A 144,179-nucleotide genomic window follows, 5' to 3' on the forward strand; every position below is an offset into this window, starting at 1 on the left:
AACAAGGAAGATAGACAAGTAAATCTATAACAAGCAGAAGCGTTGACAACAATGAGAGGGAGATCAACAGAACGTGGCCAAAGCAGTAGTCACAAACATGGTAGATCGAAGTCGAGAAGCAAGAAGAATTTAAAGTGCTATAACTGTGGAAAGAAAGGTCACTTGAAGAAGGATTGTTTCAGTCTAAATAAAAACTCCAATCCACAAGGTAATACCGCAAACACTTCAGATGATGGAGATGCTCTATGCTGTGAAGCGTCAACCACCGTGGAAGGCAGACAAAGATTTGCAGATATATGGCTCATTGTTCGGGAGCAACATATCACATGACCTCAAGAAGAGAATGATTCCATCATTATGAACCTGTCTCAGGAGGATCTGTGTATAGTTGCAATGATCATGCCTTAGAGATCGTTGGCGTGGGAACCATCAAATTGAAGATCTATGATGGAACAATTAAAGTTGTTCGAGATGTGCGGCACGTGAAAGGCCTGAAGAAAAATTTATTATCCTACGGATTGTTGGATAATAATGCAAGCAAGATTAAAACACGGAAAGGAATCATGAAGGTGTTCCGTGGAGCGCTTGTGGTGCTGAAAGGCGAAAAGATAGTTGCAAACTTGTACATGCTGAAGGGAGAGACTTTACTAGAAGCAGAAGCCTTTGTTGCCTCATGTAGTTCAGATTCTGCAATGATATGACATCAGAAACTTGGACACATGTCAGAACAAGGAATGAAAGTCCTTGTGGAGCAAAAGCTACTTCCATGCTTAACAAATGTATCACTTCCTTTGTGTGAGCATTGCATAACAAGTAAGCAACACCGGTTGAAATTCAACACATATTATTCTAGAGGCAAAAGTGTTCTAGAATTGGTTCACTCTGACATATGGCAAGCACCAGTTACATCCCTAGGTGGAGCAAAATACTTTGTCTCATTTATTGATGACTACTCCAGGAGATATTGGGCGTACCCTATTAATAAGAAGTCAAACATGTTTTCAACTTTCAAAAACTTCAAGGCGCGGGTGGAACTTGATTATGGAAATAAGATCAAGTATTTCAGAACAGATAATGAAGGAGAATACACAAGTGAAGAATTTGATGACTTTTGCAGGAAAGAAGGCATCAATAGACAGTTCACAGTGGCAAACACCCCTCAACAAAATGGAGTGGCAGAGCGGATGAACAAAACCTTGTTTGAAAGAACAAGAGCAATGTTGAGGGATGCAGGCCTAGAAAAATCATTCTGGGCAGAAACAGTCAATACGCCTGTTATTTGGTGAATCGAGCTCCATCAATTGCAATAGGGCTGAAGACACCAATGGAGATGTGGACTGGTAAATCAGCTGATTATTCAAACCTCCATGTATTTGGAAGTATTGTGTACGTGATGTACAACTCCCAAGAAATCTCAAAGATGGATCCAAAATCCAGGAAATACAAATTCTTGGGGTATATTGATGGTGTAAAGGGGTATCGCTTGTGGGATCCCATTGCCCGCAAAGTAATCATTAGTAGAGATGTTATCTTTGTAGAAGATAAGCTACAAAGAAAAAAAGAAGATGGTAGCGCTGAAAAGTCAGAGACTACACAGATACATGTGGAAAAGGAGTTTGAACAAGGAGATTCTTCTGAAGCATAACCAGCACATGATGAACAAGAACCAGAGAGTTCTGAAACTCCAACAGCTCATATGCTTCACTATGGATGATGGCGATGCAAGAAGAAATTGAAGCCCTTCATAAAAATAATACATGGGACCTTGTGCCACTACCACAATACCACAAGGAAGGAAGCCAATTGGTAACAAATGGGTCTTCAAAATCAAGCGAAATGGTGACGATCAAGTTGAGAGGTATCGTGCAAGACTGGTGGTCAAAGGATATGCTCAAAAAGAAGGTATTGATTTCAATGAAATATTTTCTCCTATGGTTCGACTAACAACAGTTCGAGTAGTTTTGACAATGTGTGCTACATTGAACTTACATCTAGAGCAGCTAGATGTTAAAACATTTTTTCTTTATGGAAATCTTGAAGAATAGATTTACATGCTCCAACCTGAAGGTTTTGAAGAAAAAGAAAAGAAGAACTTGGTTTGCAGGTTGAACAAATCTCTTTATCGTCTAAAGCAGGCGTCGAGGTGTTGGTATAAGAGATTTGATTCCTTCATTATGTGTCTTGGATACAGCAGACTTAATGCAGACCCTTATGCTTATTTCAAGAGGTTTGATGATAATGATTTTGTTATATTGTTGTTGTATGTGGATGACATATTGGTTGCAGGACCCAACAAAGATTATATTGAAGAATTGAAGGCACAACTGGCTAGGGAATTTGAAATGAAGGACTTGGGATCAGCAAACAAGATTCTAGGGATGCAAATTCATCGAGACAAAAGTAATAGGAAGATTTGGCTTTCACAAAAGAATTACTTGAAGAAGATCTTGTCAAGATTCATCATGCAAGATTGTAAGCCAATTTCAACCCCTCTTCCTATTAACTTAAAATTATCCTCCAGTATGAGTTCTAGCAGTGAAGAAGAGAGGATGGAGATGTCTCGAGTATTGTATGCATCAGCAGTGGGAAGTTTAATATTCTCTATGATATGCACAAGACCAAACATTGCACAAGCAGTGGTAGTGGTTTATCGGTACATGGCGAATCCATACAAAGAGCATTGGAATAAAGTAAAGAGGATCCTGAGATACATCAAAGGGACCTCAAATATTGCATTATATTACAGAAAATCAAACTTACTTATCAATTGGTATGTTGATTCTGACTATGCAAGGGATTTGGATAAAAGAAAATCTACTACAGATATCTGTTTAAAGTTGTTGGTGGAGTTGTAAGCTGGGTTTCAAAATTGTAGTCAGTTGTGGCTACATCCACAACAGAAGCAGAATATGTAGCAGCTACACAAGCCAGTAAAGAAGCAATTTGGTTGAAGATGCTATTGGAGGAGATTGGGCACAATCAAGAGTATGTCTCTCTGTTTTGTGACAGTAAAAGCGCCTTGCATCTAGCAAGGAATCCAACATTTCATTCAAGGACAAAGCACATACGAGTTCAGTACCATTTCATTCATGAAAAGGTGGAAGAAGGGACGATAGATATGCAGAAGATCCATACCAAAGACAACATAGCAGATTTTATGACGAAGGAGATCAACGCTGATAAATTTACTTGGTGCCAATCCTCTTGTGGCCTGTCAGAAACGTAAGCAACATGATGGTACAAGGTAGAAAGAATGGTGTGAAGATATGATTGTTCCAATCAAATCTTCAAGTGGGAGATTGTTAAAATTCAGATTTTTAGACTTTGTTTTTCGGTGATTTAATGCACCGAAAGGTGCAATGGATAATTCAACATTCACAGCTTGATTTTGTTGAATTAAATGGTAATGGGAACATTTTATTTTTTTCATTGAACTCTAGGGTATTTACAAGATTAGTCCTTAAGCTTCAACTATAAATACCCTAACCCGTTTAGCTTCAAAATCATCCCAAAGCATTCTAGCTTTCTTCCAAGAGAGAATTTAGAGAGTTTCTTGAGAGTTGTTTTCTCCTTTTTATCAAGAGAGAATTATCATTGTTTTCTCCTTGGTAGATCAAGAGAAGTTGTAATTGTTATTTTCTCATAGTGAAATTCTTCTACCGTTTCCCGTGGTTTTTACCCTATATTATTTAGGGGTTTTCCACGTAAATTTTGTCTCTTTTATCTTCATTTTTATTTTCTCAAATTATTAGTTGTGATTTTGCTTTATCCGATAGCTGTCTTCCACAACACTTTATAGGGTTTGGATCAAAACCTACAGAGTTCGGATAAAATGATCTTACTTAAACACAAGTCAAAACTCATTAAAGCATAACAATTCCATGTCTATTTTCTTTTCTCAGAGCAGAATGTAAACAAAAAAGAGCAGCAAGCACTTTTCCAGACCCAAGCCTCTCAAGTTCATCCATGCGATACCTTAGATACATGCAATTTATGAACAAGGACTTGTTTGATAACAAAATTTCAACAGAAACGTAATGTAAATGTGGCTTAAGTGATGAAATGATAAAGTATGTTGCTACGATAAGAAAGAATTATAACCTGATGATTGAGCAGTGTATGACATTTAAATCCCATGACAGAATCGAGTTGGACGAAGAAGCTTGTCCCTCGCAGAACCAAGCTTGGTAACAACATCATTCATGCCCATCCGCTCCCTTGGTGATTCAGCAGAACAAGTGAAACCTATTTTGAATATCAAATTCAAGCATTACAGACTGCCATTTCTTATTATGTTTTCATTACGAGTGATATTTGCAACCGTTCCTCCTCTGACACTCTCTTGAAGAAGGATGGGATCTATTATCTCAATCATTCGATAAGGAAAAGCCTTTGCAACAAAATTGTGAAAACTCAAACCTTCTTCGAACCTTTCACCAGTTGGCCTTTTCCCTGTAAACATCTCTAACAAGAGGATGCCATAACTATACACATCACCTTTGGTTGACAGCTCGCTTCCCATGCCATATTCTACAATTAATTCATCACAAATTATATAAACATATAATTTAAAATGAAAATGCTCTAAATAATTGAAAGTGAAATGAATTACTTGCTGGAGTATAACCAATTATTTCGTTATCGAGTAGAATATTGCTTGGCTTGAGGTCACAATGAATGATCGATGTATTACAATGATGGTGTAGATATTCCACTGCATGAGCAACATCTATGGCCACATCAACTCTTTGGAAGAAGTCTAGGTTTCTCATGGTCTCCAGTTCATTCATGGTGATAGATGGATGCAACCAGTCCTCCAAGCTTTCATTTTCCATGAACTCATAATTTAAGCTTTAAAATCATTGCCTTTGTAATCAACCCCTAAAATGACTGTTAATACCTTAACAAGATTTCAATGTCGAATGTTCTTCAAGGCCTCACATTCAATCAAGAAACTTCTCGATGCTCCGCGATTTAGAAGATTAAGCACCTTTACTGCAATTTTTGCTCCACTCTCTTCAAGAATTCCTTTGTATATAGAACCGAAACTTCCCGAACCAACCAAATTCCGTGTGGTGAATCCATCAGTAGCCCTTAGGAGGCTTTGGTATGATAACTATAAAAGTGAATTTTCTGCACAAGTTAATGTTGGCTTTTGCTATTTCTTCTTTCTAGACCACAAGATGAGGAGACAAGTGAAAACCAAAGTCATCCCTAAAATTGAAACAATGATTATAATTTTCAATTTAAGGGAAGTGTTTGAAGATTTTCTCAGGTCACATTTTGACAGATGTAGCTCAGGGATGCCTCCACAAAGTTTAATGTTTCCATCAACGAACGTAGCACTTACATTCCTAAAACCTCTTTCATTTGGTACGATTCCTTCTAAATCATTGAATGAGATATTTAAATACTTTAATGCCCTAAGGTCCACAAGAAATTCAGGAATCTCGCCTGAAAGATTATTGTTAGATATGTTCAATGCCTGAAGGCCTCTCAATGAACTCAAAGATGATGGAATGGAATGGACCCTTCAAATAAATTGCCATCCAAAAACAGCAGATAATTTGTTGTGAGAAAGATCCAATTCACCTAGATTTTTCACTTTTTCCACTTCAACAGGAAGCTTTCCAGTCAAATGGTTTGAAGATAAGTCTAGTAAAATGGTCAAGGATGGGATTCCAAGTACTTGAGGCGGTATTTGTCCACTAAGACTATTATGTGAAAGATCTAAATAAAACAACATTTGACACTTGCCTAGACTTGAAGGGAACAAATCTCAAGTTAAATAATTCATAATTTTTTTAATGTAAAATATTCGAAGAGAAATTCAATATAAATAATAATTATTTCTAAATCATGCAAAAACGTTTCAAAATACTGTAATGTCTAAAATCTCAAATTTACAAATCTGATAATCCAAAAATACTATAAATGAAAACTTGATAGAGAAATGTCTAATAAAAATTCATACTGAAATAATGCTTTTATTTGAATATTGAATGTGATTCTCCAAGTACCGAATCTCCTAAGTATAAATATCTAAAAGAGAAACTATGGGGAGTAAGCAACGAGGTTTAGTGTGTCTTTAAAGTGCAAACACAAATAAGTAAACATATAGTATGAAGCATTCACAGAAATATATATCCATATGCCAGATCATCAACAATAATGACAGTTTAAATGTTATGCAAATGCAAATGCTCATATATCCACCCGTACTCCAATCGTACCTAGAAGAGTGGGTTCCCAGAACCACACTGAATCCAACCCATACACTATGTAAGTGGGGTCCGTCACAAAGGCAGAGGTCACTAATAAAAAAAATTCATTCACCCCGTCGAATGAATGCATTGAACTTCTCCTATCAAAAACCGTTCCAACATGATATGCTAGAATGACATAATATCTGATGTCTGATCTGATTCGAATAACAATATTTTTCTTAAGCATATAATAATTCCAAAGCATATATCCTAATTCTGATAATTCACCGCAATAATATGTTTATTGTGCACAATATATATATTTCAATTCTGACAAATCAACAAACATTGCATAGCATTTTTCTCGAATACAACTGACACAGTAAATTTTCACAATCATACATGCTTTCAAATAAATTCCAACCAATCAGACAAACAAACAAATAATTTAAATGTAGCACTTAATTATGACACACCTCGACAAAAGTTGACGTTCGTAATAACCTCTACCAAGATCCGCTCCCACAGTAGATCGACCCGAATCAGAACCTACGACATAATTTAATAATTATTAAATTATTCTAAAATTAACGACAAAACTAAACGTGTTAAAATTAACAAATTTACACTCACGATCAACACGAGTAATTCGGTTCGATTCGAAGTTCGCAGGTAACAGCGAAGGTGGTGATAATTCCAGTTCTGAGTCAAAGTCTCCTACAAAAATTATAAAGCTCGAATCAATAACCAAATATCTTAATATTTTAGATTAAAGAACTGTAGACACTCATTTTTGTCATATTTATTTTTTATTTTTTTCATTTTTGGTCATTTTTATTTTATTTTATATATGTATATATTATTATATAATTTTGAAAACATTTTGAAAATCTATATGATATATAGTTTTTAAAACATTTTTGAAAACATATATATTATATAATTTTTAAAACATTTTGAAAAAATATATTATATAGTTTTTAAAACATTTTGAAAACATATATATATTATATAGTTTTTAAAATATTTTAAAAAACTTATATATATTATATAATTTTTAAAACGTTTTTGAAAAATATATATAATATATAAGTTTTTAAAACAATTTTTGAAAATATAAATTATATAGTTTTGAAAATTATTTTTTAAACATATATATTATATGGTTTTAGAAAATGTTTTTATTATATTTATTTATTATTATTATTATTATATTTTTTGTACCTTCTTTTTTATTTTATTTATTTATTTTTATTACTTATTTTTTTCTCTTTTTCTCGTTTTGTCCCAAGGTCCAGTCCAAAAAGTCCAGAGTGGGCCTGACCCAGCCCGTACCAATATCAGACTAGGGTTTCTGGTAACAGTCAGCGCCGTGCAAAGTCAGGAGATCAAGGGTCAAGCGAAACAGCCGGACGTCTGCCGAGGATCCCAGGACTGAACCATCCCGGGATTTCAGCAGCAACGCCCCGAGCAAAACGGAATAACCCGGGGTACTGGTTCACCGAGCAGGGTATAAATACCCCGGTGACCAACACGGAGGGGGGATAGCCAATATCATCAAAACCCATCAACCACGGTACCAACAGTGTACACCATCGAACATCACAAAAACCATCGAAGAGCCATAAAACAAAAAACCTCACGAGAACCATCTCTCGAACCAAAAACCCACTGCCAACAGACAACACCGAACATGAAACCAAGAACAAAACAGTGACTACAATGAATAGTACCCACGGGAAACAACACCAAACATCAATCATTGGCCAGCAAACCCAACACAGAGTACACAACAAAGAACCAAATATCATCTGAGCAACAAACCACAACCAAATAACACGAGAGCCAAAGAAAAACCAAAAGAAAAACAACCAACAGTGAGCAAAACACACATGCAAAAAGAGTAAAAGCAGTAAACAACCAAGGCCACGGAGCAGGAGGAGCAACCGGGAACTCGAACGGTCGCAAAAAAAAGGTAAAATCGAAGGTTGTTTCCTAGATCTACGCCGGTGAGGACGTTGTTTGGGTATTTGCGGTCGGAGCAGCAAGGGGCCACCGGAGTGGTGGTCGGATATCGCCTGGGAGAGGAAGCCTTGAGAGAATCGGGAGAGGGGTAGAGAAGATACATTTTGAGGAAATGTTGAAAATGAGCTGAAAATGGGTCTTTTGGACCTTTTATATACGAGGGACCATTTCACAATTATAAGATATTTAAATCCTCTCCGCGGTCCCCATAGGTTTGAATCTCTTTACAATCCAGTCACCAGTTGTAATTTGGCCTCATAATTTTTAATCTTATCAATTTGATCCTGGTTTATATTTTTACATTTATGTGAATTGGCCCCTCACTTTTGATTTTTATTTTGCAGATCATTTTTCTAATGTCGATTTAACCCATTAATTCCTATTCGTTTCAATTTAATCCTCTAAGTTTTATTTTATCATTCTTATTTTTTTTCTTTTTATGTTTTTTTAAACTTTAACTCTTTTTTGATTCCTTTACTATTTCTTTAAATTATCGTTTTTTATTCTTTCTTTTAATTTTTTTATTTATCATTTTTTTACTTGTTCCATTTCTATTTATTTTTTTAAACTTATTTATATTTTTTATTTAATTTCTCATTATTTTTTTCTATTTCTTTTGTCTTCATTTTAATTTCTTGTCTATTTGTTTGTTATTATCATTATTTTCCCCCTAACATTTTTGATCTTTTTCATATGAATTTTAATCGATCAAAGGTAAGTAACTCGAATCAGATTTTTAAATTTAAATTCTTAATTTTCGCAATTAAAGACAACTAATAAATTAATTGGTACCGAAAGGGCGGTTCAAGGGTACTAATCCTTCCTTGACCGTAACCGACTCTCGAACCCGACATATTTCTGGTCAACGCAGATCAGGTAAGATGGTGTTCGGTCCACCTAAATGTTTTTTAAAGTGATCGGTGGTAACTCCCAACACATTTTTCAAGTCGAAGCCCAACTTCGGAGTCCAACCGAAAGACGGTTCCGACAAGAATAATTTAATGATGGTGGTGGTTATTTCCGGTTAGAATCAGAACTCGGCAGCGGGTATTTAGTTCGAATGAAGGTTCTGCCCGTGCAGGCACTAGGGCCTGCCGGCAACGAGGGTACACCGGCGGTAGTCTAGAGGGCCGGGGGGTCATGGCCGCACTTGCCGTGACCCTAAACGATAGGCGGCGGTGGCATTAAGGGAAAGGGGAAGGGTAGCAGCTAAAAACGGCCTCTACGTATAGATCATTCCAACAATGAAGTGTATTCTTGATAATTCCAACCAAGTCGCCCTCCTCCAACCTTACTTGACCTTTTTCCGAAGACAATTTTGTTATTGAGCTTTGCAAACACCACCACTATTCTACGTTATTGTTCATTTTCATTTTTTAATGTTATTAATAATTTTAATTTTATTTAATGATTATATATAAGAAATTATATATAAAAAGATATAAAGATTATTGATTATGTTAAAAAGCTAAAATTATTCTTTGATTATATAAAAATAAATATAATTTAAAATCTGAATTCAAGCTTGATGAAATTAATTTTTAAATTCTAAATTTATTTTAAAAATATGAAATTTATTTTAAAAAATATTAAAATTAATTTTTAAAATATTAAATTTATTATTATTTTAAATCTTATAGTAACTATATTAAATTTATAGATTGTTAAAAGCTAAACCAAGTCTGGATGCATTCGGGAAATATCCCTCCAAAATTATCGAAGCCTGGATGCTTGGTTTGTAATTGATGCCTTTTCCCACCACATTTCACATTAAATCTCTTGTTTAAAAGAAAAAGAAAAATGATAATGGGAGACTTTAAGTAAACGCACTTTATCACCTTTTCATGGTTTTACACCCTGAAAACTTTATAAATAAATTTGACCAAATGAACTTATGCAGTAGACATGAATTTGACCATTCTTATACATTTTTATCACTAAATAATTGTTTTAATGAAAGTATAAACCAAATGAACTAAGAACATTCTACAACACTCATTGTTGAGGTTCATAATTAGTCAATAAATAAGAAATTTTGAGTCCATCAATTAAGTAGCAATATTGAAAGAAATTATGCAGTAAACATGCAACCAGTCTGAACAATGTTTCTTACCTGCTTCCTCTCTTCTAAAACCAAATGTTTTATTCTAAGACCTGTTGAAAAAAAAAGGGTGAATTCCATCGATGGATGTAATATTTATATTAAATTCAGGAGGAAATATATGTTTAATATTTAAATTTAAACAATATTATTATCTATTTAAATTTAGATATTAAAAAAGTTTTGGTTGGAGTAAACTCTCAGGTTTAATATTATAAATTTAAAAGATATTATAATATGCTTAAATTTAGATATTAAAAGAGTTTTGGTTAAATTAAAACTCTCAGATTTAATATTTTAAATTTAAAAGATATTATTATCTATTTTAGATATTAAAAGAGTTTTAGTTGGACTAAAACTCACTCGAAATTCCCCTATAAATACTGAGCAATCCTCTCATTTTTTCATATCTCAGAATTCAAGAAGTATTCTTCATTTGAAAAATACCTTCTCTCATTCTTAGAAAATATTATTTTTCTCCCATAGTTTTCCGGTGATAGTCGAAGGCAATAAAAGTTTGTGATCTCTACTGGTGTATTACTGTAGTTGATCATTAAGTTGTTGTATCCTGGGAGACAGATGACCAAAAGATCTCGAGCACCAAGGAGTGGCTGAAAATATGCCTTTTTAGGAAATTGTGTAGCGACAGGCCTCAACTAATTTCGATCACAAGATCAAATATAAATAGTATTTTATTTCCTTTTGATTCTCTTTTATTTATAAAAATTTTGATTCTTTTCTTTTACTTTTTCTCATGTTTCATTATTGTCTCGGATTGTTAACCTCATATTACAATCTTAAGATAGTTTTTTTCTCATCTTCTACCTTTCTTGATCCGAGATAATTCGGAATTGTGGGAGAAATGAGATAGTAAACAAATTTGTTTCGGGATTTATCTTGTCGTCTTAACGGGTTTACTAGAATCTCAAGTGGTCAAATCTGTGTAATAGAAATTGTCGTAAAAGTAAATGTGATTACTGATTTTGTTTCAGAATATTGATTCTGACTGATAACTAAATCTAAAATAAATGAGAATTAAGTTTATGTTTATTGGAATTATTTTTAATTCCAGTTTCGTTTCTTTTATAGAAAATAGAGACAGTGGACTCTACAGGTTTACCCAACATGGGTACTACGATGGTGGTACCTGCTCAGAATCCAAATCTTAATATAAGTCAATCAGCAATGGCAATTAACCACAACGAAAAGCTGGCAAAATTCTACGGAGAGAATTTCAAGATTTGATAATAGAAGATGGTTTTCTATTTGACCACAGGGAACCTTTCAAGGTTCTTGAAGGAAGATCCTCATGTTCTTAAAAATAGAGAAGACAATGTTACTATTTTCAACATTTTTAAAGCTTGGAAGCTTCAGATTATATATGTCAGAATATAATATTGAATTGTCTTCAATATTCATTATATTCGGTATATATTGGTTATGAAACATCAAAAACAATCGTGGGAAACATTGGACCACAAGTACAAAGCTAAAGATGGAGTGACTTCAAACAAGTAGGGGAATTCCAACTATTAATTAATGGAATTCTTTTTGAAAGAATGGTCATAGGCGAATCATTTCAGGTAGCTGTCGTTATTGAGAAATTACCTCCTATATGGAGTGACTTCAAGAATTATTTGAAGAACAAGAGAAAGAAATGACCATGGAAGAACTGGATGTCAGACTTCAAATAGAAGAAGATAACAGGATTACTTCCAAGAAGCTCAACCAAAAAGAGGCTAAAGCAAATGTGATGGAAGTTAAGGACTTCAAGAAGAAAAAACAACCCAAAATAGGTCAAAATGGGACCTGAAGATGGAATTTCCAAGAAGGAAAAATTCCAAGGGAAGTGCTTTAACTGTGGAAAGATTGAGCACAAATCCTTTGAATGCAGACATCCAAAGAAAGCGAAAGCTCACGAGGCTAATGTTGTGGAAAAAATATCTAAGGATGTGGTGGATATATATCTATGTGCTCTGATCTTTTAAGTAAATCTGGTTGACTCTAATCCAAGAGAATGGTAGCTCGATACTAGAGCTATGCTTCACATTTGTTGCGACAAGGATTCATTTTCTGAATTGAAACCTTGAAACGATGGGGAGAAACTTTACATGGGCAATGTTGCGACTTTCGAAATCAAGAGAAAGGGTATTGTAGTCTTGAAGATGACTTCTGGAAAAAAACTCAAGCTACAAAATGTGTTGTATGTACCTGACATACGAAAAAACCTTGTTTTTGGAACACTCCTAAGTGTTCACGGCATTAGAATGATTTTTGAATCCCAAGAGCTAATTTTGTCCAAAGGGGGAATGTTTGTGGGTAGAGGATATATACAGAATGATGTGTGAAAACTCAATGCTATCTTTGTAAAAGTCAAAAGCATGAATAAGAAAATTGTTTCTTCTTCCGTTTATATGCTTGAGTCATTTAATTTATGGAACGATATGCTTGGACATGTTAATTATGATACTCTGCAGAGATTAATTAACTTAAAACACATCCATTCGCTTCATAATAATTATAATCATAAACGTGAAATGTGTGTTGAGGCAAAATTAACAAGGTCGTCCTTTCAAACTATTGAAAGAAATACCAAACTGCTTGATTTAATTCAAAGTGATGTTTGTGACTTAAAATATGTTCAAACGAGAGGAGAGAATAAATATTTTACTACCTTTATTGACAATAGCACAAAGTATTGCTATATATATTTGCTTAAGAGCAAAGATGAAGCTATAGAGAAATGTATACTCTATAAGCAATAAGTCGAAAACCAACTTAATAAAAGGATTAAGATAGTAAGAAGTGATCGTGGTGGTGAATATGTTGAACCATTCGGTGAATTTTTTCACAACATGGAATTATCCACGAAGTAACACCACCATATTATCCTCAATCAAATAGAGTAGTTGAGCGGAAAAATTAGACTCTAAAAGAAATAATGAATGCCTTGTTAGGCAGTTCTGGGTTATCACAGAACATGTGGGGGGAAGCTATCCTTTCAACTAATTACCTTTTAAATACCCCGGAAGTAAAAAGATAAGACACCATACGAATTATGGAAAGGTCGAAAACCTTCCTACAAACATTTAGAAATATGGAGGTGTCTTGCCAAGGTAATGGACCCATTACCTAAGAAAATGAAAATATGTCCTAAAATCATGGATTGTATTTTTATAGGCTATGCAGAACATAGCAATGAATATTGATTTCTTGTGTATGAATCAAATAATCCTGAGATTTACAAGAATACAATAATGGAATCAAAAAATGCATCATTCTTTGAAAATATTTTTCCTTATAAATCTAAGAAGATTAATCAAAGTTCAATAAAACGAACCTTAGAGACTAATAATGAGAATAGTCCAAATGATCAACAAAAGTCTGAAACTGAGATAGAGCAAAGAAGGAGTAAACGGAAAAGGGTTGGAAAATATTTTAGGTCAAACTTCTTAACCTTTATATTGGAGGTTAAACCTCAAACATATAGTGAAGCTATACGATCATCTGAAGGCAACTTATGGAAGAAAGCCATTAAGAGTGAAATAAATTCCATCATGCAGAACCATACGTGGGAATTAGTGGATAGCCTTTCGGGGATTAAACAACTAAATTCTAAATGGATTTTCAAACGAAAAATGAAAGCAGATGGAACAATAGATAAGTACAAGGATAGATTGGTAATATAATGATACCGATAAAATGAAGGCTTTGACTACTTTGATACATACTCTCTTGCATCAATAATAACATCCATAAGAATGATATTCACAATTACCGCTTTGCAAAATCTAAAAGTACATCATATGGATGTTAAAACAGCTTTCCTAAATAGGGACCTTGACGAAGAAGTTTACATGGAACAACCTGAGGGTTATGAAGTTCTAGGTTAAGAAATGAAAGTAAGTAGGTTGGTGAAGTCTTTGTATGGGTTTAAACAAATACCAAAACAATGGCATGAGAAGTTCAATAGTGTCATGATGATAAACAACTTCAAGATAAATGGGTGTGATAAATGTGTATATGTCAAAACTACAAACATGGGATATGTGATTATATGCTTATATGTTGATGACATACTCATTGTTGGGAGTAACAATGAAATTGTAAAATGTACAAAAGACATGTTAAATTCGAGATTTGACATGAAAGATATGGGATTAGCCGATACGATTCTAGGCATCCAAATTAAAAGGTCATCTGAAGGCCTTATTCTAACACAGTCACACTATGTTAACAAAATCCTTGAGAAATTTAACAATGATGATTTTGGTATTGTCATAACTCTAATAGACTCATGTGTACATTTGTCTAAAAATCAAGGTGAAAGTGTTCACCAGGTGGAATATGCAAGGGTCATAGGTAGTTTAATGTATCTCATGAGATGTACCAGACCATACATCGCTTTTACTGTGAGCAGTCTAAGCAGATTCACGAGAAATCCAAGTGAAAATCACTGGAAAACAATAAAAAAAGATACTGAGATATCTTAGATATACTCGAGATTATGGGTCACATTATTCCAGAGATATTACGGTCTTAAAAGGATACTCCGATACTAGTTGGATATCTGATATTCAAGATACCAAAGTACAAGTGGGTATGTATTCACTTTAGGAGGAGGAATCGTATCTTGGAAATCTTCAAGATAAATGATTATAACTAGATCCACAATGGAATTTGAGTTTATAGATCTAGATAAATCTGAAGAATAAGCAGATTGGCTTTGAAATTTTCTTGAGGATATTCCAGAATGTGCATAGATCCCACATTATATGCTTGTGTGTGTATATATGTATAAATATAATATTTATCTTCATTCACAGTCAAATCACTGAAGCAAAAACTCTTAAACTGGATTAGAAAGAAAGAAAAAAATAATCAAGTACCAGTTCACTAATGAATATAATTGAATAACACCTCATCTTACCAGTTCCAATTGTTTTTCTTCTAATTGCATTAACACTCCAGTTATTTGAACCCTCACAATAAAAGACTCCTCTTAGATTTAAGGACCAACACAAAATTACAATCCTTCATACTGCTCGAACAAATTCATACATGCAAATTACCACATGATGATTCAAATTACTTCAAATAACAAATAATATTAGCACATTCCATGCAACATTAAAACTAACAAAAACATAAAGAACAACACAACACAAGTCCATACTTTTATAAAGAAACAAATTTATGATCGCACCCATTTCCCACTATACTTAGGAAATTGAATTCCTGTTGGAATAAACACATTCGAGAGCAAAACAAAATAGAAAACTATAAACCCTAAATATATATTTTTATAAAATATATTAACTATAGTCTGAGATTAGATAATGAAACAAACCCAAACAACCAAACAAAGAAAACCATTTATAGAATGAGACTTAGTAACAAAGTAAACAAAAGAAGAAAAAACTAATGTTCTAGACATCAAAGAAAAGATGGATGTGGCAGTTACCCCTTCTATTTCTAGTAGATAAAGACAAAAGTTATGGTTAAGAGGAAATAAAAAAAGGGAAATGAAAAAAACTCAAAAAGAAGATAGGGCGAAAACACATGTTGCATATCGATGATCAAGAAAACAATGAGAAAGTCACGTATAGGGGCATAAGAGAAAGAAGCACAAGATCAACTACGTTGAAATATCATGAAGAAATGAAGTACAAGATCAGTACTAGTACTAATGAAAAGCAGATCGACCTTCGATAGAATCTGTAGAGATAGAACACAGATTAGGCGAGACCTGAGGAACCAGAGCCGACTTGGGATTAAAAAGGGCTTGTGTTATGAGGGTTATACGAGGAAGAGGGATTTGGTAGCTTAGTGAGGGTTTACAGTAATTGAAACATTTGAGAGAGAAAGAGACAACACTGACCGAGATTGGGGGCTTTTATAAAATTTTGCGATGTTTTTTTAAACTAAACGCTACTATAGAACAAACTATCACGGCCTTTTCAAATAAAATGCCACTAACGATTTAATATATTGCGGCGTTTTTAAAAACAATGCCACAAGCGTTCCGAACTATTGCGGCATTTGTTTCAAAAATGCCACTAAAGAACGATTCTTTTGCGGGGTTTGTTTAGAAACGCCACTAAAGTACTAGGTTTTAGCAGTGTTTGCCTAAGGCCACAATATATGTACCCTACTGCAGCGTTTGTTTAAAAACTCCACTAAAGAACTATTCTTTTTAAGCATTTGTTTAGAAATGCCACTAAAGTACTAGGTTTTAGCGGCGTTTTTCTAAAAACGCCACAATATATGTATCCTATTGCAGTGTTTATTTAAAAAGCCACTAAAGTACTTATATGTTGCAACGTTTGTGAAATAAATGTCGCTAAAGTACGAGTGTTAGCGGAATTTATGGAAAAACACCGTTAATGTTACCATTTTGTGGCGTTTTGAATATAAGCGTCGCGGTATGTATAAATTTAGTGACATTTTCTTTGAAAACGCCGCGATAAATGCGGCTATATACTTTGTTGTAGTGTGAACTTGATTAATTATTGTTTAAGACTTCCACTCTTAACCAACGTGTAATGGAAAAATGAGTGAACAAAACATGTTGAGCTTAGCTTATATGTACACCCACCTCTAGTCAAAATCAATCTCTTAGGGATTTGATTACAAGGACAAAATAATTATGTTTCAAGTGATAATTTGCACAAATTTAAAGGCTGATCTAATCAACTTTAAGACTAAAGTGAAAGATTTGACTCAAATTATAAAAAAATGATTATATAGGACCACCATGTTTTACATCAATAGCATTTTAATTTTATTTCGTATTTAATTTGTTTGGACCATCGTGTTTTTATTTCAAATCACCAGTTAGAAATTAATATTAAGATATCTACACACACGCGAGTCAATTACTAAAGTTCAGTTAACTTTAATTATATTATATCATTTTAATATGGATCAATCCTTTATGCTAATAAGTCTATATAATCCAACATGACATCGCATTCCGTTAAGTTTCATAAAGTAAATCTATTGGAAGAAAATAAATCGATAATTAAAATTCTATCATAATATTGAATTATTCACTCAATTCATTAATTAGGGATGAAATTGGAATTAAATCATAGAAGAAATCAATTTGCCTATCTTCAAAATTAACAAAGACCTAATAAGTATTTAATCATACAATTTCGACAAGCCAAAGCTTGATTTGATATTTATTCAAACTAACAAAGACCAAATTTTCTGCAGTTTTTATTGCAGTGTATGTGAATAAGTCGTTGGGTTCATTTGGTTAGGCGCTTCAGGGGTATTGCTTAGCATTTGACGTCAATAGTCTTTAAGTTGCTTCTTTATGACATCTTCTTTTGCAATCTTATCTAGAATTCAACAAAGTATATCTGAAAACAGAAGTTGGTGCTTAATTGCGCAAGCTTCCAATATTTTGCATACATGATTGATTGCATGGAGAATATACGTTAATAATACATATAAAACATTAGAATTAGGGGTAATTGTTTTCCTCACCCAAAAGTCTTTTCTTACAAAGATAAAGTCGTGACTGTTTATGTGGTGTTGCAGCATCACCTTGTAACATTCTAAGTAACGTTGTACGTGTCTTTTAGATATTGTACGCTTTCTATAATCATTTGTATTTAGGGATGGATCTAAAGGCGTGAGTAGGGGAGATTCGTTCCAAAAAAAAATCAATCCTCTTATATTTTAGATTTTATCTTTCAAACTTTTATTGATAATTTGTTTTCATTCTCTTAAAATTTTATAAGTCCACTCCCTTCTAAAATTTTATAAATTTATCCCCTTTAACATAAAATTTTATGTTTGTCTATGTTTGTATTTAACTCATTAATGGATTAGTTAATATCATTTATTATAGAGATTTATTATAAGGATGACCATGTTAATCTAATTTTCTTTATTTATAATGTTAGGATTTGAAATTTTAATTTTTGTTAAGGCGTAGTGTTTTACCCACTTAAGAGGGATGTAGCTCATTAACTACTTAAATTAAGTATTGTCGACTTAGGATACTCACATTCAACGTAATCAAAGGCTTGAGTTCTCTAAGATCGAGCTTAATAACGATCATATTATGATTTCTAATATTTTTTATTCGAACTTGAATAATTTATAAGCACAATTATCTTGAAAATAATATTATTTGAAATTTTCTAATAAAATAAGTTGTGTTGGAAAGATTATTCTTATAATGGATCTTTATAATAATTAATTTAGAATAATCGATTAATAGGTCAGGTATTGATGATTAATCAATTTTTATATGTATGATGATAACATAAAATTAAATTTTAGATATTATATTTTAAAAAGACATTCTAAAATCTTAAACATAAAATTATAGATCGAATATGAAAAATTATAATAATAAAGTGAAGGAACTAATGAAGAATTTATAGAAGTGATGAGAGAGAATCTAAATTGAGTTGTATGATTGAGTACATGTGGAAGAACGTGGGGGACTTAACCCCAAACACAAATGAGATTCCAAAGCAAGCAAAAGAAAAAGAAACATAACAAGGATGTTTCAAAAGTGAAAGCTGCCATTGGAAACAGGGAGAACCTATCACGCCATACATTATACATACATATATAACAAATCTTCTATCTCCTATTTTTGGAATCCCTAACCTATTAATTAACTTAATCATTCAATCATAATATAAATGAGGTATTATATTTCCGGGTTATTGGTTGGGTGAAAAATAACTAACCTAAGGTTAAAAACCCTAAAAAATGTGAGACAAAGCAATATCTTAGGGGGCTTTTGGATGGGGGAATGTGGGATTCTCATGGGAATGGAATCCACATTCCCCTATCCCAGGAATCTAAATCCCGGTAATGTAAGATTACCAATAGTAATTTTTTTTAGGTATATTATCGGGAATGTCATTACCTCCCTTTCCTTAGGTATTGTTAGATTACTGACGTTTTAGACTAAAATGCCCTTAAAAATTTTTTCAAAAATATCCTTCTTCTGTCATTGAATAAAAAATTCTACGAAGATTAAATCACAAATTTATCCTTAAACTATTTTAGATTTACAAAAAAATCTATAATTAAAATTTTATATAAAGTTCAGGGGTTAAAATAAAATTTTACCCTTTCATTAACCTTTTTATATTTTCAATTTTGTAAAAATATTATATAAATATTATAAATTTAAATTTTTTTAAAGAAAATATATAAATAGTTTCGACTTATTAAAAAAACAAATATATAATAAGGACAATTTGGTCAAATATACATTCCAATAATCTTTTATTTCTTTAACCAAATACGATAATCTTACATTCCTGCTAAACCAACCAAACACAAAATACAACATTCTCAGTAATCCTATTCTCTGGTAATCTTACATTCCCACTAGTAATCATACATTCCGTGAACCAAACGCACCCTTAGGAATTTGAAATTTGCCATCAAACATGATTAAAGCGTTAACATTGATTCTGATGATCAGTGATCCCCTACAGCACCAGTGAATCCAGTGAAATCACTTTATCTTCAACACACTGTGGTTGGAAAAAAAGAAAGAAAGACTGAAACTACATTACCTGCATTCTTTAACCATAAATATGAAATAATTATTCAAACATGAAATTCTTACTTTATAATAGCTGCTATAATCTGTACTACTTTTTAAAAAAATAAGTGAACCAAAAAATAGAAAATAATATTTATATATATATTTAATAGGAATTATTGTCTAATTGCATGAATCTCACTTTCAACTATGATAGAAAGTAGTATTTGACTCGACCGAGTGATCATAATGATTATTATCTAATATATTGATGGTGAAAAAAAATGATGAAGGGAGTGACATTGATTCCATTCATCCTATTCAAGATTAAGGTTTAGAACATACATATTTCTGAAGTTAAATTTTATATTATATGTGTATTAAATAAATTTTCGTGATCACTCTTTTGCTGTCTCCATGAATATATTTCATATAATCAATTCAAACCTACCCAATTCCTTGGATCATTACAATAATATATAGTCTTTTAAAAAAAATATAATAATGTATAGAAAACACAACAAGATTGAAATGAACAACAGCAAATTAGTAGGTTTTTTCTTCAAGAATAGAAATCTACCATTAAATCTTGTAATTGAACTCCATTGGAAACTTGAAATTTGCAAAAGTTATCTATGACTTGATTTCTCTTTGATGAAACCTGTAAATAATTTAACCAAAGACCAAAAACGAGTATTAAGATTGGGTTTTGAGGGAAGAATATGCATGTATGTATGTATATATGTATGCATGCATGTATGTATGTATGTATCACCAGAAAACTCAGTGCATGAGTTGCCTGCGTTGCCACCCCAGTATTGATGATCATTGTCTGAAATTCCCAAGAAATTCCTTGATAAATTCAATCCTTGAAAGTCTTCTATTTTAACAGCAGCGAGCTGAGTAATAGTTCTCTCCGGTGGCTTAGACAGGAGCAGGTGGTGAGCGTTGTAAGTCGGTGGCAGCCGGACACCTTCACTTTCAAATGGATACAGCTCATTTTGGTGCTGCTCCAAGCCAGTCAAAAATGGAAATTGCTGAACCTGTTGCAGTGATCTCCACTGTTCCACTAAACCACTTGTTGAGCCTTGAAAATCCATGTCAGTTCCACCACCTGTCACTGCCACCTGAGTTTGAATTCCGCCGAAACTCAGCCTGGTATCACCGGAATCGTAGCCACCGAGATGATGTAAAGGCGGAAATAGTGGCAATTGTGGTACTGCTAGGTTCATGTGACCTAAAACATCAGTGCAACTATTAGAAGCAAGTGTACCGGAAGACGAGTTCGAATCGGCTCGTCGTTCGGAAACTACGGACGGAGACTTCGATCTATTGCTTCCCTTTCTTCTTTTGTTTCTCCGACAACCACCTCCGACCGGGACGTTCCTTAATGCGCCACCACGAGTCCAGTACCGTCTACAGGTCTTACAAAAGTGGCGAGGCTGAGAAAGGCTATAATTGTTGAAGTAACAAAATTTCGTGTTAGTCGACTCACAACGAGGGCACTTGAGAGCCGACTCCGGCTGTGGTATTTTAGCTAGTCTGGCTTGTTCCGCCATCGAATTAGGCTTTTTACCACCTGTACCACCAGCAACATTCGCCGCCGGGGATGGTGGTGGAAGCTGAGAACTACCATGACTTTCATTATCGATAACTCCAGCTTGCTGATGAGTTTGTGGCTGCAAAAACTTCACAAAAAGTAAAGGAAGAAGATCAAATAAATGGTATATTCAAGTGAAGATTAGGAAAAAGGGTGAGAATATTACTTATATCTTTCTTGGAGCAGAAGCCAGCCAAGCAAAGAAAAGAAAAAGGAAATTTACCTGTTGCCAATCGGGGGGATCTAGATAGACTGGAACATAAGAGAAAGCCATGGCGTTTATTGAGCTTAAGCTTTCAATCTTTTTGTAAGGGTTTCCGGTGATACGGTGGATAATCACATCCGAACAAGTGAGAATTGCAGGAAGAAGATGAAAATAAAAGGAAAGCAAAGGAAGTGTTTGTTTATTTTATATTTATATTTTGTTTTCTTATCATCCCAGTCCCTCTTTGGTTTGATTAAATTTCTTTTTAGGGTTTGAATTAATAAGAGTTAATACTGACTACAAATAAATTTGTGTAATATTTATATGTTTGAGAATGTTTTTTTGGGTACTTTAAAGAGAAACTAATAGTTCACGATGATCACCTAATGTATTAACGTCAACTTAATTTTTGTAAAATAGTTTATAACTATTATAAGATAATATAAGTTTAGAATATTTGTTAGTTATTGATAATATTCACACTCTATAAATGTAACTATTCGAATTCAGAATCTCTAAAAAAATAACATTTCTTTTAAACAAAGATCGCTCAAAGGGTTTGAGAATAGAAACACAATCATGCTATCAATGAAAGTATTTTTTTTTTAAATAATTGTGAGAGTAATTCTAAAACTGCTTAAACTAAAAAAATTTAATATTTTGAGAAGATTACAATCTAATATATATTTAAAATTTTCTTAGTCAATTGATAACGCATGCACGCCTTTTAAATGTAACTGCTCAAATTCAAATCCCCTAAAGAAGATAACATTCTTTTTGACCAATGATATTAGTCAATAAATTTTAAAATAAGACTTAAATGCATCAAAGATAACTATTTAGATGGTCAAAAATATCACTTTCATGTTTTAAAAAGAAAGATAGATTGTCCATTAAGATGACAAAAATACATTAATTTCATATCCAAAAATAAAGAAGAGACAAAAATAAGGATATAGGATTTAGAGTTTAGAATTTAGAGTTAGTTGCTTTTAGGGTAAGCTACATAATTGACTAATTTTGTTTAAGTTTTGTATGATTTTCTTAACTGAATTAAAAAATATAATATTTAGTCAATTTTTTTTTATTTAATTAAGATTTAATTATTTTTGTTTTTATTTAATTAATATCGATGACTAAGGGTACTATGAATTTATAAAATTAAAAAGGTTTAATTGCACAAATGATCATTAATATTTGAGTAAGTTCCATTTTCCCATTGAAGTTTCAAAAATAACAAATTGGTCATAAAAATATCAAATAGGTCATTAAATAATGATTTTATATATAATTTATCCCAAAAGCTTTCTAATTAAGTAAAATGACCACATCTTAATTAAATAAAAATGAAAGTAACAAATTTGTTAGAGGTTTAATGAAAATTAACCTTCAATGATCACATCTTAATTAAATAAAAATGAAAGTAATCAGATATTATATTTTTAAATTAATAGAAGAAAATAAAAAATTAAAAAAAATCAACCTTATAATTTACCATTATTTTAATTATTACAGTGCCCCAAAAAGATACGAATGATCATGCATGTCTTGAGAAAGAGAAAACCCTACATGAAACTTTGTAATAATAAAATAATAATTGTTTCTACTAAGAACATAATAATGAAGAAAAAAAAGTTGGTCTTAGTGGCAGTCCTTTGGGTGGATGTGTCGCAATCGAATGTACCTTTGTTTCTTAGGCTTGTCCCCTAGATGATTTTATTTATTTATTTTTGCATGTAAAATATTTTTTATTTTATTTTTCTCTCGTCCTTTGTTGTCTCTTTCAAGCCTTGTAGGTGAAGTTTTACATTCAACTTTTACTCAATATTCAAGCAAATGAGATGACGAAGATAAAAAAATGATTTAAATTGAATATTATAAAATTTATAATAAGAATAATATTTTTTATTTAATTTATTATATTCAAAATGTACTAATTAAAATTTTAAATTTTATTTAATGAATCAAACAGTTTATTTCATTAAACCAACTAATATTTTATTGTAAAATTTGTATTCCATCCTCAATATATCAAATGAATATTCTCATTTTATTGTTTTAACCGATGCTTAAATGATGTCGACTATTCATTAATATAGTTCAAACGATGAAACTATCGTAAGTAAGATACGAAGCTAAGTCGTCTATAGATGCTCGCAATCGCAATCGCAATCGAATTTATTTTCATTTTCTTTAAAATTTGTCACGTGCCACGTAAGATTTAATTGGGTCCCACAACACCTTCGGGCAAGGTGGGTGTATTTGGGGCTTACATTGGAATAATATAATTTCTTTTGAAACTATAAATATATACGTATGTTATTATTTTTTTAATAAAGCTGGCGTCACACCCCACATCACTCCAAGGGTCCCCCACATATGAAAAATGAGGCCGAAATTTTCGTTGAAACTTTCATGGAGTGATCATGCAATGAGCAACTTTGTTGGCTTGATCATGAATTTTGGATCGTTCGATTGATCTTAATCACGGTTTTATTAAAAAGAAAAAGTAAATATAAATTTTATCAAACCTCGTTTTCAAAATTGTCCAAATACAAATAGCATTTTTAATTTTGTAGAAACTAAATTACTTTCATGGATAATAAAAACATATTATTGATACAAAAATTATATATGTGTATGTAGATCTTTTAACAATTTTAATCTTGCTTTTGCAAGATTTTTTTTCCAAGTTGATTTATCGTTATACTTCAATCGATGGTTATTATGTTGATCTTTACTTATTTTGAATTCTGGGTTGTTTCTCTCATCTGACTAGATGTCCATAGTCGCCTCATATATGTCGTACTTGAATTGTGTTAAAATTAATTGTCATACTCAACTGTTATTTTGTTGATGATGTTTATCATTCACTATTGATAGTAATATTTGTTTGTATCTTTTATTTTCTTAAAATTTTCTATTAAATTTTTTCTATATTCTTATATAATTTTATTTATAAAACAATAAATTATATTAAAGAATATGCATGACTATGTGTGTATAACAATAATCAATAATTAGTAATGAAGCCGTGTGAATGTTCATAATTAGTAAATAAGTAATTTTTGTATGATTAAATTATACATTCCAGTACTTTCAAAGAGATAGGGGTTCCTACAAATGCTTTTTCACATGAAATTAAGGATCAATCAAGCATATAGTTGGCCCACAAGTGGGTGGCACAAAATTAAGGACCCCTTTTTTTCCTGAATGTATTGAAGCTTTTTCTTTTTTTCTATTTCTACGATTATTTATTTATTTATGAGTATTTTTTTATAAAAATTTTAATTGTTTCAAATGATATTTAAGTATACATTGAAACTTTTTTTTTTTAAAAATGTATACATTGAAGGTTAGACTCCTATTTGGATAGAATAAAGGTGCAAACTATGATTTTCATCACTCAACTTTGACTATATTCTTATTTTGGTTACTAATTTTTTAATAAAAAAATCAGTTTAATCCTTTAACTTTTGAATTACTTTATTTTTGTTACTTGGGCATTAAACACAAAATAATAGGGCGACATAGATTATTTTCTGCTGACGTGGAAGCCACTTCATTTTACTCTCATTTTTTTTATCGTCTTTCCAGCAATTACATCTTCTCCAACCACTCTATATATCGACAAATTCATCTTATTAGTTCTTATTACTCTATCAATTTAAATTTTTCCAAAATATCTTTAAAACTCGTGAAACTTCAACTCAAAAAATCTAAAGAAAAACAACTATAATATGCAATCTACATCGTCCAATTATAATGGATTGAAGATATTTTATTCGTCTTCTCATTCTCCTCCCATTAGATGGATTTGAAAGAAGATGTCCCAATGCCAAAAAAATCAAATGGAACCTGAAAAGCGAGGTTAAAAAATCTAGGGATGAAGATTTTATGGAATTTTTTTATAAATTTAAAAGAAAAATTAAAGGGCTTTTCTTAATTTTTAAAATATAGATACTCTACCGTAACGACGTTAAATAATTAACGGTTGACCGAAAAAACCAAAGCAATAACAAAGTTGAGAGATCAAATTAAACTTTTTTTTTTGAAGTTTAGCGATTGAAATAGGAATATGATCAAAGTTGAATGATGAAATTTGTATCGTACCCATTAAAAGCATAATATAATTTTAAAATATATTTAGTTTACGAAGTGTCGTAACCGTCTTTCGGTTGGGCCCCGGAATTGGGCTTCGACTTGAAAAATGTGGGTTAGAGTCGCCACCGACCATTTTAAAACGAATTTAGGTGGGTTGGACACCGTCTTACCTGATCTGCGTTGTACCAGAAACTTGTCGGGTTCGGGAGTCAGTTACGGTCAAGGAAGGATTAGCACCCTTGAACCATCCTTTCGGTACCAATTAATTTACCCGTTGTCTTTAATTGTGAAAATTGTAAATTTAAATTAAAATTTAAGTTACCCGATTCGAATTGTTTACCATTGACCAGTTGAAATTTATCTACAAAGTTAAAAAGGTTAGAGAACATAAATAAATACTAAATAAGTCAAAAGAAAAAAAAATAAAAAGAAATAGAATTAAAAAAGAGAGAAAAAATTATTTAAAAAATTATTTAAAAAAACAAAACAAAATAAAAATAAATAAACAAAAAATTAAATTAAATTAAAAAAAGTTGAAATAAAATAATAATAATAATAGGTAATTAATAATAAATATATATGAAAATGATAAAAACATATATACAAGATTAAACATTAAATATCAAAACAAATAAAAAGGACTAATTTAAAAGATAACGAAATTAGGGGATAAAATTAAGAGTAATATCAAGATCAAGCTCAATTTAAAGGGTGAAAATAAATTTCATTAAAACGTAGGGGACCTAAAATGGGATTAACCCTATTTGTTAAACCGCGCAGATCCCACCCCCTTAAACGGCGTCGTTTTGCTATGTATAAATACCCTTCCCATAAGCCAAAACGGCTCACTCTCCCCCATGAAAATACCTTTCTCTACAAATGAGAGAAGAGAAGTCTCTCTTCTCGCCTATCTCCAGGCGATTTCTGGCCACTGTCCCGGTGGCCCGCTGCCGTTCCTAATGTCGCTCCGGCCGCCACCTGTGGCGGCCGAAAAAACCCACCAAGCCTCAAAAGACTCCTCTTGTCGCCGTAAAACCAAAATCGTAACCCAAATCACCCAAACCCCTATAGATCGGCATAGATCTAGGAAACGACCTTCGGCTTTTTACCTTCTCCAGCAACCGTTCACTTTTTCGACGATGCTCTGGGCTCCTTTCGGCGGGTAGTGGTTGCTTACTGTTTTTTCCCCTTTTGCATGTACGTTTTGCTCACTGTTGGTTGTTTTTCTTTTGGTTCTCTGGTTTGGTTTTGCTTCGGATCTCGTGTTATTTGGTTGTGGTTTGTTGCTCAAATGATGTTTGGTATTGTTTCCCGTGGGTACTGTGTTCACTTGTGGGTTCTCTCTCTTTTGGCTTCGTGTTTTTGTGGTTGTGTTGACAGAGTGTTGTACTGGCTCTCTCGTTGATCGTTTGGCTTTTTTTTTTCTGTTGTGGCCCGATGATGGTCACTGTGGGTTTACTGTTGGCTCGGTTTATGTTGTGTGATCTCTGTAGCTCGATAATATTGGTTGTGTTCTTTTTCTTTCCCTTGGCAGTGGCTTGGGGGTATTTATACCCCCACCGGTGGCCCGTCGGTTTCGAAATAAGGGCGCTCGTGGCTGTTGTGGCCGGTCACCCCGGGATGGGTCAGTCCCGGGGATTTCGGCTGGTCGTTGGTACTGTTGACCGTTCATCTCCCTTGTTTTGCGGCGTTGTTGAAACTGATATCATTTAGGGTTTTCAAACCTTAAACTTACCAGGCTGGATCAGGCCCATCTGTGTTTGGACTCTGACTGTGACTTGTTGGACTGGACAGTTGACCATTTGGACCTGAAACGAGAAAAAAATAAGTAATAAAAAAATAATAATAAATAACGATAATAATAATAATAAATAAATATAAAACTATATAATATACATTTTTAAAACTGTTTCTTTTTATAAACTATATACTATGTATAAATTTTCAATTTTTTTAAAAAAAAACTATATAATTTTCAAAAAAAATATTTTCAAAAACTATATAATTTTTAAAAATGTTTTAAAAATTATATATTATATATCAGTTTTCAAGAATGCTTTAAAAAATTATATATTATATAAGTTTTCAAAAAATGATTTTAAAAACCATATATTATATATTTTTTCTAAAATATTTTCAAAATTATATATCATATATATTTTCAAAATGTTTTCAATATTATATAATATATACATATATATTATAAATAAAATAAAATAAAAATGGCCACAACTAAAAAAATATGGACAAAAATGAGTGTCTACAATTGCCTTCTTTGTCCTTTTTCGTGGAACGAAAAATAGGACAAAGATAAAAAGACACAAATTTTCGTTCGGTAGAGTTCAAGAATAACTCTATGTCGAATTGTGTTACAGATGACCCCTCTGTCGCGAAGTCGAGTCCACCTTGAAATGATATGGAATTGAAGTCGTAATTCAGAATCAGGATATGGCTTCAAATTGCAGCCCACCTCGGTCTTCTTCTCGGCTTAAAGACCTTGGTTGAAAATTCGACTGAAAAAATTTATTTGACTCCACCATGTGGTTGATAGGCCCTCGAGCTGAATGAAAGCGAACTCGAAAGATCTTCGCTGACAGATAGCTTTTCTCGACTTAAGTTATACTGTCGAGAAATATTTTTTTATATCACTGAGGCACGGTTAACCTGAGTCTTCTTCTTGACTTGAAAACCTCGATTGTAACCGGACAGTAGTGTAATTGAGGTATCATCGAGATGAATGGAATCGAACTCAACAATTTTATTGACGGATAGCCCTCCTTGCCTTGAGCTATACTGTAAATGATGTGCCCTGGAGCTGAGCGTAGTCGAACTCGAAGGTCTTTTGGTGACAGATAACCCTTCTTGACTTATGTTATGCTGCAAATGACGTGCCCTTGAAGATGAGTGTAATTGAACTCGGGGGTCTTTGGCAGATAGCCTTCTCGACTTAAGCTATGCTGCAAATGATGTGCCATTGAGCTGAGCATAGTCGAACTCAAAGATCTTGTGTTGGCAGACAACCCTTCTAGACTTAAGTTGTGCTGCAAATGATATGCCTTGGAGCTGACCGTAGTCGAACTCGAAGGTCTTTGGTGACAGATAACCCTTCTAGCCTTGAGTTATGCTGTGAATGATATGCCCTCGAAGCTGAGTGTAATCGAACTCGGGGGTATTTGGCAGATAGCCCTTCTCGACTTAAGCTATGCTGCAAATGATGTGCCTTGGAGCTGAGCGTAGTCGAACTCAAAGGTATTTGGTTGGAAGATAACCCTTCTCGACTTAAGTTATACTGCAAATGATGTGCCCTCAAAGCTGAGTGTTATCGAACTCGGGGGTCTTTTGGATGGCAGATAGCCCTTCTCGACTTAAGCTATACTGCAAATGATGTGCCTTGGAGCTGAGCGTAGTCGAACTCAAAGGTCTTCGGTTGGCAGATAACCCTTCTCGACTTAAGTTATACTGCAAATGATGTGCCCTCGAAACTGAGTGTTATCGAACTCGGGGGTGTTTTGGATGGCAGATAGCCTTTCTCGACTTAAGCTATACGGCAAATGATGTGCCTTGGAGCTGAGCGTAGTCGAACTCAAAGGTCTTCGGTTGGCAGATAACCCTTCTCGACTTAAGTTATACTGTAAATGATGTGCCCTCGAAGCTGAGTGTAATCGAACTCGAGAGTCTTTGTAGATAGCCCTTCTTGACTTAAGCTATGCTGGAAATGATGTGTCGTTAAGCTAAGTGTAGTCGAACTCAAAGGTCTTTGGTTGGCAGATAACCCTTCTCGACTTAAGTAATACTGGAAATGATGTGCCCTCGAAGCTGAATGTTATCGAACTCGGGGGTCTTTTGGATGGCAAATAGCCCTTCTCGACTTAAGCTATACTGCAAATGATGTGCCCTCGAAGCTGAGTGTAATCGAACTCGGGGGTCTTTGGCAGACAGCCCTTCTCGACTTAAGCTATGTTGCAAATGATATGCCGTTGAGCTGAATGTAGTCGAACTCAAAGGTCTTTGGTTGGCAGATAACCCTTCTCGACTTAAGTTATGCTGCAAATGATGTACCCTCGAAGCTGAGTGTAATCGAACTCGAAGGTCTTTGTTGGCAGATAACCCTTCTCACCTTGAGTTATGCTGCAAATGTTATCTTAAAACAAAAAATGGCATCCCTTCACAGGTCTAGGCCAGTCATAGTTCTTCAAGCGGTTCCTTTGAGCGGGTCTGAACCAAATAATATGATTTTTGGATGACTTCCCTTCACAGAAAAGTCTGCTGATAAATTTCGTCAGCCGGATATCTTCCGTCGTGGAATTGAAACCTGGCTTGAAGACATTAACTGGAAACATTTTGTTCATTGTTGATTTGAGCTGAATCGGATTCGATCTGAATTGGTTCTCGAACCAATCTGAAATTGATTCTGAGATCTGTAGATGTGTCAAGTCGATTGAGGTGTAGCTTCTCACTGCTGAGTTAAGCAACCACCATCATTCATTAAAGGTGCTTACGAATCGAGTATCCTTCATCCTGAAGTCGAAACTTGACTCTAAAAGTTGTAAAAATCATGTATGCTAAAATGATGAATGTGATGCACCTAAAAATGTCTAAGATGCATGCAACATGTGTTATCTCTTGGACGGAGTCGCGTGCTTTGTCTGCCAATCTGGTCCTTGGAATCCATCGTGCCCCATTCTCTTTTCAAGCTTTGGCTTTACTGACCTTTCAAATCTGAGATTGTTCTGTTTGAAATTGTTTTTCTCCTTTTTCTTGTTTTAGGAGGGAAAATGATAAAAATATTGTAAAATATTGTTCGCAATTGAATTAAATTGTAAACGTGAGTTCAAAGAATATCAAAGGAATCAAGAGCTCTTTTAATGCTTTCAGAGTTACAGCTCTTTGATAAACGTTCAAATGGATGAGTTGGCTTTAGGTTGGCATTCTTTCTAAGGTTTTGGTAACCGAAAATGTCATTTTTTTGAAATATCGTAACATGCTTTGGCATTTCAATTGGGTGCGGACAAAATGATACAACTAGCATGATCAATTACTAGACCTTTTATTTCAGTCCTCTGAAATCTTCTATTTGTTCAAGCTTTGTAAGCTTCTCTAACAAAGGTAGTGCAGAAATATCGGTCTAAAAATGAAATTCTTGAGTGCTCGTGTGAATTACCAAAAATTTCTTACTTGGATAAATTTGATTTAACTTGTCGTTATCTGGCTAACTGAATCCATAAAGCCGGGGCGTTTAACCAATTGCTTTAGAGGGACAACTTAACATTAGAATTAGTTTTATCAAGTTCACTGAAGGGTTCATCTCATCAAAAAGTCTTCGGCCGGACAATAGCAGTGGAGCAAACACCGAATTGCCAAGTGTTCGAGCAATGTCATGGTTTGAAGGGCTTTCAAGTTACCTCTATAACCAATTGCCTTAGTGGAATAGCTCATCTTTGCGGATTTAATTTCTTAAGATTGTCAAGAAGAACCTGTTATAGTCTAGGTGTTGTTGAAAGTAAAAAATTTCATCTTTTAGAGTTTAATTTTCAAGCAACTGGCCTAAACTAGATCCACCTACTCGACTATTTCATTTGTAAAGATCGTGATCATCACTGAACGTCTTAAATGAAAAGTATAATAATGTCATATACAAATGATGCCCCATGTTGTATGTACCTTATGAAAGGAAAAGGTTGTATTGGTTAATTGTAAGAGCATGGTACGATGTTTGAGGGTATATTCTGGGTAAGGTCAAGGTCCTTGTTTTAAAACATGTCACTTTGTCAAAGATCCGTAACTTTGAACCATTCATAGAGTTTCTTAATTCAAATGATATTCAAAGAATTGCAAGTTTACAAATGTGATTCATTGCTCGTCATCATTAAAGTAACATAAATTTATTCAAATGTTCTTACAAAAACTTGAAAAAGTGAAAAAAAAAAACAAGTTCAAACAGAATGCCTCAAATGATGAAGTGATTTTCCTCACTTGGATGCCCCCAAGTTGTTAAAGTCAATCCAGTTCTGGTTACACATCTTCTGTATGACTCTTTTGAATGCGTAACAGTTCTCAATTGTGTGCTCTAGGACACCGCCGTGATATTCACAATGCACATTCTCATCATACCATTTGGGGTATGGGGGTTTCATGGGTTTCACCAGGTATGGTGACACTACATGGGTGTCAAGTAGTTGCTGATAAAGCTCTTTGTAGCTCATGGGAATAGGTTCAAAATGTTCCCTTTCCCTCCTTGGTTCTCTAGAATCTTGTTTAGAAGTACCTGATGGTACAGTTGTAGTTGATTTTGGTTTGGAGATCGTAACACCCTTACTGGCATGGTTGATGTTGTTAATCTCTCAATCCCGCTCTCGCATAGGAGGTTTTCTACTGGCCTCCCCATCCTTAATCTTGCCATGCTTTATGGCCGACTCGACCATTTATCTAGCCATAACCAAGTCTGAAAAGCTCCCTGATGTGATCGTAACCAGGTGTCCAAAGTATGGGGTCCTCAGGGTCTGTACGAAAAGTTTTCGGGTTTCCTTTTCATCAAACGGTGGATGAACTTGCACATCCAAGTCCCTCCATTTTTGTGCGTATTGCCTGAAACTCTCGTTTTGCTTCTTTTCCATGCTTTGTAATATAACTCGATCTGGCCTTATGTCATTGACATGCTTATATTGTTCCAGAAATGACTTGGTCAGGTCCTTCCAGGTCTTGATATTTGATCGGCTTAACTGGTTGTATCACCGAATGGCTGAGCCCGACAGACTCTCCTGGAAGTAGTGGATCAGGAGTTGGTCATTTCCTCCATATCCTGTCATCTTTCGGCAGAACATGGTGATGTGAGCGGATGGACAACTGTTCCCGTCAAACTTCTCGAATTTTGGGGACTTAAATTTCGGAGGAAGAACCAAGTCCGGGACTAGACTGAGTTCTGCAGCATCGATTTCATGGTAGTCATGGTCTCCTTTGACTACCTTCATTTGGTCCTCCAATTGTTTGATTTTTTCCTCCATCTTCCTTGCTTTGTCCTCTTCATCCAAATTTGGTACATGGTAATAACCCGGATTGTTCTTAGGGTTAAATACAGAGGACGAGGGCTTCGATTTTGCAGCAGATGAGTCCCCTCGAAGTTCTGGTAAGATTTCAGGTGAGATAACCACTTGTGGGATAGGTGGTATAGTTACCCCTTCCGGTGAACCTGCCCCAAACGCACTAGTATGTTGTAAGCCAACTAACTTGGCAACGATCTGATCAACCAAAGACTCTTAGTTTTTCATGATTGCATTCAGAGTACTCAGACTACTCTGGTTTATCTTGTCTTCAAGTTCTTTCTGTAATTTTGCCATGTTCTCTTCGATCTTCTCCATTCTTGCTTCCATCTTCTTCTTTTTCAGGCGGGTGTTATGCGGATGGGGTGTGTCCAACGCTTGAGGCGGTGTATCCAGTATTTGCTCCCTTTTGATGAGACATGTATATGTTAGTTAATGTGAATGCAAAGAAAATAACAAAATGCAAAATGTCAAAATGAATGATGCATGGTTCATGAAATGTCCGAGGCATTGATCTAAAAAAAATGTGCTTGTTATTTTGAATAACCCTTATTGGTGAAAAAAGTGTTACGTCTGAAGAGACATAAAACTTTTTTTGATGGTATAGATCCCGCACAGCTTCTGACGAGTTGATTCGTCTTTTTCAGTGGTTGAATATCCTGTCAAACTATTCCGGCTCCTTTGGCTAAACTTGTGCAGGTGATGGGCTACTTGCCCCAAAAGGGGTCTCGAATGACTCCATCTCCGGCATTCACTCTATGCCAAGCTTATTCCAAATGAAAGTGTCATTGGAGCCCTCCATTGATAGAAGCTATCCGAAGCTTGCTTATTGAATTCGTCAATAATGGTCTCCAGCTTGGCTAGGGTTTCGCCATCTTGTTCTTGTTGTTTTTGAAGGGATTCTCCAGGTCAGTAACCTTTTCCTCGTCTTGCCCCTGCAACCTTTGCCCCTGAGTATTCTTTGACCATGGCTGGACTTCTGAGCTTTTCATCTCTTTGTATTATAACCCCTTTGTCTATTAATACAGATTATTCATGTTTAACAAACACGTTTTTGGTAGATCAACACCTCTTTTAAATGATGTAAGTGATGAAAATAAAATGAAAGAGAAAAAAAGAGTTAGTGAGGTAAATATAATAAAAAAATAATCATGAAAAATAAAAGTCCTACCCCACATGATATCTACCCGAACATGCTCAATATTCCTACCCGGACATGATTTCTATCCCGCATGCTAATTTCAAACAAATCATAACCGCATATTTGTCTAGTTCGCATGCTTTGAACAGAAAATAAAAAAGGAAACAAAGCAGCCTAGGGTTTGGAATGAGGTTTTGGGGTGGGCTCTAATTCCCTATACTCTCCCGGTTTAGGTTCTAAAAAAGGTACTCGAGTTCTCCTTGCCGGTGCCCCCTTGGGCTTACCAGACCCTTAGTCCTAAGCCCATCACAGGCTTGTGTGGACTAAGTTAAACTCGAGAGGAAACATTCCCTTATGCCCGCACGGTGAATAAATTCACACGAAGACATAAGGTATATGAATCCCGAAGGCTACTTTCTAGGCATATGCGGTGAATAAATTCACACGAATGCGTCGCTTTCACCCCCACTTAAAACGGGTTCGGAGCTCGGGTTTAGAGCTTAGAGATGACAATTTTGAAAAAATCTGAAATCATTAAAAAACGTCAGTACATCTATTTATTTGAAAAATAATCAAAGATAAATAATTGGAATCAAATAAATAAATTAAAATTAAAATTTACCATTTTCACATAAAAAGACAACCGAAAATTAATTTCGGCCTGACTCACTTACCTGTCCCCAGTAGAGTCGCCAAGCTGTCGTAACCGTCTTTCGGTTGGGCCCCGGAATTGGGCTTTGACTTGAAAAATGTGGGTTAGAGTCGCCACCAACCATTTTAAAACGAATTTAGGTGGGTCAGACACCGTCTTACCTGATATGTGTTGTACCAGAAACGTGTCGGGTTCGGGAGTCGGTTACGGTCAAGGAAGGATTAGCACCCTTGAATCGTCCTTTCGGTACCAATTAATTTACCGGTTGTCTTTAATTGCGAAAATTGTAAATTTAAATTAAAATTTAAGTTACCCGATTCGAATTGTTTACCATTGACCAGTTGAAATTTATCTACAAAGTTAAAAAGGTTAGAGAACATAAATAAATACTAAATAAGTCAAAAGAAAAAAAAATAAAAAGAAATAGAATTAAAAAAGAGAGAAAAAATTATATAAAAAATTATTAAAAAAAACAAAAATAAATAAAAATAAATAAACAAAAAATTAAATTAAATTAAATTAAAAAAGCTGAAATAAAATAATAATAATAATAATAATAATAGGTAATTAATCATAAATATATATGAAAATGATAAAAACATATATACAATATTAAACATTAAATATCAAAACAAATAAAAAGGACTAATTTAAAAGATAACGAAATTAGGGGATAAAATTAAGAGTAATATCAAGATCAAGCTCAATTTAAAGGGTGAAAATAAATTTCATTAAAACACAGGGGACCTGAAATAGGATTAACCCTATTTGTTAAAACGCGCAGATCCCACCCCTTTAAACGGCGTCGTTTTGCTCTGTATAAATACCCTTCCCATAAGCCAAAACGGCTCACTCTCCCCCATTTTACACTTTGCTCTCTCTTTCTCTGCAAATGAGAGAAGAGAAGTATCTCTTCTCGCCTCTCTCCAAGCGATTTTTGGCCACTGTCCCGGTGGCCTGTTGCCGTTCCTAACGCCGCTCCGGCCGCCGCCCATGGCGACCGAAAAAACCCACCAAGCCTCAAAAGACTCCTCTTGTCACCGTGAAACCAAAATCGTAACCCAAATCAACCAAACCCCTATAGATCGGCGTAGATCTAGGAAACGAGCTTCGACTTTTTACCTTCTCCGACAACCGTTCACTTTTCTGACGATGCTCTGGGCTCCTTTCGGCGGGTAGTGGTTGCTTATTGCTTTTTCCCCTTTTGCATGTGCGTTTCTCTCACTGTTGGTTGTTTTTCTTTTGGTTCTTTGGTTTGGATTTGCTTCGGCTCTCGTGTTATTTGGTTGTGGTTTGTTACTCAGATGATGTTTGGTATTGTTTCCCGTGGGTACTGTGTTCACTTGTGGGTTCTCTCTCTTTTGGCTTCGTGTTTTTGTGGTTGTGTTGACAGAGTGTTGTACTGGCTCTCTCGATGATCGTTTGGCTTTTTCTTTTGTCTGTTATGGTCGATGATGGTCACTGTGGGTTTACTGTTGGCTCGGTTTATGTTGTGTGATTTCTGTGACTCGATAATATTGGATGTGTTCCTTTTCTTTCCCTTGGCAGTGGCTTGGGGGGTATTTATACCCCCACCGGTGGCCCGTCGGTTCCGAAATAAGGGCGCTCGTGGCCGTTGTGGTCGGTCACCCCGTGATGGGTCAGTCCCGGGGATTTCGGCCGATCGTTGGTACTGTTGACCGTTCATCTCCCTTGTTTTGTGGTGTTGTTGAAACTGATATCATTCAGGGTTTTTAAACCCTAAACTTATCGGGCTGGATCAGGCCCATCTTTGTTTGGACTCTGACCGTGACTTGTTGGACTGGACAGTTGACCATTTGGACTGGACAGTTGACCATTTGGACCTGAAACGGAAAAAAAATAAGTAATAAAAAAATAATAATAAATAGCGATAATAATAATAATAAATAAATATAAAACTATATAATATACATTTTTAAAACTGTTTCTTTTTATAAACTATATACTATATATAAATTTTCAATTTTTTTTAAAAATTATATAATTTTCAAAAAAATATTTTCAAAAACTATATAATTTTTAAAAATATTTTAAAAATTATATATTATATATCAGTTTTCAAGAATGCTTTAAAAAATTATATATTATATAAGTTTTCAAAAAATGATTTTAAAAACCATATATTATATATTTTTTCTAAAATGTTTTAAAAATTATATATCATATATATTTTAAAAATGTTTTCAAAATTATATATCATATATATTTTCAAAATGTTTTCAATATTATATAATATATACATATATATTATAAGTAAAATAAAATAAAAATGGCAACAAATAAAAAAATATGGACGAAAATGAATATCTACACGAAGTATAAACGAAGAAAATATCCTTATAACCCTATGTTATTGTTTAATAATTTTTTTAAATTTTATAATTTAATTAGTATTATTTTATTCATAATAAAATGGAGTTTATGTTAACATAAATTGATGGAATGCAAGAAGTGACCTCTGCAAAATGATGGTAGTTGACGATTAGATGTGATTACCCCCTTTTAACCGACTTATATTATATTATATTATATAAAAAGCACTCTACGTAATTAGGTTAATAAGGACAAAATTGAATATTTGAATTTTAGAAGAGACTGAAAATGTAATAGCCCTAATTAAATACACCTTTCACAATGAACAGCCTCTATTAGTTTATGCAAATATAAGAATCGGACTGATAATTTGTATGCTATAAATTTGAATGTAAAATTACAATTACTTTATTATTTAATTATATTTTAATGAATTACTTCCCATGTAAAAAATAAAAAACAAAACAAAGTAGTTATATATGAATTATTATGTGATACAAGACAATGTAAAATTTATTTTATGTTACCTATTTATTTTAAGGGTAAATTATATATTTACTCACTTAATTTTATTTTTTTCCTATTTTATTAATTATATATTTTTGTATTTTTTAATTTACTCGTTGAACTTTATATATAAGATTTTTTTATTACTTTGTCGTTAACTTTATAACTCTATTATAATCTGGCTTAATTGATCATTTTTAACAATTAAAATATAAGGTAAACTATAGCATTGACTACTTAACTATTTAACCTTTTTACTTTCGTCATCGATCTTTTAATTTTTTTCAATTAGACCACCTAGCTATTTAATTGTAGTCAATCAAGCCATTAACCGTTGACGGAAATGCTGATGTAGCAGTTAAATATTTTGGTATAATTCAATATATGGTCCTTATTGTTTATATATCCTTTCAATTTAGTTATATTTTTTATAAATTAAAATAAATTTACTCCTCCAATCAAATGGTGCCACATCATTGACATCTGTCACGCTCTCATTGGAAAAAAAAAACAAAGTAAAATTGGGGCTAGGAGATTTGATCTAGGGGTTGAGGGGAAGATAATAACAAACCCAACCACTAAGTTAAGTCCAAACATTAGTTTAAGATAGACAACATTCTGTCTATATTTTATATCTTTGTGTATAAATATTTAACTTAAATTAATAATATTTATATATCTTTAAAAATATATTTTATTTTTATCTTAAGTTATGAAATATATTTTAAACCAGAGTCACCCTAATTTTGCTTGGATTGGTTTCTTTAAACAAGAGTCGCCCTCATATTGGTGGAAAAATATTTTAAATTAAAATAAATTTAATCATCCAATTAAATGAGGTCACTAATGGCATGTGATCCTATTTGATTAGATGAGTAAATTTATTTTAATTTATAAAAGGTATGATTAAATCAAAATCATATATAAACAATAAGAATCATATATGTAATTATATCAAAATATTTAATAGCCACATCAACATTTTGTCAACTTAAAACGACTAATTTGATTGACTATAATTAAAAAATTAAATAATTAATGTAAAGTTTACCCTAGAATATATGTTCAAAGAGAGAGAAAAATGGGATCATCTACTTCCTTTATATCTTGTAATTCTTCATGCTTCAGTTCTTTCTCTTATAACGCTAAAATGGTTAATAAAAAATAAAGAGAAACAAAAACCCACTAAAAATGGCAGGGGATTGAGAAATTCATTTGATTCCTATATGTTAAAAGATTCATATTATTTTCTTAAAGTCCCGGGCTCAACTTAATCATAGCAACCAAATTTTCAATTCAAGATCTCATTAATTTATCTTAGTGGTGAAAGCCCTTAAATTTGTAAATGAGTTGGTTAGGAATCGCTTTTTTCTTTTTCTCAAAACCCAAAGAATAATTAGAGACGGAGGAGCTTACAGTTTGTCGGAGTACAGCAGAGCCAAAAGAGCTCCTTTTTTTCAGCTCTTGCTTCTCTAGTGCATTCAATAACGATTAAACTCAACACTATCAAGGTGATTTTCGAGGCTTGAAGTTTGAAAATTGAATCCACTTAGTTGAGAAAAGATTTGAATTTTTGAAAAAAAAAACCTTTTTGTGATGAATTTTTAGCTTTATTTTTCTAGGTGTTATCTCAGTTCTAGTGGGTTTGATGCATCTTTCATTGTGGACACCCATAGCTCACTGTATTGTTTTCCCGGCGACAGCAGAGAAAACAAAATGGCGCGAAAAAGAGAAGGGGAAGAGGAAATGGCATGTGCCCCACTATTGGGATAATAAAATATATAAAAATAATATTAATTAATTAAATATAATAATAAAAAAATCATAGAATTAGAGGGGGAAAAACCGTGGATTGATAAAAAAAATCAATGAATAAAATTTAGTTAGTAAATTAATAAACTTAAAAGTACAATTAGTGAAATATGAGAAAGAATAAAGTTGGAGTGTAAATTCGTAATTTACCCTTGAATAAACTATTGAATTTTACTTTCTCATATTTCACTCAATGTACTTTTAATTTTTTTAATTTATTTACTGAACTTTTGAATTTCTAGTATTTTGGTCACTACAAATTATTTTATTGTTATTATGATATGATGTGATTTTTTTATTATTTTTAAAATATAAAAAATGATTTAAAATAAATAATAAAATAATATTTTATTATTATTAAATTTAAAAAAGATTTAAAATAATCATCTCCCTTTCCGCTCCTTTCTTGTCACTGTCAAGCATCATTGACCTTTGGAACTAGCAACTGTTTGATCTCAAATTGTATCGTGGGACTCGTTTTGACACTCTGACTCTGAATCTGGTGGTTGTTTCGTCAAAAATATTCCAAAACCTGTGAATCTCAACTGAAATATTTCGATTCCCTCACTTTCGATCTCCTATTCATGGACTTCGAAGCATGTTCTAATAAAATGGAGGTCGGGTTTAGACTCAGAGGTCGAGACGAAACAACCCATGAAATCTAGGACCGAACGAACACCATCTACGAAAGTCGATGTTTCAGTTTTCTCACCTTTGATTGGATTCAAAGCATGTTCCGATAAAATGAAAGTTAGATTCAGACTTAGGGGTAGAGAAAAAGCAACTGATGAAATATGAGACCAAACAACTGCCACCTATGACCGTCGATGATGACATCCAACGACAACAAACAGTGAACGATCACCATATATATTTTAAATTATTTTATATTAAATAATAACAAAAATACCACAAACATACCAAAATAATAATAAAATAATTCTGTGACCAAAACATAAACATTTCAAACGTACAGTAAGTAATTTGAAAAAAAATAAAAGTACAATAAATAAAATAGGATAAAGTAAAGTTCAATGAAAAACGATATAGTTTACTCGAAAAAATAACATTAAATAAACTCATTATGTAAAATAGATTTTACACAATTTATATATCATACTAATTTCCTATATATATATATATATATTTCCTCGAATTTTGCTTAAATATTACATATATACTTCAAAAAGGATAGAGTTTAGACAATGAGTACATAATATATTCCCAAACATGAGATTGTGAAGGGTGTCAACATCATGCACTATGGTCCACTGGATCTAAGAATATCAAGTTGTTGCCACTGCCCATCTGTGAATTTGTTGAGAAATTGACCTAAGAAACTGACATTACAATTCAGGCATTTCGACCTTCAACCAATTTGCTCAGATTTTTCTTAAATCATAATTATGTTCTACATGTTGTATTTATATAAGTTTTGACATTAAATATAAATATCCGTATCCAACACTCAAACTAGAATGTCACCATTTTGGAGAGTGAGGAAACAGGGTTGGAAGAGCATAGTATCTGTTTTACTTTCTATCCCAAACCACTGTAGCAATAGACCATTTTGATGGCCTCTTCTTCCATCTCCACAAGTTGGAGACAAAAGGACTCGACTTCCCGAGCCTCTTCTTTGAACGGGATCCGGAATTGCTTCCAATGGTATTCATTTTCTTCATCCTCGGGAGCTTTACCACGAACCTTCCCTAGGACGTCGAAGCCCTTACGATCAAACGAGAGCATGTATGCAACCTACAAAGAACGATTAGTCAGTTATCAGACCACAGCAATCCGAAGCTATATGCAAGGATATGCAGCTTATAATGGTGGAATTCAAAGCCTTAACTATATAATCTCATACATTTGGTCAATCCATGCTTAATGAGGACACAATACAGTGGATAACAACATCGAATACGTGAGGTAGCACAGAGAAAGTAGAAGTACCAAATCAAAATTGAAAAAGATAGTAAATCTTACTCTTGCATTTATGTTCAAGTATATGAAACAAAAAAGGGTCAGTCCTCTGCGTCGAGCCTCGCTTTGATTAATGCCATCAATGAGCTTAGCAGAATAAGGTTCTATAAAAGAAACAAATTGAAGATAAATGTCAAAATAAGGTGCTATAAATGAAACAGATCGAAGATAAATGTCAAAACTTCGTGGTCGTAATTCCATGCCAGAACTATCCATAAGATAGAGCATTTAACTATTTTTCCAGCAGTGACGTCTTACCTAGCAAATTTGCTTTACATTTTTCCATGTTTTCTAAGTCTACTTCACGAGTTCCTCCATTGCCATCAACAAACATGCAAGAACTGTACAGAAGATATTTCATTTCAGATGAAGTTTGCATTTCATGTGTCTCTTTTTGTTTTCCCCTTCTCTCAAACTAAACTTCTTTCTGATCATTTATATTCTAAATCTATCATGCGAAGAGATTACAATATTTAAATGCAATTACTCGACCCAAATCAAAATCGAACAGGAAACTACTGTAACATGAAAGGTTCAGTGCATAACAGAGGGATCCCTATTGGATTCTCATTCAGAAAGCATTTCAACCAACCATTACTTAATCAGCAAAAAATAACATGTAATGTAATGTCTCGAATAGAAAACATCATTTTTAAGAAAATGCCAAGCTACGGACAACTTCGTTTATGAATCTTTTTTTTCATTATATGGTTTAATACCACCCTTTCCTGATTCGGCAAAGAAGCCAAACAAGCACCACTGCCACTAGGGTTCATGTGATGACAATTTTCTACATTTACAGTACGATAGATTAACAACCTCGGTGGAAGTTTATACCTCAGATTGAACTTATAGATCACATATTTTTCACCCCCGTCAATCAGCTCCTTGAGGTTCTCGCTTCGAGAAGTGGAAAAGTGATCAGAGGAACTTAATACACCAGAAACTGCATAACTAAATTCTTTAACTGCTTTCTCCTCAGCGAGCATGACTTCTTTAACGAATTCTGCAAGGGATTGAGCCTATAACATGAAAAAATTAATAAAGTTGACATCCATTCAAAATATATATTCAATCTAGATTATCACGATTATTACTTCCGAATAAACGTTTAATTTTTCCTGAATGAGTATAAAAAAAGTATCTTAACAAATATAATACTCAGGAGAAATCAGTCCTCATAATGTTAAAATATCAAGTGACGGTGGCATACTAATCGTTTATCGTTCAACAAACTAGAATCCCCAAAAGTATTTATACTCTGATCTCCAGTGGCAGATCTATGACTATGTGTAAGCCAGGGTAGGCACGTCCAAATTTTGTTATGTTAGTTCTTGATTTTAGTCACGGTGCCCACCTTGTAAATTTATTTGTGTCTACTCTATACGAAAAATTTCTAGTATTAATAGATATGTGCCCACTCTGAAAAAAAATTTGGGATCCGCCACTGCCGATCGTTAGAAGTATCTTTATTAAATGATGTATAATCACCTTTTTTTGCAAACATTTGGTTTAAGCTAGGACAGAAAGTCTTATCTTGGTTCCTTTGATACTATATGCCCAGGAACATTAGGAAAATTAGAAAGCATAAAGAGCATACTATTTACTGAAACCGGAATAAGTATTTGACCAGCTTACTCTGTTTCTCTGGAGTCTCAACATACAATGAATACTTAATATGAACGTTTCCGCAGACAATGGTTAATCCAATTTTACCCTCTAAAAGTATACATGCAGACACAATTGCATTACCATGGTGTGTTTAGTTGCAGCAGCATAATCCTGGGCATATACTCATAGCTGTATGAAATTCCAATGATCAAGTCAGTTTTCTAAATAGAATTACATTTTTATCTGTAAGAGGAACAACATCCCCAGTTAGAGCGACCCGAACCGGAAACTGCAGCAAGGAAATATAGCAAATTACACCATCGCTTTTGCTTCAATTCGAAAATACATGCTTAACACAATTGTCAAATTATATGCTACCAAAAGAAAGGAAGTGACCTATAGAGACTAAATTACTGCTTAATGTTGAAAGTAAAAAAAAAGTGGTCAATTTTCGGTGCATTAATGTACCGAATTTGGCAACAGCAAAATTTAAAATTTACTAATGCAATTTGTTTGAAAAATTGGCATGGGAAAATTGCTCATTTAGTCCTTATACTTTATGGTATTTATAAGATTAGTTTTTAAGCTTCAACTATAAATACCCTAACCCATTTATCTTCAAAACCATCCCAAATCATTCTAGCATTCTCCTAATACTAGAGAAATTAGAGAGTTTTCTTGAGAGTTATTTTCTTTTTTTTTTATCAAGAGAGAATTATCATTGTTTTCTCCTTATTAGATCGAAAGAAGTTGTAATTCCTATTTTTCGATACTGAAATTCTTCTACATTTGCCCGTGATTTTTACCATATATTATTTAGGAGTTTTCCACGTAAAATTTGTTTATTTTTTATCTTTATTTTTATTTTCTCAAATTATCAGTTGCAATTTTGTTCTATTCGATAGCCGTATTACGCAATAATTGCTATCAGAGCCAAATTTAAGTGTGTAATATCTACTTATTATCTTTGTGGTTGCCATCAAAAGGTAGATCCTCCAACATAAGAAAGTAAGAATGTATTACACATTCTTTGAAGGTTCCAGAGAACTATTCACGATAGTGAAATAGTGTGAGCTATCCGTAATAGAAGCTATGGCAACAAAATTTGATATTGAAAAGTTCAATGGGAGAAATTTCTCATTGTAGAAATTGAAGATGAAGGTCATCCTGAGGAAAGATAGTTGTCTAGCGGCTATCAGCGAAAGACCGATAGATTTTACAGATGACAACAATTGGAATGAGATGGACGGGAATACTATGACAAACCTTCATCTAGCATTAGCAGATGAAGTATTGTCAAGCATTGAGGAGAAGAAGACAACCAAATAGATATGTGATCATCTCACCAAACTGTACGAGGCCACATCGTTGCACAATAAAATTTTCCTTAAGAGGAAATTGTATACTCTCAGGATGCCAGAATCTACTTCAGTGACGGAACACTTAAACACACTAAACACTTTATTTTCTTAGCTTACATCCTTAAGTTATACAATAGAAGAACAAGAACGTGTTGAACTTCTACTTCAAAGTCTACCTGATTCGTATGATCAACTCATCATCAACTTGACAAACAGTAATGTCACCAGTCTAGTCTTCGATAACGTTGCAGCTGTTGTTCTACAATAAGAAAATTGACGCAAGAGCAAGGAAGACATACAAGTAAATTTGCAACAAACAGAAGCGTTGACAATATTAAAAGGGAGATCAACATAACGTGGCCAAAGCAAAAGTCATAAACCTATTAGAGAATCAAGAAGAATTTAAAGTCCTACAACTGTGGAAAGAATGGTCACTTGAAGAAGAATTGTTGGAGTCTAGGTAAAAAATCCAATCCACAAGGCAATACCATAAACACTTCAGATGATGGAGATGCTCTATGTTGTGAAGCGTCAACCACCGTGGAAGGTATAAATAGATTTGTAGATATACGACTCATTGATTCCGGAGCAACATATCACATGACCTCAAGAAGAGAATGATTCCATCATTATGATCCTGTCTTAGGAGAATCTATGTATAGTTTTAATGATCATGACTTAGAGATCATTGGTGTTGGAACCATCAAATTAAAGATGTATGATGGAACAATTAATATTGTCCGAGATGTACGGCACGTGAAAGGTCTGAAGAAAAATTTATTATCCTATGGATTATTGGATAATAATGCAAGGAAGATTGAAACGCAGAAAGGAATAATGAAGGTGTTCCATGGAGAGTTTGTGGTGATGAAAGACGAAAAGATTGCAGCAAACTTGTACATGCTGAAGGGAGAGACTTTGCTAGAAGCAGAAGCCTCTATTACCTCATGTAGTTCAGATTCTGTAATGTTGCGGCATCAAAAACTTGGACACATGTCAGAACAAGGAATAAAAGTCCTTGAGGAGCAAAAGCTACTTTCAAGCTTAACAAATGTATCACTTGCTTTGTATGAGCATTGTATAACAAATAAGCAGCATCGGTTAAAATTCAACACATCAAATTCTAGAGGAAATAGTGTTTTAGAATTGGTTCATTCTGACGTATGGTAAGCACCAGTTACATCCCTAGGCGGAGTAAAATACTTTGTCTCATTTATTGATGACTATTCTAGGAGATGTTGGGTGTACCCTATTAAGAAAAATCATATGTGTTTTCAACTTTCAAAAACTTCAAAGCGCGGGTGGAACTTGATTTTGGAAATAAGATCAAGTGTTTTCGAACAGAAAATGAAGGAGAATACACAAGTGAAGAATTTGATGACTTTTATAGAAAAGAATGCATCAAAAGACAATTCACAGTGATGTACAATCCTCAACCAAATGGAGTGACAGAGCGGATGAACAAAACATTGTTGGAAAGAATAAAAGCAATGTTAAGGGATGCATACCTAGAAAAATCATTTAGGGCAGAAGCAGTCAATACTGCCTGTTTTTTTTTTGTGAATTGAGCTCCATCAACTGCAATAGAGTTGAAGACACCAATAGAGATGTGAACTGGTAAACCAACTGATTATTCAAACGTCCATGTATTTGGAAGTATTGTGTATGTGATGTACAACTCCCAAGAAATTTCAAAGTTGGATTCAAAATCCAAGAAATGCAAATTCTTGGGGTATGTTGATGGAGTAAAGGGGTATCGCTAATGCCCGCAAAGTGATCATCAACAGGGATGTTATCTTTGCAGAAGATAAACTACAAAGAAAATAAGAAGATGGTAGCACTGAAAAGTCAGAGACTACACAGATACATATAGAAAAGAAGTTTGAACAAGGAGATTCTTCTAAAGAAGAACCATCACATAATGAACAAGAACCAGAGAGTTCTGAAGCTCCAACAACTCGTCAATCATATCGTGTGAAAAGACGTCCCAATTGGTACTCAGATTATATTATAGAAGTAAATATTGCATACTGCCTTTTAACAGAGGACGGTGAGCCATCAGCATTCCAGGAGGCAATAAACAACTCAGATGCTTTACAGTGGATGATGGCGATGCAAGAAGAAATTGAAGTTATTCATAAAAATAATACATGGGACCTTGTGCCACTACCACAAGGAAGGAAGTCAATTGGTAACAAATGGTTCTTCAAAATCAAGCAAAATGGTAACGATCAAGTGGAGAGGTATCGTGCAAGACTGGTGGTCAAAGGATATGCTAAAAAAGAAGGTATTGATTTCAATGAAATCTTTTCTCCCGTGGTTCGACTAACAACTATTCGAGTAGTCTTGGCAATGTGTGTTACATTGAACTTACATCTAGAGCAGCTAGATGTTAAAACAACTTTTTTTCATGGAGATCTTGGAGAAGAGATTTACATGCTTCAGCCTGAAGGTTTTGAAGAAAAAGAAAAGAAGAACTTAGTTTGCAGGTTGAACAAATCTCTGTACGGACTAAAACAGGCGCCGAGGTATTGGTATAAGAGATTTGATTCCTTCATTGTGTGCCTTGGATATAACAGACTTAATGCAGACCCTTGTGCTTATTTTAATAGGTTTGGTGATAACAATTTTGTTATATTGCTATTGTATGTGGATGACATGTTGGTTGCAAGCCCCAACAAAGATCATATTGAAGAATTGAAGGCACAACTGGCTAGGGAATTTGAAATGAAGGGCTTGGGATCAACAAATAAGATTCTAGGGATGCAAATTCACCAAGACAGAATTAATAGGAAGATTTGGCTTTCATAAAAGAATTACTTGAAGAAGATCTTGTCACGATTCAACATGCAAGATTGTAAGTCAATTTCTACTCCTCTTCTTATTAACTTCAAATTATCCTCTAGTATTAGTCCTAGTAGTGAAGAAGAGAGGATGGAGATGTCTCGAGTACCATGTGCATCGGTAGTGGGAAGTTTAATGTTTGCTATAATATGCATAAGACACAAGCAGTAGGAGTGGTTAGTCAGTACATGGCGAATCCAGGCAAAAAGCATTGGAATACAGTAAAGATGATCTTGAGATACATCAAAGGGACCTCAAATGTAGCACTATGTTATGGAGGATTAAACATACTTATCAATGGGTATGTCGATTCTGACTATGCAGGGGATTTGGATAAAAACAAATATACTATAAGATATGTGTTCAAAGTTGCTAGTGGAGCTGTAAGCTGGGTTTCAAAATTGCAGTCAGTTGTGGCTACGTCAACAACAGAGGCAGAATATGTAGCAGCTACACAAGCCAGTAAAGAAACAATCTGGTTGAAGATGCTATTGGAGGAGCTCGGGCACAATCAAAAGTATGTCTCTCTATTTTTTGACAGTCAAAGTGCCTTACATCTAGCAAGGAATCCAACATTTCATTCAAAGACAAAACACATACAAGTTCAGTATCATTTCGTTCGTGAAAAGGTGGAAGAAGAGACGATAGATATGCAGAAAATCCATACCATAGACAACATAGTAGATTTCATGACAAAGGCGGTCAATTTTGATAAATTTACTTGGTTTCGATCCTCTTATGGCCTGTCAGAGATGTAAGCAACATGAATGGTACAAGGTAGAAAGAATGGTGTGAAGATATGATTGTTCCAATCAAATTTTCAAGTGGAGATTGTTGAACAAATGACCAATTTTTGGTGCATTAATGTACCGAATTCCGCAATAGTAAAATTCAAAATTTACTACTGCAATTTGGTTGAAAATTGACATGGGAAAATTTCTCATTTAGTCCTTATACTTTAGAATATTTATAAGATTAGTCCTTAAGCTTCAACTATAAATACTCTAACCCATTTAGCTTCAAAACCATCCCAAATCATTCTAGCTTTCTCCTAATAATATAGAAATTAGAGAGTTTTCTTGATAGTTATTTTCTCCTTTTTTATCAAGAGAGAATTGTCATTGTTTTCTCCTTGTTAGATCGAGAGAAGTTGTAATTCCTATTTTCTGATAGTGAAATTCTTCTACCTTTGCCCCTGGTTTTTACCCTATATTATTTAGGGGTTTTCCACGTAAAATTTGTGTCTTCTTTATCTTCATTTTTATTTTCTCAAATTATAAATTACGATTTTGCTCTATTCGATAGTCGTATTGCGCAACACTTACAGGAAAAGAAAAGTTGATGCAGACACCAACCTTGTTCATTGATTTGAGTAATTTTCCAAGAGGCCCGGGGAACGGGCTGGCTACGGAAAACGAGCCACGTTCATCAACTATAGTATTCTGTGTGCAAGAAGGAAATAATGAAATAAATAAGAATTCAGTCGCCATGGTGGACAGTTCCTCGAAGTTCTAAGAACTAAAGCAAACGAAAAGCGTATGTTCTACATTCACACGTGTTTCAATTTTCAAGACCGGCGAACATTTCGAGAAATGAATTTAAACTTTATATAAACAAGTACAAAGGGTAACGTTTTACCAAAAAGAGAACATGTATGCTTGAACTGTTCAACATGTGACACAAATAAATACATTAGTTTTCCATATAGTGCATCAACCAAAGGAAGAATAAACAGTTGAACAATGTCATCTAGTCTAGTCCTGAAATGAGTACAAACTGCCCCCGACATGTATAAAAGAATACAAATCTATGGCCTATTTTTCCTCCAACTCTTCATGTCCTTTTAAGTATCCATATCTGACACAATTTTGAATACGTGTACGAGCATATGACCTTCCAAGGACCCTCCCTTATTCGAAGATGCATTTGGGGGACACATACCCTTATTTGACACTTACAGCCGAGTCCAAATGACATAGAATACGTGGCCACAAGGTACTTGAACATTAAGGCAACATTACAAAAAAAAAAAAACAAAGTAGAGCCATAGCAGCAAGAGAAACATACCACATTATACAAGTCATGTTCTCTTAACTACAGATGTCTGGCAATGCTCTTTTATCCATCTTATCTCGGTTAATCTTTACTCCTATTGGTTGATTGCAATAGAGAATTATCTTCTTATACCTTCATCAAAAGTTATAGATTTTTTTTATTAATTTTCTTATAAAGATTGTTGATAATCTTTTTTAGTTTGAGACAATTTGATCATAAATTGAGCTACTTAATTAGAGGTGCCCCCAAAAAAGTACTTATTAATTCTGATTTGCATATATTTTAGGTTGATAAGGACAGAGTTGCCAACTGGGTTTTATCATTTCAAGCTCGTCCGAGAAGTCGAGCCGAACTGAAAAATGGTTTGGCCATTGTTTTAATAATGTTGTCTTGTTTTGTTTCCTGTTGATGCTTCATTGTGCTTTTGATATATATAAGGAGGATATTTTTTTGTAGGACAATTTTACGGGTTTCATGGTTCTAGGACTTCACAGTTCCCTCGGGATGAAAATGGGGTATGGAAAAAGTCATTATATTGCTTTTTATTCATTAATTGTTTGGTTTAATTGTTTTTTCCGTTTATTCTGCATATAGGTTGAAGTTCATAATGCTGATCACTTGGCGAGCACGTATTGTATCATAGCCATACTAAAGACGGTTGGCTTTAATCTCTTGACCATAGACAAAGAATCAATATTGATATCAATGAGGAATCTTCAACAGCCAGATGGAAGGTATGCTTCAAAGTATTGTCCATCTACTTTTCTGGTTGTAAGGGCAATCAATTATCAATGTCTATTGATGATATTCCTGTGCACCAATGTAGAATAGAAAGGGAAGGGGCAAATTTTTTTTTCTTCCTTTCAAATTCTTATGGGATAGATCCAGTAGACTGTTTACTTTTGCATGAAGCTATTAGTTTTGTTTCTCTTGATCTTGCAGTTTTATGCCGGTGCATGTTGGTGCAGAGACAGATCTTCGATTTGTATATTGTGCTGGTAAGAACTGAAAGCATTACCACTAACAGTTCAAGCTATATCATTTCAAGTTGTCCATAATGAAATCTTTGTTTTGCTAATTGATGTATCAGCTGCTATCTGTTTTATGCTGGAGGATTGGAGTGGCATGGACAGGGAAAAAGCCTAGGACTACATCTTAAATTGCAAGGTGTGCCTGCATTGCTCTACTGTGTTATCATGCTTCCATTTTATCTTTATTAGGCATATACTATGGCATGTATACTGAAGAAGTGGTTTTATTCTTTCAGTCTTATGATGGTGGCTTTGGCTTGATGCCTGGTTTAGAATCACATGGTGAGTTAGAGTTAAATAATATCTCATCTGATTGCTGATTAATGTTCTGTCAACTCCATGCATCTAGGGTGGACCTAATCACTGTTTCTCTGCAACTTTATCGTTGCTCATAGTTAACTGATACCAGTTCCTTTTCCCCCCGCATGCTACTTTTATCCAATCTTTACATTGACTAGTGTAATTTGCTGGTGGGTCTATATTTCAGCAGTAAAAGTTTATTCATGAAGCAGCCCCGGTCTTTTATTTCTTTAAGTTCATGATTATGTTCACTTTGATGATAACACCAACAGCATTAGTCTTAGAGATGCAGGGGGTGGTACGTATTGTGCTGTGGCATCTCTTCGGTTAATGGGGTACATTGAAGATGATCTTCTGTCAAAAAATGCAACATCTTTCGTCATAAATGTGCCACTATTGCTGGACTGGTGTATGCAGGTTTATTTCTGTCATTTAGCATCTAGAAGCATCACTTAACGTGCGGGGAGTTTTTAGCTCAATATATAGATATAGACAATGGACCTCTTAAAAGCCAACTTAACTTAAAAAGTGCATCAACGTCAAAGCAAATTTTTAGATGATTCAATATTGTTATCTATGGGCAAACTCGATTTTTGAGCTGAATGTTAGGCAATACCTGCATTCATTTTGCCTCAAGAATAATTTCATCCTTTCTCCTGTCATTTCTCAAACAGAGGCAGGCAAATGATGGTGGATTTCAAGGAAGAGCCAATAAATATAGTGATGCATGCTACGCATTTTGGTAAGGATAAGAAAAGCCTTTGTTCTTTTCAGTGTATAAGCTGCCTTTGATTTGATGACATGTTGTTCATGTGTAGGGTTGGGGCAGTTTTGAAGATCTTAGGGGGCTACAAATTAATAGACAAGATTGCTTTACGCAGATTTTTGCTGACTTGTCAATCTGAGGTACTGATACTGCTTATTTGCACTTGATCTAAATTTAGCATGGATTCAAACAAGCAGCCTCTAATGGTGTAACCGGAGGTGAAGCCAATGGGGTCAAATATGGGGTTTCAACACTGAACTACACATCACTCAAGCTCCTCCCTTTCTTTGATTTAGCTTCCTCAGACTCCAAATCCTCCTTTGTTTCTTCAACAATGGTGAACAATAACCTTGGTGACCCATCACCATCATCATCATCGTCATAGGGCTTGAAGAACAAATCTTTGTTTGATTGCAGATGATGAACCTGATGAGATGGTTGCTGTTGGGTTTCCTGTGGATTCAAAGCTGATTTTTTCCAGCAAAACATGTAATACAACTCGGCAATCAATGCTAAGAACAGAAGAACAAAGTATGCTCAAACCAAGCCCTACACTGCTCAAAGATTTCATCTTTTTACATCACAAAAACTACTGAAAAAATACTTCAAAATCTTCCACTCAAAACTACCCTTTCATCAGTTCAAGAAACAAGTGAAAACCCCAAGAAAAAAACACTAAAAACTAAGAAAAAAAACAAGGGATAATGAGAGGTTTCAATCAAAATAACAAAAACCCGGAAAGTGAAGGAGGAGTAAAGTGAACTTTGACCAGAAAGATGAAATATCCCCCACTCCAAAGTGAGTTGCATGATTATCAGAGCTCTCTTTTCTTTCTTAAAAGCATTAGAAATATACAAGTATTCAGTTTTTATCCTTATTTAGTTATGGGGAATAAAATTTTACCGACAATATATCAAATAATTATTTCAATATCATTAATATTATGTATATATATACATTTAATTTAAATTCGAATTGATCTAACTAATAACATATCTAGATTTCGAGTTTAAGTGATTTGGAATTTTAAGATGTTTCTTTTTTGGAGAGCCACTAGCTAAAAGATTAAACAAGGTTTGAGCAAATTCCTTTGTATTTTTATGGTTGAGAGGCCGTTGGCCTCGAGGGATGGGATCACAATAAAAAGAACGGTAACGTATAATTGGCCAAACCCACAGGTAAACTTTAAAATGTTTCATCAATGAGTTTTCATATTGAGTAAATTGCACAAATAGTCATCGACTATATGATATTATTTTGTTGAGTCTTTCGATTATTAAAAGTTATAAAATAGTTTATCGATTATAAGACATTGCTTTGTTGAGTTATTCGATTATTAAAAGTTTACTCAACTATTCATATGTTTCAAACTCGTCATTTTTTGTTAAAAAATTGACGGTCATCTGAGTTGAAAGTTAATTTGTTGATTGAGATATGGTAAAATCTAGTCATAGAATCTCAAATGATATACAATTCAAACATTTATTGAATAAGATTTTATCATATTTTAGTCAGTAAGTTAGGATCTGTTTGTTTAGTTGTAATTGGTTTTCCAGAAAATGAATTACTGGAATTTGAATTACTGGAATTTGAATTACTGGAAAATGAATTACTGGAATTTGAATTCTGGAAAATGAATTACATTTCTGTAAAATGAATTACATTTCTGGAAAATGAATTACATTTCTGGAAAACATCTGGAAAACGTTTTATGATGTTATTTAAACATTTTTTCGGTATATTTTAGTGAAATAAAATTTTATAAATTATATTAATTATTTATTAAAGTAATAGTACTATATTATATTTTAAAAATATTAATTAGTATATTTACTAAAATATTATTGAAATATATAAATAATATTATTCATTATTAAATATATATAAAAAAAATTATTATATATTATTAAAATAAAAATATAATATCTTATATTATTATAATATAATTGATTATTTTATATAATATTAAAAATATAATATTATATTATTATAAATATTAATAAATATATATTTTAAATATTTTAATAATTAATATTTTGATGAAAATGATATTAAAATATTTTATTAATATTAAATTCATAAAATAAAATTATTTTGAGTATTTTTGCTTTGAAGTGAAAAGTTCGGAAAATAACTTACGGAAAATGAATCCGTAAGTCATTTTACAGAAAACACAAAGGAAATTCTGTTACTAGGAAAATGAATTACATTCCGGAAAACAAATTACGTGAAACAAACACGGGAAAACGTTTTCCGGAAAATGAATTACGTGAAACAAACACGGGAAAACATTTTCCGGAAAACGAATTACGTGAAACAAACACGGGAATTCGGGAAAAACCAATTCCGTAATTCCAATTACGGGAAACAAACAGACCCTTAATGTCCAGCTTAGACAATCATCAATTTTTTTAACAAAAAATGACGAGTTTGAAACATGTGAATAGTCGAGTGACAATTTTATAAATTTTAATAGTCAAGGGACTCAACAAAATAATATCTTATAGTTGAGAGATAATTTTATAATTTTTAATAGTCGGGAGACTAAACAAAACAACACCATATAGTTAGGGACTATTTGTATACTTTAGGATAATTTAGAGGTGTTTTGCAATATTTCAACTCGACCAAACCCACTGGTAACGTTTCGGTAACATCCTCTTCGAATTGAGGCAAACACAATACATACATTCCATCATCATCGACCATACCCGTGCCCTTTCAATTTCATCATCGCATGTTGTTGTTGATCTTGTTGTGTTGTTCGACCTCGGGTGTTACTATTATATCAATAGATCGTTACGACCAAGGCCGCCGATCTCGTGCCGACTAAAACAATGGATGATCTGCTGTGTGCGAAACCGTCGTCGTTGTCATCTTCCATGACAGAGAGGGACATGGAAAATGTTGCAAACTTCTTTTTATGGGAAGGAATTTTATGTAAGTTTGGGCATTGCTTTGGTCGATGATTGTAAAGATTAGCATTGTCTTATGATGAATATTAAAAAGTTTAGTGAAAGTTACATTATCATTTTTTTTTTGTGTTTTTATATGTAAATGTTTACCATTTAATTCATATTATTAAAATATTTATTTATTAAAATATCTACTCGATAAGTAAATATGTACTTATAATTTAGGGTAAAATATACAAATGGTCGTCTTGCTATTCAGATGTCTCAAATTTGTCATTTTCCGTTAAAAATATAATGGTCGTCTGAATTGAATGTTAACATGCTCATTGAGATGTGATAGAATATGATCTCATAACTGTTTGAGTTGTATTTTTTGGAACGAGTCACTGTTTACGTTATAGCCTTGAGTCATGTTGAAATATTATGTTGTCTAACTAGTGTTTGAAAGCAACAGCAGTGCCAGTAGATATTATTAAAATATAATTTATCATATCTCAGAAAGAAGTTTAATGTCGAGCTCAAACAGTTGATGATTTTCTAACGAAAAGGGAAGAGTTTGAAACATATGAATAGTTGTGTTATCATTTTATAACTTTTAATAGTCGATAGACTCAACAAAACATCGCCCTATAATTGGGGGATCATTTTGTAACTTTTAATAGGTGAGGATTCAATAAAAAAAATACCCTATAATCGAGGATCATTTGTATATTTTACCCTTTAATTTAATTTGTGTGTTTTTTTATTAATGTAATATGCTTATAAGTGATAGTATTTGTTTTATATACTCTCAACCATTGACAATGAATACTTACATACCCTCTAATGTCTAATACTTAAACTTAGGTCATCTGAGAATAACAACCATACTTTTAATTCATATATTATACACATACTCTGCGTAATATTAAAATTGACAGTCGAAGAATATATATTTATATAACCCCATATTAAACGCATCAATGAAAAATAAATCAATTCACGCACAGATTTACCAAAGTAGTTGAACAATATATATATAAGTAGAAACATTGAAAGGATTGAATCCAACATATTAATATTCAAGGCTTGGATGGTGGATGCCTATTTCCTCTCGGATTTGGAGCAGATGGAGCCTTTTTCATGTTTTCATCCACCTTCGTTCCGCTTCCCTTCATTGTCACACACAACAATATTCAGACTAATAAATATTCCGATCGTCTCATAATCTAATTCACATGTAATAATCAAGACGGATGCAATATTTTATATAAAGGGACTAACTTAAAAACTTTTAGAAAATGAAAACATATTTATCAATAAAAAATATAAAAAAATCTAAATAATTTAAAATTTTCATAAGGATGGCTATCCGTCCGTTTTTCTCTATCCATCCGATGATGTATATATATATATATGAAAACTTACCCAAGTAGGCAAGAAAAATCTGTTGACAGAATCTGGATTTAGCTTAGCAGGTCTGATCATCTTCATATCATCGTTAACTGGAAACACAGAGTATTACAGTGTTTTGATAAAATTGTTCGAAAACATATTTTTTTAATAGTATAAATGATTATAACATAGCATATGTTTAAAATTATTTCTTAGTCATTAATAATGTATGTCTTATAGATACAATTATTCGAACCTGAAACCTTTAAGGAGAATAATAATTTATTTTATTACTGAGGTCATTCAATGTGTTCGAAGACATATACATGTTTGATTAAGACAAAACAAAGAAACCAGAGAAGTACTTGCCTGTTTCCATGGCTATTGATAATAGCGAAGATGTAAGAAGAGCAAGGAGCAGATAGGGGAGAAGGAGTTGGGTTTTGATCTTCATGCTTGTTCGGCTCCAATTGTGTGTGTATGGGCTGGGGTATTTATGGAGGACAAAATGGGTTAATTAATGATGATTTAGTTTGAAAAACATGGCAACTGTTGCTATATCTGTACGGGAATCCAATGCTTTTTTCTTTTCTTTTTACAAATTTGGATTATGCATGTAAAGCTGGCAACAATAATGTGGGATTTTTATTCCTTGGCGTTTCACGTTGACTCCAGCTGATGGGGCCAAACCATGTGATTGAGCTATTTATTTCTTCAAGTATAAGTAGAAGTAAAGTGATTGTTTAATAGAATCGAGTTATTTATAAATATCTTTCTATCATTCCAATTTTATTTAAATTGTTTTAAGTTAAATTTATAAAATTTAAATCATGTGAAATTGAATATATTTATATCATATATATTTTTATATTCAATACCCACATAAATTTAAATAACACTCAGTCCATCGTTGATTGTCTCTACAGATTTAGGGATGGACATCAGTTGGATTTATGATCAACTCGACCAGATTTGAAAAATTACGCCTTCACCTGAAAATTAATTTGACTTGAGCTTAGGGTGACTTCATACAATCATCTTTTGAGATAAAACTTGAATCTGACTTGACCAATCATAAATATATTTATAAAAAAATCTTAATTTTGTTTGATTAAATAAAAGTCTGATTGAAATAAATAATATAAAAAAATATTATAACAATTATCCTTAAATATAAAAAGTATAATTATATTATTTTTTACATTGGGTTATATATTTTTATCTAAATCTGAATCAGACTAGACCCACTTCATATCTAAACCCTAACTGTTCTATGCCTATCTTTTTTTCTTTACAATTCATGTCATTTTTTATAGATCAAATCAACTTTTTCTTCTTTGATTTTATTTAGCCAACAGTGACATTGATTTTGATACTGGTTGCCGACTATCGATTGTATTTTTTCTTTGTTTTTTTAGTTTTGTAATAAGAATAATTCTTTCTTTGTGACACATTTTTCTTTACCTTTTGGTAGTTTTCGATCGTTTGATCGTTGCCTTTGTTTATTTTTTTTCTCAGGGTTAGATTTGACATTGTCACGACTGATCAAGATGACACTTATTTGCTATAATGTTGATCTTCCCTGCTTTGGACTCTTGAATTGATTTAGATACGCATTTTGCGTTCATGGATAGTTTTCTCACGTCGTGTGATTCTGATTTGTGATTTGTCGGTGGTCTTTCAGTAGTTTGATCTCATTTTGTGGTTCGTTTGTCGATGTTGTCAGATTTGTTCGTATCTTTATTTTATTCGAGCATTTTAGTTATGTTTTTTAACATTTTCCTTATTTGGTCCTTGTATGATCTAGATGACTAGTTTTTATGTTAATGAGTATAAGAAAATATACTAATTATAATTTAGTTTACGTTTACAGTCATACTTGTGAATCTTCGTTATAATTATAATTCTAAATATTTTTTATTTGTTTAATAAAACTAACGGAATTCTATTGTAAAAAAATCAAATTGAATTCCATTGAGTTGAAATCCGTTGCCATCCCTATACATACAATACAAAAGTTGATGAGAAGTAACAACGGGTGCTTTGTACATGGGGAAGTTAATTGTTGGTTCTTGTAATAAAGTAAGAGAATAGAACTGTCCAAAAATGGTTGTGTTTTACGACGTGACATTGGCATCCCCATGTTCTTCACGACTACTTGTTGGGTGGTAAACTAAATCTATTTGTGGAATAATAGTTCTTAAAACATGCTTCTACTTTTACATTATTATACAATTCGTGACCAAAAACTCTATAGTTTCCATCTCAAATTAATTCCATTTAAGATATAAAATCGATAAATCATTAATAATTGAATGATGTGATAATTTAAACTTGATATAAAAAAATTTAAAATTTTTTTTATTTATCTTATCATTTTCTTCGTTAAAGTTATAAATTTTTCACTTTTTTATTCTAAACGCTTGTAAATTCCTCTTACCTCTTATACCACTTTATTGAATTAGATTTTATCAAAATCTCTTTAAAACTATAAAATTAAACATAAATTTCTTTAGATTTTTTGTGGGGTTTGAGAATTTTTTTTTGAATTTAAAAGGTTTGATGTGTTTGTTCAAATCCAAATGAACAATATATTATAAAATTAACCTAATCGAATAGTCGTCCGAAGAGAATGAAGTATTACAAATATTTAGATGATTTGTCGTTGATTTTGAGTGAGTTTTGTGAAAAATCAATTTGATAAGAAAATATGAGTGAAATATGAACATATTGGTATTTATCTTATCACGGTTAACAATTAATGATAGACAAAGATTAATTAACAATGACAATAAAAGAAATTGTCGATTTTCTATGTGAATGAAATTAATAGATAAACTAAAATTTAGTGTCTAAAATTAGAATTTTTTTAAAATTTAATGATAAAATTGAATGAAAGTTTACCGATAGAAACTACCAAGATATCACTGCGTTAATAATTCATAAGATATACACCATGAAGAGAATGTTTTGCAGCTCTTTCAAGGAGTAGAGTGTGTTGACAAAAACTCCATTGGAGTGGAAACCCCACTCGGCAAATATAGAAAAGAAAAAGGGTAAAAACAAAACACACTTGAAACCTGGATCTGTGTAATAATGGTGTCTTGCCTCATTGACTCCATAAATGGGACAAAGCTGTAATCATTAAATTTTTGTTTCTATGCATCTCTCAGGGATTTTGTAGATTTCATTACCTAATTCATTACATTGGGGTTTCCTGTTATGCTTTGGTTCTCCTCTAACTATTTATCTGACTTATCCACTCTGTCGTATTAGTTTCGAGTTCGAGTCGGGATAATTATTTTAGGATAAATTATCTATTCAGTCATCTAACTATTTGTGTGATACTATTTTTCTAAATCATACTTATTGTTATGTTTTTAATTTTATTTTAATCACTTCCCGTTAAAAAATCAATGGTGATGTTGACTTGTCACTTTAGTAGTTATGTTAATGTTTTAACAGCGGTGACTAAAATAGAACCAAAATGTAACATTATATATGATTGTGAAAGAAAAATACAGTTTGATGACCAAAACATAATCACATGAAAATTTGGGTGACTAAATACACAGTTTACCTTTTGTTTTATCACAAAATGATATTTCATAGGGCAAACTACATGTTTTAGTACCCAACTATCACTTTTATTTCGTTTTGGTCACCTAATTATTTTTTTTCCAAAAGCACACCTAACATTACGTTGGTTTCATTTTGGTCACACACAGTAACAAAACTAACAGAAATGCTAACATGATATTTTTATGTTAATTTTTCTTCAATGATGGTGTGGCGTTATCTTACGGGGACACATCAACATCACAATTAGTATTTTAACGGTGGGTGACCAAAATAAAACAGAAACTAAACGTTAAATATGATTTAAAAAATAGTCAGATGACCAAAACGAAACAAAAATGATAATCATAACACTATTTTATATTGATTAACATGAACATATAGATCATGTTATATTGTTGAATAACAAATAACTTCTTTCTTCTATGATGTTTAAATATCATGAGTATAATTTGAGAGAGATGTGAAAGTAAAAGTCTTTATAATGGATTTTTCGATGATATGTATCAACTTATTGCAAAATCTCTCTTCGTGATTTCCAAAAGAGAATAAAGGAAGCCCTCGGTTGGCGGAACATCGTGGGGCCGATTATTTTTTAATTATTATTTAATATTGGAAAAACATATATTTAAAAAAAAATTCTACTAAGTGTCCCCGCTTTAAAAAAAATTATATTCATAGAAAATAAAAAATATTTTAATCACTGTTCTAATAAATTTTTAATTCCCTTCGCCCTCTACACAAAATCAAAATGATTATTATTACCTAGATCAAGTCTTCAATTTCATGGAGTGTATCTTAACAATTTTCATATGATTAGGGCCTTAGTGTTTTTTGTTGCTATCTTAAGATGTTGCAGTTATAGAATCTTTTACTTTTGAAAATGAAATTATATAATCAGACAATTTCTTTTATAAATATGAGATAAGTATAATATAATACTATATAGAGATTTTAATTTTTTTTGACAATAAACGATCATATCTCTACATACAATGTAATATATGTTCAACCATACTTAAATTCATAATATCTTTTAATGTTTTTAGGATTTGAAAGCAGTAAATTTGAATTAAGACCTTATTTGTGTAAACCATTAAATAGGGTAAGATAAATCTACATTAACCATTTAACCTTAAGGTTAAACTTTAAATCTTATAATTTAAATTATAAATGTGACAAATATAAAAAATTAGCTGACCCTATTCCCATGTGTAATGGGATAAGGGGAGGTAAGATAGTAGGCTGCCCCCAACGCAAGGTTGAGAGCAGCTTCCGTGAGAGACCTCCGGCAGCCAGAATTATGAATTACCCACTGTGATACTCGATCCCACGACCACAAGGTTAAGAGTCTTACGCTCTAAAATGTGACAAACATCATTGAAATAAATAAATTTATAAAAATAAAAGCTTATACAACTTGTGTATTATATTTTTTTTAATATTATGTGGTTTCTAAATGTCTTGAAAGGTAACCATTTCAAGGATGAGAATATGTCAATGTTGACTTGTTTTATGATTTTTTCAGGGTAGGTTAAAGTTGGTTTCGTTGGTTAAATAATTCAAGCATAAAAAAGTTCAAAAAACAGAGGTGTTTGATAATTATTTTGATATATAAGTACTTTGTTATAGTGTACGTGAAATTTATCACATTGGATGACGAGTTTCATAAAATATATTAAAAAATTAAAACTCGTCATGAGAAGATGACAAGCTCCAAAAACTTTTGTTCCATTTCATATAATGGATTCAATTTTTATGATATATTTTTATTGAACTTATCACCTTCATGACGAGTTCTACGTGCAATGTAATAAATGGTCAAAATCCCAAAATAATTCTCAAACACCTCAATTTTTCAAAAAAATTCTGCCCATGATATTCCCAAAATTTAGAAGTTAAATTGGGTCCGGATTGTGTTTTATGAAACTTCATGACTATTTATATGATTTTTATTCATCATAATGTTTTTGTATGTACTCTTTATTAAATTACTTATAGAACTTATGTGGCGATTTAATTGATATTAATTATTTTTCATAATAATTAATATTTTAATTATTAATGAATTATTTCAAATTTAACATTACAAAGATTTATTGCAAGGATAACTCTTTTAACATAACAATTTAACTAATCTATCACATTTTTATTTATCAATGAGTGCCTCGTTATCGTTACCACATCGAATAAACTCAGTCTAAAAAATGTGATAGATTAGATCTTATTAGTAAAATTTATTTATAAAAGCATTCCCTATAGAACGCACTTGTGTTAGAAAGATACACTTTGATCAATAATGTTATTTTATAAATAAATATTATTAATAAGATTTAATCTTCGATAATTACAACATAATATATATTTAAAATATTTTAAATTATTTAATAATAAATATTTAAATATCACTACATATATTACATTCAAATCTAAAATATTTTAAAATAATAATAATCATTATTATTTAACTACAAATATTTAGTACGTTTAATTTTTGAAGAAGTGTGAATGCCATCTTCCTTTATTTTGTTTCAACTTTTCCCACTCTTTTTGTCTTTCCCGGCATTGTTTTGAAAACTGGACTGGACTGGCCGGTTTAACCGAGAATCGTTGTCTAGTCCGGTTCAAATTAAACCGGTTGAACCGTTATTAGTGAATCGATCGGAATCATTGAACCGTTCGAATCGGACCGACTGAAAACAGAAAAAAATCAGAAAAAACCGAAAAAACCACCATTTTAAAAAAAAAAAAATTAAACCAAACGACGTCATTTGTTAAACGATCCAAGTCGAATTCGAATATTGCTGAGCTAGACTCAAACTTTAAAAGTAAGTTCAACTCGACTCAAACTCACGAATTAAAAATTATCAAGTTCAACTCGAACTCGAAATATAATATTGAAACTTGAACTCGAAAATGCTTGAACTCAAAAAAAATTTAAAAGCTCGATTGAAGCCTAAAATTCGAGCTTGATTGAAGTGAGAGAATAATTCACTCTATGCTCATCAAAAGACTCCATGATTTTTAAAGTCAAATTACCTCTATTATTTATAGAAGTTAATTGGGATGCTCTTTTATGTTTCTTAGTCATGTGAGATTGTTTTGTTCTCATATGTTTACTCTTTAGACTTTTGGGATGTTCTTCTATGTTTCTTAGTCATGTGAGATTGTTTTTAAAAAAAATTAAACCAAACAATATCATTTTGTTATGAATTTTTTAGCGTCAAATTTATTTTTTAATTATAGTTATATAATTATATTTATTATTTAATATGTTTTATCTTATATATTATGTTGTAGTTAATTTGAATCATTTTATTTCACTTGATTTTATGATTTTTAACTAATATATGTTATGACTTGCTTTGAATATAACTTGTGATATACAAAATTATTTTTTATTCAATATTTTTGGTATTTTTATTTAATTTTTTAAATAATTATGACGTCGTCCGGTTCTTTTCACCGATCAAATCAGTGAATCGATAGCATGAACGTTTCGTTAACCGATCCGGTTCTAAAAACCTGTTTCCCGGTCATCTCCCCCCATTTCCTTCCCTTTGTCTCTCATGACTCTCCCTTTCCCTTCCTCACTCTAATAAATCATAATCAAAGCCGTTCATCATGCGCTCGCCGCAGGCTTTCCTCAACGGCGACACCCCTTCGCCTCACTTTCACAACACCGTCACTCTCTGTAAACTCAGACGATTCAACTCACTAATCCTCGTATTCCGAGTCACTGCTTTCACTTCCTCCCTCGCTTCCTCTGTCCTCATGGTCACTAACTATCGCGGCTCCGATTCTCCTCACTGGTTCGATTTCGACGCTTTCAGGTTAGTTTACTTTTTTTCCCCTAGTAAATTTGAAAGCGATCGGTTAGCTCGTGATTCAAGTAAGTAGAAAATTTTAAAAAAGAAGCATCCGATTTATATTTTCTGTTGCTTTTGCGATTCAAATTATATGAAATTCAAAGAAATATACAAAGAAGCTTAGAACTTGAAATGAAATCGCGAAACTCACCGCAGATTTGTTTTCGCGGCGAACGCAATAGTGGCTTTGTATTCGCTGTTCGAAATGGGATTTCCCGTTTGGGAGATCTCCACCGGCGCCACTCTCTTCCCTGAAATACTACAAGTTTTGTTCGACTTCGGCCATGATCAGGTTTCCTTTTCTTAATCATTAATAGTAATTATGAGTCAGTATTTGATAAAATTGAGTACAACAAATCAAATTATTCAAGTTAATTTTGAATTGTCTTGAATAAATTTATTAAATATTAATTTAATTTAATTATTTATAATTTAATTATAAATATTTTGTAATCATAAATTTTAATTTAAATGATATTTTATATTGATGTCATATAAATAATCTCAAACATTTTATTTTGTTTTGTTTTAGTTATTTAACGTAACTATGGTATAACATTATTTATTTTGGTCATTTAATGTAACTATGATATCTTATGTGACATGTTAGTTTTATCATTAATTCTTTAATGATGAATAATTAAAATATAAAATTTAGATTTTCAATATAAAATGAAAGTGATAATTAGATGGCTAAATAAATATTTTATCATATAATAAATAAGTCATAGTATGTTTTAAAGAAAACTAACAAAAAATATTTTTATTATTAACGTATGATTACAAAATAATATATGTTTTAAATATTTTTAATAATGTGATAATTACTTTGAATATCTGTTCTAATTATATATTTTAAAACTAAAAATAATTAAGCTGTAATAGAATACTGAATTTAATAAAAACCATAATTTAAGGACCTTTATGAAATTCGACCTTATGTTTTGGTTAAATTATATAGATTATTTTAATGTTGGGTTAGGTATTTGCATATTTATTACAGTCGGTGAATTCCGCGGGAATGGCGTTGGTAAAAACGTTGAAAGGTACGGACACGTGTACGGCGTCGATCTCGTTCTGCGTGCAATCCGATATATCCGTGGCATTTGGTTTCGCCGGAATTTTGTTTCTCGGGTTGTCGTCGTTGTTTTCGGGTTGTCTGTTTTATAATCAACGGATCTCGTTTCGTTCTTTAGAGAGATACAATATTTTTTTTGATGTGCTGAAGAGTTTAATTCGCATTTTTACCGTGATGTCGTGGACAGTTCTGTATTCTTTATTTTGTTTTTTTATCGCGTTATCAGCTTATTAAACATGATTTTCTTTGTTATTTTCTGTCTGAAAAAGAAATTAATGAAAACATAGCTCAGTGGTGTGGTAGTCTATGTTACTACGAACTCAAATGTGAGTGTCAGATACGAGTACGTGTAACACAAATGTGCACTATTTCATATCTCCTTACGCATGTTCGCCTATTATCAAACACGAATTGGAGTGATTAATGAGTTAAACAATTTGAAATTGATACTATCAAAATTCGATATAAGCTTTATTCGAATTGACTAAGTTTGACTTGAGATCTTAATAAACTTAGTCGAATAAACATCAATTTAACTCGATAAGTTTGTGAACAATTTGTTAACTTTTTAATAATTTTTTTATTAATTATCTTAAAATTTTATTTTATTCAAAAAATTACTAATTTACTAAAGATAAAAAAATGACTAATCTATTATTTTTCTAATAAATAATTAAAAATACAAAATTAATAATCAATAATTACTATTTTACTACACCCAAAAATCAAATATGAAAATAATATCTTAATCACATGTTTAATTTACGATTACGATGATAAACATTCATTGTAATTTTGAATATTTTTCTTTTAATAAAACTACCAATTTTTTTTTTTTGAAAAACTAATAAAAATAATATAGTTATTACTTTTATAAGTTTTATTTTATATTAAGGAGACCTAATTTTTTCTTTATCTAGTATAAACTGGAATTCTTATCAACTTGGCAGTTGATCTACCGAACTCTTATTTCCGATATCAACAACGGTTTTACTTTCTCTGCATTTCAGGTGAATTCACCATACTCGAACTCGCAGATGCTGTGAAGGTCAGTTTTCCTTAAACATTTTTAACAGAACGTAGATATACTTCGGAAAAACAAACAATTAATCAAGTTGTTGGTAATGGGGTTTGCAGCTTATCAACCCGGAGGTGAAGATATTAATGGTGGAAAACACTCCTGACGATCCCCGACAAAGGAATTCGGACATAACTAAACCAAAGGAGCTGCTTGGACTTCCACTTATAGAATAGGATTTCCGGCGCAGCCTTGAGGTTCCGAGCAAGAACTGATTCAAGTTTATTGTACAGCCATGTTGTCTCTTTCGTTTCTGAACGGCATTCTTTGGTTAATGGAAAGACAAGCTTTTTGAGTCTCTTTTATTAAGCAAAAACATAATAAAGCAAGCAACTGGAACAAATGAAAAATCCAATGAAGTTTCTAGTCCAAAGAAATGAAAGGGGTAGAAGATTTTGAAAGCAAGCAGCTAAGGTGTATACATCCCCTCGTTCAATATTTGAGGTTAAGTTATGGCATGGATTCCGACTGTAACTAATGGCATGGATTCCGAAGCTATGTGTTTGAAGAACGAATCAACAATCATGAAGAAAACGAAAAGTTATGGCAATCCATTAGTTGTTTATGTATGTGCAAAGAAGGGCATGCATGTTTACATGAGGGAATTTGGTTAAAAGAGGGATTGACATTGATGCAAGCAGGAAAGTTAAAACATGCATCAGTTATGCAGAATTTTGAACTAAGGAGGGTCATTGGCAAGAAATGAGCAAACCTGTCAAGGAGAAAGGAACACTCGACTGCGCCATGAAAAAGCATTTGTATCCTGCGGTTCAATTTCACTTTCTGTAGATATCGCTCCAAGTATGTACCTGCTCATTTATGGTATCATCCAATAACGTATCTTCAGCTAGTCTGACAGCGGCCATGTGAGAAAATTGATAGTTCTCTCCCACATTTTGCACCTTTCGAGCAGTTTCTTCCTCGCCAAGCATTACAAGAGAAACCAACAATGACTTTAGTTCCTTCTTTGATCCAGCTGTTAGGGACATGGCTTTCAAGTGTTCTACAAGGGCCATCTCCTCGCTCGGGCTATAATGTCAAGAAATGATCTCAGCAAATTATATATAGATATAAGCAAGGAGATCCAGACACACAAATTACCACACACCTGCCCGGACGAATTTTTCCTCTACTTTGCTGACGCCTTGTATCTCTTGCCCTGCTAGCTACGGTTGAGGCAGTTGAAACAGCAGAGCTTTTTCTTGTCCTGTTGGTTAGTGCATGAAGGAAATAACACATTCAGAAATGGACGGAACTCGAAAACAGCAAAACAGCACATTTTCTCCAGCTTTGCACATTTATTGACCTTTACTCTGACTGCAGCTTTGCAGCAAGAACCAACCTTCTTTGTCGAACAGCTAAATAGCGAGTCAAATATTTCCCCACTTTCTCCAGCCCTTCCTTATATTCATCTATTAGGCTGTTTGCACATTCCAGTGCTGCATTTTTCACCAACGAGACTAAATCCTCTCTGCTATGCAAAAAGGCGACCCTCAATGCCTCCTCCCAGTCCCTTGCACTGATTAGCAAATTAATCTCGGCATTAATATCTCCACAATATTCCAAAGCAATCTTGGCAGCTTCTCCAGGTTTACCAAGGGCTTGGAGCTCTTCATAAAGCTCATGAGCCAGTTGCATTACTTCATTCTTTTCCAGCTTTAACAGCCCAACAACTGTCAGCACACCACTCCAGTTACCGCATTCACGATAAGCCTTCAAAGCCTTTTGCAAATTGGCACAACACAAGTAAGTTGTTGAAGCATCTTCGAAGCATTTTTCATCACTAAGATGATCTCCCCAAGCGTCAAGAACTTGCCCTCTTCGGGTAGGATCAGTTATCAGTTGAAAGCCTAGAGGAAAAAGTTGAGGATTTTTCTTCATAAGGTTCATGCAATCAGAGAAATGCGCAACACCTGCAGATACAATATGTTTGAGTGCTTTCTCAAACCTGTGCAGCCTAAGATCAATATTATAGTGCATCAAGAGACTAAGCATATGTTCCAATTCCTGGAGAAAGGGAAGAAATTCCTTAGGGTCTCGCTGTGAATTCAGTGCCACAATAGCTGCAAGGTTCAAATCATAAAGGCCCAAAACAGCTTCAAAGACAGCCTCTGAATCTGATAACCACAGAAGATGTTTCAGAGCTTTACCCTCTCCAAAGCTTCTTCAAGTGCAGGGGGGTCGCTACGAGCTAGACTGGTCAAAATACAGAGCTCCCTCGCAGGACTTTCGGATACTTGTTCCTCAAGAGCCCTCCTTATGGACAGAAGCACTGACGACACCTTGTTATTCTCGTCTAAACTAGCATCACAACCCTTGAAATCATTGGTTAATAAATCCTTTTGCTCCTAGCAGCATGGTGAAGAGAGAAATTTCTTGTAAAGTTTCTCCATCACATTTTCGTTTTTAATGACACAAACAAAGTCCATTATGTAACTCAAAATTTTTACTTGCCTGACAAACTCTGAAGCTAATTGATTGAACACTTGCAATCCACAATAATCAACAATCACATTGAAATCGATCCTGTGTTGCCTCACCATAAGAAGTGCATCCCTAAAGCGTCTTTGGTTCAAAGCATTGACAATTGAGGCTAGCACCAGTTTTCTTGGACAGATGCATTCCAGATTTCCTCGATTTGTTTGCAATATGCCAGCAGCTTCATCTCCATGTAAAACCTCAACGATTTTGGCACCTCTTTCCCAAATATTTATGAAGTTAATATTTTCCTCTTCCTTTTGTTCGCTACCAGCATGGATAAAGTTTTCATATGTTAATTCTATTTCTCCATGCAATATATCACTGATGTCCACGATAAAGAGCAAATCCTGTTGCAGTTGCTGCATAGTATTTTCCTACCGGCATCGAGACCAAAAAGCAAAAGCTTTGATGGTTCAGTCGCACCAACTAGAACCACTTTCATCCAGCGGCAAGACGAAGAAAACCTTAACTCATCATGTTTAAAATCCCGTTTGTTAATTCCCAACTTAGATGTATATTCAAAAACTTCTCCACCATCAAACTGGACAAAAGCTGAACATTTTTTAGCAGGATTGGGAGTAATACCCATTACAAGTCCTTCCAACAAATTCCGATGTGAAACTTTTGCATGCCAACCAGAACATGTCAGTAGATCGGGGACGCTATCCTCAGAACAAGCAAGCTCGATTTCCTGCAAATAGAAACCAAGAAGACTATCCTCATTTGAAGAGGTTTGGAAAAAACAATTGCTGTGACTGAATCCATGATGAGAAACAGCAAGAAGCATGAGTCCAGCCATGTAAGATGTACAAAGGAACCCACATGCGTTTCAGATGCACACCAGGTTTCAAATCACGGTCCGAAAACGTGATAGCGCCCGTGAAATAGCGGTTACGCCGCCGTCCGAATTACCAGCTACGCCCGCAACGGCCGCAATAACGCCTGCGACGGCCACAATCACGGTAAACACGAAATGACCGAAAACGCAACCGCAACCGCGATTTAAAACCCTGATGCACACAGTTCCAAACTAAATTCTTTGCCCTCTAGAGAATCCCAAGTGTCAGGCATAGGAAGCTCTGCAACACAGAGACAGTTGTTTGATAAAAATGCAGTCAAGCGATTCTTACCAGCCATGGAATAAAAAACCATTTCTCGAACAGCACTTGGGAAATTAAGGCTAAATAAATGCATAGGAGGCGGCATTAAGAACAAAGAGAGGGGGGTCACAAGTATCTTAGAGGCATCGATAACTAAGGCCGTTGACTCATCCATGACAGCTGTTACCCAGATGAATTTGTAAACTGTGACCTTCCCATCAAGAGACCAACAAATTAATTGCTGCGACTTTGTTGGATCCCACATGGATCGAACTCCATCTTTCCTTAGGTATTTGATTTCATGATTTAGATACCAATGGTTGTTGCTGAAAAACCAGATCTTAACAGAATCATAATTTCCAGATCAGATAACAGCAGCAAGAAGATCAGAACTGCAATTTCACTTTAGAAGTTCTACACTTGCATCAACTGGTTCACCAGTGTTAAATGAGCTTCTCTCTAATCCATTTCTTTCAAAGAAAACTATTGATGGACCTTCATTCTGTGCCTTCTTGTCACAAACGGTAGCAATTTTTGCTCCACTAGGCATCCGCTCCAGAATTGACCCCATTAATTCCTTTGGCTCCGAGGAAGCATGTACTGTTCCAGCATCCCGCTCCCAGACCTTAGGCTTCTTATTTGAAGAAGATGAATTCAACACCTCACTTAGAGTGGCAAAGTACGTTCCATCACCTCTCCAAGAGATGGGACTTCCAAACATTTCTCTGGATGAAAATTCGGGTTCACCTGAAGCCAGGTTCCAGTCAATAAAAGACCAATACAATAGACAACAGAAGCAACATATATGATTGGAAAAAAAATTATTCTAACTATCCGACATAAGTATGAAGGGCATAATACATGTAAATTCTTTAGAACAGAAGTAAAAGGTCAAAAGAGATCAGAGAAGAATGCAGTAAAGTCCTTACGTACGTCAACTCCGTCAGGGTGGTTCTCCAATGCAGTCTCATACAACAAATCCCAATCATGAGTCATAACCAGTAATTGTCCGAAACCCGTGGTTACGCCAAGCAAGTCTCCATACGGACTAGGTGAAATGCACTTGACTCCACCATCAACCCGACCAACGACTTCTGTTTCCTTTCCGTCCACGGAGTGCAGTAGCAAAAGCCCACTAGAAGTACCCACTATCAGTGCTTCTTTCTCCATAAGATAATCAAAGGAAGTAATGGCATCCTCAGGCTCCAAATCCAATGGATCAATTTCGGCGTGCAACGGAGCTTTTGACCACCCCCGTTCATTCTGAGAGATTCATCAACTCGTGTCAACAAGTATACAACAAAAGGAACTCATAATAGTAAAAACTAAACCATAATCTTTCGAGATAAAAGTAAAGTCATAAAGTTTGATTCAGCTATCCATAAAACCATGGTTTTCAGAATTGAACCGATCAGTTAATCGGTCGTACTACCTGAATTGATAAGACTGTTATTTTGTGATGTTTTCTGTTTTTATTAGAATGTATAACGAAAGTCTGAAGAGATTAAATCTATCAAAATCAATTTTAATATAACAAAGTGTCGTAACAGTCCTTCTTGTGGTTCCGGGATCGGGTTCCGACTTGATTTGATTTATGTTGGAGCCGTCACCGATCATTTTAATTTGGTCGATCGGATACCATAACTTACTTTTAGTAACCATACTTTGGGTGGTTCTGGATCGGGTTCCGACTTGATTTGATGTGTGTTGGAGCCTCCACTGATCATTTTAATTTGGTTGATCAGATACTATAACTTACCGTTATCTGATCTACGTTTTACCAAACATTAATTGGATTCGGGAGTCAATTACAGTCAAGGAATGATTAACATTCTTGTACTGCCCTTTCGGGACTAATTTTTTTCCGGTTGTATTAATTGAGAAAATTAAAAGTTAAATTAAAATTTAAAAGCTCGATCTGAATTACTTACCTTTGAAGAATTTCGAAATTGACCTAAAAATAAATCAAATTAATGTGAAATAATAAAATAAAAATTAAATAAAAGAATTAAAAGAAAATTTAAATTAAAAGGACCAAATTGAAAAGAATTAAAAAAATAAAGGATCAAATTGAAATTAATTAAAATCTACAAGAAGAAAATAAGAAGTTAGAGGGGTTGCTAAATATAAGAAATATAAACAGGGATTAAATTGAATTAATTCAAAATTCAAGGTAGAATTTACAACAGGTGACCAAAATGAATTACACATCAAAATATCAGGGACTACAAAAATAATTTAAGAATTTGATATTTACACAATGGTCCTCCCTATATAAAGCCCATAAAACACCCAAAAATTTCATTTCTCACCTTCTTTCAATTTTAAACTCCCCCTCTTCTCCGAAAATTCTCTCAAACCTCTCCCCACATCGACAAATAGCCAACCCGCTCACCACAGTAACGTGCCTCTTGCCCGTCGCTCCGGCCACCGCCCCAGCGGCTAGAAAAAAAAAACTAGCCTAAAACGCTCTCTCTGACCCGATGAACACAAAATCAGAAGTTATTCGTCCTAAAAAGGACCCTACAAGCTTAGATCTAGATTCGAAGTTTGGATTTTTACCTTTAAATTGGTGACTCTTCGAATACCGACGTCTTTCCTTTTCCGATGAGACTCCTATGCGTTTCCGATGAAGGCTTTTCAATATTTTTGTGATTTTTTGCTTGGTTATTTACTTGTTTTGATGTTTGATGTTGTTATGTATGGTTTGTTTAAGCTGCTCGTATTTCTCTCGTTTTTTCCGTATTCGCTGTGTCTCTTGCTCAACCTCGCTGGAGGCTTTTTATAACCTCAGATCCGGCCGTTGTTATCTTGAAAGGGATGGGATTTTCGCTGGAAATCCGACCGACTTGGTTATGATTTGGGTTCGTGTGAGTTGTTGTTGCTTCGAGTTTTATGATTTCCCAATTTCAAGTGCTGTGGATTTCGACTGGTTCTCAGACCCTGTTGGCACGTGGCCTCCACGAGCGCTATCTTGATCCCCCTATACGGTGCCCTTGGTTGATACGAAACCCTAATTTATTTGGGTTGGGTCAGGCCTCTTGCTCCTAACCGGGCCTGCTTTTTCTGGGTCAGGCTGGCATGGTTCGGTTGGGCTCCCTTGCTGGACTCATTGGACATGATTGGGACCTGGACTTGAAAAAAAATTGAAAATAAAATTAATAATAATATAATATAATATATAAAATAAATAATAATAATATAACATAGTAATATTATAATATAATGCTAGTATATAATATATAAAATGTAACTATATAATATATAGTACTAAATATAATAATATATAATATATAACTATATAATATATAATAAATATAAATATACACTATAATATATAATATATATAATATAACTATAATATATATATATATAATATAATATAATATATATATATATATATATATATATATAATATATAATATAATATATAATATATATAATATATACTATAATATATAATACTATATAATATATATAATAACAAATATATACTATAATATATAATATATACTATATATATATACTATAATATATAAGACTATATAATATATATCATATACTATATAATTACTATAATATATAATATAAAATAATATATAGAATATAGTGTATATTATATATAAAAAAAAGAACTCGGACAAAAATAAGTGTCTACAGCTGCCCCTCTTTGTTCATTTAATATGTAACGAAAATAGGACAAAGATAAAAGGACACATTTTCATTTGGTATAAAGAAGTCTCTGAGTCTAATATCCTCCATTGTGGAGTTGGAGTTTGACTCGAAGATTTCAGTTAGAAATAGCTCCCTACTGTTAAGTTGAATTACAGATGACTTTTTCATCGTGAAATTAAGTCAATTTTGAAATTTCTTTGAGCACGATATCCTTTGTCATGAAGTTAAAATTGTGGTTGGCCCTTTCGTCGTGAAGTCGAGTCAATCTCGAACATGATATCATTCGCTGTGAAGTTGAAATCTAGCTCGATATATGTGTTAGGCGGTAATTCTTCGCCTTAGTTGAGAAATAGTTCTTCGTCATTGAGTGGAACTATGTTGTAGATGACTCATTCGCTGTGAAGTTGATCGAACTTCTAGGCATGATCTATTTTTTTAAGAATTTACAAATAGTGGACTGAGTGACACTGGTATATGATGCAGCGTCCACCCATTTGGTAAAGTAGTCAATTGCCACAAGGATAAACCGATGACCATTTGAAGCTTTTGGATGGATTTTTCCGATAACATCCATGCCCCGCATAGAAAAAGACCATGTAGCTGTCATCATATAAAGAGGATTAGGCGGGACATTTATTTTATCTTCGTAGATTTGGCATTTGTGACATCGTCTGACATAATTGATGCAATCACTCTCTAATGTGGACCAAAAGTATCCGCATCTCATAACTTGGCTTGTCATCATATGCTCATTTGCGTGAGTTCCACATACTCTGTCATGTGCTTCCTCCAATATCATCTTTGCATCTTCTGCATCCACACATCTTAACAAAACTTGATCATTACTTTTCTTGTATAAGACTTCCCCATCAAAGACATATCATGCTGTTATTCTTCTGATTGTTCTCAGTTTCAGTGGCTTCATCTGGATAGCTTTGACTTTTGATGTATTGCAGAATGTCAAGATACCGTGGTTTTTCATCTCTCACTTCTTCGATGCAATAACAATGTACCGGGTATTTTTATGACTGTATGTCGATTGACATCATGTCAGACTCCCTACCAGCTTTGAATGTTGCTGCCAACGTAGATAAAGCATCTGTCATCTGATTATCTTCTCTGGGCACATAATGAAAACTAACTTCATTAAACTCTTTAAGTAGATCCAAAATGAGCTTTCTGCATTCCACTAGTTTGGTATCTTTTGTTTCCTATTCTCCTTGGATCTGATAGATCACTAAGGCAGAATCTCCATACACCCTCAAAGTCTTTATGTTATGTCCAATAACAGCTCGAATCCCTAAAACACAGGGTTCATATTCTGCCATGTTGTTAGTGCAATCAAAGTTCAATAAGTTAGTGAATGGGTAATGATTTTCTTTGGGTGAGACCAAAATGACCCCAATACCGTGCCCTAACGCATTTGATGCACCATCAAAATCATTTTCCAGGAATCACATGTGGAAGTACCTACTTCTTCTAAAGATCTGTCCATCAAAACTTCATCTGGGAAGTCGAAGTCTAACGGTTCATAATTTCCAGAAGTCATGCTTGCTAAGAAGTTAGATATGACACTATCTTTTATACCTTTCTGACTCACGTACTCAATGTCAAATTCAGATAATAGCATCTTCCATCGGGATAACCTTCTAGAGAGAGCGGGTACACCCATCATGAATTTTAGCAGGTCCAACTTGGAAATTAGCCAGGTGGTGATATGACATGTATTGTCGGAGTCTTCGTGTAGCCCAGACTAGAGCACACAAACCTTCTCAATTGGTGGATATCTAACCTCGCAATCAGTAAACTTTTTTCTAAGGTAATAAATAGCTCTTTCTTTTCTCCCAGATTCATCATGTTGCCTCAGGATAAATCTCATTGAATTCTCAAAGATGTAAAAATATAGGAACAAAGGTTTTCCCGGGATAAGAGACATTAAAACAAGAGTATGAGACAAATACTCCTTTATTTTCTCTAATGAGAGTTGGCAATCATCGTCCCATGCCCTAGAATTATTCTTTCGAAGAAGACAGAAAATCGGATCGCACTTATCCCTCAACTGAGATATGAACCGAGCAATGTAATTTAGTCTACCCAGAAAACCTCAAACTTATTTCTACGTTCGTGGGGGAGGTAGATTCTGGATAACTTTGACTTTGCCTGTGTTGAGTTAATCGATCGACGAAATAGCCAAGAGGGGGTGAATTGACAATTAAAATTTTGGTGGAAGCTTTTGCAGAAAATATAAAATATTTGCACAACGATTTAGAGTGGTTCGACTTTCTCAACCAAAGTCTACGTTACTACCTTAGTTATCCACACTAAGGATTTTCCAATAAATTCACTAATTTGTTCTTTCTTTTAAGGACAAAGAGTAACCTTACAATTCCCTCAAGAATTATACCCCAAATTCTTGAGAACACTCTCTCCCAAAGATAAATACACAAATTTGCAAACTTACAGAAAAACCTCACAAAGCAATATGTTTGCATAATTCTAGAACAAATAAAGAACACTCAAAAATGAATACAATTGAGCACAATAAGTGTTCTTGAAAGCAAAATGAATATTGAATGAAATTTGGCTTGAAATGCTCAAACTTGAGGTTTGATGCTTTCTCTTTGATTCTCTAGCTTCTCTTCTTAATTGTTGTTGATTAATGGCTTCTAAGCTTGTTTAAATACACCTTGAATCACTTTTGAACGTGGGGATCATTGGTGAAGTCAATAGAGTCATTATTGTATAATTATCATTTAAAAATCTGGTGGGATCGTGTGGTGCATCGATGCATAGCTAAGGTGCATCGGTACACTATGTATAAAATTCAAATATTTCGACCGTTATAAGACTTAGTACATCGGTACACTAGGGGTGCATCGGTACACTAATTACATTCGATGTTTCAAAGAGCCAGGAGTGCATCGATGCATGGTCTGTGCATCGGTACACAAAATGCATTTGATGTTTCAAAATATTCAAGAGTGCATTGATGCATGGCTTGTGCATCGGTACACAAAATGCATTCGAAATGGGTGTGCATCGATGCATCAATGTAGTGCATCGGTACATCACTTTGTAAATTTGAATTTTTTGCTCGATTTGGTTCAAAATACTTTGTGAAAATTGTTTCAAAAATATTTTATGTATAAAACACAATTTTATATTTTAGTAGGGATTGAAATTGACCTTTGAAATCCTTGGAGTAATAATTGTGATATTCGAATAATTAAATCGAATATTCTTTGATTATAAAATCTTAAAATCCAATAACACTTAATTTGTTATATTGAAACATCAAAATTTTTTAAACGATCTCTCTCTTTTTGATATAACAAAACATTTGAGTAATTTTAAGATTTTCTTTGAAAAACATTTTTGACAAACAATTTTGTAAAATTACTCCCTCTTACTATAACACATCTTTTCCCCCCTTTTTGTTAAATCAAAAATACTCTATAAAACATTTTTAAACAAGATTTTGTAAAACTTAGCCAATTGTTTTTAAATTTAAATATAGCTTAAGCTGCTAAGATCACAATCAAGAGAAAGGTTAGCCATTAGTTTCATAATTCAATATTCATAAACAATGTGTAATGGTAAATTGGTCATATTCTAAATGATGTGAATGATGCAAAAACTAATAAACATTAAGCTCAAATTGAAAATTCAAACTAAACCAAATATATATAAGCATTTAAGTTCAAATATCCAAATATCCATAACAAATATTCAAACATAACAATCCAAAAACATCAAAATGTTTTAACAATAGATTCTAAATCCAAGAAAACTAAAGCAAGATAGGTCTAGTCATCCAAAGGAGAATCACGAGGAGAGTGAGGATAACGTGCTCGCATCTCGAGTGTGAGCGCATCTAAACGTTCGTTCATCTCCCGTTGTTGAGCCCCCATAGAAGTCAAATGGGACTCAATGGATGTAAACCTCATATCAAATGTCTCCAAAAATGATCGAAAGTATGGAGGCACTTGATCCTCTTGGTGTATCGACTCGTCCTCAGGTGATTCATCGTCGATATCTTGCATAAGTTGTTGAATCTCTGAATCATCGTCCGCTGCCAGAGGAGGTGGAGGTGGAGCATGTGAAGAACTTGCTCCCGGTGTTTTCTCAGAGGTTCTAACCCGTTGACTAGTTTCCTTATCATTTTTCCATCTCGATTTCTTTAAAGATATGAGATTAATAAGGTTCTGAAGAGGGATGAGAATATCAAGAGTGACCCTAAGACTGAGTTTGATAAACAAATTAGAAAGGAGACAACTGTAAACCAAGTTTTCTACTTTCTTAGATGGGACAATGTTTACGGTATCTACTAACTCAATAAAAATGATATGTGGCAGATTTATTTTCTTGTTATGTTGGATACAATGTATCCACCATAAATCTATAACTCTAAGTGATTAGTACCTACCTCCAGATGGTCTAAACCACCAAGAGATCATCAAATGAAGGAATTGCTCGTGATGAGTTCTTAAGGTACTAGCATTATCCTTAGACTTGTAGGGTGTTGCCACAGTCTCCTTTTCATTATATAAACCTAAGTTATCTAGTTCGAAATGGGTAGCGATTGTGTCGGAGTCAATAAAAATGAATTGTCCTAAAAGATATGATCGAATTCCTATAGTTTTGGTTTGACGCTCGTTTTGGACACATACCACATTGAAGTAGAAAATGCAGACTAATTGATGATAAACGATAGGTTTGAGTTGACAAAGTTTATCAAAATTCCAGGATATAAGAGTAGGAAGATATTGAAAATTCATATCTTCTATAGCGTGGATCGAAGGGATACGCTTTTCTCGGATTTTGCATGACTCAAAACAAGCATGGTACCTATGGTATAGATATTGTCTACGACTAGGCACATTGAACAAGAGTTTAGAATAGTCATATTTGGGTCATTCGGGTTTGGATTTGGATTAGGTGGAGGAATATGAGGTCGGTTTTGGGTTGAACAACTTGATGAAGTCCTAGGGCGTTTAGGATTAGACATGGTTAAGGAATCGGAATAGGATGGATACCTACAATTTTGAAACACATGTATGCAATATAATCAATCCCAAAACACAAATGAGTCTGCAATAATCAAGGTTATCTAAACCAAATCCTAATGGGCAAAGTTTTGAAAACTATTTGGAAAATAATGTTTGAAAATCATAATACATATAGTTTTAATGAAAACAACATATTTGAATCAAAAACATCAATTAAAACAATAATTTTTGAAAATATTTTTTTATTTCGAAATTCAAAGAAAATTTTAAAAAATTGTGTGTTTTTGATAAAATTGATTGTAAAAACTAGTTTCTAAACATTAAATAGTCAATGACCGATATTAGTTCAACCTAGAACTAATCAAAACTAGTCCTAAGTTTAACAATTAATAAAACAGGGGTTTTTGAAATATTACCTTGAAAATTTCAGATTTTGTGAGAATGAGATGTAGTTTGCACGAATTTAATGATGTTTGCAGGATCAGAAGTTGAAAATAGAGTAAATTTTGACTTGAAACCGTTGATTTGAAGCAATAGAGAGATTTGGGTGATTTTAAGAGGGAGTGGTGAGAGTGTTTAGGCATTTGGGGTTTTGAAAAAAAGAAGATTTTAAGCATTTAAACCCAAAATCCCGATGGGTGTATCGATGCACAGCAGAGTGCATCGATGCACATTCAAGGAATGCATCGGTGCATCTTCATGATGTATCTATGCACATTCAAGTGATGCATCGGTACACTGTCTAGTGTATTGATGCACAAAGCACAAAAATGTCAAAAATTTGTATTAAACACTTAAAATGCTAAATTAATTAGCTCTAGTGGTATTGACAACTCATATATAAAAAATTAACTATGTTCAACCAATCAAATCTATCCTTAAACATTATTTGAACATATAATTAATTTTCACTAAAAAACATAAACTCCCCCTAACTATTAGCAAATTTATGAGCATTTTAAAAGTGCTTAAATTATTTTAAACACTAAGTGAAGATAGGTCAATTAAACCTAATTCTCTCCTAAGTGTCCAAAATCTTTCTTTATCTAAAGGTTTTGTAAAAATATCCACTAATTGGTGCAAAGTATCAAGAAATTCTAGAACTACATCTTCTTTAGCGACATGATCTCTAATGAAATGATGTTTAATTTCAATGTGCTTAGTTCTAGAGTGTTGAATGGGATTTTTAGTGAGACAAATAGCACTAGTATTGTCACAATTGATAGGTATGGTACCTACTTCAATTCCATAATCTAAAAGTTGTTGTTTCATCCATAAAACTTGTGCAAAACAACCACCCGCTGAAATGTATTCTGCTTCAGTGGTAGATAATGCAACATAAATTTTTTTTCTTTGAAAACCAAGAAATCAACATATTTCCTAGGAATTGACAAGTACCGAAGGTGATTTTCCTATATATTTTGCATCTTCCATAATCCGCATCAGAGAAGGCATGCAAGCTAAAGCTAGAGTCTCTAGGATACCAAAGTCCTAAACTAGAAATGTCTTTAAGGTATCTAAAGATTCTCTTAATCGTAAATGTGATTCATTAGGGCATGATTGAAATCTAGCATATAAGCAAACACTAAACATAATGGCTGGTCTACTTACGGTTAGATAAAGCAAAGAGCCAATCATTTACCTATACAATTTAACATCCACACATTTACCTCCTTCATCTTTGTCAAGCTTTGTAGAAGAACTCATTGGAGTGACATGTGGTTTCCCATTTTCCAATCCAAATTTCTTGAGCATATCTTTGACGTATTTTGCTTGATTGATGAAGATGTCATCTTTTCTTTGCTTGATTTGGAGTCCCAAGAAATATGAGAGCTCCCCCATCATGCTAATCTCAAATTCACTCTGCATTAGCTTAGAAAATTCTTGGCAAAGAGCATCATTAGTAGAACCAAATATTATATCACCAACATAAATTTGAACTACTAATAAATCTTTACCTTTTCTCTTTAAAAATAATGTAGTGTCAACCTTCCCTTTTGAAAACTTTTTTAAATTAAAAAGTTTGACAATCTTTCATACCAAGCTCTAGGAGCTTGTTTTAAACCATAAAGCACTTTTGTCAATTTAAAAACATGATCTGAAAATTTTGAATCTTCAAAACCAGGAGGTTGTTCCACATACACTTCTTCTTTTATAAAACCATTTAAAAATGCACTTTTAACATCCATTTGATATAATTTAAATTCGTTGAAACATGCAAATGCTAATAACATTTTAATTGCTTCCATCCTAGCTACAGGAGCGTATGTCTCATCAAAATCTATGCCCTCTTCTTGAGTATAGCCTTGTTTCTCACTATATTACCACTTTCATCAAGCTTATTCCTAAATACCCATCTAGTACCTACAATAGATTTATTACTAGGCCTATCAACTAATGTACATACTTTACTTCTCTCAAATTGATTTAACTCTTCTTGCATAGCCATAATACAATGTTCATCATTTTATGCTTCTTTAATATTCTTAGGCTCTATGCATGAGATAAATGCAACATAATTACATATATTTCTAAGAGAAAATCAAGTTGTTACCCCTTTGGATGGATCACCTATTATCTCACCAACCTTGACATAGTTGTATTCTCTTGGGTAAGAGACTTCCCTTTTTTCAATGGTTGGATTCTCGAGAATATCATGAGTTTCCTCATCTTTCGTTTCTTTCTTGATAATGGTTCACCAACGTCATATCTAACATCATTTGTGTTTACAATACCTACATCATCATTCACACAAGAATCCTTCATCGGAAGGGGATTATCATCGAAAACAACATGTATAGACTCTTCTACAACTAAAGTTCTTTTATTAAATACCCGATAAGCTTTAGAATTTAAGGAATAACCCAGAAAAATTCATTCATCACTTTTAGCATCAAATTTGCCAAGATTTTCTTTACCATTATTTAAAACAAAACATTTACATCCAAAAGGATGAAAATAGATAATGTTAGACTTTTTATTTTTGAAAAGTTCATATGGAGTTTTCTTCAAAATTTGCCTAATCATTACTCGATTAATAACATAACAAGCGGTATTTGTGGCTTTCGTCCAAAAATAGTTTGGCGAATTGTTTTCACAAAGCATGGTTCTTACCATTTCTTATAAAGTTTGATTTTTCCTCTCAACAACTCTATTTTGTTGAGGGGTTCTCGGAGCTGAAAAATTATGGCTAATACCATTAGAATTACAAAAATCAGTAAATCCAAGATTTTCAAATTCCGTACCATGATCACTCCTAACACTAGTTATGGAGTAACCTTTTTCATTTTGGGTTACTTTTGAAAACGTGATGAATTTTTCTAATGCTTCATCTTTAGTATTTAAGAATATAACCCAAGTATATCTAGAATAATCATCTACCAATATAAACCAATATTGTTTTCCACCCAAGCTAATAGTCCTAATTAGCCCAAAAAGGTCTAGATGGATCAATTGTAATACTCTACTAGTTGATACATCATTAATGGACTTAAAGGAAGCTTTTTGATGTTTTCCTTTAGGACAAGCATCACAGATTTTATCTTTATCAAATTTTAGCTTTGGCAACCCTCTTACTAAATCTCCTTGAATTAGTCTTTGTAAAACACTCATGCTAGTATGTCCTAGTCTCATATGCCATAACCAACTATCATGCTCCTCCTTAGCAACTAGACATAAATTAGTCATATTAATATAATCTAAATGCACCATGTAAATGTTTCCTATTCTATGACCAAAAAACATAATCTGATTAGATGCAATGTCAATGACTTTACAACCATTTGTTTCAAATAAGACATTGTATCCTTTATCACAAAATTGACTAATACTCAATAGATTATGCTTTAACCCATTCACATATAAAACATTTTGAATTTATATGGAAGAGGTATTACTTAATACCTATACCTTCAATGTGACCTTTTAATTTATCACCAAAAGTCACCTCTCCTCCATTTTTGTCATTAAGCTCGATAAACCGGCTCTTGTCTCCGGTCATATGTCTTGAGCATCCACTATCAAGGTACCATGAGTTTGAATTTGTTTCCCGTGCCTTATAGCAATGCTCATTTCCTTACAAAAATAGATTAATTTTTTATTTTTGGTACCCAATTTCTTTTGGGTTCATATTCATTAGTCTCCAAAATTCTAGTCCCCTTATGTATCCATTTATGTAGGATATCCTTATCTTTAGTAGTAATGAGTTTTTTAGGAACCTATATACTTCTAACGATTTTTCCATTAGAGGTTCTTCGGGGACCTCTATGATTGTAGTTTTTAAAATTTTTTCTAACAAAGTTGAATTTTGAATTTTCTCAATTTTCAAAACATTTTATTCCAACTTTATCAAAAGAATCTTTAAGATCATCAATTTTCTTTTGATGATCATCATTGACCTTTGAAAGTAAATTATAAAAATCAGAATTTTTCTTTTCAAACTCATCTAGTTTGATTTACAAATCTTTAATTTTACTTTCAAGATCATTGTTGGTCTTGGATATGAGATTATTTTCATTTTTTCAATTTTGAATTATCATTTTTATATTTTAAAAATAATTTCTCATAATCCGAAGTCAACCCAGTATATTCCCCTACTAACTCATCAAAAGAGTAATCTTCAAAATTAGATGAGTTAGAGATTACCTGAGAGTTTTCCCCGATGGCCATCATGCACAAGTTTGCTACTTCTTGTTCCTCTTCATCGGAACCTTCATCATCACTCCATGTAGCCACATGAGCCTTGTACTTTTTCTTCGATTGACCCTTCTTCTTCAATTGTGGGCAATCGTATTTGACATGACCCGACTTTTTGTATTCGTAGCAAATGATCGGGTGTTTCTCATTCGATTCAGTTTTAAAGCCTTCATTTCGTTTGAATTTTCCTTCTCGGTTGGGCTTCATCAATTTTCTGAATAGTTTGGCAAATAATGTCATTTCCTCGTCATCGTCGTCTTCATCCGAATCACTCTCATCTTTTGTGGATTTGAGAGCAACTCTCACGTTCTTCTTTTTCTCCTTCTCCTTCTTTGTCTCGTCAATCTTCTCAAGGCCGACCTCATCTTGAAGCATCATTTCATGAGTGAGGAGAGAACCAATTAACTCTTTGAGAGCTAAAGACTTTAAGTTTTTAGCCTCGATGATTGCCGTCTTCTTTGATTGCCAAGATTTTGAAAGGGAGTAGACTAACTTCCTCACAAGCTTCTCGTTTGGAATGATCTCTCCATATGATTTGAGACCATTGACAATCGTGGAAAATCTATATGTCATAGCTTTGATATCTTCTTCCGGTTTCATCCTGAAATTTTCATAGCTATGAGTTAGAAGACTAATTTTAGATTCTTTTACCCTATTTGTGCCTTCATGAGTGACTTGTAGTTTATCTCATATCTCCTTGGCAGTTGTACAAGTTGAAACTCTCCCGTATTCATCTGGTCCAAGAGCACAAAATATAATATGGATAGCCTTTGAGTTGAGCTGGAACATTCTTGTCTCTACTTCACTCCACAATCTTGAATGAGTGGAAGGAATGAAATATCCATCTTCTATGATATTCCATGCTCCCATGTCACTTGCTTGAATGAAATACCTCATTCTATTCTTCCAATAAACGTAATTAGCTCCATTAAAGAAAGAAGGTTTGTTGACGGGCATAGAATCAAGACCGAAGTTAGAGTTTAAAGTGGAGGCCATTAATGACTTGAATATCGATATAACTCTTCTCGAATCGACTCAAGAGGCGATTAAACCTTCAAATGATTGAGGCTGTAATACCAATTATTGAGTTAATCGATCGACGAAATAGCCAAGAGGGGATGAATTCACAATTAAAATTTTGGTAGAAGCTTTTGCAGAAAATATAAAATATTTGCACAGCGATTTAGAGTGGTTCAACTTTCTCAACCAAAGTCTACGTCCACTACCTTAGCTGTCCACACTAAGGATTTTCCAACAAATTGAATAATTTGTTCTTTCTTTTGAGGACAAAGAGTAACCTTACAATTCCCTCAAGAATTATACCCCAAATTCTTGAGAACACTCTCTCCTAAAGAGAAATACACAAATTTGCAAACTTACAGAAAACCCTCACAAGGCAATATGTTTGCACAATTCTATAACAAAGAAAGAACACTAAAAAATGAATACAATTGAACACAATAAGTGTTCTTGAAAGCAAAATGAATATTGGATGAAAATTTGGCTTGAAATGCTCAAACTTGAGGTTTGATGCTTTCTCTTTGATTCTCTTTGATTCTCTAGCTTCTCTTCTTAATTGTTGTTGATCAATGGCTCCTAAGCTTGTTTAAATACACCTTGAATCACTTCTGAACGTTGGGGATCATTGGTGAAGTAAATAGAGCCGTTATTGTATAATTATCATTTAAAAATCTGGTAGGAGCGTGGGGTGCATCGATGCATAGCTAACGTGCATCGGTAGACTATGTATAAAATTCAAATATTTCGACCATTATAAGACTTAGTGCATCAGTACACTAGGGGTGCATCGATACACTAATTACATTCGATGTTTCAAAGAACCAGGAGTGCATCGATGCATGGTCTGTACATCGGTACACAAAATGCATTCGATGTTTCAAAATATTCAAGAGTGCACCTATGTATGGCTTGTGCATCGGTACACAAAATGCATTCGAAATGGGTGTGCATCGATGCATCAATGTAGTACATCGGTACATCACTTTGTAAATTTGATTTTTTTAGCTCGATTTTGGTTTGAAATACTTTGTGAAAATTGTTTCAAAAATATTTTAAGTATAAAACACAATTTTATATTTTAGTAAGGATTGAAATTGACCTTTGAAATCCTTGGAGTAATATTTGTGATATTCGAATAATTAAATCGAATATTCTTTGATTATAAAATCTTAAAATTCAATAACATTTAATTTGTTATATTGAAACATCAAAATGTTTTCAACAGTCTGTATCAACCTCAATGCATTTTCTACTAACAACGACCCAACAGCTTCCCAGATGTTACTCTAAAGGTGCACTTGTTTGGATTCAACTTATATAATATATAACTATATAATATATAATAATAAATATACTATATAATATAAATATACATTATAATATATAATGTATGTAATATAACTATAATAATTGTAATATAATATAACGTAACGTAACGTAACGTAACGTAACGTAACGTAACGTAACGTAACGTAACGTAACGTAACGTAACGTAACGTAACGTAACGTAACGTAAATTGAATTATATAAAAATTGATTTACATTAAATAAATTATTAAAAAACAAATATTTTATGATATTTGGACGTAGCTACATAAATCATTTCTAGTTGATAAATTTTCATATTACAAATATCAAATAAAATAAATTATTATTTTTAAAATGTTAGATTAATTTAGTCAATATTATTATTAAAATATCTTTTTATAATTTTACTAATAAATATATTTTAAATATTTTAATAATTAATATATGAACTAAAATAATATTAAAATTTTATATTAATATTAAATAATATTACTCTTTATTAATTATTCAGAAATATTTTTGCTGAAAATATTAAATAGTATTAATTATATTCATGATCTATTATAACTGAGTATATTATTCTAATATTTAAAATAACATTATATTATATCATTAATACATTAATAAATATATTTTGAATATTCTAATAATTAATATTTTGTTAACATAATATTAAATTATCATATTAACATTACATGTATAAAATAATATTAATCATTACAAATAATTTAATAATATTATTTTTATAATAATATAATATAATATAACTGAATATATATTAATATAATATAATATAATATAATATAACTGAATATATATTAATATAATATAAAAATATAATACTATTAAAATTATATTATATATACATTAAATATTTTAATAATTAATATTTTCATTAAAATAAGATTAAAATATTATACTCCCTTTTGCCACATAAAATATGTCCATTATTGATTTTTTTAGTCAATTTTTTTTTTAAATTTGGACTAGTTATTATTTAAAATTTATTATTGATAAAATTATGTAAAAATATATTTTAAAAACCTTCAATCAAATAATTTTTAAATATATATTTTATAAAATCTAATTATTTAAAATAATCTTGATCAAAGTATAAAAAATTTAATTTTTAAAAAGTCAATAAGGGACATTTTTTAAGAGACGGAGGGATTATTAATATTAAATAAATAAAAATAATATTATTTTAATGACTTATATTTTGAAGTGAAAAATTAGAAAAATATTTTACGTAAAATTAGATGGTAAAATATTTTAAAAAAATACAAAAGAACTAGGAAAATAAATTACATTGAGAAAAATCAACTACAATTATCAAACACCAAAAAATATTTTCCGTAAAATCAATTATAACTATCAAATATTGAAAAAAATATATTTTTTAACTATCAAACGCAGAAAATTAAAATAACAATTTTCAAAAAATATTTTTCAGCCATCAAATTCTTTGAATATAATTCAAAACCAAATTCATCCACCCTTACTTGAATATAATTCAAAACCCCAAATTCAATTAACTCAAATGGAATATTACAATGCTCAATATAAAACACGGTAAGATCGAAATCATTAAGCTTGCTTAGGAATTGAACAACTTAATGAATTCTCTATTCACACCGCCGAAACTTAAACTATCGACTTATACATATTTATTAAGAAAAATGAAAACCCAAAGTAAGGTAAGATGTACATAGTTTGATTGAACCATTTTCGAAAGGGAAATATAATAAGAAAGGTTTGATAGAAAGGCTTTACACAATTATTTTTGAGAAATCAAACAATCAAATCAGCAAACATTTTACAAGAATAAAATTAGTGTAAGGCGAGACGAAAATAAAAGACTAAAAAAGCCAAATTCACATAGTTACAAGGTCATAGTATGCACACTTCGAAGATGCCCCCTTAAAAACAGACATCCAAGGTGATAAAACTCTCTATTAACGGAATCCGAGGGCGTTAGAAGGTCCTATTTTGTAGGCAAATAGAGGATCCTCTGTTTCTATTGCCATCGCTGCAACGAACATCCATCCGTTAAACACCAGAGGGTCTTTTTTTGCTTAGTTAATAGCCCACACTGCGAAAAATGTAAGTTAAAAGGAAGGCCATGGGAAAATCTCTGTACAAAGAAAGAGTTTCCTTTTGTCGCCCAGAAATTCTTCCGCGTTGTGTAAAGCACCAGGATAACTGTTTCAGAATTGAAGAAATATTAGTGCAAGCAACAATACGTGTAATGATGATAGAACATTCTCGGAGTCGGGAACAATTAATCTTAAATTTTGATATGAATGACTTTGTTTCGGATGTTCAGCGTATTCAAAATGGATCTTCGAAAAAGTTGATAAACAATGTGCATAAGTTTTAGCCTATGTTACCCAAATTCGGAGGTGTGTGTTGGGTATGTATTCTCTAGTTTTTGAAGTTTTTCTATATATTAAGAGGGCCATACCCTGTACCCATATCCGGTTATGTGTCATATACGAAATTCTAATGACAAACAGTAAATGTATGAATATGTGTGAACCGATGACTTAATATGACCAAAGTTAAGATAGGGCATACCTGAAAGTATGTTCAATCCCTTGATATACACAATCGAGAGGCATATGAATTGACAACTTCAATCACTACGTTTTTTTTTCGTTTTCTCCTGGCATTCCTGAAATTTAAGGTCTCAAGAAATAATCATATATTTCTATAAAGTGGCAAAACACCATTTAATTAATGTCCGAAGAAGTAGACAGAACAAAATGTCTCACCTTTGTCTCTATTTGTACAGCAGATCTGGGAGCATATATATTAGCATACACCATCATCCAGTCTCAATGCTCACAATTTTTAATCTTTTTTTCTTCTTCTTCTAGAAAGTAAGGGAGTTGAGCTTGGAATCTCGCACACTTCGCCAAAATTCAATAACTTTGCAACTTAGAACTACTTTGGGATTCCAAAACTATCTTGTGCAGGCTCACTAAATCAAAGCATACATCAAGAACAGACTCAGAGAGGCGGGCTACACGTTGCTAGGGTTAAAAATTCATGAAGGAAAGTCATGTTAATGAACACTGCAGTGTGTCCGGCCAGACGTATATTTAAACTCTGCAGAGAAGAATCATGAAATACAAAGAAGTTCAAAGCTCATTTGATAGCTGGAATATCCCGCGCATCTGAAGATATGGATTCTCAAGCAATTTTTCATTGTTACTCTGCAGATTTGACACACAAACAAATACTTCAGCAACAGATAAAAGTAGCAGCAACAAATGCTGTTATCTAGAATTTTAGACTAAAAACGCCATCAATATTCATTCCAATATTTTCATCAGTTATTCTCATGTACCGGTGCTTCATAATCGCAATTAAGTGGGTTCATACTCAACATTGATAAACCACGTACCTGTTGAGCTTTATAAACAAGCTTTTGTAGCATGTATTGGTACTTTTCTGGTTTCTCGGTCATCATTCTCTGCAAAGTTCCCATACTTGAATGGCTTAGTTGAAAGGATAACCACAAAAGGAAGAACTAAAGAGGGAAACAAAAGGGGAATAGAAAGCAAATAAAATAAAGCAAGTGGGAGAGGAGAGAGGGAGAAAGAAAATCGCAAGATAGATTTTTCTTACCTTCAATAGGAAAGCTGAAGAGTAATATGCCACCCTAGAATCAGTATCATCCAAAAGTTCCCTAAAAGGAAGGGTAAAAAGGTAAGTTAATATTTCGAAAAGTCTGCAAGTAAGCTTTTGTCAAATTCATTCTTCACAAGCAAGAAATTGAGATCACCTGAAAAATTCTTCTCCACCAACTTCCTGAAAAGCTGTAGGATCGGCGGTACATTTACCAACTAGAAGCAAAAGAAGGGTAGCCCGAATGTCAGAAGTAGCACCAGGAAGGTTCCCTCTTCCTTTGCTTCCAACGGCAACACCTAGTGCGATGTTATCAGTCGCTGCACCTGCAAGCTGAATCAAAGGCCAATAAAACAGAGCAGCTGGAACGCGTGCAACTAATTGCATTGGCGCAATGGCTTGCCCTCGGAGTAGAAGTGCAGCCATAGAAGCTGTCTCACAAATAGGACTACTAACACCGTAGGCTGATTTGCTATCAGTTTCCTCCATTACTTCATCCCAGCAACCGCTTGCTTGAGTTACAAACTCAGAATTACTAGTTTTCTTAATTCCTTCTGCACGAGTGAAAACTTTAGTCCGCTGTATTCCTTCGCCAAATTGCATTGCAGTAGAATGGGGAACTTTCAAGCACAATTGAGAGAATAAAATATCACACATCTGTTCAACAAAGAAAGGAATTGTGACACTTGGAGTTCTAAATTGCAAATTAGGAAACGGTGCAGAAGAGTTTCAAATGAAAAATGTAAAAGTTAATGATAAAATCCTCAAAATCTCAGATGAATACAATCTGTTTTACGCTGTGCATCTTCTATTTGTTTGGAAATATGAGTGGATAAATCCATCAGAGGACCCAAGAATGAAGTTCAATCACAATAAACATCTTACTCTATTTTGGCCATCTAAACTTCATATTCTTCAAAGGTTAAATGGAAAGAGGTTTACTCAAGAATTACAGGTTACAGATGATGATGGACAAAAGACCACAGAACAACGAAGCAGGAGCATGTATATGATGAAATTGTCACGTACAACCTTGAATGATTCATAACAAATTCAAAGGAGGGGGGAAAGGGATACTTACGACTTGGTATCTCTACAGAATTTTGAAATGGGTCTATAGTCCCTGACAGTATAAAGAGATCTAAATGAAGGGTTTTTGTCCAAAGTCACTCCAGTTGGTTAAAATATGAAAAGACACTTACTACTATACCAGAAAGATCACACAAGCTGGCCAAAGTGCATGTAAGATCAGGTATCAAGAAAGGTGGTCAAATGAGGAATCTCATAGGATCTAAGCACATCTAACGAATATCCATAGTCCATACTATATAGTGGAAAAAACTTAGAAAAGTGATAATACAAAAAACCACTAAAACTTCACATGTAACAAATCAGAAAGTCAAAAGATAGAAAACAACAGTATTGCATAAGTGTTCTACCTAAGACATTGTGGAGCATTGCTAAGTGGGAGGTCACTAGCGGTTTATTCAAGCTTTGTTCTTGTCTTCTGTTCTCTTTTATAGATAAATTGATTTTTGCCCAACCAATAAACTAAATCACAATATATTAACTATTGTCACTTGGGAGTAAATTAAAGAACCATGAACTTGAAAGTAACAGTAAAATGGTAGCTCGAAATTTTTAGATTAAATTAAGCAGAAAAGGCTTAAATCAAAATCACCCTCAGTCCTCCAAGGATTCTTTCCCAGGGACTGAAAATAGAGACATGCACTAATCAGAAAACCAGCTAATCAAGAAGGATTTTGATCCAAGATAAGCTAGAAAAAACTAAGAGGGGCATTTTACTTGAGAAACACCAACATGGATAACACATCATCTTCACTTTCATCAAATCAAATTTGATGATTTCAAATATCTCTGACATTTTGAAGATTGTTTGAAAGCTATCCACGCAAAATACCTTTAAAATATTTATGCGGTCTGTCTCGTTTATTTGAGCTACCAAAGACAAAGCACTGCTCATGATGTCTATAACAGTATTTGCATTCTCTAGTCGGGCATCTCTATTATCATTGCTAACATCACTGTTGCTTGGCTGCTGCATTTCACTCTCATCTAACAAAAACTTGCACCGCATGAGAAGCCTCTCCAGAACAATTAGGAAGCCCCACCTAATGTAATTGTTCTTTGACTTTAGAAGACCACACATCAACCAGATAGACAAAGGTATATCAGAAGGACCAGGAGAATCATGAACCCCGGCATAAGCAATTTTATTCTGCAAGCTCTTGACATTGGACCATATACTCCCAGTCCTTGTCTCACTTATTTCAGCAATAAGCAGATCTCCTAACCAAACAAATCCATTTTGGCGGTAAAGGATTCTATCTGAATGAAGAAGAGAATGAAAAATGGACCAAGCAAGCTTTGCTTTCATTGCAACACCATTTTGCATAGATAAATCCTCAATATTGTCCTTGAACTTGTTGGATTTTGTTATCTGTTTAAGATGCAAGAACTCTGTGTCCAAATGAGTAAATGATCGTATTATTTTATCTAATTTCTCTGTAATATTTTCCAAAAGCTGCAAAGGAAAACAAATAATAATCAGAAAGCAGATACATACTTGCAATTCACATGGACGGTTATCACTTCAGCAAACTCCCGTGAAATATTAGAGATGAGGTGAGCAATATGCACAATTTAACATGATAATGCTAAACCGTCCACTGATTCATTTTTTTATCTCCATAGAAAAGCTATACTTGCAGATATGAAATGAATCAAACGATGGAATCATATAAGTGATCATACACCACAAGACCAAATCAACAACCCACTCCCACCCACCGAACATTAAAACATACTGGTTATCTCAACACAAGCAGAACTGCAAAAATATTTACAAGAAATTACCATATGTAAGCGCTCGCTGTTAGGGTATCTAGACAACGTCGTAGAAATTGATCTTCTCAAAAGCTCCCCAATTCCTTCCACCCCGAGCTTAACAGAAATATAAAAGGCTTCCGGTGCATCAGCCAAAGAGAGCAGTGCAGCAATTGGCTGAATCTCATCAACACTATATTCAGAAACTCCAGTTGATATGCAAGTTTCATTTATTTGATGCAAAACATAGTCGAAAAGCACCAAATAAAGATGCTTTCTTTCTTCCCTTGAGGTTGACAACGAATACTGCACTTGATAATTGAAAGAAAAAAACATGCACATTAAAATATTCCTCTATATTTAAGAACTTTTGCATATATTTCCATTCACTCCCATATTTATTAGGTGTTTAAAATCATAATGTTAGTTTATTTTAGGTCAAACAACTTCATAAATATGAACATTAAAAGCCATTACTTAGAACAAAACTCACATTTACAGAACTTAGTAAAGCAATTGGAATCCCCTGCTTCTGTCATGTTATTAAACATTGAGTAGGGTCCAAAGATTTTTCATTCAGGAATCATTTGGAAAAAATAATCATTTAAAAATTGTTACATGGAAACCAAGAGTAAGAGGAATATTGCCTTCTGCAGAGGACCAAATAAATCTTATTTCTACACATGCCCATATCAAACTAATCAGCATACCTCATAGAAAATAAAATCAATTCCACCAATGAGGTCAAGCTGGTCAACAAGAAAGCTTGCAGCGCTCGTGATGGCTGTGGTAGAATCCTCAGGTACTTGATATAACATGTTTGTTAGGATACTAACAAGCTTGCAATGAACAAGTTCAGCCCAGGAATTTATCCTACTTATCACCATAAGTGCCTTGACAACCTGAAGACAAGTGAAGAGACCACAAACGAGACAGATTTATTGCCATAATATTAAGTTTAAATAGATTAAGCTAAAACCAGCTACAAGCCCAACCAATTCATAAAATATCTCAAAGGAAATCCAACCAAATTTTAGGTCAGCTTTGATCATCAAGACTGCATGAGCATAGTTTTGATAAAGAAAATCGTGGAGCATGAATAACACAAAAGACGTGTGAAAACTAGAGTTATGGCTAGCATACAAGATGAGACCCTGAATTTTTACACTTTTCCTAAGTAAGCCATACACTTTTATAAACCCAAATAAGCCTGTAACCTTCAATTTCCGTCCAAATAAGACCTGCCCATACAAAAAAGCTGACTTTTGTTACAGCCAATGCTAGTTTGATTTTTTTCTCCAAATGGAAGTTAGTGTGGTCTGCTGATGTGGCTGAAAATTGAAAAATCTTGAAAAAAATATTCAGGTACAGAATAAGGATTGCGAGCATACTTGTATGCAATAAAATATGGTCTTACGTGAGAAAAGTGGTAAGGTTCAGGATTTTCATTTTGTCGTTGAAATTGTTGTCATTTTAACCTAAAATATTCCAATATATTTAGTTTTCCAATGACATGATGGGAATATGCTTCCATTGCAAACCAAATACCAATCCCGATATCACTATCCCTTAAGGCTAGAACTGAACCACATATCAAGCAAATTATATCAACATATAATGCAGAGGGTGCACTATGTAAAATAAAACTGAAAATTAGGGCCAATTAACACTTTCAACATATGCAATTTACCAACAAGAAAAGGATTGTCTTTCCATTGAGGCATACCAAATACCACCCAATATTCTCGGAATCTAAACGGTTGGAACTGAATCACATATCTAGCAAATCCAACCAACTTTCAGTTTTGCAGTCCATCAGACTACAGTAAAGGAGAACTTGCTCCATGCATGACTCACATAAAGTGGCATCGGGATTATTCAGAGGAATTGTAATGCTAAGATAAAACCCTGCATAGATTGATCGTAGAAATTCTTGCAAAGCAAAGTTTGAACTTTGTTGGGGCGCACTTCACACTGCTAAAGCATGCCTCATAAGTTTGACATGATAGATGCGAAAGTGCCATGTTATCAATTGGAGACCAATAAGTCTACAGGGATGTTTCATTTTTTCGTAGATTTTAAAATAAATGGTGCTTATTTTACAGGACACATACTTTCAAAAATTGGAGACATGTACAAGATAGAACATCTGAATCACCTCCTAGACATAATTTCCTCCACACACGCAGACAGAACTCTCGTGTGTTATGCTAGGGTAAGAAAACAATATGGTAAATTTGGGAGAGCTAAAGGAAGTGGTAGTTAGGCAGGCAAAACTGACTCACCCTGATGTCAAGTCCCTCTAATCGATTTCTCCAAATGTTGCCTCTATCACAAACAAAATATAGTAAACAGCTTAGGGCAGAAGCCCAGACAGATTCTTCCATCTCATCAGCCTGCAAAAAGTAGGCATGAGAGAGATCATAAAGACTACCAAGAACAAATGCAATAGCATGGAAAACTAAAATGGAAGTAAAGATAAGCAGGGGCTGAACATCCTAAAACCAAAGCAGCCAAAGTGCACAAGCTTCAGTTGAAAGACAGCCTGTACCTGAACAAGTAGGAGAAGTATCTCATATAAAATGTTTAAAATCCAAGACTCAAATTTATCAATAGCTGAGGGCATTCCCAACTTCTTGGAAGAATCTATTGTCCTCATCCCTTGTGTGATAAGTTGATCTTCACTATTTAAAAGTAATTCTTGAGAATACTCTTCCTCAATTGGAGAATTATCATCGATTATCATCGGCTCTAACAAGTGTGCATGGACTGCAAGATTTAGAATTAAATCAAAAACACGCACCCTACACGCTGCCCTTGGAGAACTAAGCATCTCCTGTAAGAAAGCTCATAAAACAATGGTAGGAGTTAAAAGATGTTTTCACAATACTTTTGAATAAGAAACTAAAAATGTAATAAACAAAAACCTGAAGCATAGATAGAGTGAGAGGAGCAGCAGTTCCAGAATCCAAGACATACCTACAAAACAAAATTTTCAGCAACTCCATGCCAACAATCATCATTACATGTGAAATTTAAGAGAAGAAAACAAGTCAAGAAATGCAATAAAATCAATCACACGACTCTGTGCAAAAACAAGTCATATTGGCAATTCAGATCAAGCCCCTGGTAAAGTTTATGAATAACTGACTCTTGTAATGGATCAGATCTCCACCTATCTTAAGGAAGCAACAATTTGAAGTGTGCTCAAACCATGTTCAAGAGGAAGTCAACTTCAGATACTTAAAATGAATTAATACATCGTTTTCTTGGAGAAATTTTTGTTAAATGGCAATGAATTAGTGAAACATTCCAGAAGAATTAGAAGAACATGTACTTAAGATTGCAGAATAAAACTTAAAAAAAAAGAGGAAAGTTTTTCACCCTTTACATAAGAATGATTACAAAATAACTTATGCACCTTAGGCTAATACGCAAAATGTAATATTATTATTATAAGGAAGAAGGTTGCTAGGGAGAGAAAGAAAGGTTACATGTAAGGCATAAAATATAGGACAAAAGAGATCCATGTAAAGAAGAATAAAGAAACATACATGTCAATAACCAGTTTAATGAGGACGCTCACAGCCACATCCATTGATGGCTTTGGAGTGTTACTACTTAATCTAGAAGACACCGTCATGGTGTTAGCATTTGTAAAAGATGTCTCAGAAGAAACAGCAGCAATGACCTCGCATACCTCAGCAGAGTTCAAACGTAGAGGTTGTTGTTCACTGATATACACAAAAATATTTGATGAGAGAATAAAATCATAGACATAAACTCAACCACATTAAGATCTAACAAACAGCACTTCAAAATAAATACAATAATTATGCACTCCAGCACAAGAACAATGCAGGCTAGACCAGCCACGGATCATGATGCTATAGAACAATTATACAAATTGAAGTAAATGGATTTTTTTTTTATAGGAATAGGAGGTCTCATTAAAAACCTAATTGAAGTAAATGGATATTAGTAAATGCTTCTCGTTCAACCCAACAACATAAATGTCCTCAAATTAAACATGGAGTGTTTGCTGACAGGAAAAAGGGAGAATTACAAAAGAAATATAAAGGGATGTCAAACTGCACACCTGTAATGACGATATTGGAAAAGTGGTCGAGCACGTGGGCGGAATGTGCTCGCTGGAGAATCATCCCTACATGAATCAAATGCAAGAACCCAAACTGTAAACATACAACTTTTTTTTTTTTGATAAGAAGTGGAGACCTCGTTAAAAACCCCCTTCATAATTACTAGAACACCATAGGGTACTCCACTAAACAGCGGAAGGAGGAAAAGAGTGCCTATAATTTTATTAATAAAAAAGAAACAGTACAAAGCAGATCAGTACAACAATACTAATAACCCAGTTCAGGAAGCATGAAACAAGAGACAAGAAAAAACCAAAACCCAACCAAAACACCCTATCTTAACCTATTCCTGCCTTATCTAAAGCGTCTGCTTCTATGTTTTCTGGCCTAGCTACCCAACGGAGAATGCCCTCCATGATCCTAATCTTATCCGCTATTTCTTTAGAAATAGAAACATACATACTTGGACATTTATCCAAGTTATTAACCCACTCCACACTCTTCTTACTATCACTCTCAATAATCAACCGCCCCTTAGAATACCAGCTAGATGATTCAAAAAAGATTAGGCCTGATTTAAAAGCGTTTAGTTCCATTAAAAATCAACTTCATTCAAAACTAAGCATAGTTACTTTTCTCTTAAATTCAACAATTCCATCTTACTAATTATATCACATTTAAAGAAGCTGAAGTTTCAGAGTATTCAGAATGTTATGCTAATATTCCCTTAAACAGAAACACATCTTTCTAAATTCTAACTGGATCAGTTAAACTCGTTTAAATCCAGATTATGGCAGGCTAACATCAGATTAGTTGTACCAAATTGACAAACTCCATAAAAGCAGTTATAATATATTTGAAAATGGTTTTATAGACAAACAGAACCTATAGCTACAAGATTCCAACCATTTAACTAGGAAAGAATCTTGAAATCATTGCCTTAAAAGCTACCAGTCTATGTCTTTCCACACATCAAATAGCAAAGATAAGTCTGACAGCACAACCATATGAGTATGACATAGCATAATAAATCCCGATGAACCATGATAATGTTAAGTGAGACAAAACATACCAAAATTGTTGAGGTCCTCCTTTACTACGTTTCAATGCAGTAATTGCTCTCAAGTGGGAGTGAGCAGAAGCAGAATTGCCAATTGTTGTGACCGGTGAGGGCTGTAAGAGTTGATCAAGATAAGGCATATCAGCTGTTCCGAAATATTTCCAAGGCTGGTCGTTCATTTTTGCTTCCATGTCTCCAACAAGTAAAGCCGCTGCTCCTACTTCTAAGAAATTATGTGTTCTCATGTCTTGCACATTCGCATATTGATCGCTGTTTTTTTAATATAGAACATTTCAAATGTTAAATTTATTTAAAAACAGCAGAACACATGGAAGAGAGGTATTAAAAGCCAAAACATACCAGAGACGAGACACATAACGGAAGAAAATAAAGCCAACATGAACTATATGATACTTGATAAGCATACGCAAATTGCAATATGAATTACCTTTCAGTAAGCACTGGTGACTGATGATCCCTAAGCCAGCGCCATTTCAAAACATCATGTGCAATATATTCAGGATTCTCTATTCCATCAGCTTCCTCAATGTTTGAAAAGTTTGAAACAGATAAAGTTGCAGCATCTTGCTTCTCTAAAGACTCTCCAGCATTCACAGGGCATAGCTGGGAATTGAAAGATCTACTCAACAAAGATGTCAGCGAAGGAAGTGACTGCCTAGATGCCATGGTTGCCCCAGCAAATGCTGCTGACTGGAATGAACGCTTTGGAATATGTTGAGCCACTAAGGATCTCACATAATTCAATGACTTTACAAGAGCTACAGAAGCAAAACTAGATACAGGCAACAAAGGAGAAGCACTTGCAGATGGTGTTGGTGTTGCTGACATAGTAGGTTGTTGATTTAAAGATCGAGACCAAGGTGACAACCTTCGATTTGGACTAATGTCACATTCAGCAATTAAGTTGACACAAAACCGATCTATTTGCAGCAAAGTCTCCTCGCTGGGCTTATACCTACACCAAATAGAACACAAAACTATAATATAAAATAGACCTTATAAATCTTGGAACTTATGATATTTTTAAATTTTCCAGTCAGTCCAAAACTGGATTTGAACCACAGCAAGTTCTATATTTACAAAGAGACTATACTGGTAAGCAAATTTTATGAATACTTAGATGTCAATTCTGGTTCAAATATTTCATTCTGAAACCAACAAACATTCAAACACTTTCCTATTCTACATAAAATGAAAATAAGAGAAATACAAGTTCACGGCAATAACAGCATACCTTAAGAGGTAACGCTTCAGGAGTGCCACACAACTTCCCACCACAGCTGGACTGGCACAAATTATATACACATTAGGCAAAAAGAAAATTAATTCAAGCACTGTGCTAAGCGTAATAACTAGATTAAAAAGGGAAAAAGTGAATTTTGAATGACATGCAACAACAGTTGAATCAGTAATCAACTGTTAAATAATAATTATAATAATAATGCACCTGGTATATCTTCTATCAAAAAAAAAATAATGCACCTGGTATCAATTGTTTATAACAATCATGCATCATTTTTTTCTTTACATGTTTTTCCTTGCAGTACTATATTCCATCCAAGTGTTTAAGAATAATTGAAAAAAATTGCATTTTCTTCTGCCGCGTCTCTATGAAATTTCCAGAAATCCAAACATAACTCAGATGTGTTTCTAGAATAATTTACACAACTTGTATAACATTGCATAAATTTGGTGTAAATATACTGTCATACGGACGAAGCATTTTAAGCTTTCAACACAACAACTTGTTCAAACAATCTAAAACCACACCATCATTTATCAGAAATAGGCATTACCTCACAATCACTAAAAATCTGTATCTCCAATCTATTTATCACACAAACATGCTCATAACCCCATCTGACTCTACAACACTTTGTGGTCAGTTATATACGTACACTATGCAAATAAATTACCTGCGTTCCCTCTCTGCAATTGTATGCTCTAAAATAACAATGTAAGACTGGTCAATTGTTGAGGGCGCTGCCAGATAGTCCTGTCATTGTTAAATATCTGATATTATAAGGTTCAAATACCAATTCCACGGGTGAGGCAAAAAGGTCTAATACTAATATTTTTATTCTAACAAAAACTCCAAAAGAATCTAAAATACACGAACCATGATATTACAAAATTCAAATATAAATTCTACAGGTGAAGCGAAAGGAAAAGGCTTCAAATTTCAAGTAGTTAACTTAAGTTGTATTCCGTTGTGCTTTTACAAAGTTTTTGTTTGCCCCAAGCAAAAGAATAATTGTGAAGAACTAGAATTTCAAATCTAACTTTTGCAAATAACAAAATGCACTCTTAAAATTCTTTTTCACTATTAAACTTAACTCAATACATTTGGTCATTCTCATTTTTAATCAAATATGATGTCCATTTTCATTATTGGATTCCACCAATTTATAAACATATAGAACGTTATCAGTAATTTAAATCCATTATGTTTCCAAAACGTTTTGCCACCTAAATGAATTCTAAAAGAGAAATCTATTATGTTTTCTTTTCCTTTTTTTCAATATCTATACATAGCAGAAAACCACTCATTATATTACAAAACATAAAAAATACACAACAATATTTCAAGATCTAAAAACAAAACAATAAGAGGAACTTCAAATCCAACAAAGAATAATAACGAACCCGAAGTGTCCTCGTTGCTTCAGTTAAAACCAACGGACTCCCATGGTGATACGAGCTAACACCTCCAGGTCCCGCAGCCGGCGACGAAGAAGAAAAAGACGACGAGGAAGAAAGACAATCCGCCACCGCCCGACGAAACGGCTCGGGCGGCTTCTTGAGCGACAGAGATCTAAGCCGCAACACTCCACTAGCTGTTCCTAACTGAAACCTCGAGCTCCCGGGGCTCCGACCGGGACTGAACATCGTTGTCATCGGATTTCCGCTTGCTCCGAATCTAAGCTACGACTCTCTCACAATCCAACTCCTCAAATTAAAAAATAGAATAAAAGTAAAAGTTTGTTTAGGTTTAATTATTTAGAAATTAAGTGTTTAATTGATTGGATTAGTGATTTTGGGGGTTAAATTCTACATTTGAACAGAGAAAAGTTCGCCGAGAAGTGAGTCTTAGCTGTAAGTATGAGCGTAGTTCTACGCGAGGTGTTATTATGAGCTGGCAACCGGTATTTTCTGATTATTTCTATTCTTACCTTTTGTTTTCACATTTTTTGCTTGGTTTATTTTTGGTAATTTTATTTATTATTTTGTTTTTGTTATCAAAATAAAATTAATTGACCCTTATTCCCATATGTAATGGGGTAAAAGGAATGTAGGATAGTAGACTGTCCTCAACGTCAGGTTTGAGAGCAGCAGCTTCCGCAGGAGACCTTCAAATTATAAATTGTCCACCGTAAGACTATATCCCACAACCTTAAGGAACCTTGTACTCTACCAACTGAGTTGAATAGACAACTCATTATTTTCTATATCAAATTAATTATTATTTTTAAATTCGTAATAATGTTACAAGTAAGAATGCCTTATATGGATTCCATTTTATTTTGCGTTCAATTGGATGAGGAAAAGTACATGTTCAGTTTTATGGATGACGGTGTGGAAATAGAGATAAAAAATTAGACCTACATGAATAGTGGACAAACTTGAATATGACTTTCTACTTAACAATCTCATTTGTCTCGTATTATTATTTGTATTTAAATATTATACAAATAATTTATTTTCTAAAATTAATGTCACATACGTGATAGGAATTGAGAGGATAGATATTTTATATTTTCTTATAAAATATTTTATTTATATTTAAAATACTTAAAAATATATTATATGAAATTAATCATATTAGGGTATAACATATATTTGGTGAGTCTCTAGATCCACGTGAGTAGGACGAGAATGATTTTATTTTTGCAAGTCACGACACATGAAAGATTTTAAATTTTACATCAGTAATAAGTTGTGAAAATGAGGATAAAATATCGTAACGGAAATAGATAAATGGGTATTTATATATTTGTCCTGTCCCATTGATATCCTTAATTGTAAGAACTAAATTAATGATTAAATTGTTTATAAATTTGACAATGATTAAATAATTTATTAAAAATAATAAAAATCAATCCAACCGGTTGAACTATTCATTTTCTAATATCAATTTTTGTTCTTAACGGTTACAATAGTACTAGCTTAACCTAATGGATCGCTAATTTTTATTCAGCCAACTTTTCTCCTATGAATAACAATATGGCAAATTTTCCAGGTAGAGAGAACTGCAACTTTAATTGAAGAACAACAATGGTGTATTACTTCAAGAATTGATTCACAATTTAAAGATGAGTCGAACAAAGAGATGTTAATGTATGAATCGTATCCAAGTTAGTTAAGCACTACGTACACCAACATGGTCATACATCCTAGCTGAAGGGCATTCGTACTGAAGGCGATCCCTTCCGCCACTGTTATTGCATGTGACAATCGAGACGCAGTCCCAACCGTTATGACCTGGCTGGCCACGGTTGTGGGGAACAAGGTCCCGGAAGGAGCCTCCCATGTTCGATGATGGGATCGACTTTGTACATGGTCGGGATACATGACCTGATATATTGCAGATATTGCAAACAGGCTTGTTAGGGCAGTCGCGAATGACGTGACCGGTTTTACGACAGTTATTGCACGCATTATTGTTGGTACGGGCAGCAGCAAAGTGGCCTGGCTTGTAGCAGTTGTTGCAGAGTTGTTGCAGAGTCTTGCATCGTGAGCCGGAAGTCTGGGATTTAGGCAAGCTCGAGCTAAGTGACCGGTCTTACAGTTCCAACACATAATGGTTGAGTTGCACTCTGCATAATTTGTTTCGTCGGTTGTTTGAGGTTCACTCTTTCTAACTTGGATAGGAGTGATGGCGGGTAAGAAACAGCCGTTGATCAGTATTTTCCAAATTATCTGTTGATCCGTCTTTTCCAAATTTTTGATAGGAATAATTTGTAGACAGCATGTTAAATAGATTCATTATAACAAAGTTTATAGTTGCAAATAAACAAAACCAAGCAGAAATTGAGAATGCTAGGGTTGGAGATAGTCTACGACCTCTAGCTTTATGACAAATTTGCATGAAAAGTTCCATGTACATATTTCATAAAACCAGGCCATTCACCTCTGGCAAGTCCCATAAATCGGTCTCTATCATTCCATTAATGGGGCCTTAGGAGATCAATTCCAAGGAATTCAAAGCCCTACACGGAGGAGAACGAATAAAACCGCCTCGAATCGTACATAATTATCACCGAAACAAAGTGCTGCAGGTGAAGCTGATGAGTGAGAATGGCCTAAATCACAACTCAACGATGACCATATCAGCCTCTCCTGTCAACTCCAATAGGCAAATATGCATAATAGCAGCATCACAGTACTCCGGCTGTATAGACCATATCGAACTTTTCATCGTTGATGTCGGTACCTTCAGCATCAAAACCGAGGGATTGTTGCCGATATACGGTTTTCTGACCTAAAACCTTCGTCCTTAACAATCAATCAGAAATGATTGCCAAAAAGTATTGATATAGGTTTAAGCATCCAAATACTATGATGGTATATAGAACACTTATAAACCATCTTGATTTAATAATGGATATTTTAAATCCGGATTTTTGTAGTTATTCGATTCGTTTTCGCATATTCAAATATTATAAAGAAATTTAAGATATTCAACTCATTATCATCTCTTGGACTCTGGAAAGAAGATTAATATTTTAAAATGTTAATATATACATTAACAATTCAATGACATATGATCCTTTGTGAAATTAAAATAATATTTTAATCAAATTTAGATTACTATATATATATGTATGTATAAACAAATGTGAATAAGCTAATTAACTTCATACATAAGTGTAACCTTTTGACCCCAACTGTCTCCATTTATAACGGAAAATGCACCACTTAACTACTAACGCCATACTTATCTCCTTGATCCTTTGAACCATTTAATTAACTATTTTCTGCAAGTTTGAAATGTCATTAAATTTCAGTATTTTGAATTATTATTTCACAATTTGTATATATTTTTGGTGTTTTTATTTGTTTCGACGTTCATTCATTGATAATCAAGCCTTTGAAGAATAATCTTGATTGTTTACTGGCAACTCGTTTTCGATAGCTTGTGCCACAAGTAATGGCTTGGTGTAGAGCTTGTTCATATCTGGGAAGGTTTGCGATCAAAAGAACACTTCCCCAAAGCGGATCATATGCAGTGAGAAGCCAGATCTTTCATTTACGGAGTCAATGTTTTCATTCCACTGTATTCAATCCGAAGGAGAAAGCCTCACCTATTCCGAGAGCTGTACCTCTTTCGAAGCTGTCTGATAGCTTTCTCGATGGGACGAATAGTGTGTACTTGGAAGAACTTCAAAGATCTTGGGAATCTGATCCGAGCAGTGTTGATGAATCCTGGGATAATTTCTTCAGAAATTTCGTTGGACAGGCGTCGGGGAGGGATGGAGTTTCGGGCCAAACGATACAGGAGAGCATGCGTTTGATGTTGCTTGTGAGGGACTACCAAGTTAATGGTCACTTGAAATCAAAATTAGACCCCCTTGGTTTGGAAGAAAGGGAAATCCCTGACGAGTTAGACCCTACATTCTACGGTTTCACCGACACCGATCTTGACCGCGAATTCTTCATAGGTGTATGGAGTATGTCCGGATTTTTATCTGAAAACAGACCGGTTCAGACTCTCAGGTCGATATTGACGCGTCTCGAGCAAGCCTATTGTGGGAGCATTGGGTTTGAATTTATGCACATCGAGGAACGAGAGAAATGTAATTGGTTAAGAGAAAAAATCGAAACTCCGACACCTATGCACTACAACAAGGATCGTCGTTTTGTAATTCTAGATAGACTTATGTGGAGTACAAAGTTTGAGAGTTTCTTGGCAACAAAAATGAAAACAGCTAAGAGATTTGGGCTTGAAGGTGGGGAGACGTTGATTCCCGGTATGAAGGAGATGTTCGATCGAGCTGCGGACTTAGGGGTCGAGTGTATAGTTGTTGGAATGTCTCATAGAGGCCGATTAAATGTTTTAGGTAACGTTTTCCGAAAGCCTCTACGACAGATATTCAGCGAGTTTGATAAGAACTCAAAGTTTGAAGATGAAAGCGGGCTATACACAGGCACTGGTGATGTTAAGTACCATTTAGGAACTTCTTATGATCGTCCCACTCGGGGTGGGAAGAGGATCCATTTGTCTTTGGTTGCAAATCCGAGTCATTTAGAAGCCGTAGACCCTGTTGTGATCGGAAAAACTCGAGCGAAGCAATACTTTTCAAACGATTTGGATCGGACTAAGAACATGGCAGTATTGATTCATGGGGATGGAAGCTTTGCAGGACAAGGTGTGGTGTATGAAACTCTACACCTTAGTGCACTACCGAACTACACGACCGGTGGGACTATACATATCGTAGTGAACAATCAAGTGGCATTCACAACCGATCCAAGGTCTGGACGATCTTCACAATATTGTACCGATGTTGCCAAGGCCTTAAATGCTCCCATTTTTCATGTTAACGGTGATGACATAGAGGCTGTCGTTCATGTATGCGAGCTTGCAGCACAATGGCGCCAGACGTTTCATTCGGACGTCATCGTTGATATCGTGTGTTACCGGCGATTCGGACATAACGAGATCGATGAGCCGTTTTTCACGCAACCGAACATGTACAGGGTCATCCAAAAGCATCCCTCATCACTTGAAATTTATAAAAATAAGCTTTTGGAATCCGGAGAGGTGACTGAAGAAGACATTGGGAGGATGCACAAAAAGGTTGATTCCATTCTCAATGAAGAGTTCTTGAATAGTAAAGATTATGTTCAACAAAGAAGGGACTGGCTTTCAACTAATTGGAAAGGATTCAAATCACCCGAACAACTTTCCCGAATCCGAAATACCGGGTTTGTACACATGTTATTAATATTGTTCTTGTTTCTCAATTGGAGAACGGCTAATCAATGTCGGAAAATTTACTGACAGAATTTTTCCAACACTAATGCCTTCTTTGGTCATAAAATTTTAAGTTCGTCACTATTTATGTCACAAATTCTAACAGGGTGAATCCAGAGATACTAAAGAAGGTTGGGAGAGCAATCTCAATTCTTCCCAAAGATTTCAAGCCCCATAGAGCGGTGAAGAAGGTGTATGAAGATCGAGCGAAGATGATCGAAACCGGGGAGGGCCTCGATTGGGCGATGGGGGAGGCACTGGCTTTTGGAACATTATTGGTTGAAGGTAAGCATGTTAGACTGAGTGGCCAAGATGTCGAACGAGGAACATTTAGTCATCGGCACGCAATTGTTCACGATCAAGAAACAGGCAGAATTTATTGCCCTTTGGATCATGTCATGGAGAACCAGAATGCAGAGATGTTTACAGTGAGTAACAGGTATAAAACTGCTCTTACAATCGAAACTATGTTATTCTGTCTGAAGTGTATGTTTCGGACTTTGGGGTATGGCCATATCCCTGTACATATATACTATATGTGGTGTTTTAATGGAGTATATGCCAATGATGGCAGCTCTCTTTCGGAATTCGGTGTTCTCGGGTTCGAATTGGGATACTCGATGGAAAATCCGGACGCCATCATTCTCTGGGAGGCTCAGTTTGGTGATTTTTCTAATGGTGCTCAAGTTATATTTGATCAATTTCTAAGCAGTGGAGAGGCTAAGTGGCTTCGGCAAACGGGGCTTGTCGTATTGCTTCCTCATGGCTATGATGGCCAAGGTCCCGAACATTCGAGTGCAAGACTCGAACGATTCCTCCAGGTTAGGATTCGAGAACCTATGTTATTCGGATTCAGAAATGAATGTCGAATATGTGTAGGTATGCATGTCTAATACGGGTCTATGTCCGATATCGATAATGACAGATGAGCGATGAGGATCCTTACGAAATTCCTGAAATGGATCAAACACACAGAAAGCAAATACAGAAATGCAATTGGCAGGTTGTCAATGCTACAACTCCTGCAAATTACTTCCATGTTATAAGGCGACAGGTGAGACAGAGCACCTCATCTTTACCATGTAGATTGATTGCTAGTTTCTCGTACATCGTTTGTTACTCGAATGCAGATTTATGTGTCGGATACGAGTATATATCCAACACCGTCTCATGATTTTTCGTTTTGTAGATGCATAGGGAATTCCGTAAGCCATTGATTGTAATGTCACCGAAGAACCTGCTCCGCTACAAGTTCTGCAAATCGAATCTATCGGAATTCGACGATGTTCAAGGCCATGAAGGCTTCGACAAACAGGGAACCAGATTTAAACGTCTTATAAAGGACCAAAACAATCATTCGGATCTCGAAAAAGGTATCAGGCGACTGGTTCTTTGTTCCGGGAAGGTATGTTTTCTCTTTCTACATATTCATATTATTTCCTAGAGCGTTTTATTTTTCGATTCTGTTCATGTAAAAGTTTATCAAGTATCACAAATTACTTGAAAAAGGCTGCTTGAAAAGACAAGGACGGTCAGGGTTCGGGCTCGTGTCCCGGACTTTACGGGCACGAGTCCGAACCCATTATACAACTCTTTCGAGGCTTGAATGACTATATTTCTTGGTTAATACAATCGAGAAACGATGTCGTCTATAATCATTATTGAATTTTTTTTCCAGGTTTATTACGAGCTTGATGAGGAGCGCCAAAAGCGCAATGCCGATGATATTGCAATTTGTAGAGTGGAACAGCTTTGTCCCTTCCCCTTCGATCTCATCCAGCGAGAGCTTAAGCGTTATCCAAGTATGTTCCAAGCAACACGTACGAGTATGATACATATTTGAATATGAGTATAATATAATCCCTCAAATAATTCAGATTTTAAAATTTTCGGATCAGTTTTAGATTCTAATCGTTTTGAGTTTAAGTTATTCTGTTTCGAATTAAATCATAATGAGTTTGGATATTTTAACTTTTAATACCTCAAGTTCAACTTATATTAGATTCAAATTAGTTTGGTTAGCGTTCGCGTCAATTTTTTTATTCAAATTGAATTAATTTAGGTTCGTAATTTTTTAAGATCAAATTAGATTGTGTCACTTTTAAAATTAAGTCTATTAGATTGAATTATCATATTATCATTTAGAATTTAAGATTTAGGATCTACGAATATACTCTTGACCCGAACATCGTATTGACTTAGATTAATATACATGAGTTAGGTCAAAAGTCAAATATTTTCGTATTAAACAAGTACTAAAGGCTAGGGATAGGATAGACTTTTGATTTGAACTCCATAGGTTTCAACCTAATCCAATTCTTTATGGTCATGTTTATTTTAAAAAAAATCAAGTTGAAATCGGATCGGATTCGGATTTATGATGAAAAATTTCGACTCGATCTGATTTAAGATAATAAGATAATTGTCCCTCAAGTATTTAGGGATAACTTATCCATCTCTTTATACCTTTTCAACCAAATCTCTATTTTACCTAATAAAAACAAGTTTTAGATATATATATATCAAAGAATCAAAGATTCAGGTAGGATAAAATCTCTCCAAACTCAAATCAGATTTAATGACAAGTAGAAGTACATAATATTTCAATCGAGTCCAAGTAAAGCACAATCTAACCCGGCTTGAAAAACGATAGTTTGTGTTTGTTTGTATCTTTTAATTTGTGTTCTTCAATGTATCAGATGCTGAAATTGTGTGGTGCCAAGAAGAGTCGATGAACATGGGTGCATACACTTATATTGCTTCTCGTCTTTGCACCGCCATGAAAGTCTTGGGTAGGGGATCTATGGAAGACATCAAATACGCCGGAAGGCCACCGTCGGCCGCCACCGCCACCGGTTTACTGCAGGTTCACCAAAATGAACAAGCTGTGCTTATAAACCTCGCAATGCAACCTGAACCAATCAACTATCCTTACTAGTCCACGAGGATGTCAAAATCAGACAAATTGGTCCCTAATTTAGTCCCTGTCAACTTTTGGAGATGAGCAATTAAGGACAAGTAATCACGTCATTAATGTTTTTCTTTAATTTTATATCGTCTTAATTGACATAACAATAAGTTTAGTTTAATGTTTATACATTGAATCAATTTGTTCGTAACTTTAAAATAAAATTAATAAATTTAGCTTTCAAAATTTACAAACATATAAATTATGTATTATATAATAATTATTATTCAGAGGCATAACCTAGAATTGGGAACACATGAACAAAATGGGGTCATCGGTGCTCTTATGCTCATTGAAGGTGGTTGTTGGGGTTGCTTCATAATTTTTTATTTAAATAATATTAATTAAGTTGTTGTCGTTAATATTTTAAAAACATTAGATGTAAAATTATACTAATTTTTTTAATTTTTTTTTGGATAAGTAAAATTTTATTATCCAAGAAAACGTTCAATACAACACCCAATCAAGGATCAAGAAGCTATGTACAACAAAAATTAGTTAGCCTATACCCCAATTGTTACAAAGAAGAGAGTTGATATTATCAATTCTATTAAAGTCCTTATTGCTAAGCTGAGCACTAACAATACCCTTAATGGAACTTAACATTTCATCCACCGTATGAGTTCTTCCTTGAAATATCCTCCTGTTTCTTTCCTCCCAAACGATGTATATGAAGGAACACCAAGCAATCTTCAATATAGATGTTAGGAGAGATTTACCTTTCCATGTAGAAGTTGCCCAATTGATAAGATTTTCCCATGACATTTGCGGCTGGAGCAGGTGGTTGAGGTTTAGAATCTGCTTCCACAAGCTGGTTGCAATTCTATAGTCCACAAAAAGGTGGTTTCTCGATTCCAAAGGATCATTGCAAAGAGGGCAAGAAACGTTAGTAGTAATTCCCATTCTAGATAGTCTCTCTCTAGTAGAAAATCTATAAAGGATAGCTATCCATGAGATGATGCTGAATTTCGGAATGTGCATGGGAAACCAATTGAGCTTGTGCCATGGGACTTTGGAATGCTTAAATCTTATCTCCTCCCAAATGGTTATGGTAGCCTTAGGAGTAGCATTAAGAAAATGAAGAGCTTCTGTTCTAAGTTTCAAAAGACGTTTAAAACACCAGCTAGTAGAAGAACTTCTGTCATGACTCTAAAGTCATAAGATTTAATCACATAACAGTAAGTCCAAGCTATCCATAAAGATCCTTCTCCAGCAAGGAGGGATCGAATGAGCTACATCATAATAGCCTTGTTCCAAGTTTTAAGATCCTTTAATCCTAGGCCACCTTCAGATTTTGGGCAGCAGATTTTTGCCCAGCTAACACTCGCTCCACAAGCTGTTACATTAGAACCCTTCCATAAGAATCTTGAGCATAGTTGATTGATTGAATTAATAATAGCCTGGGGAAGAAGGAACTGCCTACACCAAAAATTTGCTATATTAAGCATAACAGTTTTCACCAGTTCAAGTCTTCCAACATAATTTAAGTATTTTCCAGACCACTATTGGATTTTGGCCTTGATTTTGTCAATGAGGGCAAAGCAATCCTTAATAGTAAGCTTCCTAGTGATTAGAGGGACCCCAAGATACCTCACTGGAAGAGAACCATAAGAAATTCCAGTATATTGCTTAATGAGATCAAGAGTTCTAAAAGAGATACCAGCAGAGAACAGTTAACTTTTTGCAGCATTCAATTTCAGACCAGACATGGAATAAAATTGTTCTAAAACAATAATAACCCCTGTCACTTATTCAAGGTTACCTTTGCAGAAAATAAGTAGATCATAAGCAAAAGAAATATGGGTGAGTCCAAGCTTTTTACATTTTGGATGAAATCCAAAAATACCTCTTGAAGCAATAATATTGAGAAGCTTAGAGAGAATGTTCATAGAAAGAACAAATAAGGTGGGAGATAATGGATCCCCTTGTCTTATGCCCCTTTCACCTTTGAAGTAACCAATCAAAAAGCCATTAAATGAAATAGAATATCTAGCTTTAGAAAAATAGACTTCTATCCACTTAATGAATAAAGGAGGCAGCTCAATAGCTTTTAGAATAGAAGAAATGAATCAAAAACTGAGGGAGACAAAAAGCTTTGTGAAGATCAATCTTGAGAGAACACCTAGGTGAAATAGAATTCCTCCCATAGCCTTTCACAAGTTCTTGGGCAAGAAGAGAATTGTCAATGATGGATCTACCCTTGACAAAAGCATATTGGTTAGGGGTAATGATATCAGGCAGCAGATCAGTAAGTCTTTTACCAATAATCTTAGTGATAGCTTTATAGACCACTGAGCAGCAGGAGATGGGCCTATAGTCAGAAACCTTGCTAGGATTAGTGATCTTATGAACCAATGTTAAAATGGTGGAATTGAAATCTGGATGGATGAAAGAATTATGGAAAAAGAATTTAACAGCTTTGATAACATCCTCTCTAATAACAGTCCAGGACTTCTTAAAGAATAAGGGAGAATAACCATCTGGTCCTGGAGCTTTATCACTACCTTGAGTAAAGAAAGCTTGTTTTATCTCCTCAACAATAATGTCTTTCCCTAAATCTGTGAGAGCATCTCTAAACAAGTTTAGATTGAGCAGAATTTTTAGGGTATTAGGATCAGTGAAGATAACATTGTTGTCAACAGTTCCTAACAGTTTTTTGAAGAAATCAATAAGCTTATAAGCTATATCATCAAAGGTTTTTAATTTGTTTCCTTGGTCATTGATAAGATCTCTAATGGTATCTTTTTTGTGTCTAGAAGCAATGATAGAGTGGAAAAATTTTGTACATTTATCCTCCTCTTTTAGCCACTATATTTTTTATTTCTGGTTTAGGAACATGGATTCTACTACTTCAAGGTGAGATAGTTCATTTTGAATTTTCAGCTCATTTTCAATGGAACAATTCCCCCTTAAGAGTTAGAAGTTGGAAATGTTCAAGTTCAACTTTCTTTTGCTTCACTCTTTCAGATATGTTACTGAAATGATCTTTGTTGATATTCCTCAAACAAGCCTTAAGCCTTTTTAGTTTTAGAAAAAACGAAGTCATAGGGTTTTCTTGAACAGGTATCTGCCAAGACTGTTTCACTTTATCCAGGAAATTCGGAAGGGTAGACCAGATATTGAAGAATTTAAAAGGCTTAGGGTGATGAACAAGAGCATTTTATTAAGCCAAGCAAGAGCCATGTAGTGATCTGAAGGTCCAGGAGCCATAAATTCAACATAAGAGTTTAGAAAAGAAGTAACCCAAAAAGAATTAATAAGGACTATGTCAAGTTTTCTAGCAAGAAAAGTCTCTTTCTGTTTGTTGCTCCAAGTGTAAGTAGGGCTAAAGAATGGATGATCATAGAGAAGGAGGTCATTGAGAGTATCTTTGAATTCAATCATGTCAGTAGAGGAATAAGGACCTAGAATATCATGATCAGAGCTTTCATTAGAATTAAGGAAGATATTGAAGTCTCCACCAAGAATCAAAGGGTAGGAGCCATAGGTAGAGTCAAGTTCTCTAAGGTGTTGCCAAAGAATTCTTCTTTGAATACCATCATTACTACCATAAATAGCAGAGATGGCAAAAGGAATACCATTGAAATACCCTTTAACAGAGAGACATTGGGCAGATGCATGACAAAAAGAGAAAGTCAACTCTTTTTTCCAAAGGATCCAAAGTTTACCATTAGAAGAATAGTCATAGTTAAAACAAAAATTCCAATTGTTGAACTTGTTTTTAATTAGATCATCAGCTTTTTCTGCTTTCACTCTAGTCTCCATCAAACAAAGAACATCAACCTTATACAGACTAGCCCTGTGCATGATTTTATTTTGTTTTTGAGGATGATTTAATCCTCTAACATTCCATAAGCATACTATCATTGAGATGAAGAAGCAGAGTTGCCCCCATTAACTCTATCAGAGTTACTTTTAACTTTGCATAATTGCTCTTTCTTTTTAGATTTTAGATCCTTGATAAGTAAAGCCACACCCGAAGCAGCAACCCTAGGTTTCTTACATTGGTTCTCTAAAGAAGGGAAATTCTCATCAACAGAGTTAATAATTTCAAATCTATTTGAGGAACCTTTAAGAGCAATCTTAGGTTTAACCTTTACAGCTCTTCCTCTACCTCTCTTTGGAATAGTTGAATCAATGTTACCTTTATCAGATGATTCTGATTGAATAAGGGAATTAGGAAAGGCTTCAGCAGAAACCTCAGAAAGGTTTGATGTATGAGAAGGTGCATTGCTGACAACATTTGAAATAACTGACTCCAAGCTCACTTCTTCCATAGTAGAGATATTGGTATTTGAGTCCCTATTAGCAGTAGTATCTTTGATTCCGATAGAAGAACAAGAAGGTTCTTTGGAGGGAATAGAGTCACAAATAAGGTTCTCTTTTGGAGGATGAGAAACAAAAGGCTCAGGAATCAGAGAAGGATTAGAAGAGTCATTGTGAATAATATCAGAACCACTAGCAGAATCAATCTTCTTCATCCAAATCTGTGAGGGAGCAGATTTAACACTCTTGTTGATTAAATAGTTTTTCTCACTGTGACCAAAAGAATTACAGTTCTTACAGCTTTTTGGGAACCAAGGAACTTCCACAAATATCGTGGAAGTCTGTCCATTTGCCAAAACAACTTATACAGTTTGAGGAATAACATCTTAAACTCCTACATCAACACAAACTTCAGCAAATTCTAACCTAGTTTTTGAGGCAGTAATGGAGTCCATAGATAACGGATTACCAATTACACTAGCTAAATAGCTTAATCCATCTCTCGAAAATAATTCGAGAGGCACATTATAAAGATGCACCCATAATGGGATTTTAAACAGATCGAAGTGTAACCTAGTCAGATTAGGCTCCCATTTCCTTAAGATTAATGGCTTGTTAAGAATGTGCCAAGGGCCATTGTCCAATACCCAATCCCTAGCTGAATCCGAATTGAAAGAGAATAAGTAGAGATTGCTACCAGCAAAACTGACCTGGACTCGAGTCCCTTTCGAAGAGTTATTCCACAGATTTTCAACAATCTTCTGCATTGTGGAAAAATTTGGAGCAGCCCCGAGAAATTGCCCCACCAGCGATGTTTTCCACTCAGCAATTCCAGCGTCGAAGACTTCTTGAGGAGGCTGGACAACCAGATTAGGGCCTCGATTAATTGGGGGAAAGAATTTAAGCTCCTGCCCAGATTGGCATGAGAAAAGCTTCCTCCAATCCATGCTGAGGGGAACGGAGAAGGCAACCAGAAAGAGCAGACCGAGAATAGACACATAACTCCCCGGAAGAGCACCACGAAGTCTCCGATCCGTTAGACCAGCTAACGTACGCCCAGAGAAACTTGCTATCGTGCGCCCAATTCTCTTCTTCTTCATGTCACATTCTTTGTTAAATGTTAACAGTTGATGGTTCAATTAATATTCTTTAAATAATTAAGTGATTTGACTAACAATATTAAAAAATTAATGGTTACATTAGTATCCACATCGTCAAGTAATCAAGAGTGTATTTGCCTTATTTATAATTAGAATCGGAATATGTTAAGAGATTGTAAAAATTAAAAGTTATGTTTTTTTTGTTTCATTGGATGAATGATGATGGGTGACTGATATTATCAGTATAAAATGAAGGTATTTTTACAAAAAGTTAAATTATCATTGATTTAAAATTTAATCTCAATCATTAAACTCGAATGATTTCAATGATCTAAAAAACTTAAAATTATATAAAATTTATAATGTGTAAGTGGATCTGAACTCATTTAATTATATTATATGTATATAAATTTTATAAATATTGACTAATTAAATATGTTGAATTAAATTTTTTTATCACATTATATTATTTTGATTATTTTCATAAAAAAATATTTTTCTAGAATAAAATTTATGACATATTTTTTAGTAATATGAGTTTTTTTTTATGTAAGAAAAAAAATCTGAATTTGGTCTATTCACCCTTTAATCGTGGGATAATTTGTGACGCTTACCAATTATCCTCTGCTTGGTTGTTCTTCTACCAATTGTTTACTGTTTAGACCATTCTTTTTTGTAACAAGAAGAAAACCACTGTGAAATCAGTGGGATGAGTTACAAATTAAATTAGCTTTATCAGCATGAAGGATTCCATGAATTTCTAACAGGAGTTGTTGAAGAAAAGTAAGGCCAGAGTACATATTCCTCCCCCGAGTGCGCAACTGCATCAGCAAGGGTAGCTTCCCTATTTGTGTGAGTAATCTTAACGCACCAGTGATTCTGAAGGAGTCTGCGGATACGACGAATAATGGCCCCATCATAAGCATGCTGAGGTGAGTTTAGCCTTTTCACTACCTCCAGTTTTCGACCTCCACGATAATGCTCCTGTTGCGGTGTTCCCAGGCGATGGATAGTCCATCAAGCACTGCCCAAAGTTCAGCTTGGAATATAGGGCACCGTCCGATATTTTGTTGATAACCAGCTAACCAGTTCCCATTGCTATCGCGAAGCACACCGCCGCCAGCTGCTTCCATTGTTGATAGATTAACAACACCATCTGTGTTCAACTTTGTCGTGTCCACCCGGGGGGATGCCACCTTTGCTTACGAGCCTGGGTCTTATCATTTTGAGCCTCTGTTCGTTGCTTGTTTCGGACTGCTTTAGCCCACGTCCAAGCTGATCTGATCACTTCTTGCACTGTCGAGGCTTGTCGATAGAAGACTAGACTGTTCCTTTTAGGGTGATCATTCGATGGAGTCGAGTAAAAAATTTTAAGTTATTCAAATTGATGAATTGTATTTTACAACTCGATCTTGAAATTTTTTTGGAGTCGAGTCGAGTTAATCGAGTCAAGTTATTCGAGTTTCTATATTAAATTTATTATAATTATTTAGAGTATCATGGCAATGATTTGTTTCAATTTTTTACTTTATCTAACCATATAAGATATATATATTATATTCTTTTCACATTATAATATTATTTAATATATCAAATACAATTTAAAATTAGGAAATATATTCATAATAGTATATTTCAAAGAAATTATTTTAAGGGTAAAATATTGATGAGAGTATAAATGAGTAAAAAAATTGATGGGAATAAAGAATTTGCAAACAACTATAGTCAAAAGATCAAATTGAGTAATATGCAAAGTTAAGGGACTAAATCAAAAAGAGTGTACATTTTGAGTAAAAAAAAGTAAGAATTGAAGTTACATAAATATTCTATTGGCGTTATTATTATAAAAACCCACATAAATTAATTTTTTGAACAATACCCCAAACAAGATTTGTTAGAAATATACCCCTAATAGCACATGTAGGATTATCTCGTGTCCTACGAAAAGCGAGTGAAGGCCTCGAGTTATACAAGGCAGGAATATCCATCCAACGGGGACACGCTTTTCAGAGAATGCAATTTAATATTTCAATTAATGATTTCGATTTACACAAAATGCAAGGTTTCCGAGATATTGAAACGTCCCGAAAAATTTATCACGAGTGATAATTTCTCATACCTCGCGTTATACAATATGCGAGGTATTTGTTCCTTTTTGAATTAAAATTAATCATAATATTTTTATTAGATAATATATGATAAAATAATAGAAAAACTAGATTATTATAAATAGACAATACTAACTAAAATTAAAATTCAATATTTATGTAAAATATTACAAAACAAAATTGCTTCATAGTTCTTAAAAACAAGAATCATAACAAGAACATAGATTGCTATAGTTCATTTGCCAAACTTGGTGGTATGAATAACTCGGACAGTTGGTTGACAATTGCAGGCTTCGATTTGTTATGGGAAGGCAATGTTGTTACGATGCCACAACATTAACCCTAAAAACAAATTCATCTTCATACGAATAACTTCTAAATTTATTTTCTTAGAATTCACGAGATCGAGAGCTCTCACGATTCGAAGTCATTTATCCCTTAATTAGCCCCCAAATAAATTAGATTAAGGCCATAAACATATATGGTGTTGATATTACCTTGATCGGTTGCTTTCTTCAAACAATATGGACCAAACTTCGAATTTCTTCCACTAAAATAATTTTGCATGCCTTCTCTATATAAAACTTCATGATTATTAGTAGCAAGGCATTTTTCGTGAAACGTTTTCTCAGCTTGATTCCACAACATAACATGGAAATTTTTCGTTGAATCGTTCTGAAAAATGTAATTATGATCTACAACATCATGAAAACTCTTGCAACTCAACTACATGTTGACGAAATCGACGATAGAATTAGAGGCACATGCACAAGAATTTTTTATAACACTTTTCTCGGGAATAAATCGATAATATTAAAACATATTTTCTTTGCAATTTTTCTTTGAAATAGGTTTAGGAAATCTTCTAAAATAGGCCCCTATTTATAACAGTCCTCGCACCCGTCCTGAAGTGAGGAATCAATGGAACTCGCGTTTCCCAGTATGCGAGCTACGTTGAAAAGGCACAACACTTTAAATTAATTTATATCCAACGTATCAGAAAGGAAATCGTGTTACACAGGATGCAAGGAACATTGAATTTTAATCAAATAAAATCCAATGTAACATAATTGACCTCGTTGGTTGCAAAACGCAAGCTCATAATTTCTAAAATCCAGTCTGCTTTCTTTGTATTCATGTTCCAGGGTTCTTCAAGCTAAAATGATGATAAACTTGTACTTTAATTATTTCCAGGAAGTTAATAAAAATATTTGTGTAATGTTTGAGCTTAGAGGCATAGTATTGCAACTTATCTTTCAATTGAAACTGATGTGGACACATATGAGAAATTGTAAACGGGGTACAAATCACCTTTAAAATGCTTTCAAATGAAAATAAATTGAAAACTAACGAACATATTTTTGTAAATAACTTGTATTGGCATAAACAACTCCAAAAATTATCTGAAGATGTGGATGTGTACATTTTAATCTTACAACACGGGACAAGTAGATGTTGCCACCAAAAGATGACTCCTTCTATAATAAGCGTATATCAATACGCCATAGAAACTCAAAAGGAAAATTCATCTTAGACTTGTGTTCTTGGTACCGTCGGTATAGAACGAAAAGAAAAAATTCTCATAAGTGTTTCTCAAAGGGTGTTCACTTGGACCTAATTGGTACTGTCGGTACAAAATGCAAAGGAAAAAGCTCAGGAGCGTTTCGAGAAGTATAGATAAACCTCGCGTCATGCAGATTTATCTTGATGGCGCAGAATAATATTCTGATATATTTGATACTATCGAGACACCTATGGTGCCTATCTAAGAACGGAAAAGGATGCCTTTTTTAAACTAGAAATTTTCTAAGAATGGATAAATCATTTATGAAGGAATAAGAAGGTTTCACGGAGATGATTAGGTTCGGTAGAACAAAAGAAACTTAAATAAGCAAGAAACTCGAGTGTACAGATGTGTCTATTAGTGACATGACAATGAACTCGCGCCTTGGACAACACGAGATCCCTTTCATTTCACACGTTAAATTGCCATGTCAAATCTTCGGCTACCACATCAAGAATATCTGTGGGACTCACGTATACAAAACATGAGTTGCATGTCACGTCACATCATGAATATTTGCAGACTCATATTTGATGATTATTTCAAGCAAAGGTAAACAAGTAAACCATACAGAATTGAAGTGAAGACAAATATAAGGAAATTGATCAATAATTATTTTAATCGTAAGTTTATTTGACGCTTCTCGATTATTACATAGTTTGAAGTCATTACAATTTTGCTCATATTTGTTCTTCTCTTTGATGATTGTGGATATTTTCATAACACGTAGAGAAGAGGAAATGTTATTGCTTTGGTTTACTATGTTGGCAAAATGATGTGTGATGCATCTCTCAACATTGTCTTTTAGTTTACACATAATGTAACTATAACGTTGTCGAAGAAATTAGCTTATAAGTAGTCGATGAAAGAAGTCAAGAACAATGTTTCACATGGTCATGGGAAAAACTTGAACCATTTAAGTATCGACTATCGACGTCGTTGGAACCACTAACCTACTCAATATACAATGTTGAGGACGATGATGACGTGAACATGATGCTCGATTGTCATATGTCATATTTATTATGAGGGCCACTTGAGCTATATGCAATTTTTTTATGATAATGATGTGAACAAAGGTGGGCTTCGTCCTACGGTTCAAATAGTGAACCAATTGACCTGATCTAACTCGTTGACTTTGACCTAACTTGATTTGTTGACTGTTGACTTTGAATGTTGATCGTTGACTTTGACCGTTGATAGTTGACTTTTCTTTTTCTTTTGACCATTGACTGTTAATTTTGACCGTTGAATTTTTCAGAGACTCTATCCTGATTTTTTTACGTCCTAAGTCCATTTTCGAAGTTCGTTTTTCCAAATTATGACCTGAAAGCTATGTCTTTGTATACTTTAGTACTTTACAATATAGTTATGTTAAGTTTATTCTGAAATTTGTTGTCTTACTCTATGATATTATGTTCTGAAGGTGGTCATGTCTCCGCACCATTCTCTTATAAGTCTGAATCACCTTTATTCAACTTAGCTCAGCTTTGTGTGTTCGATTCGAAGTACTCGTGAGTGTTATTAACTGAATTACTAATTAATTATGTAAGTATTACTTTAGTTATTTTATAGTAATATATATTATCATTAGGTTTTCGTTTCACACCTAGTACTACTGGTCGTGGGGAATGTAAGGCATAGTCTGTATTGATTAGCTGCTATAGGTGTGTCCCCTTGACTTGTTTGATATATTTAATGTGTTATGTTATATGTTGCTATCTGTAAACATATTCATGAACTGATAATATAAATTTATATATTTGTAACATATCTTACTTTTGAATATTATGACATCAACATTAATTTGCATGTTGATGCATTTCTGATATCCGCATGTGATCCTCTACGGAAGACATAATCCACGTCCTATTACTGCTTGAGATCTTCTACGGAGGAAAAAAGTTTTCACCCTGATTTTGCATGGGCAGTCTCTGTCTTGATTCTGCATGGACATAGTCCACATCCTAATTCTGCATATGATTATATCACTATCCTGTTTGGGATCCTCTTCGGAGGACTAGACCCCTATCCTGATTTCTGTATTATGACTTGAGTACCTCTTCAAAGGGTAAAGTCTTCATCTTGTATATCCGCGACCAAAGGTATAGTTGTGTGTTATTAATGTTGTACTCTTATATATAAATCATGATGTTATTGTATACACATTATTTGTGTGTGTGTGTATATATATATATATATATATATATATATATATATATATATGATATTTGTTTACTATATATGATACATTGAGCTTTGTAGCTCACTCTATTTCTGTCTTTCCTTTTTTAGATTATTTAGTTATAAGACCAGTTTGACTATTGGAGGTGTGGTCTCGATTGTATATTGTATGAGTTTAAAACTTATTTTTAACCTCTTTAAAAGTGGCATGTGTTTATTTTTGATTTTGTATTTGATAAATGTTTTAAAAGGACTCATTAAACATACTTCACTCATATATATATATATTGATATTTGTTTACTATAGATGACAAATTGAGCTTTGTAGCTCACTCTATTTCTGTCTTTCCTTTTTCAGATTATTCAGTTATAAGATCAGTTTGGCTATTGGAGGCGTGGTCTCGATTGTATATTGTATGAGTTTAAAATTTATTTTTAATCACTTTAATAGTGGCATGAGTTTATTTTTGATTTTGTATTTGATAAATGTTTTAAAAGGACTCATTAAACATACTTCACTCATATATATATATATATATATATATTGATATTTGTTTACTATAGATGACACATTGAGCTTTGTAGCTCACTCTGTTTCTGTCTTTCCTTTTTCAGATTATTCAGTTATAAGATCAGTTTGGCTATTGGAGGTGTGGTCTCGATTGTATATTGTATGAGTTTAAAATTTATTTTTAACCTCTTTAAAAGTGGCATGAGTTTATTTTTGATTTTGTATTTGATAAATGTTTTAAAGGGACTCATTAAACATACCTCGCTCGTGAATCATTTATGTGATCACATGATCACTCTGATTCAATTGTAACTCCTAGGCTGGGTCTAGGGTATTACAGAATCTTGGAGGACTGGCTACATCCATCTGTTAGTACTAATGAACCAATGACGATGAGAAACATGAACTTCTTCCAAAGAATTAAAGTGGCTATAGATGTTGGTTATGCACTAGAATATTTGCACCATCATTGTGAAAAGTCAATCATTTATTGTGACCTCAAGCCAAGCAATATTCTGTTCGATATCGAGATGGTTGGCCATATTAATGACTTTGGCTTGGCAAAAATCCTTTATGAATATAGGCTTAACCATCCTGCTAATCAGTCAAACTCTGCGTATAAGAGAAACTATTGGTCACGTAGCACCAGATAATTACATTATATTCGTTTCTTCTACTATTATTTATAGTGTTTTTCTCTTCAATTATTTGTATATGTAATTTGCAATGAACTAATTGTAGAATATGGCATAGGAAGCGAGTCGTCAACAAAAGGTGATATGTATAGTTACGGCATTCTCTTGTTAGAGATGTTCACAAGGAAAAGGCCAAATGATGAAAGGTTTGAAGAAGATTTAAGTCTTCACAACTTTGTTAGAGAAGCTTTTTCTGATCGACTTATTGAGATAATAGATCCTATACATCTTCAAGAGAGTGTCAAAGGAGGAACAGTTGTAGATATCACTCTCAATGAAAATAGAATGAGAAATGATGGTCTTCAATGCTTGAACTTGATATTCGATATATGTCTCACTTGTTCCGCTGAATCACTGGCTGAGCGGATGGGCATGAATGATGATGTTACCTAGCTTTATTCTGCGAGAGACAAGCTTCTTCGTCCAACTCGATTCTGTCATGGGATTTAAACGTCATACGCTGCTCAATAAAGGTCATGATGCTTTCATATCTTAGCAAAATACTCTTATCATTTCATCACTTAAGCCCACATTACTTTTGTGATGAAATTTGGTTATTAAATAAATCCTTGTTTCATAAGCTGCAGGTATCTAAAGTGTGGACGGTATGGGGGAACTTGAGAGGCATATCTGGAGAAGTGCTTGTTGGTCTCTTTTGTTTGCATTCTGCTCTGAGAAAAGAAAATAAACATGAAATTGTTCCAGTTTTCCACCAATATTTGTCTTAACATCATCCAAGGTTTTTGGTAAAAGAAGAGTTGCAGAAATTCATTGAAACAAGTCCACGAAAACACATCTAAAATCATCAACCCTTTCCTGACCAGTAAACAAAATTAATATACCATTGGGACAAAAGGACAGCCCAGATCTAATGCTGCTTTGGCCCCTTAAAAGAATATGGATCTATCTCCCTTAACAATCACCCAAATTCACAAACCCTGAATTCTAACCCTATCTTTAAACAATGTAATGCCTACCCACCGGAGTTGACATCGTTACTACCCTCAATGAACATCGTTACAGGTTGCATCATCCCCCAAGTGTCATTTCTGATGCAGGATTTTTTGTTGTAGTTCCGGCTATCCAAATGAGATGAATGTGTAATATACAAAAGAACAGATGTAAGGTACACTAGATCACAAGGCAAACTAAAGCAACCGGTGCTGACGCAAACCTTTCCCGAAATGAGGTTGCATTAAGCGGACATACAAGCCATTTTTCGCTATCAAAGAATCATGTGTCCCTTCTTCCACGATTCGACCACCGTTAAGTACTACAATGCTGTCGACATGCCTCATCATCACAGATCTATGGGCTATCAAAATGGTAGTTTTGTTCCCCATTATCAGCGTATCAAGTGCCTCCTGCACCACTCGGCTTGACTCGGATTCAATGAATGAGCTAGCTTCATCCAATAATAAGATGGGAGCATTCTTTAGCACCACTCGAGCAATAGCAATTCTTTGTTTCTGCCCTGGGGTCAAATCGACACCCCTCATGCCAACATGCGTGTCGTAACCATGAGGTAAGCTGCTGATGAAATGGTGAGCGTTAGCTATTCTCGCGGCCTCTTTCATCTCGGATTCGCTAGCATTGTGCCTTGCATATATAATGTTTTCCTTGATAGTAGTTGAGAAGATAATTGGTTCCTGTTGAACAAGACCTAAGTGATTCCTCAACCACCTCAGATTGTATTGTTTTAAATCCCGCCCATCGAGTAGAACCTGACCTGCTACTGGATCATAGAATCTCTCGATGAGAGATATTATCGTACTCTTCCCAGATCCTGAAACTCCAACAACAGCTAAAGTTTGTCCGCCGTTAACTTTAAGACTAAAATTGCTTAATACCAACATTTCCGGACGAGTAGGATAGCAGAAATCAACATTTTCAACTCAATGCTCCCATATACATTAGTTGGCTTCAACGCCGAGTTATCGTCTGGCTCAATTTTAGGGACTCGCTCAATAATTTCAAACATTGAAGCGAGAGATTCCCGTCTCTTGAGAATGTATGGTGCCAATCCAAATGGCTCCACCAGTGCAAAAGTTGCAAAAGTGAAAACCATGTACTCCTTGACAGCTGTAGGCAGATCCATATAGCCTCTTTTAACACAGAGAGCAGTGTACCAAAGGAGAAGAGCATTGCAGGCGAAAAGAAGGAACTGTGAAAAGCCGAATGCAAACCCTATTGCCATTCCATGAAAGAAGCTCTTCTTCAAGATTTTCTTCAGCTGCAACCTGTAGAGCTCCATTACCTTATTACCAGCACAAAAAGCTACAACAGTGTAAATGTTTCTCACGGCATCCTCAAGGACCAATGACGCCTTCCTATGCATCTCCTGGATTCCCTTAGAAAATCCAGCTAGCCATAATTTCTGAAACATTTAAGCATGCAACAGTTCAGAAATTTGGACATGGACAATCTTGCATCCAATTTCGATAAGACAGAAAAAGAACATAATACATGGAATTGAGAACAACTAACTTGCACGACTCTCTAGAAACTCCACTTGCTTTTTTCAATAATGAAGTGAATTATTAATAGTAGAAATGCAAACCTGTGCAATAGCAGAGACAGTTAGAACTGGCAGGGTTGCAAACGCCACAAGTGCCAACCGCCAATGTAGCAACAACCCAATTAGCAAAGCAACAATAACAGCAGTACTGTCCTGTACAAATATTGAAAGTCGGTTGCTAAAAGCAGCCCGTACAAATGTAGCATCATTTGCCAATCGCATCGACAAGGTGTCAGCATTAGTCTCTTCTTCATCAAACCATCCAACTTCATTCCTCAGCATTGCTGTCAATGGTAGGCAAAACATGGTAAACAGTGTGCATTGAATTCAGCAGTCTAGTAAATTTGCAATATTGATTTGAAGAAACAGATACCTGAGAACATCATCCTGCGAACTCGTTCAGTCATCTTTTCCCCCATAATGCCAAAGTAAAAGTGTTGCAGAAAGTTGGCAACAACAGTTACTATACCCATACAGGCAATTATCAAACACCACCTGTCTACTTCATCCCGTAAGTGATGATGTTCCTGACGCCTATAATATGCTGTTACTATCAGAGCGATTACATAAGCAAGAAGTGGATTAAAAGAGCCAAAGACTGCTGCACCAATGCTTCCCAACACAGCGTAAAGCCACTCTGCGAAACTAAGCTGTGCTAACCTCCAAAAGGATGGAGCTTCCTTATGAAGTGCTTCCTTAGGTTTCATTGGGATGTCACCAGAGTGACCGAGAGGACGACTAAAAGTCTGAGAATGAGAACGTTCACTTTTAGGATCAGAAGTCAGAAGGGGTGATACGGGAGATTCTGGGTCAGAACCGTTTGATTTCTGCCTATGGGTAGACTGAACGTCAAGCTTGGGCAACTCCGGTAACCTCATTTTGAAACTATCCTGCCTCTTGATTGACGGCTCCTTATCATTACTGTCCACAGGCAAACCATTTTCATGCATTTTCCCTGGTGGTGGACTATGAGCCTTAGGTGATTCTTGTGAGTTAAAAGCACCATCATGGGTCCGAAATACACCAGGAACTCTTTGAAGAGATGGTGATTTGATCAATTTTGGAGATGATGATTCTTGGAAGTTGTAAATTGATGAAGACTCTTTTTCAATCTGGAAAGTTGACATCTCCTTGTAGTTCCTAACTGGCGTCCTGAAAAAAAAAAACCCCATGAAACCAGAATTTAAAATATAGAAACAAAGGAGCCTTTCTTTTAATCTAAACTAAGAAAAATCACTGACAAGAAATAGAATTCCATAGCCTTTCAGCCTTCTTAATAAAAGCATATATGGTTCTAGTTACCTCCTTGGAAGTTTTGCTGCCTCTTCACATTTTAGGAGCTCTGCATACAATCCATCAAGGGCTTGTAACTCATCATGTGTACCCATTTCAACCAGCTGACCCTCCTCCATCACAGCTATATAATCAGCATTTCTTATGAGACTAAGTCGTCGAGCAATTATTATAGTTGAACGCCCCAACATCAGAAGATCTAGAGCTTCCTGAACAGTTCTTTCAGCTTCAAAATCAAGTCCACCAGTAACCTCATCAAGCAGAAGGATTGCCGGGTTCAAAAGCACAGCTCTAGCAATAGAAAGTTTGATTTTCTCTTCTTCTGTCAATGTCAAGCCAGCCCTACCCACCTGAAAGTCACGGTAAATTGATTTTAAAAAAATGACACAAATGAGAAATAATCAAGATGATCGGTAAGATTGGCAAAAACAGTATATCTTGTTCTTTCATATTTCACCTGTGTATCATATCCTCTCTCAAGTAAGCTAATAAATGTATGTGCATGTGCTATTTTTGCAGCTTCTTCAATTTGATCAAGTGTAGCATCTCGCCCATAAGCAATATTATCTTTTATGCTCAAACTAAGTAATGCAGGTTCCTGAGTAACAAGTCCTATTTTGCTTCTCAGCCACTCCAGCTTTAGGTTTTTAATGTTCTCTCCGTCTAGAAGAACTTCCCCTATATCATAGAAAATAAAATTGTTTAAATCATGAAGCTTAGCTCACCATCAAGCAATGATTTCAACACCTAAACGGCAAGCCACTGCAGTGTGATACATAAAATCATATGAACATAATACCTAATGTGGGATCGTAGAACCGTTCCATAAGTGGAATAATACTACTTTTCCCAGAGCCATTTCTGCCAACAAGGGCCACAGCCTTTTTAGCAGGTACAGTGAGGTAAAATCCACTCAATATAGGGATTTCAGGTCGAGAGAGATAACTAAAATATACATTGCGAAACTCAATATTTCCTTGAAGGGAGGGTAGAATGTCCCTCTCCTGATTAGAACCAGAGGATGACCGACTAATCATCTCAAAAAGTCTATAAGCAGCGATTCGTCCTTGGTCAAATGAATAGAAATTTGTTGCAGCTTGGTTCAGCCCACTGCACAATATGTAAAGGATCAGTAAGAAAGTAAAGATAAAACAGAGCAGGAAAAAAGAGAGAAACCGATGCTTACAGGCCACTTAAAATTACAGCAAAGAGAGCTGTTATTATTTCACCACCATGAGCTCTATTATGTGTGACCAGGAACCTTCCAACCCAAAGTTGTAAGGCACAAGAACATATTGCAAGCCCATATGTAAATCCAAGCCCAAGCCCTTGCACAAGACTAATCAATATACCATATCTCAAAGTTGCTTGCAATGAGGTCGCATAAGAATATTTGGCCAAAGTTTCATTAGTAAATGCATACAAGGTCCTAATGTAAGAGATTGCCTGCAAAAAACGAAAGCTATATCTATATTAGCATCACTTCCTACTGTGCTTACCCATACAGTAGGTTGATTCTCTGGAGAAAATGAAGTTCAACAAAGAATTCATGTCACCATTTCAACAAGTTCAACACCATTGAACCCTCAAAGATATAATATGCATGATGTATGGATAATAAAGAAAATGTCTAGTGCAAGTTCTACCGGGCTTTAAGGCAACTTCTTCAGTCCAGAAAGCAGAAGCAGTGTTCAAAGTTTAAACAGAGTTTTAATAAAGTATTCTTATAGCTTCTATAGAAACTGCAAATCAGCTTTTCACAGGGTGAAAGTTGAAACCCAAAGTTGGATCTTCTAACAAGAACCTCTATGTAATAGCTGGTTGACAACTTCCGTAGAAATGTCAAATAACAAAAGATATTCTTAGTTAACTCAGGAAATTTCAATTTAACAACACCTATAAATCTAGCAGCACTTTTTTCCCACAACTCCAGCCGGGCCAAAGAGGCTCCTAGGCTAAGCATCTAAAGGTTCCTATAAATATCAGGAAACTTTGGAGGTAACTTTGCCTTCATTTCTGTTTCAAATACAAAATAACTTGTAAAGTTTAGTCCATAGGTCCTTATATTAACAGCCAGTTCAAATAAACTCATTGTAGTTAAAATGTCATGGTAACTGCAATCTTAAGTCAGTTTATGCATTTTGTTCAACTCAATCTAAATGGACATTAAGCAAAAGAGCTGATTTTAACTCAAAATAACAATATTAACAAAATTGAGTTTGGTTGAAAGGTGTGGAGCCAGATGAGAAGATAAAAACCTGTTCAGCAACGCTAGCTGCTTCAGCATAAGCATCTTGAATGTTCTCAGCAAGCCTATGAAGAAATATATTGGATATGCCTCCAGCAGCAACAATGAAAGGACCAGTGGCTAGAGTTATGAGTGTGATCTCCCAACAGTTGATAAAACCAATAATTACACCACTGAAAAATGTAGCCATGTTATGAATGTAATTCCCAACCTGTATCATCATAGGAATATTAGGATTAGAGCAGACACCTGAAAGGAAATCCCACCTGAGAATAAATTATTAAATAAGTAGGGAAACCCACATGTGACTGAACATACTTTTTCACTGAGAGCAGACTGAATGAGCAATACATCACTCAATACTTGACTCACTATGTCTCCATTATTCCCATAAGTATCAAAAAAGCTCATATCTTGGTTCAATAAAACTTTTACATAGTTTGACCTGATGACTGCAGTTTGCCGCTCTCCCGTCAGAATCCAGCATGAAACCTCTATTAGACAGAGCAAGTCAGCGACAAATGGCAGAAACAATGCATCAATCAGAAGAAAGCGGAAATGAAGCAATAACTGATTTTGATAATCAACTTACCGATCCAGCCAGCAGCAAAAACACCAACAGCAATATAAACAATAGTTAAAGCAAGCTGCAGAACAAGAATGAAACAGTTGGTGATAAGCACAAGTACAAACAAAAGAGTGTCTGAAGGAAACTACAAATGATAGTTCAGATTAAGCAAAAGAAGAGATCAATCAGACAGAAACTCAAGCCACAAAAGATGACTTTGCATTGTCCCAAGTTATTTGCACATTATATTACTAATTAACACCTCTTAGGAATAAAAGCAATCCAGACTTAAACCAGTTGATAGAGAATTTCTATATTTTCAAGGAAAAGATTAAAACAAAATATTATGTGCAACCAAACAGAAATAATCACATAGAATCAGTTTACATGCATCCATGATAACAACTACATGAGAGAGTAGCTACTGGCTACATAACTCAATGCCCATAGCATCTAACTGGTACTAAACCATTTTCCCCCTTCCTTCTGTTTATTGCTCCACAAATACGCAAGGCTTGAAAAATATAAAGATGAAGCACACCCTACCCTTCCGTAATGCTAACCTTTTGTTATAATGATGCCTTGCATCTAGAATGTGAAAGAACCTCCCTGTCCCCGACCCAGAGGAAGAAAAAGTAGTCAATGACTGTGTTATCAGGGTTTAGTGTTGTGTGTCAGATAAGGAAGTGTGCCTGATCCAAGCATACTGAAATTTTCCCAAGCCTTTCATATAGTTAGAGGATCATGTCTATACACAGGCATTTTTAAGAAAAAATGAAGAGTCTGTGTAAACTGTAACATAGGTTAAAGACTATCCATCCACCCAAAAAATTAAAACAACAATATCCTACCATGGCAAATACCTAACCAACCCTATACAAGCAATAACCATTAATATCTATAAACTAGATTTCCAACATTTCATGTTTTTTTACACCACAAAATTTCCTATTGATCCACTTCAAAGCTAAAATGGTCCATCTCCCCTAATTTCTCCAGCCCTCTAAGAGTAAAACACTAAAACACTAAGCTAAGCCTTTAAAATCACAAATTTTAGGCTTTTCACTTCTTGAATAAATGAAAAAAACTAACCTCTGTAAACCTTTCGAATTGCTCATCCAATCTCTCCGGCCCCGGAACTGAAGACCCAATTCCAAGAACATGAACGATCTTCGCAAAGTAATGCAAGTAAACAACGAGAGCGGTCCCGTGAGCGGCAGCAGCAAGCGATCCAACGATCATGAGAGCCCAATCAAGCCGGTCAGCACAGGCGAAGAGTCTCGAGAAAGGAACAGCAGCAGGTGGCGGCTCCAGTTCTTCAGACTCCTCCATTTCCTCCTCCGCCTCCACCTGCGCCACTCCACCCGCTCCTTCCGCACTCGTATCCAAGTACGGAGAAGGCGATTCCGGCGGCTCCGAAACCTCCGATACTGGTGTCAACGGTTGTACGTGGGGTGGTGACCACCCAAATAAACCTCTTGATATCATCATTTTCGAAGAAAATCCTAACTCTAAATACCCTTACTCTAAATTTAGCAGAAACTTTCAGCGGATCTACTAAATTCAGAGACCAAAAAAATACGAAAAAATCAGCTTTTTTCCCCTCTCCAAGTTAATTAAAGTTTTGGGATTTTCATTTAGTTTTCCTTTCAAGTAAAAAATGGAGACCAGGTCAACGATGGCGGAGGAGACAGAAGAAAACCTGGAGAAACCCACGATTACATTCAAGCAGTCGATAAATAAAAAATTAAAATTTTAAGAAATTTTTGTTTTATTTTAGTTTTTTTTAATGATTCCAGTTTTTGTTTTTGTTAACTGCAAAAAAAAAAAATCTTTGCTTAATGGATGGTTGGTAAATATTATTAAATTTGTGTTCTTAATTAATTTGATAATATTTTGATTTTTGAATGTTTTAATATTTAACTACAAATATTATTAGTAGATAAAAAACCTTAAAGCTATAAAAAATAAAACTTTTAAAGTCGTCTATTTTTTTTATGGTTATCAAAATCGGATCGGATCGATCGATTCAATCAGTTGAACCGTAAATTAATGGTCTGTCCGGTTCGGTTACTTCACAAAACCGGTATGGCAATAAATCGGCTGAAAATCGGTAAAACTGTCTGAAAACCGTTAAAATCGGGGTGAACCGATTGAAAACCAACAAAACCGGTTTGAACCACCAGTTCACATTTTTTTCTTTTAAAAAAAATTAAATCAAACGACGTCGTTTGTTCAACGAGCCAACTCAAATTCGAGTATTGCTGAGCTCGACTCAAACTCGAAAACTTTAAAAGTAAGCTCAACTCGACACAAAAACTGATGAGCTAAAAATTATCAAGTTCAACTCGAACTCGAAATATAATATTAAAACTTGAACTCAAAAATGTTCGAACTCAAAAAAAAATTTAGAAGTTCGATTGAAGCCTAAAATTTGAGCTCAATTGAAGCGAAAGAATAGTTCGCTCTATGCTCACCAAAAGACTCCATGATTTTGAATGTCAAATTACCTCTATTATTTATAGAAGTAAGTTGATATGCTCTTCTATGTTTCTTAGTCATGTGGGATTGTTTTGTTTTCATATTTTTACTCTTTAAGCTTTTGGGATGCTCTTCTATGTTTCTTAGCCATGTGAGATTATTTTTTTAAAAAAATTAAATCAAATGACATCATTTGTTTTGATTTTTTAAGCCTCAATTTTATTTTTTTATTATAGTTATATAATTATATTTATTATTTAATATGTTTTACCTTAAATATTATATTGTAGTTGATTTGAATCATTTTGTTTCACTTGATTTTATAGTTTTTAATTTATATATTTTATGAGTTATGATACTTTTATACATTTTAATATTGTAAACTTAAAAAAGTGTTACATATATATTAATATTACTTTGAATATTATGTAAAATTAAGAAAAAAATATTTTATATAAAATCCGATTCAACCGCGGTTGAACCTGGTTGAACCAGTACCTTCACCGGTTCAATATTCGGTCCGATTTTAAAAACATTGATTTTTTCATTCGCGGTTCATAGACAATTGTACCAACTTTTTAGGGGTCTCATAAATTATTTTTTAACAGTACCCAAATTAGATTTATTAGAAAAATATTTTTACACCGCACACGTAAAGTTATCTCGCGTCCTAAGAAAAACGAGTAAAAGTCTCGCTTCATACAAGACTCAAGGTTCGTCCAACATTGACAAATTTTTCAGATAATATAATTTAATATTAAAATTAATAACTTCTCGTTACGTAAAATGTAAAGTTCCCGAGATATGGACAAATTATCTTGTTCTCAAAAGATTTGAAATTTAAAATTTGAATAGATTCAAGAACCTCATATACAACTCTAGTTACCATTTATCTTGCTTTGGGGGTACGATGACGACTATAAATAAGATCCTCAAAACTAAATTCTTGACAATTTTCTTCCAAAAAAATCTCTCTCATATTTTTTCTCTTGTCTATTCAATTACTCTTATTATGGCGAGATTACTGAGGCTTGATCGAAGGTATGTATTCGATTATTGGCGAACAAATCTGAATGTAGTTATTTATTTATTTATTTATTTTGAATAATTTATTTATCTGTTTATTCATTTATTTCGAATAAATTATTAATTGATTTATTTATTTTGAATAATTTGTTTATTAATTTATTTCAAATAATTTATCTATTTAATTAAAGATATATGAATGTTCGTTGACGTGTTATATCAATCGTTTCCCGAATCCTTATGTCGATATTCTTTCATATTTACACGAAGTCGGTTTTGGTTACGTAGCACTATAATTGGTGGTATGTAGTTGCATCCTCCATTGATAATCGCATTGCTAGAACGATTGAGACTGGAGACGCACACGCTTTATTTTCCTTGTGGGAAGGCGACTATTACCCTTGAAGATGTTGCATTCCATCTTTGGTTGCTTGTTGATGAAACGACTATTACCAGTATTGCCCATATGTACTGGGTCGACTTGTGTGAGCAACTGTTGGGACTTACTCCGACAAATGACGATATGGATTGAAAGAAGATCAAGATTAAATTTTTGGACGATAATTTTTTAGAGCTACCCGTCAATGTTGCTCCAGTAATTAATGATGTAATTTTTGAAATCTATGTTTATTTATTTTAATTTTTTATTTATAATATTAATTTTTTTTAGTTTATGTTATTGTAATTTCTTACGATAATTTTTAAATTATTTGCACCATTTTTTTTGCAGCGATTTGCTCGTGCTTATATTTTACAAGTTATTGGGGGATCTTGGTGCCAATTAAATCTCGAAACAAAATGCATATAATGTGGTTGTATCATCTACACGTTTTGCAAGACTAAATATAATAGTTGAGGATCGACAGTGTAGACCTTTTTGTTTCAGAAGCTATATAAAATTGTTGATTTGGGCAAACAAGTAATTGGAGGTTGTTTGATGTTGTTACAATAGTAGGCTTGGTTTTGAATGTCGTTTTGTAGTTGATTCCTACACTGTCAAACCCATTTGAATTTTCACTACTCCGGAGGTAATTAAAAATAAACTATGTTTATATATTTAATTATTATGTTTTTAGGGTTTTACAAATAATTATATTTTATTATATGAATGATAGGTGGATACATAAATATTTTTAATTTGAGTTTATCTGTCACACTCGAATTTAAGGGTCAATTTATAGGTTTTGGAAACTTAAAGGTAGTTTTAGAAAGCTATAGCAATTCAGGGACTGAAACCCAAATTTTACCATTTTATTACTTAATTAAAAAATAAACCTCGATCGATTAACCCTAAATTATCAAACCCTTAAAATCAAAATCCCTAATCCTCAAATTCATCCCCACCGGCCCAACTTTGTCGCCTTGATCTGCCATCGTCCGACAACCGTTCGTCGCTCCGACGCCACTTATGGACTCACTGTCGAACGGTGAACAAAACCCGACCCTTATTCCATCGAAAACCGCCGTCGATCGTCATGGGGAGCTCACAAAAAATTAGACGAATCTCTAGCCCCCGTCGTTCGATTTTTCCCAAATTATGGCTACCTCGCTCGTCGTTGCACCTCATCGCCGCCATAGCCATGTTCCCCTGTTTGTTACGCTCAAGACCCGACTGGTGGGTCGTGTCAATGCCATCATTTTCCCTCTGTCGCCGGCGTTAGGGAAGTTTGGTTGAATGTTGGTATTTTGATACGGTTTCAGGTCGATTTTTGGTTAAATTTTAGTTGTAATCGTTAAATGGTTGAACATGGAGTAATCAGCCGACCAACCGAACCTCCGTCGCCACCGCACGCGCCGACACCCGTACATGGGGCTTGTCTTGGCTTGGAGAAATTTCTAGAACCGGGTCTGACCCACCTGCCCGTCCTGCCTGGTCTGGTCCAGTAACCGAGTCAACTTGGTCCAAGTCAACCTGTCCGAGTCAACTCGGTCTAAGTTAACTCGTTGACTTTGACCAAAAAGTTAAATTTCCCAAAAAAAAAACCCTATTTTATGTGTTTCGACGTCCTAAGTCCGAATCTGAAGTTTGTTTTTCCAAATCCACACCTAGTAAGTCATTTTCAATGTTTTACCTTTGGATTCAAGTTGGTTTCTCATTTAAGTTCAGTTTATGACGTAAATTTGGTTGCTTTGTAATTGAAGTTCGAGGGCGATCGAATGGAGTTTAAATGGTTAATCGGTATGGCATAAAAATCGAGGTAATAATCTACTACCTTTTGTATACTTTTCGAAACTTATGGATATATGGTAAATGCGTGGTTGGAATGATTGGTCCATTAAATGTATTTAACTATACTCGAACTCAAGCTTAAATTGGAATAAAGACAGAACATTATATAAGACTCAAACGGTTCGAAAAAGAGAAATTGGTAGATCGGTTCGGAAACAAATCCAAGTTCAATGATTTTATCAATCAATTTCAGAATTCGCAAACTATGATTAATATAGTTAAAGGATAAATGTCGGGAATTATATGAATAAGAAATTATCTAAAATAGCCCTACAGGGTAAAATTATAAAAATGCCCTTGTAATAGAAAAGGACCAAGACTTCCCCGGATTGTGAAAATAACTATGAAATGACACACTTAACTAATTATCATAGAAACTACATATGATTGAATTTAAAAGAATTACTGAAATGTCCTCGAGCTTCGTAATAACTATAATAACCTCCAATGATCAAATGAATAAAATACCTTGAACGCTAAAGGAACTAGATTGCATTTAAGCCTAATGTATCGAAAGTATGCCACTGGTAGAATTGAGTGGAATGACGATGATACGCTTAAAGTGTAAAAAGTACAATGGATGTCTATGATAAGGGAGACGACTTAAGAATTATATTCTGATTCACTTGAACTTTGGAATCATCGAAATAAATTACGGATCTATATTGGAATGCCTCTGAAATGTAAAATGACCCAAGGAACGTCTAAGCACTTTAATAAATAATACTTTCAGCTCTGAAAAGAATAAATCAATCTCGAATAATAAATTACTTAAGTAACCTCAATGACTTAGGACTAAGTGAGTAACATGGATAAGTTTGGAAACGCCGATGAACTTATATAATGCACTGTCCCCATGGGTTGTAAACCACGAATCAAGTATGTCGAAATTTTCTTGATTGTGTTGGAACATGGAAATAAAATAAAGACCATTGGAATATCTATTCGTCTCCTTAAGATATATTCATTGATGATTCAGAAGGTGATCTATGGATAACAAGTGTTGGTATTAAAGAGTGAATATCTTGGAATGACAACGAATTGACCGATAGACATGCATTAGTTATGAGAGTTATTCAGCTCGAGTTGTTTTGATAATCAGATAGATCGACACAGATTGTAAATGTCATGAATCTTCGTTTCTCCTTTATTAGTTCAAATCACTCCAGTCATATACGAACACACAAGTAACTCATATGCAACAGATACTGAATACCCCATTTGGTTTTCTGGACTTAAAATCCTAATAATTCAATTCATAATCCTTAATACCTCTAATTGTTTGAGAAATAGAATCATTGTCAACAAATCTGAATCTAGCATGATTCTGTATAAAGAGTTCTTGAACATCTTCCTGATGTACCTGAATCATTGTGGGATTGTAAAATAACAACTTTAAATGTCTGAGTAGATCCATTAGTAATCGATTCCTTTCAATAGGACCTCGTTCTTGAAATTCGATCAAATTAAATAAATTCCATGTTTTCCTGATACTATTAAGTGTTTCTGAAAATACTTGGATCCTCTAGTGTGTTCCACATGTATTACATGATGGTTTTATATGTTTTGAAATTAGTTTTAACAAAATTATTGATTTACTGGTTTATGAACCTTGGCAACATGGTATGTGTTCTCCGATTATAGTTTTCACTGAAAAATTATGGATTGTTCCTGATTTATGAAATCATGGAATTTACTTGTTTATGAACTATGTTTCATGTTTTCACTGGTTATACTCCAACTGTTTTATTGGGATATTATCTGGGTAGGTTGGAGTATGGAGGTACAACTCTGATCAAGTTGGTAAAACCTTACGGACCTAAGGTGACCCTTGGGTAGGCTCTCAGGTTCCAAAGCACTCCCTTGGGTTAATAATGAGACTACATATGGTGTATAGGTGGAAATCGGTTATATGGTTTATTTCATGGTTACGTTCTAACATTTTACTGGATCACGATCTAGATATTATGATTTATGGTCAAAACTGATTTCTACTGGATTTTTATATGGATAGGATTCTAGAGTATAGAGGTTCATCCCTGATCCAGCTGGTAAATCCTTACGGACTTAAGGGTACCCTTGGTTAGGCCCATAGGCCCCAAGGCATACCCTTAGGTTGGTTCCCTTTGTTGTATGCTTAAGGTAAGCCCTTATGGATGCAGTTTTGGGGAACTGCATAATAGAGTTTGGTTGGAGGGTTCCACTATGGTTTGAAAAATATGTTGTAAACAATTACTATTTTAAAATATTATATTTTTTCACTGGTTTTGGTTGGAACACACTAGACATCATATTCGATCTTCTAAAAACATTATACTCTGAATGATTCCTATGAACTGAAATCTGCATGCTTGTTACTCGAAGAAATATCAGTGGTATTGTAGATCATTCTAAAAACCAATATACATATGAATTACAAGGAAATTTTATGGCTTTCCATTTATCTGCATGTCATGTAGCATCAATCGGTAGTATTGTATTACTAAGCTTTCCAAAGCTCACTCTATTACTCACCTTTTCAGGTTAAGAAAATTGAACCAGTGTAGCTTCAGATATCAGTATAGGTGTTCCACCGGCGTTGTTTGCGGAGTGCGGTGTATGTGATTAGGGGGAATATATGTTGTATTTTGTTTTATATACAAGTCTGAAAATCTATTTTATTTCTGAATACTGTTAAATTTTATTGTTGCATTTATAAATTGTTTTATGATTTTAAGTGTTTTAACAAAAAGTTTAATCTTTCTGATATTTTTACGGTGGGTTACTCCGATGGCCCTAATTTGATACCCCAGATCTGATCAGGCCACTCGCATCTGTTTGTGGGGGTTACATTATCTAACTTAGTTTAAAAATATTAGTGTAGTTTTTGTGGACGCCATAAAATGATGATAGTATTAGATCATGTGCTCCAACTGAAATAGATCTCAGTTCGGATGTCGATGTTCCCGTTGATAGTCTATGAGACAGTAAAGTGGCATCTTATCGATCGTATGTTGCAATAATTTAACTGTGTCCAAACGAATTCGCTAACACCACCAGTCCTGAACGTCTTGCATCACAAAATGGGATAGGGGAAGATGAATGTTAATCGAGAGATACATCATACGGAACGGGTGATGCAATAGATGGCGAGACTACATAGGTGGCTTGTTTCTCAACCCATCTTCGACTACAGTGTTTCAAGTGACTACATGTTGTGGTATGAACAATATGGGAAACCACATATACTAACCAATGAGGGGTGAGCACGAGAAATTTATGTGCCTCCCCAAAATCATTTATCGATGCAACGTCCTTTTACTCAACATGGTGCTAGAGAATAATCAAGTTAGAGTAGAAGAAAATACACTCTAACCTCGTCATCGGGAACGACACATGCATTTACAGAGGAACAAATACCACTAACACCACACGCATTTACCTACTCGATTCAGTCAACATTTCAACATATGACACCTTCGAAGAAAGGTTTTTTTTCACCAAAACATTTCGTTCTTATCCGAAGGTCATTGTCACTTCTCATTGCCTTCATGCACCATTTTAACCATATTATATATCACCTCTGTCTGCATCTGTTCAACCATTGGTAACAGACTTCAGCTCCAATAGTGTTGAACAGAAGCAGCCGTAGAGCATGTTCTACACCGGTTCTGGTCTCAGTGTCAGTGGTGGTACTGGACATATAGATGGCTATAACAACGATTATGATAATGGTGGTAGTGGAAGTGGTGGTGGTGATGATGTTGATGTTGATGATGGTGATGTTGATGCTGATGAAGATAGATTGATTCATAGGAATCATCGTCGGACTCGTCATCCACCATGGTGCGGTACGGGTGGACATATGCATCATTAGTTGTTTTTTTTTTGTGAAATGAAAAATATGTGATGCTTAAAAACCTTATTGTAACTTTTTTAATTAATCGAACTCTAGTTTCTTTTTTTAAAATAATATTCAAATATAATATTAAAAAAATTAAATTATTAATTAAGTTTTGATAGATCAAATATTCAAAATATCAATCAAATTATCCTTCAATAACATGATAATTTATTTAAATATAGATTTATAAAACTAAAAAAAAAGAACTACATGAAGTTATGGTTAGTTGAAATGAATACAAGATGAGTCATAAGATTTTTTTTGTGTTCTGCAGAAAAGTTTGATGGAGATGAAGATACTTCTTCCTCTTGGTCCTGACGTTTACGGGTATAACGTAGTAGAACTGACTCTTCGTCCTCTTGGTCTTGGGATAATCGAGTTGCTTCTCCATTACTTGATGAAGATGTTTCTTCCTTAAATTTTACTATCAACTCGATGTTCATACTATTGACATGATTGTAAGCCCTAAACATCTTCTGAATATCTTTTCCATTTGATAAGATCAATATGTAATGTAATTCAGGGTTGGGCTCATTAACGGGAACTTTCACTTGCAAAGAAGTCATTTGTCTTGTTGTAGATTTTTTTTAATATTTGTTGAAATCAAATCATACAATTCATCTTTCTTGATCTTTTTATTGAAGACAGTGTAGAAATAAGTACTAGAATGGAACACAGTTGTAGAAAAAAATATTGTCATTAAATATATTTTACGAAGATAATTGCTCAACATGATTGTCGTATCGCTTATATATTTAAATAAATTTAAATAACCTCATGCCTTGCAGAATGCGAGGCCCATTGTCAAATCAAATGTCTATGGTGAGGGTGCTGCCATGTTAGGAATATCTGCAGTAATCGTTTTCTACACAACGAGAGGTCCCTGCCATGTCAGGAATATGATTCCTAGTATTATTATATTAATTAAGTTTAAATTATTAATACTCAATGTTTAAATTATCATTTAACAATATGATAATTAGTTTTTTGGTTCGATGCATAAATAATTTGTTCTTATTAGTTGAAATACTTGATGTTTAAATATTAATCTCTAAACATAATAAAAAAGAACAATGCAATGTTCCTATTATTTGAAATGAATAGAAGAGTCTGATTCTGTGTCTTCGTAGTCTGTATAAATGTTTGATGTTAAGTTAAGCTCCTTAATTATTTATTTATTATCTCGAAGTTTACGGGTATAACTATCACTTCCTCTTGATTTTGTGACAACCGAGTTGCTTCTATGTTGCTTTATGAAGATGTTGCTTATGCGTTACTTGATGAATATGTTTTTCCTCAAATTTTACAGTCAGTTCGATGTTCATACCACTAGCACGTGTATAAGCCTTAAACATCTTCCGAAGGTCGCTTACACTTGATAAGGTCAATATGTAATGTACTTTAGGTTTATGCTCAACAATGGGAAGTTTCTCTTGCAATGAAGACACCTATCATGTTGTAGCTTTTTTAAGCTCTATTTAAATAATATCATATAACTCATCTTTCTTGATCTTGGCATTGAAGGAAGTATAGAAATAAGTTCCCGAATGGAACAAAGTTGTAGAAAATCTTGCCATTAAATTATTATTTTACGAAGCTCTGTGTAACATCCTAAAAATCAAGCTAGTGACTAAAACGTAAGTTTTTAAAACTTGGTGATCAATTTCAAAAAATTAAAAAGTTGAGGGATTTATTAGAATATTTTGTGAAGGATTATTTAGTAAATATTAAATGAAGTAAGGTAAATTGGTCTTTTCTAAGGAAAGATAGAAGATACCTGCTATGATCTCTGGGTCATCAGAGTCCTCATTAGTCTTGATGTTATAAAGTCTCGCTGGAGCACGAACATCAAATTGGGAGGCTGACTCTGAATATCCTCTTCCTTTACCTCTGCCTTGACCACCTCTCTGAGGCATTACCACTGACCGCTCTGTCTGAACAGATCTCTCTCCTACCATCGGACAATCTCTGATATAATGACCAAGGTCTCCACAATGAAAACAAACTCCTGATCATGCTCTACATTCACTAGAATGATATTTTCCACACCGCGGACATGATGGGTGTTGGCCATGAGACTAAGTTGATCTGCCAGCTCCTATAGCCATTGTTTGTACCTGACGCCCTTTTTCCTTAACCTCGGATCCTCTGTGACTAGATGCACCAACTTCTGATTTATTCTGGTACTGATATCCTGAACCTCGACCTCTTTAGATTGGGATAAGGATGATGCTCCTGATCTTTTAGACTGTCCTCTCCACTCTATCAGAAAATTCTCATTTTGCGCTATTTCCAAATCTTTTGCTTTATTCACCACTTCCTGAAAAGTAGTTAAGTCTGCAGCCAACAAAAGTTCCCTGAGTCTGGGACGGAGACCTCGAATAAATTTCTGACATATATCTCTCTCGGTGGGAACCATCTCTGAGGCATATCGAGCAAGTTTATTAAACTCACATTCATACTCGTACACAGATTTACCACCCTGGATCAGATTAAAAAAATTATGCTTCATCTGAGTAATAAACTGTTCTCCAATATATTTATTCTAAAACGCTTCTAAGAAAAACTGCCATGTGATCTGATCTGGAGGAACACCTGTCGTCACGTTCGTCCACCATATACGAGCCTGACCTTGTAACAATGAAACTACTCCAACTATCGGTTCCCTCGGGAACCTCTTGTTTGGTGTCTCATCTTATGCCTTTCGAACCCGACATCTAAACAAAAGCACAAACTTACGTTAGTAAGGAGCATCATTATAAATAAAATCATCAAACCATACCAAATAACTAATTTCGACATCCTAGTGGCATGTACATATTTCTGATATAATATAGGCTCGGTTTAGGCCAAGAATCGGCTAAACCTGTAACTCTGTTACCAATAAATGTAACACCCTTAACCCGTATATGTCTCGATATACGAGTTAAAGATGTCACATCAACTTGAAAACATTTATTGAACTGAAATTTCCCTAAAAATTTGTTTCCTTTGAAAACACTCTTGTTCTAACATTTAAAAAAAATTATTTTAAAGTATATTTCGACTTATAATTTATTTTTTATTACATGAAAATAAAATCATTATTTATTCACTACTTTTACTAAACCATGTCTAAAGTACCCTTCTCCCCGCTTGGTTATGGCTGAAAGAAAATTGTGATGAGGAGAATGCCGAGCGTAGTTTGGAGGAAACACTCTGTCCCTTCTTCTCAGAACTTAAAAATGATCAAGGAAAAACTTTCCATCGACATCGATCCTCCGCTCAGAGAGAACCTCGCTACTGCCGATGATTGGCGGAATGTTCTCAATAAAGTTGTTCTGGTTGTCCTCGTCCTCCGTACTACTGCTTGCCGTGCTTTTGATACGGAGCCTACCGGTACTAGTTATGCTATTGGTTTTGTCGTTGATAAGCGAAGGGGGATTATTCTCACTAATCGCCATGTGGTCAAACCAGGTCGACTTCCGTCAACACTTAATTTCTTTATTTAATTCTTCTTTGTGTTGGCTTTGCTTGATACTTTTGTTGTTTCCTCTTTTGCTTCTCCAGATAGAAGTGAAAAAGCTCGTCGCTTATTAGTAATTGAAAAAATATATAAATTTAATTGTTTTGAGTAATTAAATGAATGATTTTGTTGTTGCACGGATCAATGGATCACTTATGTTTGATACTTTGATTGTTGAATTTTTTAGCTATATGCTCATATTTATTCTTGAGTATGATTTTATTTTTACGACTATAGTTTTTACTTTTGAGCAACTTTTTGAAGAAAAATAAAGCAGATAATAGACAAAAAGACAATAGTTGAATGGTATTGTCTGTGTCTTTAAAATGTTGGAAACAATGTTTGTAAATTGAGAAAAATGACTCTGTTTTGTCTGTTTTTAGGACCTATTGTTGCCGAAGTAATGTTTGTAAATCGAGAAGAAATAACTGTGCATCCTATATATAGAGATCCGGTGAGTAAACTCTGCTACATAGCATTTATCTTATTTTGGTATTATTTAGTTCATTTTTATGCACTAGGATTTCTTGACGTGACTTCTGAAATGTACTGTTATTACCTATCTGTATAATTTTTGTTGTTTTCCATGGAAGGCTTGATTTTTGAGCCTATATTGATTGAAATTACTTGATTTGGTTGTATTTAGATCGTCTGTCGCTTTATATGCCTTGCATAGAAGTTAGTTTTTTTCTTCTGTGTTCTTTCAACAACAACTATTATTTATACATCCTGCTAACTGAAAACACTATATTTTTTTATTAGCTTCATGATTTTGGCTTCTTTCATTACGATCCTGATGCAATTCAATTTTTAGACTATGGGGAGATTCCACTTGCCCCAGAGGCCGCTTGTATTAGCTTAGAAATCAACGTTGTTGGTAATGATAGTGAATAGAAGGTAGTTGAATCATATTATTAGTCTTTGCTATACTTTTGTTAATTTAACACTTTTATTTTGTTAACATTATGCACTGATGTTTAATTTTATGTTTAATTCCATTTACTAGGATTGTAAAAAATCATTTAAGTGAAAGGAGTCCTTAAGTTGGTGTAACATCCTCAATACCAGGTTAGTGATTAAATTGTAAAATTTTAAAATTTGGGGGTAAAAATAGGATAGTTGAATAGTTCAATGATTTATATGTAGATATTTCCTTAAAGTTGTTAGTAATTATTAAAGGAATTAAAGGGCAAAATGGTCATTTGACAAGAAAGATATTTTTCCCCTTAATAAATATGAATCACGTGGGGGTGGGGGAAAGAGTTATCTGGAAACTCTTTCTTCTTTCTTCTTCTTCCTCTCCTCCCGTGAAGGCTCCAAGGCAAAGGTGAGTTTTCTGGTTAATCAATTAATTGTTAATTTTATGAGTTAGTTTTGATAATTAGATGATAACTAAACTTAAGGAAAACTTAAGTTATCTTAAAATCAAAAGATAAATGAGTTAGAAGAGATTGAAGAATTGGAGTTTTTAAGTGAAATTTTGAATAAGAAGGTTTACATGAATTTAGAGGATGAATTTGACTTGTCATCTATGAGAATAAGAAGCTAGAAGTGTTAAAATTAAGTTTGGGTAATATGTAAAATTTGGTATGATTATTGATTTCTATATGGAGAATAGAATTTTGAGGTTTAAGATGAAATTAATGGGTATAAATTAGTTTAAGTATGTATATTTGAGTTAAGAATATTAAAGGAAGTGAAATAGGAAGTGTGGAGCTGAAAATGAAGTGATTTTCGAGCTCAAAACATGATTTCTGGGCTAGGGGAATCGATACCCCCTCAACTGAACAAGAAATTCCAGAATGTCTTTGGGGAACCGATTCCCCCATAGTAGAGAACCGATTCCCCCTAAAAGAAAAAGTTATTATTGGTTTAATGAGTTCAGTTAAGTTTCTAGTATCAAATTACAAGGTGTAGGTATCTAATAATTGCCTTAAAATGTATAATTATGTAGATTCAGAGCCTAAACGAGTTCCGGAATCATTGTCAAGTAAGATCGATCAAAGGGAAAGATAAGAGATTGGAATTGACTTAAGAGTCCAAGTGAGTGCATATTCAATAGTGTATGATGGGTGATCGGAAGAAGACTTGCGATGAGTCTATTTCCTGAAGCGTTACATATGAATTCATGATTAAAGGCATGAGTTGAATATGAGTGTATGTATGCTTGATTATATGAATTGATATGTTTTGTATGTGCTATGTGGTTTATGTACAAACACTATTAAGTGTTAATGAGAGAATATCACATAAGTTATGAAATTATATGAATATAGAAGATAAGTCAAGAGATGTAGGGAAATGGAAATAGAGGTTATTGAAGAATCATAGGAGAATAAATATAAGTAATATGATAATGAAATATAAGACTATGTGAATACATGGTTATGAGAATTAGTAAAATAGAGTTATTTGATTTAATGAGAATTGAGGAAACTAAATAAGATTGAATTATAAAATGGAATGTGAATAATATATCAATTAGGGAACTTGAATATAAAGCGATGATATGTATATATATATAGGATAAATTATATGCTAAAGATCTATGGAGTTATATGAAAAGGTTATAAAGAATATATGAAATTGAATTAATTAAATAAATTAAAGTAGTATATAAATAAAATACTATTAAGTATAATATATATGTTTAGAAATACGACATAAGTTATATAATCTAAGGGAATACAAAGAAATAAAGTATAAAGTAGACGAAATGAGATAAGTTATTATATATCTATATGATATATGTTATCAGGTAATATGAAAGGATTCAGAAAACTTATATAAGCTATGTGAAAGTGATCTAGGTGTTTATATGTGAAATACGTGTAGTGATTACCAGAGCATAAGAGATAAGTCAGAGAATGTGAATAATATGACCAGAAACTATGAGCCTGTGTGATGATGTAACACTCCAATTTAGGGGTTAAAATTAAGAAATTAAAAAGTGGAGGATTTAATTGGTATTTTAAAGGAAACTGTGGGTTAAATTGTAAAATTTTAAAGTTGGCAGACTATTTTATGAAGTGCAGGAAGTTCAGTGGCTAAACTCATGGTTTACCCATTTTTATTATGGGATGAATTATAACTCCCCACCCGTGCTCAGTTTTCCAGATTCCTCCCATTTCCCTCCCACGTTCGCCCTACTTCGAACTCCGATCTACTCGCCGTCTGACCTCCGATCGACAAGCCAAAACCACCATCGTGTTCGTTGTCAACAGAGGAACAAAACCCCTCAAACCTTTCGTCGTGAATCATCGCTGTTCGTCGTGAATTTCAGTCGGAAGTATCGTCGGTAATAACTGGGTTTTAGTTGGTTTTTTCATCGATTCACGACGATCGGGTCATCCGTTTACGACATCTCCCGCACCATCGTGATCCTTGTGCCGTTCCGAGTCCCCCGGTGTCCTCCCTTTTCTCCAGCGGCGGCGGCGCGTGTGGAGGTGAAGCGATCAAATTTTTCGATTCGTTGAAATCGAGCTCTCCGCCGTTTAAAAAAATTGAACCGAGCTTTGTAAGTATCTCGAAATCGCTTAAAATAATTTTTAGGAATATTTCCGATATCAGAGCAATGTTCACGCGCAGCCACTGCGCGTGGGGAAGGAAAAATGACCGGTTTGACCGGTTTTGGTGCATAGTTGACCGGTTTGACCAGTCATAACCCGACTCGACCCGACCCGACCTGTTGACCCGACCCGTTGACCGTTGACCGTTGACCGGCGTTGACCACTGTTGACCAAAACTTTGACCGGCTTTGACCGTGCATTAAACGACCTTTGACTTCGACCGAGTATACCTATCCTGACATTTTTCGACGTTCCAAATCCGATTCCGTTGTCCGTTTTTCGAAATTCGAATCCGAAGGCCTCGAAATTACCGATCAAACCTGTTGACTTTGATTTTGACCGAAAATTCCAAATTTCCGAAAAGTCATATTTTATGCTTTTGACGTCCTGAATCCGAATCCGAAGTCCGTTTCGCCAAATTCGAACCCGGTAAGCTGTCTTTCACTGATTTATCACCCGATTCGATCCGTTTATCGCAATTAAGCTCCGTTTCTGATATAATTTATGTTGATATGTATCTGAGGAATTATTGGAAGTTGAATTGAAGATCAAAGGCGTGCGAATGGAATTTTTATGGTAGATCAGTATTGCACGAAAATCGAGGTAATACTTTACTACCTCTTTATGCTTTATGAAACATGTTTATATTGATAAATGCATGAACAAGATAATGTTGGTCACTTTGGTGGAGTTGAATAATTTATACACTCGATATGATGTGGTAGAAATTCTGTAAATAATTACGGATCGAATGACTAATATAAGAGATTGAGGAATTGTTAGATTAAATTACAAGTTTGTGATTAGTGATAAAGAAATCAGCCCTGTATCTGTAACTTATAATTTATTTCATCAAAGGTTAAATGTTAAAGGTACTTGGATGAGAAATTATGAGAATACTCCGGTAGGATAAAATTACGATAATACCCTTATGTTATAAAAAGACAGGATTTGAATATGGAAGTTAGATAAGAGGATTTTACAGACATATTGATCTGATAAAAATATTGATGTGCATAAGAAATTTAGTTTTATTTGGAAATTATGGATAACCGGTTTTAATCCTATGAGAGTTTGTGAAGGATACTAAAAGTTTGTTAAGAGAACTGTTTCAAGATCAGAGAGTGTTCAAGAAAGCAATTAATCATGGGATCTCTAAATTATATTATTTTTGTTAAGAGTTAATATCGAAATTATCTGGTTAAGAAATTACGGAAATACCCTTAAGAGGTAGAATAGTCTGAGTTGACTCTGAATGAGAAAATACTTAGGGGATTCGTACTTATCTCGATTAAGTACGGATTTAATTGTTAAGATCCTGACTTAGTGCAGGAAAATTCCTGATATTCCGTTTGTAAAATCTGAGAAGGCACTTGACCCGGAAATATCTGAGTTATGAGTAAATACCAGAAGAATAATTTGTTGGGGTTGTTCTGTT

General features: G+C 34.0%; 5 protein-coding genes, 1 long non-coding RNA gene and 5 pseudogenes across 8 annotated transcripts; 4 read left to right on the forward strand and 7 right to left on the reverse strand.

Annotated features, from left to right (window-relative positions):
* Positions 1 to 20,440: 20,440 nt before the first annotated feature.
* On the reverse strand, positions 20,441 to 21,821 carry LOC120115385 (dof zinc finger protein DOF3.6-like). 2 transcript variants are annotated; one of them, XM_039136113.1, is made up of 3 exons: positions 21,688 to 21,821; positions 20,640 to 21,543; positions 20,441 to 20,525 (listed from the first exon to the last, which is right to left on the reverse strand). In XM_039136113.1, the coding sequence occupies exons 1-3, from the start codon at positions 21,736 to 21,738 to the stop codon at positions 20,494 to 20,496; spliced, it is 987 nt and encodes a 328-aa protein (XP_038992044.1). In that variant the 5' UTR covers positions 21,739 to 21,821; the 3' UTR covers positions 20,441 to 20,493. The 2 variants fall into 2 exon arrangements, with proteins under 2 accessions (XP_038992044.1, XP_038992043.1); XM_039136112.1 differs by having other exon boundaries at positions 20,640 to 21,552.
* An 18,974-nt stretch (positions 21,822 to 40,795) lies between these two features.
* LOC120115520 lies at positions 40,796 to 48,542 on the reverse strand. Its single transcript, XM_039136211.1, has 6 exons — positions 48,408 to 48,542; positions 43,083 to 43,136; positions 42,074 to 42,258; positions 41,495 to 41,577; positions 41,240 to 41,340; positions 40,796 to 41,011 (listed from the first exon to the last, which is right to left on the reverse strand). Exons 1-6 carry the CDS (start codon positions 48,540 to 48,542, stop codon positions 40,796 to 40,798), a joined length of 774 nt encoding a protein of 257 aa, XP_038992142.1.
* Positions 48,543 to 48,817: 275 nt separating this feature from the next.
* On the forward strand, positions 48,818 to 51,371 carry LOC120115521 (annotated as a pseudogene).
* Positions 51,372 to 55,109: 3,738 nt separating this feature from the next.
* Positions 55,110 to 55,947, reverse strand: LOC120115473 (CLAVATA3/ESR (CLE)-related protein 46-like). The gene is made up of 3 exons (XM_039136190.1): positions 55,863 to 55,947; positions 55,527 to 55,603; positions 55,110 to 55,270 (listed from the first exon to the last, which is right to left on the reverse strand). Exons 1-3 carry the CDS (start codon positions 55,945 to 55,947, stop codon positions 55,181 to 55,183), a joined length of 252 nt encoding a protein of 83 aa, XP_038992121.1. The 3' UTR covers positions 55,110 to 55,180.
* Positions 55,948 to 62,646: 6,699 nt separating this feature from the next.
* On the forward strand, positions 62,647 to 64,162 carry LOC120115381 (annotated as a pseudogene).
* Positions 64,163 to 65,180: 1,018 nt separating this feature from the next.
* On the reverse strand, positions 65,181 to 74,025 carry LOC120115523 (annotated as a pseudogene).
* A 13,232-nt stretch (positions 74,026 to 87,257) lies between these two features.
* Positions 87,258 to 99,126, reverse strand: LOC120115440. 2 transcript variants are annotated; one of them, XM_039136162.1, is made up of 17 exons: positions 98,693 to 99,126; positions 97,963 to 98,042; positions 97,281 to 97,331; positions 96,474 to 97,001; positions 96,038 to 96,295; positions 94,965 to 95,030; positions 94,420 to 94,599; positions 93,793 to 93,844; positions 93,417 to 93,701; positions 93,151 to 93,261; positions 91,576 to 91,767; positions 90,896 to 91,171; positions 89,940 to 90,563; positions 88,176 to 88,675; positions 88,019 to 88,079; positions 87,795 to 87,863; positions 87,258 to 87,603 (listed from the first exon to the last, which is right to left on the reverse strand). In XM_039136162.1, exons 1-17 carry the CDS (start codon positions 98,942 to 98,944, stop codon positions 87,529 to 87,531), a joined length of 3,660 nt encoding a protein of 1,219 aa, XP_038992093.1. In that variant the 5' UTR covers positions 98,945 to 99,126; the 3' UTR covers positions 87,258 to 87,528. The 2 variants fall into 2 exon arrangements, with proteins under 2 accessions (XP_038992093.1, XP_038992094.1); XM_039136163.1 differs by lacking the exon at positions 98,693 to 99,126 and having other exon boundaries at positions 97,281 to 97,326; positions 97,963 to 98,022.
* A 1,280-nt stretch (positions 99,127 to 100,406) lies between these two features.
* LOC120115524 lies at positions 100,407 to 101,465 on the reverse strand (annotated as a pseudogene).
* Positions 101,466 to 102,182: 717 nt separating this feature from the next.
* Positions 102,183 to 106,962, forward strand: LOC120115441 (2-oxoglutarate dehydrogenase, mitochondrial-like). Its single transcript, XM_039136165.1, has 7 exons — positions 102,183 to 103,975; positions 104,131 to 104,463; positions 104,599 to 104,845; positions 104,950 to 105,078; positions 105,214 to 105,429; positions 105,703 to 105,826; positions 106,724 to 106,962. Exons 1-7 carry the CDS (start codon positions 102,198 to 102,200, stop codon positions 106,960 to 106,962), a joined length of 3,066 nt encoding a protein of 1,021 aa, XP_038992096.1. The 5' UTR covers positions 102,183 to 102,197.
* Positions 106,963 to 120,205: 13,243 nt separating this feature from the next.
* LOC120115442 lies at positions 120,206 to 127,777 on the reverse strand (annotated as a pseudogene).
* An 11,246-nt stretch (positions 127,778 to 139,023) lies between these two features.
* On the forward strand, positions 139,024 to 140,020 carry LOC120115475. Its single transcript, XR_005515486.1, has 3 exons — positions 139,024 to 139,123; positions 139,556 to 139,626; positions 139,935 to 140,020. It is a non-coding gene; the product is annotated as an uncharacterized LOC120115475 (long non-coding RNA).
* Positions 140,021 to 144,179: the final 4,159 nt, after the last annotated feature.

Source organism: Hibiscus syriacus, unplaced genomic scaffold (assembly GCF_006381635.1).
Source record: "Hibiscus syriacus cultivar Baekdansim isolate YM2019G1 unplaced genomic scaffold, ASM638163v2 tig00110264_pilon, whole genome shotgun sequence".
Lineage (NCBI taxonomy): Eukaryota > Viridiplantae > Streptophyta > Magnoliopsida > Malvales > Malvaceae > Hibiscus > Hibiscus syriacus.

Bases quoted from the DNA above. Each gene is read 5' to 3' on its own strand.
- LOC120115440 (XM_039136162.1), bottom strand. From the start codon at position 98,944: ATGACAACGATGTTCAGTCCCGGTCGGAGCCCCGGGAGCTCGAGGTTT. The intron at 98,043-98,692 runs GTTCGTTATTAT...TAACAATGACAG, and splicing joins AAGCAACGAGGACACTTCGG to GACTATCTGGCAGCGCCCTC. The intron at 95,031-96,037 runs GTATGTTTTGTC...TGATTCATGTAG, and splicing joins GGAGGACCTCAACAATTTTG to GGATGATTCTCCAGCGAGCA.
- LOC120115520 (XM_039136211.1), bottom strand. From the start codon at position 48,542: ATGGCGACTGAATTCTTATTTATTTCATTATTTCCTTCTTGCACACAG. The intron at 43,137-48,407 runs GTTGGTGTCTGC...TCCTTGCTGCAG, and splicing joins TACTCAAATCAATGAACAAG to TTTCCGGTTCGGGTCGCTCT. The intron at 41,578-42,073 runs GTATAAACTTCC...TCTTCTGTACAG, and splicing joins ATCTATAAGTTCAATCTGAG to TTCTTGCATGTTTGTTGATG.
- LOC120115473 (XM_039136190.1), bottom strand. From the start codon at position 55,947: ATGAAGATCAAAACCCAACTCCTTCTCCCCTATCTGCTCCTTGCTCTT. The intron at 55,604-55,862 runs GCAAGTACTTCT...CTGTGTTTCCAG, and splicing joins ATCAATAGCCATGGAAACAG to TTAACGATGATATGAAGATG. The intron at 55,271-55,526 runs GTAAGTTTTCAT...GTGACAATGAAG, and splicing joins GATTTTTCTTGCCTACTTGG to GGAAGCGGAACGAAGGTGGA.
- LOC120115441 (XM_039136165.1), top strand. From the start codon at position 102,198: ATGGCTTGGTGTAGAGCTTGTTCATATCTGGGAAGGTTTGCGATCAAA. The intron at 105,430-105,702 runs GTATGTTTTCTC...TTTTTTTTCCAG, and splicing joins TGGTTCTTTGTTCCGGGAAG to GTTTATTACGAGCTTGATGA. The intron at 105,827-106,723 runs GTATGTTCCAAG...TCAATGTATCAG, and splicing joins AGAGCTTAAGCGTTATCCAA to ATGCTGAAATTGTGTGGTGC.
- LOC120115385 (XM_039136112.1), bottom strand. From the start codon at position 21,738: ATGGCTTTCTCTTATGTTCCAGTCTATCTAGATCCCCCCGATTGGCAA. The intron at 21,553-21,687 runs GTAAATTTCCTT...CTTTTTGTGAAG, and splicing joins ATCCCCCCGATTGGCAACAG to TTTTTGCAGCCACAAACTCA. The intron at 20,526-20,639 runs GTGATACATACA...AATTATTTACAG, and splicing joins CTCATGCACTGAGTTTTCTG to GTTTCATCAAAGAGAAATCA.